Source organism: Canis lupus, chromosome 10, assembly GCF_003254725.2.
Source record: "Canis lupus dingo isolate Sandy chromosome 10, ASM325472v2, whole genome shotgun sequence".
NCBI classification, from domain to species: Eukaryota; Metazoa; Chordata; class Mammalia; order Carnivora; family Canidae; genus Canis; species Canis lupus.
The window spans coordinates 65,462,597-65,606,775 of record NC_064252.1 but is presented as its reverse complement, the minus strand read 5'-3'; the positions used below and the strand labels follow the sequence as shown (position 1 = coordinate 65,606,775).

The 144,179-nt window shown below is 42.6% G+C and overlaps 2 protein-coding genes, 3 long non-coding RNA genes and 1 pseudogene across 9 annotated transcripts; 4 read left to right on the top strand and 2 right to left on the bottom strand.

Moving 5' to 3' along the window:
* Positions 1-23,033: 23,033 nt before the first annotated feature.
* Positions 23,034-30,819, bottom strand: LOC112675670 (uncharacterized). Its single transcript, XR_003145985.3, has 3 exons — positions 30,572-30,819; positions 24,218-24,420; positions 23,034-23,718 (listed from the first exon to the last, which is right to left on the bottom strand). It is a non-coding gene; the product is annotated as an uncharacterized LOC112675670 (long non-coding RNA).
* On the top strand, positions 30,777-43,900 carry LOC125755968 (uncharacterized). The gene is made up of 3 exons (XR_007413653.1): positions 30,777-30,934; positions 41,693-41,859; positions 43,368-43,900. It is a non-coding gene; the product is annotated as an uncharacterized LOC125755968 (long non-coding RNA).
* Positions 36,692-40,831, top strand: LOC112675666 (uncharacterized). 2 transcript variants are annotated; one of them, XR_003145984.2, is made up of 2 exons: positions 36,692-36,871; positions 40,615-40,831. It is a non-coding gene; the product is annotated as an uncharacterized LOC112675666 (long non-coding RNA). The 2 variants fall into 2 exon arrangements; XR_007413652.1 differs by having other exon boundaries at positions 40,612-40,831.
* Positions 43,901-71,372: 27,472 nt separating the features above from the next.
* RAB1A (RAB1A, member RAS oncogene family) lies at positions 71,373-99,429 on the top strand. The gene is made up of 6 exons (XM_025469501.3): positions 71,373-71,712; positions 86,461-86,533; positions 91,261-91,356; positions 95,538-95,633; positions 97,207-97,338; positions 97,586-99,429. Exons 1-6 carry the CDS (start codon positions 71,690-71,692, stop codon positions 97,781-97,783), a joined length of 618 nt encoding a protein of 205 aa, XP_025325286.1. The 5' UTR covers positions 71,373-71,689; the 3' UTR covers positions 97,784-99,429.
* Positions 99,267-124,747, bottom strand: CEP68 (centrosomal protein 68). 4 transcript variants are annotated; one of them, XM_049115588.1, is made up of 8 exons: positions 124,605-124,747; positions 117,099-117,279; positions 113,367-113,772; positions 110,378-111,832; positions 109,046-109,168; positions 106,608-106,704; positions 103,504-103,676; positions 99,267-102,648 (listed from the first exon to the last, which is right to left on the bottom strand). In XM_049115588.1, the coding sequence occupies exons 3-8, from the start codon at positions 113,727-113,729 to the stop codon at positions 102,625-102,627; spliced, it is 2,235 nt and encodes a 744-aa protein (XP_048971545.1). In that variant the 5' UTR covers positions 113,730-113,772; positions 117,099-117,279; positions 124,605-124,747; the 3' UTR covers positions 99,267-102,624. The 4 variants fall into 4 exon arrangements, 3 of the variants coding, with proteins under 3 accessions (XP_048971545.1, XP_025325255.1, XP_035577597.1); XM_025469470.3 differs by lacking the exon at positions 117,099-117,279; XM_035721704.2 differs by lacking the exons at positions 117,099-117,279; positions 124,605-124,747 and adding an exon at positions 123,697-123,881.
* A 6,453-nt stretch (positions 124,748-131,200) lies between these two features.
* On the top strand, positions 131,201-131,659 carry LOC112675659 (U1 small nuclear ribonucleoprotein C-like; annotated as a pseudogene).
* The last annotated feature ends 12,520 nt before the right edge of the window (positions 131,660-144,179 follow it).

The window sequence follows — 144,179 nt, the reverse complement described above, 5'->3', positions numbered from 1 at the left end:
GTATTCATTGGCCATTTGCATATTTGCTTTGGAGAACTGTCTATTCAGGTCATTTGTTCATTTTTAATTGGGTAGTCTTTTGGTTATTAAGTCATAATAATTCTTGGTGTATACTGTTGGCTATAAGTTCAAAACTAAGGAATCAACAATATATATTAAATCAGATGCCTTTAAATAGAAACACATATAAAAACGAGGGTGTGTATTAATCAGTTGATGAAATGTGACCAGAGGCTTGTAGGAGTCTAACTCAATACATTCCCTAGGAGAAATGGGAATATTCTAATTCACTATTTATGGTGACTTTATAAAATATAGTAAGAATTAATTCTACCTTTTTATGCTATTGCAGATGGAATTGTTTCTTCATTTCATTTTTGGTTTGCTCATTGCTATTGTACAGAAATATAATTGATTTTTGCATATTGGTTTTGTATCATGCAAATTGCTGAACTTGTTTATTGCTTCTAAAAGTTTTTTAGTGGATTCCTTAGGATTCTCTTTCTCTCTTTTTAAAGATTTATTCATTATTTTTGAGAGAGAGAGTGAGCGTGAACACAAATTGAGGAGGTAGGGAGGGGCAGGGGACAGTGAGAGAGAAACCAAAGCAGACTCCGCACTGAATGGGGAGCTCACCGAAGGACTCAATCTCATGACTGAGACTGAGATCAGACCTGAGCTGAAACCAAGAGTTGGACGCCTAACCAACTGCACCACTCAGGTGCCCCTCCTTAGGATTTTCTCATACAGAAGATTATGTTATCTACAAATAGAGATAGTTTTTCTTCTTCCTTTCCAATTTATATGCAGTTTATTTTGTTTTGTTTTATTTTATTGTCTAATTTCCTTGACTATGACTTCCAGTACAATGTTGAATAGAAGTTATGAGAACAGACATCATTGTCTTGCCCCTGATCTTAGAAAACATTCAGTTTTCACCATTAAGTATGATGTTACCTGTGGGTTTTTCATAAATGTCAGGCTGAAAAGATTCCATTCCATTCCAAGTTTGTTGTTTTAAAATGAATAGGTTTTTGTAGTTTTGTGAAATGCGTTTTCTGTGTCTGTTGAGATGTTCAATGGTTTTTGTCCTTTATTGATGGGTTATATTATATTAAATCCATAAATAATGGATTTTCAGATGTCAAATTGACCTTACATTCCTGGAATAAATCCCCTTAGTCCTGGTATATGATTCTGTGCTTATATCACTGATTTTGGTTTGCTAGTATTTTAAGATATATATATTCATAAGAGATATTAGTCTGTACTTTTCTTTCTTGTGATGTCTTTCATTATTTATTTATTATTTTTCAAAAAGATTTATTTATTAATGAGAGACACACAGAGAGAGGCAGAGACACAGGCAGAGGGAGAAGCAGTCTCCTCACAGGGAGCCCGATGTGGGACTCAATCCCTGAACTCCAGGATCACGCCCTGAGCCAAGGGAAGACGTTCAACTGCTGAGCTACTCAGGCGTCTCATGTCTTTCATGTTTGAGAAAAAAATATTTTATTCACTCACCTGACAGAGAGAGAGAGAGAGCAAGAGAGCGAGGGTACAAGCAGGGGGAGTGGCAGAGGGAGAGGGAGAAGCCAGCTCCCCACTGAGCAGGAAGCCCATGTGAGGGCTTGATCCCAGGACCCTGAGATCATGACCTGAGCCAAAGGCAGATGCATAACTGACTGAGCCAACCCGGCACCTCCTCATTGGAGTTTATTGAGATTCCTGGATGTATAGATTAATTTACAGATTATTTTCCAACAAATTTGGGATATTTTCAGCCATTATTTCTTTTAATATATTTTCTGGTTCTTTCTCTCTGCTTTTTATGCTACATTTTCTCATTACACATATGTCAGTGAGCCACATTTTTCTGTGGCTTTGTTAACTTTTCTTCGTTATTTTTCCCCCCTCTGTTCTTTGGATTATATAATCTCAATTGATCTACCTTCAAGTTTGTTGATTCTTATGCAAGTTGAAATAAAGTTAGTTTCTCTGGAAAGAGCTTTGAACTCTCTGCTCTAACAGGCTGCCTCCCCTACAACCCTTCACCAAAGCAGTATCTTTGAGCCACTGCTCTGGAGCTGAGGGTGGAAATGACCTTTAAGTGCTTTACAAACAGGATGCTAGATAGGGATGGTAGCCTCTGGCATTCTTGTCTTGTCTCTCCTCGTGTGGGACCTCTCCCCTCCAAGTGACCTGAGGCAAGGCAGTTGAGGCCTGAGTATTCTGAGTCTGCAGTCCCTGGGGGAGAGCCTCCATCATATGAGTAAAATCTGCATAGAGGAAAGAAGTTTTCAATTTCTTGGCTATACTTACCAGGAATATAGACTTTGCAAGTCAGAGAGGGAGGAGATAAGAGCTGCTAGTAGCAGCTCCAGGTGAGATACGGTAATCCCTTGACTGGAAACTCAAGAGGAAGAAAGCCCTGCCTTCTTGGTCAAATATTCCTGAAGCGGAACTTCCATAAAGCTAAGCTGGGGAAGGGGAGTGAAGGAGTAGGTTGTGTCTCAAGCACTACAGACCTTCACTGTCAGTACTGAAATTTAGTAGATTTCCTTGAATAAATATTTCTTCATTTGCTGTATGACCTTAGGACAATTTTCAGAGACTTTAATGGGGTGGTTTTTAAAATAATTTTCTTCAGTTATGGTTAATTTGCTGGGGAACAGATTTGTGTAGCACCTCAAGCTGCCGTTCTGGAAGTGGAATTCCTTGAATTTTAGTTTTCACAGGTAATCTTAGGATAATGAAGAAACAACTTATTTGGGGAAAGTAGTTCTTATTTTTAAATGAATAACTCTATGACATGTTCATTTCTTATGCAAATAATCCTATTGGTGAGATTAACAAGCATGATCATGAAAACAAGGTGTCCCTTTTAAAGTCATAGATCTCTGTATTTGTATTTATAAATCTCATAGGCAAACACATACTTCTCCCTTACTAGGGGGACTTCAACAGGTATATGTAAACATTAGGGTAGGGTGGCAACAGCTTGGGCGGTGGGAGGAGTGGAGGAGTGGCAGTGGCCAGGCAGCCCAGCCTTGTGAAGGCTCTGGGTGGCCCACCGGCACGCCTCGCACACCTGCCCTGGCACCAAGGTACCCAAGGGCAAGGTCAGCTTTGCCAAGAGGGCAGTGAAGGAGGAGTCCAAGACGAGGTCGGCGAGGTGGCCAGCCAAACCTGCTTCTGCAAAAGTGGAAGGGAAGCCAAACAAGGAGACAGAAAAGGCTGTCAAAAAAATTGCAAACAATGAGAAAAAGGGAGCAAAGGAAAACCAGACTCAAGTGACTAACCAGAAAACAAAATAAGACAGACTTCAGAAATGGGAGAAAATGAAAATGAGGAGAGGCTAGCCTCTGATGAAGCAGGAAAGAAAGAAGCCAAGTCTGATTAAAATCCTATATCATGTCCTCTCAGTGGTCCCTATCTCCCTGCTTGTACAATCTAGAGAAATATTTTTATCAACTATTTTGTAAAAAAACAAAACAAAAAAAAAAAACCAAAAAACTATTTTGTAAATGCAAGTATTTTAGTAGCTCTAGAAATTTTTTATGTTCATTAACAAATGTATTATTATTTTTTTTAGCTCTAGAAAATTTTAAGGAGGGAATCCCACTTCATCCCATTTCTAAACTGTAATGCTTTGTTTTTTTTAAAGAGGTGAAATCATTGGCTGGTTGTTTATTTTTTGGTACAACCAGAAAACAGTGGGATATTGAATGCGGGAAGCTTCAGTTGTCTTGGCTGTCAGTTTAACATTCCGCAGATGCGGTGGTTTTTATATCCTATAATACCAAGCATACTGAATGGCAATTTGGATTCAGTTGTGCATTTAATATGTCTTGATATTTCAAATTATATTCCCATGTTGTTTTTGGTAGAATTGTTTCCTAAAGAAAACCACTCCTTAATCTTGGCTCTCCCTGTCAGAATTTTGTACACTCTGTAACATCTTGGTTGTGGTAGTCCAGTTTTCCTAGTAACTTTGTTAATGTGCTATGGAAGACTGAAAATCTGAGTATGGAATGTAGATAAATTGGGAATTAATGGGATTTATCAATGTAACAGCATATCAACATTTGAAGATATAAGTACTTGATATACCATAGAAAATTTGCCTCCAAATTTTAAGCCAGAAGATCACTGGGCTAACTTTTAAAAAAGAATCACAAATACATGATTTTTTAGACTTTTGGTATGTATGTTAAGAATTGTGTACAAATTGAGGTGAGAGTTGGTTAAGAGTCCGACTCTTGACCTCAGCTTGGGTCTTGATCTTAGGGTCATGAAACAAACAAACAAACAAACAAACAAACAATTGTATACAGATTGAAATGTCTCTACTGATCTTCAGAATAACCAATAAAAACTCAGTTATGAAAGAAAAAATAAACATAAAGGCAGCAATGATTATAAAACACAATGAAACTCTAAGTCAAGACTTCATATTTATTTTTAAAATCCATATTCATATATTATTAGGTTCAAATTAAACTTCCATCTATTAGATTGAGTTTATCTCCCCAGGATATATGTTATTTATCCTGAACCAACAATTCCTCCGTATTGGAGTGTATGACATATGAATTAGTAGCGAGCACAATCATTTCACTTTAATGCATTTTTAGTTCCTTTCTTAGGTTTGGTCTCTGTTGGGATGATTTAGGCTTCAGTAGCACAAGCACACGCAGAACAAGAGACAGAGCATTTCTCTGTAAACATAGCAAACCTGCAAACAGTACTAATTCTTATGCTCTTGAAATTTGGCCAACAATTAATAATTCAGGATATCCTAAGTACAGAAAACACCAAACACATCCCTGACCACTCCCCCCCCCCTTTTAAAACATAGAACATGTTAAGGTAGGGATGGCAGGATCTGTTAATGGATAGACTATGGGCTGTGAGGAGACACAAGGATGATTGGATGGCTTTGGGCTGAAGCAACTGGAGGGGTGGAGTTGCCATTAAGTGAAACAGGCAGTTTTGCAAGGAGAGCAAGTTTTGGGGTATGGAGGTTCATCAGGGATATTTTAGTAAATGAAATGTGCGGGCTAGTGTCTGAATCACAACTTCACACTTTTACCTAATTTGAACCCTCACTCAGCTCTGGCTTGCTTTAGGCTGGAAAGGCAACAGTAAAGTCTTGGTCAGCTTCTGACTCTCTTTTCTTTCTTTCTTTTTTTTTTTTAATTTATGATAGTCACAGAGAGAGAGAGAGAGGCAGAGACACAGACAGAGGGAGAAGCAGGCTCCATGCACCTGGAGCCTGACGTGGGATTCCATCCCGGGTCTCCAGGATCGTGCCCTGGGCCAAAGGCAGGTGCCAAACCGCTGCGCCACCCAGGGATCCCCTGACTCTCTTTTCTAACTGTGGTTCTCCTCCTCTTTCCTGTCCCTCACCCAGCTCTTCTTTCAGGATAGTAAGGGACAGAAAGATCTTATTGACAGGCACCTCACGGACGTGCCCCATGGGGAAGGCAGATCCCTTCCTTGAGTCCATCAGAGATTCTTGTGCCAGGCTCTTTGATGACAGCTCCCTAGACCCTGGCAATGCCTCTCCTCTGATTGCCTTTCTAGACCCCTCCCTTTCATCTTTCAGGCCACTCCTTTGGTGGGAACTATGAACTCTCCAGGACAGGATCCAAGAGGGACCTAAGACCTATATTTCATCCATAAGAACCACCTATGCCTTGCCCTGCCCTCAGAAGGAGTGTACTCTACATTTAGTGCAGCTGTCTCTACTCTGCTATCACTTGCTGCTTTAACCTGGAGAATTTTTTCAGAACCAGGTTTGGCACTAGCCTCTGGGCCATAGAAAATCCAAGAGAAACAAGTCAAACTCTCTTTTGAAGCCCCCTTTAATAGTTGGCTAACATGAGAGGATGTACATACTAGAACACAAAACAAAACAAAAACCTAACAATACCAAGCATTAGCAAAAAACGTGGAACAACTGGGATCATCATATGCTGGTGATTGGACTGCTTCTTTGGAAAACCTTTGACAGCATCTACTTAAAATGCCCTGGCAACTCTGAATCTAGTTAGATTTCTACTATATACATGCACTTGTATATATGATCAACAGAAGGCATATGGAGTAACAGTCATAAACTGGAAACAACCCAAATGCTCATCAGCCAAAAGAATGAATAAATGATGGTGGTATATTTTCTAAATGGAATTTTTTTTTAAAGGAATGAGCTACTGCTATATGCAATATGGGTAAATTTCACAGATATATGTTAAGTCAAAGAAGCAAAGTACAAAAGAATATGTTTGATTCCATTTATATGATGTGGAAGAACAGACAAGACTAATCTGTGTTAGAAGTCAGGATAGTATAGTAAGCAGTGACTAGGGGTGGGCAAGAGAAAAATTTCTGGGTTGCGCGAATAACTCTACATGTAATATGAGTGATGATGGTTACATTTGGAATGTGATGGGTTTACACATTTCCAAAATTAAATCTAGCCATGCAGTTACAATTTGTACATTTTATAACATGTATGTTACACTTTGCCGAGAAAGAAAGTTAAAAACAAAATTTATGGAGAAATTCATGTTCTCCCAACTATTCACGCATTGCATTCTCATTATTTGATAACATGCGCCTGGAATTATCTAGAGGGGGTGTTTTAGCTGTGAGGACATTCTGAGTCAACTGCTCCTGGAAGAGACATTTCAAAAAAGTGAAAATGTTATGTCTAAGTAAAAACGGTCCTCTTCCTTGGCTGCTGGTTTCCCTAAGCTTCGGAGGGTTCTACTCAGCCCGCAGTTTGGCTTCCAGGGCTTCTTACCAGCACTTACCAGCAGGCGTCAGCCCTGTGCAAAACCCACACGCCAGCCCTCCGTGAGTTGGAACTTTCTTCCCGGTTCAGGCAACTCATCCTGGCCTTTCAGTTCTCTGATTTCACATCTTTAGCTCCACTTTACTGTCACCACCACTCGCTCCCATGATCATCACGGGGACCATCCTTCTCTTTGCTCAAACACACTGTTCTATCCTTCCATTTTCTCAAGTAACCACCAGCAACACTCCTTTCATGCCATCACACCCTCAGTCCAGCGGCCTGCCATTCTCTCTCCATTCTGCTCTATCCCTCCTCTCTTCACTGACCCCTTATCCAGCCCTGACATCATGGCTCATCGGTGCAATTACTTGGGCCAACACTTTCAACCCTTTGACCAGGCCAGTCCCAGCTCTTAAACTCATTGCACTTAGGTTGAAATACAAATGCCACTATAGGGCCTGTAAGGCTTTGCCTGCCTAGCCCTGTGCTGGTTGGTCCCTTTCTACCGTAACTTATTTGCCATGGGTCTCACCCCACACTTTCAGTTCTTCCCTGCACCACTATAAAAGTCATTTCTTCCAAGTCCCTTCTCTTAGTCTCTTTCCTGATGATAAGGTGTTTATTTCCTTCAATACACGATTTAAAATTATAGCCATATTTGCGTACTTGTGTGCTTAATGTTTGTTTTTGGCTTGAGACTGTGCACTCCACAAAGGTCATGGCCATATCTGGTTTTCTCATCTTCCATACAAGTAGTGCCAAGTACTCGTTGGGTGTATGGTAGATGCTCAATAAGTATTTTTTGCATGCCAAGATCAATCTGTTAAAAAAAATAGCTCTTTGTATAATATTTGTCCCCTCAGAGCACTTTAACATCCATCATCATTATAATTGCATAATTAGCTAGATCAGGGTTAGCTGGCTATCAAACTCCTATTTGATAGATGAAGAAAATGAGGCGTAAAGAGAGTTGACTAAAATGTCAGAGTAAGGACTAAAGCCAAAATCTCTAACTTACCCATCTGTGTGCATCTTAACTAGCATATGTAAACATTCTGTCTCTTGATCAAACGTGCAGTGGGGAGGAGAGCTTAACGGTTAGGTGCTCAGGCTCTAGGGTTAGACTAAGGTTCCTAACTGGATCCAACGCTTAAACTTGCTGTGTGACTTTGGGCAAGTTACTTAACTTCCCTAAGCTTCAGTTTCTCCATCTCTAAAGTGGAAATAACAATATCTATCTGAGGAGGTTAGAGTGAGGCTTTGAGAAGCACTCAGTCAAAGTTAGTCATTCTTTGTGAAAGTCTTTTGAGAATAATGATTATATTTCCCCCTCTCCAGTCACCGTAACAGCGCAGGGCCTGTCAAGGTGCTGTTTCGCACAATTGCTTGACACAACCTTCTGGCAACATTGGGATTTTTGTTTTCTTGAATTTATGCTTATCTGTGAATACTGTTGCCTTTGAGGAATGAAAAAAAAAAGTGTAATATGTACCCTCGGTGTGACCACTCCCACGTGTATATGCTTTAAGACCTGATAATTAGGAGCAGACTTCCAGACGCCTGTTTTCTCTTAGTTCACTCATTTTAGAGTCCATTTTCCTGTCTCTCTTTGGAAGAGTGTAATGGATATAACTTGCATCCTCAAACTCCCTTTATTCTGGAACGGCTCTATATACTATAACCACGGCAGTTCCTGTAAATTGACCTAATAAGGCATTGAGTTAATGGGATAATCTCTACCCCCACAGGATAGGGTAGAAAATTATAGAGTAGCATGCAAAGTAGAAAGGTTAGTTATCTTTATGATAGAATTCTAAAGTTTAGTAGAATGGAAAAATCACATGCCCTTTGAAAAATTGCTTTATGCAAGATAAAGGGATAATTTAAAATAAGCCTACAAAAGAGAAGTAAAGGTCATGACATTTTATCTAAGTTTTTTTTTGTCTCCTGCAGTTATTAATATAAACATATAGGCATAATGGTCCCTCATGAGACTTGTGAAACATATGAGAGCAAATTTAACTGGAGGTTTCCTTGGAAAGCTAGTACAAATGACTAATGGGTTGCAGTCTGTTAGAAAAGACAAAAATGCTTTGTTTATGTATGATGATGCCTCTTCCTCTCTTCGTCATCATTTATTCACATTTTTATGTAGCTACTTGAGGTATGAATCTGCGAGTCAGAATTTGTTAAAAACACAGTCAAAGCATTTTTACATATTTTGTTTCTTTTACAGAATTCAGGAAACTATTGAAACAGAATAGAACAGGCTCCATCTTAACATTCAGTGATCCTTTCAGTTTTAATTGAGATACTACAAATTGATCAGTTTTAATAGGTTCTCTTTTACCTATAGTGCATTTTTTTTTTAAATGATAAATTGCTTCTCTGGCATTCCCCAAAGATGGCCAATGAGATTTTTCTAATGAATAATTTGAATTTATGATGTACCCACACTTAATGTGTTTTAATTCATGACAGCTATTATTCTCACTGCTGCTCAAACTGTTACATCCTGGGCCAGTAGGCATGTCTTCAGGCATGACTTCCAAGGCATTTTGACATGATCCTGTTAATCTTTGATAACCTCTTTGCTTTCTGGTAGGATAAAATAGTTCAAGTCTCCATGTGTATATATTCTACTTCAGACCTGGAGTTAGCCATTTCTTTAAGAAGTGTGGTTCCTTTCAGTAGGAAACTGTCTTTAGAAACTACAGTCTAATTGCTCAAGGTGCGTGTTGCTGAGTTAGTCGTTATTGGCCGACTTTTCCAGAAAGCTACTTTCAACCAAATATTTTTTAAAAGATTTTATTTATTTATTCATGAGTGACAGAGAGAGGGAGGCAGAGACACAGTCAGAGGGAGAAGCAGGCTCCATGCAGGGAGCCCGATGTGGGACTCGATCCCGGGACTCCGGGATCATGCCCTGGGCCAAAGGCAGATGCTCAACTGCTGAGCCACCCAGGCGTCCCCCAACAAAAATTCTAATTGATTCATTTGATGAGTGTGGTATCTCTATCACCTCACTTTAGAATGTCTTGCTTTCCTCAAGTTCTTAGCGACTTTTCTATGGTCTTAAACACTCATTTTTCTACCTGTTTTGTTAGAAAGTATCTTTTTCCTTCTCTGAATAAAATGTTTTGATGATTGGAAATCAAAAGACTTGGAGCATATGTGATTTCATCAGGGAGTCTGTATGGCATAATTCTAAGGGAGCTGGCATTGGTATCAGAATGCCTGGATTTAAATCCAATTAAGTTGATGCAATGTTGGTTCCCAAGCATCCTACCAGGCCAGCTATCCTAGACTAGGTCATGGTGCAGAAAAGCTCACAGATCAAAAAGAAATTACAGTGTGTTGAGTCACCTTCAAGGGGGTAAGGAGAGATTGACACACATGAATGGTTCCAAGCCACGTGGACTACTATACCACCTGAATCCCACATTCTACAATGTCCAGATGGATATTCTGTCTCTCTCTGCACATCGGTCTTCCCTGGTGATGGTGTGATTCCAAAGACCAAAGTCAAGGTTGAACAAGGTGCTTAGCAGGAAGGTGACCGAAGCAGACACACTCTTACTTTTGGGGAGGCAGCACAGTCAAGTACTTCTGGCCAAAAGCTGTAGCTTGCCAGTGAGTCTGCTGAGCAGCTGTGGACTTTATCTGTGTTTCTTGGATGGAGCACATGTGGAATCAGAGTGGGACTGTAAGGGGTGTCACTATTGGGGAACTGATATTAGAGATAAGATATGATCAAGATACTGTGGTTATGAGTAGAAAAAAATTTTTTAAAATTTATTTGCCTTAGAGAAAGAGAGAGTGGTGGGAGGTGGTACAAAGGAAGAGGAAGAGAATCTCAAGCAGACTTTCCACTGAGCATGGAGCTGATACAGGGCTAGATCTCATGACTCTGAAATCATGACCTGAGCTGAAATCAAGAGTCAGACACTCAACCGACGGAGCCACCAAGATGCCCTTGTTTAGAAAAATAAATTTAAAGAGATATGGGTTTGAAACAAAGCAAGAGAGCTTGACAATATTTTTTTTTACCTCATTGGGTTGGTAGAGCAGTTGCCTTATATTTTTGCTTCTTGGTTCTAAATCCACACAGTCAATTCAGAAGATGGTGTTCACAGTTTGCTCTTCAGAACTAGGCTCCTTGGGATTTTCCTAGTGCTCCATGGGCTAAGGAAGGTTAGGGAAAGATAGAGAATGGGAGGTAGGGGTGCAGGGTTGTGGGAGAAACCACCATATCCACCACTACAATGATTTAATGGTTTCATAGGAAAATATGCTTTAAAAAGTAGGGGTTGAGGGATGCCTGGGTGGCTCAACAGTTGAGCGTCTGCCTTTGGCTCAGGGTGTGATCCCGTGGTCCCAGGATCGAGTCTTGCGTTGGGCTCCCTGCATGGAGCCTGCTTCTCCCTCTGCCTATGTCTCTGCCTCTCTTATTGTGTCTCTCATGAATAAATAAATAAAATCTTAAAAAAAAAAAGTAGGGATTGAGCCAGTTTAAACTTGATCCCTAATTACATGACAAGTTTATGGCACTGGAGACAAGCTTATTAAAGCTGTAACTATGATTATCAATAAGTTCTATCTACTTTACAAAGCACCATTTTTAATAAGCATTGGTTCTTTGGAAAATCTTAATGTAGGGGCACCTGGGTGGCTCAGTTAATTGTCTGACGGCTTAGATCAGGATCTCAAGGTCCTGGGATGGAGCCCTGAGATGGCCTCTGTGCTCAGTGGGGAGTCTGCTTGTCCCTCTTCCCCTCCCCCTGCTTTTGCTCTCTCTCAAATAAATAAAAAAATATTGGGGGGAAAAAAAGAAAAGAAAATCCAACGTACCCCAGCAAGAGATCGTACATTAATGAGGTTATTAGTAGGAAAATTAAAATGTGATTCCTCTGATAATGCATATGATGTACAAATTTCAGAATAAAAGAAAGTTAAGACTTTAAAATAAATATATAAGACAATTTGGAAGATATAATTTTTTAGGGAGGGGAGAGGCAGAGGGAGAGGGAGAGAAGCAGACTCCCTGCTGAGTGTGGAGCCCTATGTGGGGCTCAAGCTCAGGAGCAGAGCTAAAATCAAGCCAGACATTAACTGACCAAGCCACCTAGGCACGCCTGTAAGATATAATTTTCAAATATTAAAAAATATTCACAAAACTACCATCATAATAAAATTATTTAAAAATTTTTTGTGTTGGGACACCTGGGTGGCTCAGTGGTTGAGCGTCTGCCTTCGGCTCAAGTTGTGACCCCAGGGTCCCGGAATTGAGTCCCACGTCGGGCTCCCTGCATGAAGCCTGCTTCTTCCTCTGCCTGTGTCTCTGCTTCTCTGTGTGTCTCTCATGAATAAATAAATAAAATCTTTAAAAATAAATAATTGATTTTTTTGTGTTATTTTTACTTATATAGATAATTCTTGAACAATTATCATATTTTTTTTATTTCATGTTCTGTTTTTTCATGTTTCCAGGTTTTCCTGATTATCATTTAATACCTTATGTTTTATTTTGTTGATGTACCATAATTTACTAAGTTGTTCTAATATTGTATATTTAGGTTATTCTCACTTTTTAAAAGATGTCATAGTCAATGCTATAAGGAAAGCTGTATTAATATTTACTTTTGCTTTGCTTTAGTATTTTCTTCAGGATAAATTATTAGAAGTGAAATTATAATAAAATAGCATAAGCTTTCACTTTTGCTTTACATGATCTAACAGTTCACACAGGTTTATATGACATGATAAATAAATGAGGTAACAATTTTTTGTCTATTTCAAAGGGCCTATCTAAACCCGTTTAAAAACACTGTTTAGGGCACTGGCTAGCTCAGTAGATAGGGCATGTGACTCTTGATCTCAGGGTTATAAGTTCAAGCCCCACCTTGAGTGTAGAGATTATTTAAAAATAAAATCTTTTTTATTTTTTATTTTATTATTTTTTAAATAAAATCTTTAAAAAAAACACTGTGCATACTTATATATCTAAAAATCGACCCTTGTAAAGCAGAATATAACAGTAACAATGAACAGGAATTCTTCTCATTTGCCTAACATGTTAAAATTAAGAGTGCAACTGATGTATTGATTTTTCTTTCTGAGAAAAATCAATACATCAGTTGCATTCTTAATTTTATTTATTTTTGCATTCTTTATTTATTTATTTTAAATATTTTATTTATTTATTCATGCGGGACAGAGAGAGAGAGGTAGAGACACAGGGAGAGGGAGAAGCAGGCTCCATGCAGGGAGCCCAACGTGGAACTCGATCCAGGGTCTCCAGGATCACACCCTGGGCTGAAGACAGCACTAAACCGCTGAGCCACCTGGGCTGCCCTCTTTCAGGTTTTAAAACTTTTTATTTGTATATTAAAAAATTGTGCATTCCATTGGGTGCCTGGGTGGCTCAGTCAGTCAAACATCTGCCTTTGGCTCGGGTCATGATCCTGGGGTCCTGGAATTGAGCCTAACATCAGGCTCCCTGCTCAGTGGGGTATCTGCTTCTCTCTCTCCCTCTCCCCACATCCCACTTATGCTCTCCCTCACTCTCTCTAATAAATAAATAAGATCTTTTTAAAAAATTGTGTATTCTAATAATTTTTTTTGTATTCTAATAATTAAAAGCATTGGAACAAAAAAATTGGCACTCTGATTAAACTGCATTTTACGGCCTCCCAATACCTTGTACCATTTTGGTTTTTACTCTAGATTTCACCGTTGTCCCACCCAGCTTCTTCCCTCACCAACACACAAGTTCTTTTCCTTCCCTGCCAGCCAGCCAGGCAGATGGGAGAGACAGGCACTGCCTCCATTGTCAGTAGTTCTCAATTCTTTGATATGAAAAGGGGCAGTCATTTACACTTGATCCAACCTCTTTATGTCTTACAAAGTTAAATGGCTAAAAGAAATAAAACAAGAAGGCAATGCTTATGGAACGTACAGTGCACATCGGCAGTGCACGTCTCATTACAATTCACCTGCTTGCTCCTCCTGTTCAATTGTTTCTTTTGAAAGCAGATTTTTCTCTTATGTTTCTGTTTTCTTCAGTTTTGACTTACTGAATTTCTCAATCGCAGCCATATCAGGTTGGTCAGACATGGTTATAGGGGAAGCGGAACGAGGCATACAGTCAAGTGAAGTTGGGTCTGTGCAGTGGCCACCAGCGAGTCTTAACTGATGTATTGATAAATTGTAAACTTTCTTCCTTCTTTGAATGTCTTGCCAGAAAAATATTTAAAAAAAACACTGACATAGCACATAGGCAGCATGAAGCATAGAATAATTTACAAAATGGACATTATCCCAATTTTGTAAACCATAACCTTTCTTTAAAATAGAGATATTAATTTGGGAAAGAAGTTAAATCAATTACCAAATGATTGACTTTAACAGCTCACCATTAGCCTCCAGAGCTAGCTTTATGTTGTGAGAATGTTGATATTCCTTCTTTCCAACTAACCAGGTTTTTTTCTTTATCCTAATTGATTTAAGGTTCATTATATACAGAAAGTTTTACACTATTTTTTAATTTTACATAATAGAATGCACAGATATAAAAAATATATATTTTTAAGATTTTATTTATTCATGAGAGACACACAGAGAGAGGCAGAGACATAGGCAGAGGGAGAAGCAGGCTCTCTGCGGGGAGCCTGATGCTGAATTAGATCCCAGGACCCCAGGATCATGACCTGAGCCAAAAGCAGACGCTCAACCACTGAGCCACCGAGGCATCCCTGAAGTATATATTTTGATCAGTTTTGACAAACACATAAACCTGCATAAAACATACCCCAAAATCTTAGAAAATAATGTATGCCTCCTTGTAGTCAGTCCTCTCTTTCTCTCCTGGCCTGCTGAAACAATCACCCTTTTGATTTTACTGTAATAACTTTGTTCTAGAACTTTATATAAATGGAATCATTCAGTAGGGTTGTTTGCCTCTTTAGCTCAGCATTTTAAAAAATTCATTCCTATTGTTGCATGTTATCAGTAGTCCATTCCTTTTTTGCCAAGTAGTATTTCAACTTCTGAATAAATTATACTTTATCCGTTTTCCTGTGAATAGACATTTAGGTTGTTTCCAATGTTCAACTACTGTGAATAAAGCTATTATGAACATTCATGCACAACTCATTTTGTAGACATGTTTTTATTTCTTTTGAGTAAATTCATAGAAGTAGAATATTTGGGTTATGGGATAGGAGTATGTTTAACTTTATGAGAAAATGATAAACTGATAAATAAGATGACAAATAAGAAAAAGACAATCATATAGAATAAGGGAAAGACTTGAACAGATTTTACAAAAGAAGAGATCCAAATGGCCAACAAATATGTGAAAAGATGTTCAGTTTTATCAGTTATCTAGGGAAAGCAATTTAAAATTATAATGTGATCCTCTAAAAAATTATACTACGATACATTATACATGCACCACAGTGACTAAGTTAAAGAGATGAAAAATACCTCTTCCCAGCTTGCTTATAAAATGGGACTGCTGGAGATGCCTGGGTGGCTCAGTTGGTTAAGTGTCCAACTTTTGATTTTGGTTCAGGTTATGACTTCAGGGTTGTAAGATTGAGCCCTGTGTCAGGCTCTGTGCTTAGCACAGAGTCTGCTGGAGACTTTCTCTTTCTCTCCCACTGTCCCTGCCAAAATAAGTAGATAAATCTTAAAAAAAAAAAAAAATCCATTGCCTGGTGAGGAGATGGAGACTAGAAAGAACTCTTTTATACTACTAGTGTTGAGTGATAGAAATCAGACATACAAAGGTGCATTCTCTATGATTTTATTCATATGAAGTACAAAAACTAGTCAACATGAACCTATGTGTTTGAAGTCAGCATAGAAGTTAAAGGGAGCATGATGAGGCTTTTGGAATAGTGGTAATGTACTGTTTCTGCATCTGGGTGCTGATGACCCAGCTGTGTTTGATTCATGAAAATTCACTGAGCTTTACACTCATGATATACACATTTTTTCACTATGTATAGTAAATGTCAATAAAAAGTTAAGAACTACAATTTAGTATAACCGCATAGCCACCAGGACAACTAAAATTAAAAAGATGTAAAATTCGGGACACCTGGATGGCTCAATGGTTGAGTGGCTTCCACTCAGGGCGTGGTCCTGGGGTCCCAGCATGGAGTCCTGCATCGGGCTCCCCTTGAGGAGTCTGCTTCTCCCTCTGCCTGTGTCTCTGTCTTGCTCTCTGTATCTCTCATGAATAAATAAATAAAATCTTTAAAAAAAAAAGATGTAAAATACCATGTGTTGGTGAAGATACACAGTGATAAGAATACTCGTAGAATTCCTTTGGAAAACCATTTGGCAGTATCTACTATTGTGAGAAATATGTGTATATATATATACACACACACACACACACACACACATATATATGTAATTTTACGTATATTACCTAGCAATTCCATTCCTAGGCATACATACCCAATGGAAATAAATATATACATATATTTATGATATGTCATATATATGTCATATATATATGATATAAGAATTTTCTTAGCAAAAGTATCCATAATAGACAAAAGCTGGAAACAGCCCAAATGTCCATCAAAGGTAAAATAGATCAATAAATTGTGGTATATACACTTTGCAGAATGCTGTGTATCCATGAGAACGTACAAACAATAGCTGCATGCAACAAGCAGATGAATTTCACAAACTTAAAGTGGAGAACCCAGATATCAAAACATAGGATTCTATATATATAGAAGTTTTATATATGAAGTTTTAAAAAAGGGAAAACTAATCTATGATATCAGAAGGGAGGATATAATTAACTTAGGGGGCTTTGTGACTGGTACCAGTGACAAGAGGCCTCTTAGTGCTGCAATAATGTTCTGTTTTATGATCTACGAGCATTGCACAAAATGTGAACTTCCTAGAAGTCCATCAAGCTAAAGCTTGATATGTGTGTGTTTCTGTATGTATGCTATATTTCAATGAAAGTTTTCTTTAAAAATGCCCAAGGAAGGAGAAGGTCCAAGATGGCTGTGTAGGAAGATCCTGAGCTCACCCTCTCCCATGGACTTCCCAAAGTTACAACTATGTATAGAATAATTCTCTCCTAAAAAGACCGGAAGACTAGCAGAACAGCTCTTTCACAACACAGGAAAAAGACAGACAGACATTCAGAAAGAAAGAGCCATGTCAAAACAAGTAGGAGGGGCAGAGAAGTGGTCTTGTCAGGACTCCCACTCCAGTGCAACTACCCACAAGAGGAAAGGATAGCACAAATGCACAGCTCCTCTCTGAGGAGTAAGGGTTGTGAGCCCAGCTCCGCTTCAAGCACCCTGCCTGTCAGACCTGATCTAAAAAGCAAGTTCCCCAAATAACTAGCTCTGAAGACCAGCAGAGGTAATATCTGGGTAAGCTAGAGAGCTGTGGGAAACAGACTGCTCTTGAAGGCTCACACACAGACTCAGTTGCCATAAGTCTCAGTGCAGAGGCATGACAAGTGCCTGGGCCATGGGTGAGGGTTATCATTGACTAGAGGAGCAGGAATCTGTTGGAGATCTCTCTAGAGAAAAAGGTACTGGCAGGTACTATTTTTTCTTAAACCCTTCTTCTTCCTTGCTAGCCCAGTGCCAGCAGCTGACATTTTTGGCACTCTCAATCTTCCTCACTAACCCAGTTCACCCGGTCCCAGCAATCTCCTGGGGCCCAACCCCAGCAGACCTGGCTCAGAGTTTCTCCACGGAGGCTCCCTGCCCTGACAGACCCATGGGGTAGGCACACCACAGCCAGGTACTCTTCCACTGCTGCCTTGCCCCACCAGACCCAGAAGGTGCATACACCTCACACAGAGGACATCCCTTGAACATTTGGCTCTTCTGGCTAGGGGTCCTGGGACTGAAACAACTGGAGAGGCAAAGCTTGGGAGGCTTCCACGCCCAGGGCACTGCACAGACATCAGACTGAGACACACCCTTAACATTCCAGTGACCATTACTTCAAGATTGAGAGGGACAGCTGCTTTGCCTAACACACAGAAACAAACATAGAGAGCCAGGAAAATGAGCAGAGGATATGCCCCAAATGAAAGAACAAGACAAAATCTCAGAAAAAGACATTAATGAAACAGAGATAAGCAATCTATTTGATGAAGAGTTTCATGTAATGGTCACAAAGATGTTCACTGAACTCAGGAGAAGAATGGATGAACGCAGTGAGATCTTTAACAAAGATGTAGAAAATATAAGAAAATTACAAGCAAAAGTTACAGGACTGAAGAGTATAATAATACACAGTACATTAGAGGGCTTCAATAGCAGACTGGATAAAGCAGGACAGATCAGCAACCTGGAAGACAAAGCAAAGGAAATCGCCTAGACAGAGCAACAAAGAGAAAAAGAATTTTTAAAAGTGGAGATAGCTTAAGGGACATGTGAGACAACATCAAGTGAAATAATATTCACATTATAGAGGTCCCATATGGAGAAAAGAGAGAGAAAGGGCCAGAAGACATATTTGAAGAAATAATAGCTGAAAGCTTCCCTACTCTGGGGAAGGAAACAGATTTCTAGGTCCAGGAATCCCAGAGAGCCTTAAAAAAAAAAAAAAGAACCCATTGAGATCTACACCAAGACAATTTATAATTAAAATGGTAAAAGTTAAAGGAGAGAATCTAAAAGCAGCAAGAGAAAAACAACTTCTTGTAAAAAAGGAAATTTCATAAGGCTATCAGATTTATCAGCAGAAACTTTTCAGGCCAGAAGAGAGTGGCATGATCTATTTAAAGTGCTGAAAGGAAAAAACTTCCAACCAAAAATTCTCTACTGGCCAGGTTATCATTCACAATTGAAGAAGAGATTGAGTTTTCCAAATAAGCAAAAGCTGAAAGAGTTCATTGCCACTAAACTGGCCTGACAAGAAATGTTAAAGGAACTTCTTTGAGGTGAAACAAAATAGTACTAATTAATAACCAAAAAAAAAAAAAATCTAAAAATCTAAAGGTAAATATAGAGTAAAAGGTAGTGATTCAGTCATATATGGTAAGTATGAAGGTTAAAAGACAAAAGTGGTGAAATTAACTAAAACTACAATAATTAGTTAAGGGATGCATAAAATAAAAAGATGTTAAATGTGATATCAAAAACATAAATCACTATAGGGGCAGTAAATATGTAGAATTTTGGAATGTGTTCAGATTTAAGTTGCTATCAACTAAAAATAGACTGTTATAGATATAGAGTGAACCTCGTAGTAACCCCAAAGCAAAAACTCATAGTAAATACACAAAAGAAAATGAGAATCTAACCATAGATGACTAGAGAAAGTCATCAAACCACAAGGGAAGAAAGAAAGAGAAGAACAGAACAGAGAGAAACTGCAAAGAGAGTCAGGAAACAATTAAGAAAGTGGCAAGAAATACATACCTATCAACAAATACTTTAAATGTAAATGAACTAAACTCTCTGATAAAAAGACATAGAGTGGCTGAGTGGGTAAAAACAAAACAAAACAAAACAAGACACATCTATCTACTGCCTACAAGAGACTCTCTTCAGATGTAAGGACACACATAGACTAAAAGTGAAGAGATGGAGAAAGATAGTCCATGCAAATGGAAATGGAAAAAAAAAAAAAAGCTGGTGTAGCCATACTCACATCAGGCAAAATAGACTTTAGCACTAAGATTATAATAAAAACAAAGAGGGGAAATTAAATAATGATAAAAGGTCAATCTGTCAAGAAGATATAACTTTTATAAATATATATGCACCCAAAATAGGAGCACCAAAATATATAAAGCAAATATTGACAATAATACAATAATAGGAGGGGACTTAAAACACCATACTTACATCAATAAATAGATTAATAAGGAAATACCAACCTTAAACAACACCTTAGGCCAAATAGACTTTATAGACACATGTGGAACATTCCATCCCAAAGCAGTAACTTACACATTTTCCTCAAATAAAAATGAAATATTATCCAGAATAGATCATATGTCAGGTGACAAGTCTCAATAAATTTGAAAAGACTGAAATTATAACAAGCATCTCCAAATACAATGATGTGAAACTAGAAATCAATTACAAGAAGAAAACTGGTAAAACCACAAAAATGTGGAGATTAAACAACATGCTACTGAACAACCAATTAATGGGCCATTGAAAAAATCAAAGAAGAAATAAAAAATTGAGAGAGAGAAATAAAAACAGAAATATTATCTACCAAAGTCTCTGGGATGCAGATAAAGTGGTTCTAAGAGGGAAGTTCATAGAAACATAAGAAAAAAGGAAAATATCAAACAAACAAACAAAAAATCTAACTTTACACCTAAAGGAACTAGAAAAAGAAAAACAAAGCTCAACATTAGTAAAAGGAAGGAAATAAAGAGCAAGAAATAAGTGAAATAGATGAATGAAATTAAAAGCTGGTTCTTGGGGATCCCTGGGTGGCTCAGTGATTTGGCGCCTGCCTTTGGCCCAGGGCTCGATCCTGGAGTTCCAGGATCGAGTCCCAAGTCGGGCTCCCGGCGTGGAGCCTGCTTCTCCCTCTGCGTGTGTCTCTGCCTCTCTCTCTCTCTCTCTATGTCTATCATGAAAAAAAAAAAAAAAAGGCTGGTTCTTTGAAACGATAAAAATTGACAAACCTTTAGCTAGACTAAGAAAAAAAAGAGGACTCAAATAAGATCAGAAATGAGAGAAGAAAAGTTATAATACCACAAAAATACAAAGGATTTATCATAATTATATGCCAACAAACTGGACAAGCTAGAAGAAATGGGTAAACATGTAGTATTCCAAGGCTAAATCATGAAGAAATAGAAAACCTGAAGATTGATTACTAGTAAAGAGATTGATTCAGTAATGAAAACCTCCCAGCAACCAAAGTCTGGGAGCACAGATCTTCACTGGTGAATTCTATTAAACATTTAAAGATTTAATGCTTGTCCTTAACAAACCCTTCCAAAAAACTGAAGAGAAAAGTATGCTTCCAAACTCATTTTGTGTGGCATTACCCTGTTACCAAAACCAGACAAGGACACCACACACACAAAAACAAAAGTATAGATTAATATCCTTAATGAATATGGATGCAAAAATAATAAAAAATACTAGTAAACTGAATCCAACAACACACTTAGAGAATCATACACTATGACCAAGTAGGATTTATTACAGGGGATACAAGGTGGTTCAGTATCTGCAAATCAATCAACATAATACACTACATTAACAAAATGAAAGATTAAGATAATGATGAGTAACCTAAAAAATACACAAAACAAAACAAAATGAAAGATTAAAATCATATGATCATCACAATAGATGCAGAAGGAGCACTTTGACAAAATTCAACATCCATTTACGATAAAAACTCTCAAAGTGGGTATAGAGGAAACATACCTTGACATAATGAAGGCTACGTATGACAAACTCACAGCTAACATTATGCTCAATGGTGAAAAGCTGAAACCTTTTCCTCTAAAATCAGGAACCAGACAACAATCTAGTCTCACCCCTTTTATTCAACATGATATTGGAAGTTCTAGCCATAGAAATTAGGCAAGAAAAAGAAATAAATGCCATTCATATTGGAAAGGAATAAGTAAAGCTGTTATTATTTGCAGATGACAGGATACTTAATATAGAAAACCATAAAGATTCCACCAAAAACCTGTTGAACTAACACATGAATTCAGTAAAGTTTAAGGATAGAACATTAACTTACAGAAATCAGTGGCATTTCTACACCCTAATGACAAATTATCAGAGAAATTAAGAAAATACAATCCTATTTACAACTGCATCATCAAAAAAAAAAAAAAAACAAATAAATAAAATACCTAGGAATAAATTTAACCAAGGAGGTAAAAGACCTATCCACTGAAAACTATGATGGAGACTGAAGATGACACAAATAAATGGAAAGATATTCTGTGCTCATGGATTGGAAGAATATTGTTAAAATCCCCATACTACAATTCGATGTGATTCCTATCAAAATTCCAATGACATTTTTTCACAGAACTAGAACAAATAATTTTTTTAAAGATTTTATTTATTTGACAGAGAGAGAGAGAGAGACAGAGAGACAGAGAGCACAAGCAAGGGGAACAGCAGAGGGAGAGAGAAAAGCAGGCTCCCCGCCGAGCAGGGAGTCCGACGCGGGGACTTGATCCTAGGACCATGGGATCATGACCTGAGCCGAAAGCAGACACTCAACTAACTGAACCACCCAGACACTCCTAGAACAAATAATTCTAAAATTTGTGTGAAGTCACAAAAGATCCAGACAGCCGAAGCTGTTTTGTTCTTGAGAAAGAACAAGGCTGAAGGTATCCTGCTCTCTGACTTTAAAATATATTACAAAGCTATAAGAACAGACACACAGATCAGCAGAGCTAAGAGCCCAGAAATAAACTCATGCATACATAGACAATTAATTTACAATAAAGAAGCCAAAAATACACAATGGAAAAAAAGATGGTCTCTTCAATAAATGGTGCTGGGAAAACTGGACCAACACATGCAAACAAAACTAGATCACTATCTTAAAATATACACAAAAATGAGCTTGAAATGGATTAAAGACATGAATGTAAGACTTGAAAACATAAAATTCCTAAAAGAAAACATAGATAGTAAGCCCCTTTGACATCAGTCTTACGACATTTCTGTGGATTTGACCCCAAAGGTGAAGGAAAAGAAGCAAAAATAAATAAATGGGACTACATCAAACTATAAAGCTTCTTCTGCACAGTAGAGAACCATCATCAAAACAAACAGGCATCCTGCTGAATGGGACAAGGTATTGGCAAGTTGCATATCCAACAATGAGTTAATATCCAAAATATATAAAGAACTCATACAAGTTAACAACAAAAAAAAAAACAATTAAAAATGGGGGGGGGGGGCAGAGGATCTAAATAGACATCTTTGAGGGGATTGCTCTGTGATACCAACTTTACCTTAATAAAGTAAAAAAAAAAAAAATTTACCTTTTCAGAATGTGACCACAAAAGAAAACCAAACAACCACAAATCCCCCTAAAATGCTCATGACATTATAAATGAAAAAAGAATTTTACTGTGTGTAAATAATTCCCTAATGTAAAAAAAAAAAAAAAAAAAAAAAAGAAAACCAAGACAGGTGGATACCATTACCTTTCCCTTTTTAAAAAGGCATTAATATTTTCTGATTGTAATAGGACAACAGGCAAATTATAGACATTTTGGAGAAATGTACAAAGAATGTACATCCCATCCCTTGCAGAAAATACTTCCTCGCTATGATCTTTATGGACGCAAAAGACCCACATAAGCTGGGACCATGCCGTACACATTTGCTTTCTGAAATATATTAAGCACGTTTTTCTGTGTCATTCAATCATTTTCAAAACCGTGAAAACAATGCCCTCAGAGCCGAGGTCCAGTCTGACTCAAACATTACTCACATGCTTTCTTGTCTCTTTGAGTCACTTTTTTCTTTTTTTTTTTCCTTTCAGGGTTATCAATAAAAATCACAGTGCTATTAAAAAGGGAAGGTCTCTATTGCTCCTTGCAGCAAGGCGAACCTAACATATCCACGTGTTCTAGATAGTCCAGGGACACAACCTTGAGCTTGGTCATCAGTGTCCAAGAGCTGACTAGGTTGCAAAAATAGAATAAGATGAAGCGTTGCACTGGCACATGGCTTTTACCCCAGTTAGATGAATCATTAACTCAGGCGCTCTGTGGTACAGGACACTTGCCTACCTTGGAAGCCAAACCAGGGAGAAAAGTAGAGTCTGAGGCAGCCTTCCTCTCCGAAGGAACAAAGCAAGAGGAATGACTTAAGGAGGAGTTCCAAGCGCCACGTGGCCCGTCCAGCTGTCGGTTCTCTCACTACTCATGTCTTCCCTCTGACCTGTAAGGGAAAGGATTTTTTTTTTTTTAATTTTTATTTTTTTTAAGGGAAAGGATTTTAAAGGATTTTAAAGGACTGTAAAGAAAAGCCCAAAATAGCCCTTTCCCCTCTTCAATGAACTAGTGGAACACTTTTAGGGGAAGATGAGTGGGCTGTTGACTTATCTACTACAAAAACGGGGAAAAAAAATCTAATTCAATGTTTAAATGTTTTATCTTTTCCAAAAATGAACTTTCCCTTTTCATGGCCGGTGGTGATTTCTAGGTTAACGTGTGCGTTCTTTGGCAGCTGCAGTGGGTAACAGGGATCATTTAATGATGTGAGCTTACTCAGCCAGAGGGGGGCGATCAGAAACAGTTCCCCAGGATTTCAAGTCCAGTGTCTTTGTGTTCATGTCCCATTTGTGGCTGCCAGATTCACCTGCCCCAAGGGAGCCAGGGGGAAAACCACCTCAAAAACTTAGAGCAGCTCCCTACCACGTAACAAATAAAGTACAAACTCTGTGTTCTTCAAGGTTGGCTCCGATGAGTGCTTCTTTTAAAGCAGATGGTGTGTTTTTGCTTCTTGGTGGGGAAGTGCAAAGGCCGACCCAGGAGGTTACAAGAGTCTGGGTGGTGAGGGGAGCCACAGTTTTGTTTGGCAACCACAGTTTCCTCCAACAGGCTTTGCTGTAAAAAGTCTACAGCTCTTGAGGGATGACCCCTTGAGAAAAAAGCAGAGAAAACCAGCACTGGTAAAGAAATACAAAACCCCTAAAATGACTTTCTCTGGATTCAAATTTAGGCAATCATTTTCAGCTCTTCTCAACACTCATCTCTGGGTCTTCTTATTACCTGGAAAGAAACTAGAATACTTGCAGGACTACTATATTTTTTTCAATTACCACCAGATAAAAGTTATAGATTAAAAGTTCTCATCTGATTTCACTTCACTAAATGGTTGATATTTTTCTGCTTCCTGTTAACAAGATATCAAAAGCTAGGCTAGCTGCTGGCAAAACATTCTTTTAAAAGATTTTTTAAATTTTTTATTTATTTGAGAGAGAGCGTACAAGCAACGAGGAGAGACAGAGGGAGAGGGAGAAGCAAATTCCCCATCCATGTGGGATCGTGACCTCAACCAAAGGCAGCCACTTAATGGACTGAACCAACTGGGCACCCTTAACTAATCATTTTTAGTGGTATATATGTTTCTTTTTCATCAGCTATATAAGAAATGTTTGAAGACAAAAGTAACTCCAATTTAGCTTTCTGTCCTGCTTAGAAAACTCCCAGTCCAATCTAGGTTATTTGCATATGTTCCATGCAGTGTCTGGAACATGGTGCTTTGCAAATAAATCTAAATATGAAAAATAAAGTAATAAAACATTAGGAGAAAAGATGAGAGAATTCTTGTATAACTTTGTGGGTGTGGCAGTCTTCTTAAGCAAGATGAGAAACCCAGAAAAATTAAAGGGAAAAAAAATAGCCATGTTTGACTACATAAAAATTAATTTTTTTTTTTTGCCAGGCAGAAGAAATCATAACCAAAGTGCAAGGAAAAGGTGAGAGAAAATGTTTGCAATAAAAATGACAAAAAATGATAAATATCTTAATAAACTAAGGCTCAATAAATTAATAAACAAGAGACAATACAATAAAAAAATGAGCCAGTGTTAGGAAAAGGCAATTCATAAAAGAGGAAGTAAGAGCAGATGCTCAGTTTACTAGGAGTCAGGAAAATGCAGGAACATAAATATATGCATGAAAAGGTATAAAAATACCCAATGGATGAGAGGTTGCCTCAGGGTCTAGGGACCTAGGGGAGGGTAACATGCCTGGGATTAGAAGTCAAAAGGGCTTTCAACTTTAACTGCAATATTTATTTCTTCTATTAAAATACATTAAGATTTAAGGGGAATGTGATAAAATGGTAACCATTATCAAAATTGTGTCTTTTGGTTAACATATAGGTGCATTTTTGTTGGGTATCTGCCTAGGAGTGGAATTACAAGGTCATAGGATTTCTATAGGTCTAAAAATGTTCTGTTTCTCAATCTGGGTATTGGTTACAGGGGTGCTCAGTTTATGAAAATTCACTGAGATATATACTTATGACATGTGCATTTCAATAAAAAGTTAAATAATAACAAAACCAGAAGTATAAGGCACCGCTTTGCAGCCACCAGCACGGCTAACCTAACACAGCAGAAAATGCCGAGTGTTGCTAAGGATATTCAGCAACCGGGTTACTCACATATTATTACTAGCAGAAATATACCTCCGTACAATCCCTCTGGAAAACTTGATGTTATCTACGAACAGAGAAAATTTGCATACAAATTTATATATGTTGACGTGGTGGGATATCCCTGAGAAGTTAAATGAGGAAAGCGAGTTGTATATAAACTGTCCTCATTTTTTTTTTTGTAAAAAAAACAAAGACAAAACTGCTTTTGTGTTCATGGAAGTATGCAAGGGCACGAAGAAAAGACTTCAAGTAAGTTAATCAAAATTTTAATATGGGAGGGTAAGATTAAATGGGGAATGAAGAGAGAGGTGATCAGCTTTTTCTTTAGTCAGCTCTGTATTGTCTGACTTGCTAAAACTAGAATTGTTTTGGGGGTAATTCATATACAATAAAACTCACCATTTTAAAATATATAATTCAGTAATTTTTAGTATGTCCACCAACTTGCACAAAGCATTGCCACTATCTAAGAAGATTTTATTATATTTTTTTAGAAGATTTTAATAACTCCCCTCTTTACCACCACCCTTTCCCCAACAAAAATGTATACTCATCAGCAGTCAGTCCTGATTCCTCTGGCCTCCCAGCCTCTGGCAACCACTAGTCTACCCTCTGTCTCTATAGGTTGCTTGGTCTGCACATTTTGTATAAATAGAATTATGTAATACCTATGTGACTTTTTGTGTCTGGCTTCTTCCCCTTAGCATGCTTCTAATGTTCAAGCATGTTATAGCATGTATCAATGGTCCGTGGCTTTTTATGGCTGAATCATATTCCATTGAATGGATATAGTATGTTTTATTTATCCATTCAACACCTGCTGAAATCAATATCTGATACCACTTAGATACTCCAGAATAGTTTTATTTTAATGTCATCTGAATAGCAAACTCAATTCCCCTTTACCTTCTAAAGCTAGTATAGTCATAGCTTCTGGGGATTAGGATGTGGACGTCTTTTCTCTGGGTGGGGCATTATTCTGTCTACCAAGTTCCTCATCACAAACGTTGAATCAGGGGACCCCTCTTACACTGTTGGTGGGGAGGCAAACTGGTGAAGCTGCTCTGCCAAATCCTATGTAGCTTCCTCAAAAAGTTAAAAATAGAACCACCCTATGACTCAGCAGTTGCACTACTAGGTATTTTCATTCAATGGATACAAAAATATTGATTTGAAGGGGCACACGCACTCCAATGTTTATAGCATCACTATCAATGATAGCCGAATTATGGAAAAAGCCCAAATGTCCACCAACTGATGGATGTATAAAGAAGGTGTGGTGTATACACACACATACACACACACACACACACACACACACACACACACACACACACACCATGGACTATTACTCAGTCATCAAAAAGAATGAAATCTTGCCATTGCAATGCTGTGGGTGGAACTAGTGAAACAAGCTAGTTTGAGAAAGACAAATACCATATGATTCTACTCAAATGTGGAATTTAAAAAACAAGACAGATGAACATAGGGGAAAGGAAGGGAAAATAAAAAAAAACAGGGAAGCAAACTATAAGAGACTCTTAACTATAGAGAACAAACAGGGTGGGGGGAGGCAGGTGAGGGGATGGGGTGTAGGGGATGGGGTAACCATGTGATGGGTATTAAGGAGGCACTTGTCATGGTGAGCACTGGGTGTTATAGGTAAGTGATGAATCACTAAATTCTATACCTGAAACCAATACCATACTATGTTTTAACTAGAATTTAAATAAAATCCTTGGAAGACCAAAAAAAAAAAAAAAAAGAAAAGAAAAGAAAAGAAACAAAACCCCCCCAAACTTTCAATTAGAATGCAAATATTTTTTAATAGTTTACATTGATGTTGATTAAATGAGTTGCTTTACAATCTTATAGCAGGTAAGTGACAGGGTTAGGCAGAGGACACAGGTGTTTAGGTTCCCTGTGTGGTGATCCATTTGCCTCATGTTTCATTCAAGAAATATACACTAAGGGGCGCCTCCATGGCTCAGTCAGTTAAGCAGCTGACTCGATTTTGGCTCAGGTCATATCTCAAGGTCTTGGGATCGAGCCCTGGGTCAGGCTCCATGGTCATTGGGGAGTCTGCTTGAGGATCTCTCTCCATCTGCCCTTCCCCCTGCCTGCACACTCTCTTTCTCAAATAAATAAATCTTTTAAAAATAGTAATACAGGGGCAGCCGGGTGGCTCAGCGGTTTAGTGCTGCCTTCAGTCCAGGGCGTGATCCTGGAGACCTGGGATCGAGTCCCACGTCGGGCTCCCTGCATGGAGCCTGCTTCTCCCTCTGCCTGTGTGTGTGTGTGTCTCTCTCTGTGTCTCTCATGACTCTCATGAATAAATAAATAAATAAATAAATAAATAAATAAAATCTTTAAAAATAAAAAATAAAATAGTAATATATATTGAGCACTTAGACAATGCGGCATATAACACTATGCTGTTTTAATAAAGACATTTCAGAAAACCAGCTTATTGGGTTTTGAGTTCAAAATCTGCAACATTTTAAGCTTTTAAATCATTTTAAAAGAAAATTAATTTTTAAAGATTTCATTTATTTGAGAGAGAGAGAGAAATATGAGCAGGGGGGAGGGACAGAGGGAGAGAGAGAGAGGCTGACTCCCCACTGAGCAAGGAGCCTGACTCTGGGCTCCATCCCAGGACCCCAGGATCATCACCTGAGCCAAAGAGAGATGCTTAACCGACTCTGCCACCCAGGTGCCCCTTAAAAGAAAATTTAAAGATAGCTAATTACTTGTAAAGAACTGACAGTTCAAAGTTTACTGTTGGAGTGAAGTCAAAAGCCATTCAATGACCCAGACTGTGAGGCCGAGGCAGGAAATGCTGGTTGGTAGGAAAGGGGCAAGCGGGGTGGAACACAATCAGTGTCGGAGTCCTTGCAGGGCCGCTCACAAAATGAGCAAGGGGCTTGTACAAGAAACAGAATTCTCTAGAATTCTAGAGTCGATGTCAAAACAGAGGGAAAGGTATCCATGCGGTTGCAACCAGGAAAGCTCAGTATGTGGTTGAAACAAGGGCAAAAATAACAGCTTGTAGAGGAGCATGTGCTATAGAGTTAGTTCATTCATTTATTCAGCCATTGAACAGCATAAGCTCCAGGCCTTGGGCCTGGGTCGGGAGCGTGGCTCTGAGGGGAGCTTGAGACCCCTAATCAAGCCACCTTCCGCCAGGTCCAGGTCGTCCCCTGGATGAGGGCTGCCACCCAGGGAGGCCGTAGGTCCCGGCAGCCCGTGCCCCCCCAGCCCTGCCCCCGCCCTCCCCACCCCACTCACAGGACCATCCCCTCCCTGTCCTCTTCAGTTCTCCGTGTCATCCCACCCTCCACCTTGTCCCATGGAGCTTGGCTTCTCCCCTCCCCCAGCTACCAAGATAATCCTCAAGCTGTAATAATCCCAAACAGTCCACTTCCCAGGTTGGCTTTTTCCAGTAAAGCTGTCAGGGTGAGGCAGGTCCTGGGGCCTGGAAGAGGGCCGGAGAGGAGGTGCACAGGGCTGGGTGAGGAGGGGGAGCAAGACCCCCCCCAGCCCCCGTCCTCTTCAAAGGGCAGTGTGGTGCAGTGGTTAGGATCCTGAGTCTGCAGCTCCATTGCCCCCCTCGCCCCCTGCGCCAGCTTGACCCTGCCCCTGGCCTCTCTTTTCCCCTTCCCCACCTGTTAACCGTGAAGCCCCGTGATTTGTAGGTTTGTAGGTTTTATTTCATGAGGCTCTATTCGTAACAGGGACGGAGCACTCAGAGCAGCACCTCCAACAGGACAAATGCTCGGCGCGCTAGCTGAAAGCATATTTTGGGGAACCCCGCGTCCCCGGGCCACCAAGGCAGGCCTGGCCAGTTCTCAGCTCCCCTCTGCGGCTCTAGCCCCCATGGCCTGCCGGTCCCTCTTAGGCAGAACTCAGCATATGCCATGTCTCAAGACGACCCGCCGCTCCAAGGGCCAGTAGCCTAAATTCACTTTAAGTAGAAAAGAAGGTTGGTGTCCAAGGGACACATCTGCAAAGGCCCCCTGGGAGATGACCTGGGAGGTTGTTGTGCAGAGTGATTTCATTCCTCTTCCCTCAACTCCCTGCTCCTGGGCCTGGCCCAGGGCCTGCTTCGGCCTCAGAAGCCCGTTTCAGTGCCTTTCCACCGAGAGACATCCCTTGGCAGCCCTCCTAGAATGTGCAAGCCGCTCCTGTTAAAATAGAATCCTTCCTTTTGCTTTGGTCCTTCTGCATTTAGTATACAGCGTCCTGGGGGGAAAATAGTCATCGTAGGCCTTCGTCCCACTTCCCGCCCATTCCTCTGCTCCAGTCTTTCCTTCTGGCCCCTCTCCTTCCCCTTTGATCGTCTCTGTTCTCCGTTTCCTCCTCGAATGTCTCTGGAGGACTCCAGAGGGAGCTGCTGTGGCCCGGGGCCTGGGTGTCCTTCGGAACCAGGCAGCCCAAGGGCAGCAAATAGTTTTGATTTTCTGAACCTGGTGCTGGGCTGAAAAGGGAGAGTGGGGAGTTCTTGGGTGAAGACCCCACGCTGAAGAAAGAAGCAACCGAGTCCAAGGCCGGGGCATCCCTGAGCGGGCTCCCGCATTTCTGGCACAGTCCGCGCCCTACCTTCCCCTGGAGCGGCCCGACTTACTCTCTCTTAGACTCAGAATAGAAGTCATGATGGGGAACCCAAGCCTGGGCCCACTCTCAGTCTTCAATCCGGTGTCTTTTATCTCTGGGTTCCAGGCTGTAGATGATACCAGTCATTTTTACTTATTATAAAGCACCTTTTTAATCTTGAATCCACTTCTGATTGATTCTGTTACTTGTTGTTTCCAGAGTCATGAAGGGAGAGGATCCAGGGTTCAGGAAGTGCAAGAATGGACGAGATTTGCCATATTGCTTAGCAACCTGTCTCCAAAAATTTTTCAGAGTTCCGCCCAAGGACCAGGTACAGGGAGGAAGTCCGCTCTGAACCTGCAGATAGCCTATTGATCTCTGCTGTTGTTCGACTGTGAGCAATATTTCAAGGGAAATAAAAGATTTTGGTATTTAACCACAATTTATTTTGTGTAGGTGGATGCGAATAGCACCTTTCAAAAAGAAAGGTTCTCTATGTGATTAAAACAAAAATCAAGTTGTCATTCAGCTTTTTTTCTAAATTAGTCTCGGAATGTGATTGGTTTACTTTAGTTTTGAAAACTGACTTATTATTTTTTTTTAATTAAAAAAATTTTTTTTACCAATTCAGACAACAATTTTGAGACTTGGCTTCTCCATCACATAGAGAAGAAAATATAATTTTTCTTTGACTATTCTGAGTTAATGGCTGAGCCCTCTTTTAATAAAAGAGAGATTAATGTAGTGAGAGAAAAACAAACAGAGGTTGATTAACACCTACACCTCGTGTGTATGTGGGAGACACCCAGGGATGTGTCTGAGAGGTGGCTTAGAATTCAGGATTAAATATCATCTTAGGAAGAAAAGGGGAGGAAGAATGTAGGTCTTAGGAGAGAGTAAATGATTTTTAGGAAGGAGGAATGGGCCCTCAGAAGAACAGATGGGAGGTATTAGGATGTGTGACAAAATTTGCCTGGGTATGGTGTGGACTTCTCATTTCCTCACCTGTGATAAAAGTCAATCTTCTCAGGTGGGTGAAGATCCCAGGGAGAAGATTTTTTGACAACTGAGTTCCTTTTGGAGGATCTGGCTTTGGGCCGATGAGGGTTGTTCAGAGAAAGCCTCTCCCTGAATTATTATTATTATTTAAAGATTTTGTTTTTGTATTTATTCATGAGAGACACAGATTGAGAGAGAGGGGCAGAGACACAGGCAGAGGGAGAAGCAGGCTCCATGCAAGGAGCCCGACGTTGGACATGATCCTGGGTATCCAGGATCACGCCCTGGGCCTCCAGGATCACGCCCTGGGCCTAAGGCGGTGCTAAACCGCTGAGCCACCCGGGCTGCCCTTATTATTATTTTTTTAAATCAGTTTTTCAAACAACTTCAGTTCAAAATAATCAAGATGCTAAAGTGGCATGTTTTGGGGTGGCATATTCTGTTTCTTTTCAATCTTGTATGGAGTCTATGGCTCAGGGTTTAGTAGGTTGCACATTCAAAAACAATCTGGAGTTACTGGATTCCTTTTACAATTATTCCAGTCTTGAGTAGACCAAAGGAAAAAATTAAATTGCCAGTGCACAAGTGTGAAGGAGAAAACTCCAAAGTTAGAAGGACAAGGCCCATGAATAGCTTTTGTATCTGTCTCTTTACATTTTGGTAAATGTAAGCAATCAGAAGAGATTCCTCTCTTGGTTTTTATCTCCCTCAGTGATTGCTCCTTCTAGGTTCTTCCTCTTCTCCCAGAACCCTTACCCTTGCTCTGCCCCAGGGCTCCTTCCTTAGCTCCATTTCTATCTGCATTCATTCCCCTGTTATCTCCTCAGGTCTTGTGACTTTATATTCCTGCCCGGAATGCGGGAGTGTTCGGGAGTGAAGCAACAGGATGCCTCCAACTCTCAAATGGCTACTTAAGCAAACAAAATAAAAGTTTATATAAATAGAGAAGTAGAGGGTTGGAAATGACAAAGTGTTAATAATTATTGAAGGGAGGTAGAAGGGATGCATATTAATTATTTGTACATTTCTGTACATGTTTAAAGAATAGAAAGAAGTAAATTATCATCTCTGTACTAACTCCCAAATTATGTCTCCTGCCTGGACCTCTCTACTGAACTCCAGATTTGCATATCCAATTGGCCCCTGGCTTCTGCATTTGGATATCAAAGGAGTATGTCCAAACTGAATTCTTGATCTGCCCTCCTCCCAGAAACCCTGTCCCAGCTGCAGCTTCCACGCCTCAGTTGATGACAACTCATTTCTCAAGCCCAAGCCTCTGGAGATATGGTGACTCTTGTCTTTCTCTTCCAGTCCTTTGGGAAATCCGAATCTGTTGGCTCTCTCTGCAGAGCATGCCCAGAACGTGACCAGTCTCGCCGCCACCACCACTCTAGGCCCTGGTCTAAACCACTCCCAGCCCCCAGCCCATCCTCAGACCATTCCAGTCGCCTCCCGAGTCATCTCTATGTGTCGGCCTTGTCCTCCTCGTTCTGTTCTCAACCAAGAAGCCAGGGTGACTCTTCCAAAATGGATTCACATTGTGTTCCTGCCCTACTCAAGAGCAGAGTCTCACCCAGGGTAGACAAGGAAAGACTGGAAGCTGAAATCCTTCAACAGCCCCAGGCCCTCCGTGGTTTCCTCCTACTTCCCTCCTGGCCCACCATGCTCCAGTCCCTCTGGCCTCCTCTGTTGTTTCTGGAATGAACCAAGATGCTCCTGCTTTCTTGGGACTCTGTACTGGCTGTTACCTCTTCCTGGAAGTCTTCTTCCCCCAATTTTTGCACATTTTCCAAGTCTTTGCTTATTGTTACTTCTTAACAAAGCCTACTCTCATAAATGCAGCCTGCTCCTCCACTCATGCTAGATCCATCCAACTTTGCTCTTATTCCCTGTAGCTCTCACCACTGTCTACACGTGACCTAATGTACCGACGTAACGTATTTATCAGCTGTCTCTCCACTTGAACATCGGCTCAATGAGGATAGGGGTGTTTTGCTGTTGTCAAATGCCCTGTATCTGGTCCAACATGGGGCCTGGCATGCACTGAATATTTGCACAATGAATGAACTGAATGAATAGTCACACGTTGATTGTATTGCTTGAGAAAGAACCTGTAATGTGAGCTTTATGGGGCCATAAATTAAACTTAAGTCAAAACTCTTTCAAATCCAGAGCTACACTCTCACCCCAGCTTGGTCTTTATTTTCTTACTTCAGTGGCACAAAGCTGTCTGTGAATGGGCTCTTGTATGAATGATTTCATTGATCTTTTTATTCCGCATGTTGCAATTCTTGGAACGCCTGTCAATTTAGCTGTTTCATTGATTTCACTTAGTACTTCCTTAAAGTGAAAGGACACTACTTAATATGTGAGAATCAGTGTGAATTAAAGTCAGAATAAGAATAAAACCCGTTAAACTGGCCGAATTCTAGCAAGTGTCACATGGGATGTGAAGCTGTACCCTTTAAAAAAAAAAATTATTTATTTGATGGAGGGAGAGGGAGGCAGAGGGAGAGAGAGAAGTAGGCTCCCTACTGAGCAGGGAGCCTGATGCGGGGACTTGATCCCAGGACCCTGGGATCATGACCTGAGCTGAAGGCAGACACTTAATCGACTAAGCCCCCCAGGTGCCCCTGAAGATGCACCTTTGATATCCATTCTCTCTAAAACTCACCCCCACACACTCTACATTCAGTAACAAGCTGTGTTCTTAAATGTTATTAACCCCTTTGGGCCAGCATAAAAAATTTCTTTTTGGTAACATAATAGATTTCTTCCAACCTTTCTTGGCTGATTCCTTATATAGCAGAAGCAGAGTTATCATTATACTCCCAGAAAGAGCTATTTTTATAATGCAACACCCTTCTTTTCTACAGTAATTCTGCTACTATTAATAGTCTCTTCTAGAAGGTTGCCCCATTTTTTTTTTTTCTGGCTTGACCATATTCATAGACATGTTAAATGCCTTTCTTGGTTTCTCAAACTGAGTCTCAGTTTTAAATGAAGGAAACCCAATGGTTAGGGAGTAGAATAAGTTCAGATTATCCTTCGAACTCCATCTCTTCCTTTTCTAATAGGACATGAAATTTGGTGAATTCAGAGGAAAACAGAGCTAAAATAAAGCACTAGGGGCATCTAGGGGCATCTGGGTGGCTCAGTCAGTTAAGTATCTGCCTTCAGCTCAGGTCATGATTTCAGGGTCCTGGGATGGAGCCTCACGTTGGGCTCCCCACTGAGTGGAGAGCCTGCTTCTCCCCCTCCCTCTGCCTCTCTCTACCATTCATGCTCTCTTTCCCTCTCTCTCTCTCTCCAATAATGAATAAAATCTTTTAAAAAATAAAATAAAGCACTAAATGGAAAGGAATTGTATAGAAGTAAGTTGAGCAGGGGTTTACAAAAAGGTCTGATCCTTGAAAGAGAGGATGGTAAAGCTAATGTGCCAACTGTGTTTTGGACACCTTTCTCGTTTTCCACCTGGTCACTTGCTAATAATGTACTGCCAGGGACAAGGTGCACGGCGGGCAATTCATAACTACTCTTTTGGGCAGCCCGATATTATGTCTTCTGATATAATACAAGGAAGTAACAATATCACCTATGACAGTCTAGCAAAAAACGTTTAATTGGAGCACGTTAAGCTTTTGCACCCAATTTACAATTTGTGGGTAATACAAGGGATAGAGGATCAAGCTAATATACCCAAGCAAGCAATCAGATGAAACGAGAAAGTGGGACAACTGGCTGCAGTTCTTCACTAAGTCAGTGTCATGCCTCAACAGCCTGGGCTAGATGAAAAGAGATTTAGAGGACAGAATAACCAGACGCAATGGAAAGGGACTGAATTTTCTTGAATAAACCAATTTGGGATCTGGGAGTCAACGCAGATGAAATTTAGTAAAATGGACAGACCGAGAATGCTGACCAAAAAACAAGCAGGTTACAAAGCAGTATGTACAACATAATCTAATTTTAGTTAATAATTACAAAGATAAGGATTTAGAATATGCACTCATGTGAAGGGCTCTGGTTTTTATTTTTGCTTACCTTCATTTCAGTTTTTTCACTACAAATATACTATAACTGGAATAAGAAGAAGTCATTTAAAAAATGTTGGAAAGTACTCTTTTACTTCCATAGGCTAGGCTTGGCCCTATTTCATCTTGCTATGATCTCTTACAGTTTATTCTCTATATGAAAAAAAAGTAATACCACCTAGAAAGACAATGGTCAAGTGGTTTAATTGTGAGAGGAATTCAAGGTCGTATATTATATTCCTAAGCTAGTTATTCATTGATACTAATGAATGTTGCACCAAATGATGTTTAATAGTGTGTAGACAGCTTATGCACAGCAATTCTGTTTGTGCTTCACTCTAAATTCTGATGGCTTGGGATCCCTGGATGGCGCAGTGGTTTGGCGCCTGCCTTTGGCCCAGGGCGTGATCCTGGAGACCCGGGATCGAATCCCACGTCGGGCTCCCGGTGCATGGAGCCTGCTTCTCCCTCTGCCTGTGTCTCTGCCTCTCTCTCTCTCTCTGTGACTATCATAAATAAATAAAAAAAAATTAAAAAAAAAATAAAATAAAATAAAAAAATAAATTCTGATGGCTTTATGCATTGTTAGGTATTTTATATTCAATAAACACTTGATGATTATATGTAGGAAATTTTAAATTAGAAGATTTGGTCTTTGTTTCCATAAGCACTACAATTTGGAAACAAAGTTATGTGTTTCTGTCCTCATTTTCATTTTATTCTGGGTACAAGCAGATGACCTAGTTACTGTTTCCCGGTATTAAAGTAATTATATGCGGACATTGGTGCTCCTGCTATTTCTACTTCTAAGGGTTCTTCAGAACAGAAATGGCAGCAGACTTGGAGCTAGAAAACTTGAATTCCAGTCCCAGGTCAGTAAATAACTAGCTTAGTGTTTCGTGTATTTGAGGTGAAGAAGCAAGGGTAAAAGAAATCTAGGGTTCCTCCTAGCTCCAGAATTCCATAATCCTAAAGCACTGCTTTCTTATATTTTTTCCAAAATGAGATTCTCCATTCCAAAACAAACAAATGAACAACAAAACTCCATGTATATTGTGAGGCTTTAGCCAGGAAGTCCTTTGCATGAGTGGCATTCCATAATTTGCATATGATGATTTCATAAAGAGATTTAAACCAGAAGTTATTGTTATTTTTTTATATTTCCAGAACAAGTAAAAGTAATAGGTTACTTCTAGTTCTACTGATGACCCAGTAGATTCCAATATATATCCCAGTATATTCGATGATGGCTAATAGCTGCATTATCCATCACAAGGAAATACAAGTTCATAATTCAGGTTAGGTAATGTTTACAAATCTAAGAAGCCTTTCTTTGATTTTCATGGGCTGTGGGTAAGGCTTACTTGGGTTTAAATGACAGTTTTGACACTTTCTGCTTATTTTCCAAAACTTTTTTTTTTTTAAGATTTATTTAGTTATTTGAGAGAAAGAGAGAGCACACGTGCATATGCGTGCAGGGGAGGGGCAGAGGGAGAGTGCAGAGAATCCTCAAGCAGACTCCCAATCCTGGGACCTTGAGATCATGACCTGAACAAAATCAAGAGTCAGAACCGTAACCTACTGAGCCACCCAGGTGAGCCCTTCCAACCATTCTTTTGAGTTCCTCATTTTTACTTTTTTATTTTTAACTTCTAGGACCATTCTCTAAATGTTTTCTTTTTTTCCCCCAGTAGCACCCTGTTCTTGTTTTGTGGTTACCTATTGGCTGCACCCTGCATTATCCCTGTTTCCAACAAGTTTATTTTTTTCTGTTTGTTGTCCTGCTCCATGTTTTGACATTAGAAGCTTCTTTCTGATATGTCAGTCCTCAGGTGTCTGCTTTTCTTCTGTTGGGTTCTTTTTGTTATTGAGTGGTAATTGTATTTTTAAACTGCACCCTTATCAGATATACGACTTGCAAATATTTTCTCCCATTCTGTAGATTGCCTTTTCACTTTTCCTTTAATACACAAAAGTTTTAATTTTTGACAAAATCCAACGTAGTTTTTTGTTGTTGTTGTTGTAGCTTATGTTTTTGGTGTTATGACTAAGAAACCATTGCCTAATCCAAGATCATGTGGATTTTCCTGTTTTATGTTTTCTCCTGAGAGTTTTATATTTTCAGCAGTTATATTTCAGATCCATTTTGGGTTAATTTTGTGTATGATGTGAGGTGAGAGCTCACTGATTTCTTTTACTTTTGCATATCCAGTTGTCTCAGCACCATTTTTGAAAAGATTATCCTTTCTCCCATTGAATAGTCTGTGGCACCCTTGTTGAAAATCAATTGGCCATCAATGTATTATTTGTGGACTTCAGTTCCTTTCCAATGATCTATATATCTATCTGCATGCAAATATACACTCTCTTGATTACTGTAGATTTGTACAGTTTTGGAATCAGTAAGTGTGAGGCTTCCAGCTTTTTCTTTTTTCAAGATTGTTTTGACTTATTTGAGGTCTCTTACACTTCCATATGAATTTCTGAAGAAAAGATTAATGAGATTTTTAAAAAAGGTTTTATTTATTTATTTATTGGAGAGAGAGAGAGAGAAAGGGAGAACTTGAGTTGGGGTGGGGGACAGAGGGAGAGAATCTCGAGCAGACTGCACTGAGAGCTGGAAGCCCAGATCCCACGGCCTTGAGATCGTGACATGAGCTGAAATCAAGAGTTGGATGTTTAACCCATTGAGCCACCCAGACACCTGAAGGCTATTGAGATTTCGGTGGAGATCGCAGGGAATCCATAGATCACTTTGGATAGTATCTCCACATTAACAATATTAAATTGCCCAGTCCATAAACCTAGGATGTCTTTCTATTTACTTAGGTCTTTGTTAATTTTTTTCAGTAATGTTTTTTAGTTTCAGGGTACAAGTTTGCACTTCCTTGGTTGCCTTCATTCCTAAGTATTTTATTCTTTCTAATATAAGTGGAGTTGTTTTCTTAATTTCATTTTTGGATTGTTCATTGCTGGTGTGTGGAAAGACAACTAATTTTTGTGGGTTCATCTTGTGTCTTGTAACTTTGCTGCATTCATTTATTAGCTCTAATAGTTTCTTTGTGGATTCTTTAGGATTTTCTATATATAGGTTCATGTCATCTGCAAAAAGAGATAATTTTACTTCTTCCTTTCCAATTTGAGTGACACACATACACACACACACATTTTTAACCTAATTACTCTGGCTAAAATATCCAGTACCATATTGAATAGAATTGGTGAAAGTGGGTGTTCTTGTCTTCTTCCCAATCTTACAATGCTCTTATTTGAAAGGGAGCATGGGGAGCAGCCCCGGTGGCCCAGTGGTTTAGCACTGCTTTCAGCCCAGGGCATGATCCTGGAGACCCGGGATTGAGCCCCACGACAGTCTCCCTGGGTGGAGCCTGTTTCTCCCTCTGCCAGTGTCTCTGCCTCTCTCTCTCTGTGTGTGTCTCTCATGAATAAATAAATAAAATCTTTTTTAAAAAATGAAAGGGAGCATGGGGAAGCTGAAAATCGAATTTGAAGCTTCGGGTGCATGCCTGGCCCTTACTGAAATGCTCTGTGGTTGATCTGGCTAGGCCAGTGAGTTGGGAGGCCTTTGATGTCATCAACCTTTAGATTTCTCTCATCTGTTAAATTCCTTGCCTCCTGTGTTCCAGTTTCCAAAATTGTGTTGCTGTTGTCTCTTCTCTCTTTCTTCCTGTCCTTAAAAAAAAAAAAAAAAGAAAAAATCCCATTGCATTACATTATTGTTGTTTTATGGGGCAAAAAGTATTTACCATCTTCTTCAAAACTCCAGGAATGAAATTAATGGGTGTTGTGCCTGGTCTTGTTTGTCATTCCTCACTGAGGCCTAATTCAGTCCCATGAATAAAATATGCTTTTCACTTCTCAGGAGATTTTTAGAATTTCAAATGGATTGAAATTTAAATGACCCAGAGATACCACTGACATGACCTACTGGCCCTGACAAGTGTTGTGGAGGACTGTCCCTTTGGAGTACCAGAGTTATCCGGTGATGTGGAAGGAGTTAGTCACCAGCTAATGGGAGCCATCAGTGTGGTTTCCATCCTGACTCACTCTTTTTATGCCTTTTTGCTTATTTGTACCACAAAATAAACCCTAATTATAGGAGTGCCTGAGTAGCTCAGTTGCTTAAGCGTCCAACTCTTGATTTCAGCTCAGGTCATGATCTCAGGGTCATGAGATCAAGTTCCATGTTGGACTCTGCGCTCAGCAGGGAGTCTGCTTGAGATTCTCTCCCTCTGCCCCTGCCCCTCCCTGCACTCGCATGTGCATGTGCACTCTCTCCCAAATAATAAATAAATAAATAAATAAATAAATAAATAAATAAATCTTAAAAAGAAACCCTCTAATTACAGAAACTGCCTGTGAATTAGCCTTGTATCACATCAGGAAAAATGTCCTTCTAGTAATCTAGTTCATCGGAAAGCTATGGCATCAAAAAGTCAGCAAGGGGCCTTCAACAGAGCCATATTTAGATATTTATCTCCTGCTTGGGTCTGGAAATCATTGGCTTCACTCATTTTAGGACACAGGCTCTGAACCCTGAGTACACATGAGAATTATTTACAGAACTTGAAGAAGAATAAGGAGGAGGATAGGAAGAGGAATGGAAAGGGGAAGAGGAAAAGCTTGTCTTCAGTTTTCACTCGGCACTAATTAATTCAGAATATCTGGAGATGGAATATAGACAGTGGTATTTTTTAAAGCTCCCCTAGTGGTTCTAAAGTGCAGCAGGGTCAAGAGCCCTGACTTAAGGGGCCTACTGGAGAGAAATGTTTGGCTGAAGCTTCTGGGGGTTCTCCAGAGTTCCTTCTCTAGGTAAGGTCAAGCCAAAGGCACCTAGGCCACCTCACTTTAACTCTGAAAGTCTGTAAATGAAGCAACAAAATCTTTTGACTTTTCCTTTTGAGGAAATTACTTAAAATATGGAGATTTTATAAGAACTTAACCCTTGAGTGTGGCAAGGAATGCTTAGGAATTATGCGGCACTCCTGACTTCATGTTTATACTCTTTTATTTTTTTCAGTAGACTTTTATGCTCAGCATGGAGCCCACTGTGGGGCTAGAACTCACGACCCTGAAATCAAAACCTGACCTGAGATCAAGATCCTGACACTCAACCAACCAACTGAGCTACTCAGGCACCCCATGTGCTTATGCTCTTGAAAAGACAGTATAACATCTTTTATCTTCAATTTCCTTGTGTATAAAAAAAAGAGGATAAAAATTTCATAGAGCTCAATAAATAGCTGCTTTTCTATTGTTTGGAAAATAAAAATAAAATAAGGGGCAAAAATAAGAGTTTAAAAATGGTACTACCGAGGTAAAAGATGCCACAGAAAGGCTGTGCTGGGCATACTGTATATGATTAGCACTGTGTTTGGCAGGGAGTTGCAAGAATGGTGTTGCATAACAGTGCTTTGCAAACAATGTTCCTACAAATCACCTGGGGATCAAGTTAGGATGCAGATTCTGATTCAGTAGATTTAGTGTGGGCCTAAGAATCTGCATTTCTAACAAGCTCTAGGTAATGCTGATGCTGCCAATCCAGGGATCACACTTAATTTTTTTTATTATTTCTTAAAAGATTGACTTATTTATTTGAGAGAGAGAGAGAGAGATTGAAAGAGAGAGACTGCATAGGGAGGGACCAAGGGAGAGGGAGAGAAGCAGAGGAGCTGTGTGGAGCCTGACATAGAGCCCAGTCCCACGACCCTGAGATCATGACCTGGGCCGAAATTGAGAGTTGGATGCTCAATTGACTGAGCCACCCAGGCGCCCCCAGGGACCACCCTTTAAAGAGCAAAGAAGAGGGCATGTCAGCCAATGGTGCCTGCTGAAACTGACCTTCCTCCTCCTTCTTCCCCCCTGACTGCACCCATGGGGCCTCTGACCCAAGAAGTCATCCACAGACTGGGCTTCAAAATACAAGATGATGCAGTGTAAGGGGGCCATGGTCATTCTTGGGCCACTCAGACTAGAAATTTTCACCAAAGCACAACCGAGTCACCAAGGGCAATGCCTATAGCTCCCAAGGGGTCTGATAGTCTCTACAGTTCCGCTGTGTTTCTATCTAAAATTACCCATCTCTTTGCTTTGCTTCACAGAGTGTGGATGCATTCATTCGTCATTCATTCAGTCAATATGTGTCCAGCACCTACTTGACTCTAGGCATGATTCTGGGCTACAGAGAGACAGCAGAGAGCAAAATAAGGCCCCTGTTCTCAGACAGTTAACGTTCTGGGGGAAGACTTCTTTCAACCCAGTTGAATAGGTGAGCTAATTGAAAGAGGGATTCTACAAAGAGCCTCCAGGGTGTCTTGTTAAATACCTGGAATGTGTTTAACTAAGATAAAGGAGCTTATTATGGAAGAGACTGTAAGCCAAAAACGTAAGCACATTTCAGAAGGGATCAGACAAAATAATATGTGAGGCAGTCGTAAGTGTCAATGTATGAAGCATGTATGTATTCAGGTTACAAAGAAAGTAGGAGGCACTCCTTAATTTTTCAGAATTGTACTTTAGAGAGAGCATTTATCTTTATTTTTCATTGGGTTCCTTGTTTTGAAGTATAGTTGACAATATTACTTTAGTCACAGGTGTACCACATAGTGATTCAACAAGTCTGTATGTCATGCTGTGTTCACCACAAGTGTAGCTACCATCTGGCACCATCCAGCGCTATGATAATGCCGCTGACTAGAGTCCCTATGCTGTACCTTTCATCTTCATGTAAAGGGTATTTGTCTTTAAACAACCTTATCTTAAAATGATTTGAAATAGGCTATTGACTCCCACTTTTAAGTGGAGCGTTTTTCAAGTATTATAGAAGGAAACAAAAGAAAAACAGTGACTAAGAGTGTATGAACTTGTAAGAAACACTTTAAGTCTTTTTCGAGAGCAGTTAGTAGCAAAATGACAAAACCATGCATATATAAAACCTGTAGAAGGGCACCTGAATGGCTCAGTCGGTTGAGCATGTGACTCTTGGTTTCAGCTCAGGTCATGATCTCAGGGTGGTAAGATCAAGCCCCATGTTGGGCTCCATGCTCACCAGGGAGACTGCTTGAGGACTTCCTCTGTCTCCCTCTGCTGCTCCCCTCCCTCTAAAATAAGTCTTTCAAAAAAAAAAATAAATAAATAAAATAAAATAAAATAAGTCTTTCTTTCTTTTTTTATTTTTAAAAATTTTTTAAATTTTTATTTATTTATGATAGTCACACAGAGAGGGAGAGAGAGGCAGAGACATAGGCAGAGGGAGAAGCAGGCTCCATGTACCGGGAGCCCGACATGGGATTTGATCCTGGGTCTCCAGGATCGCGCCCTGGGCCAAAGGCAGGTGCCAAACCGCTGTGCCACCCAGGGATCCCCCCCCCCTTTTTTTTTTAAATGCAGCATTCTTAACAGTGTTTTATAAAGTGATAGTTAATGCATGAAATAGAGCAACCAGCAGCACTTGGAATTCTGATGCTCCCAACCTGTCCTTGTTTCCTACATTAGGAAGCAGTGAAGCACAGTGGTTAAGGACGTAGGGTTCAGAATCAAATATACTTGGAGTCTGATCCCAGCTCTGCCTCTTGAGAGTCATGTGGCTTCAGGAAGGATACTTCCTTTCTGATTCTCGGCTTCCTCATCTGTAAAATGGGAATAATAATAATGCTACCCTCACAGGATTTACTTTAGGGGCTAAATAAAAACAATTTATGTATGATTCAGTATCTATTGACTTTTTATGAATCACTGAACTCCTTAAAAGATACTCCCATCTCCTTTCCCCCACAGTGACCCAGCATTGCTATTGGGAACAAACAAAAAGGTGCTTCAGTACTGCCCGTCATGACATCTTCCCTCATCTGGTGCACTGCTGCTGTCTGTAGTCTCATGGTGGTACCCCCTGATTCACACCTCCAAGCTGTGGTCTCTGGGTGCTCCCAATATTTCCAGTTCTTAGAGCAGTTCACAGTTCAAGAACAGTGCTGGGGCAACTAGAAATGGGAGGAAGGGGCCTCCTCCTCTTCCTTCCCTAATTTTGACAGGTCTCTCAAAGCCTCTTTTGAAGAGTTCCATCAACTTCAGCTTCTCTCCCCTATTGGTGAGCTCAAAACCATTCCAAGGAACTAGGTGGACACTGGAAGCCCTTCTATCTCTTTCCATTCTTCAATTGCTTCACCTCCCAGCTTCTTCCCCTCCCCAGACTTCCTCTCCATGTTCTCTGTTACAAAATTAAAGCTCCTTCCATATGTGCGCATACATGCTAGCTAACACTGACGTGGATGTAGGATCAGTAGTGGAAGTAGGGTGTCTACACTGGCAGTAACAAGACAATAAATGCCTTGTTTTATACATAAGTGTTTGGATACTGATTGTGCTTCATCCCACATTTTACCTCTCTTTTATGACTTTTAATTTAATCGAGCAATATAGAGTATAGTTTTGTACGTGATAGACACTCAGTATTTTCTGTTCCTGACAAATCAAATCAATTCCATAGACACAATGTCAAGTATTTATTAATGGGATTTTGTGCAATGAAAACAAATGGGAGTGCTGCTTCCATCTTGCTTTTCCAGTGGATGGGAGAGAGAATGTTACTTCTCAACTCTTAATTTTCTGCACAGCTTTTGGGGCTGATGAACTGAGTCCAAGGTTGGGACTCTGAGAAAAAAAGAAAACCAAAGTGAGTTCTTTCTTTTGAATTGTCCAAACTAGTCAGTGCGCTCCTCCTATGAGACTGACTTGCCTCAGCAATTGGATTTTAGGGATGACTGAAGTGGTTGGCTTGGCCACAGATGCAGCCCAGCTGGACATCTAGAAATGCATTTGACCAGATTCCAAGGAGCAATGGGTGTGTCCATGGATAGATATTACATTGATGTCACCCCCTTTACCCCAGAGAAGAGGATTTTTTGGTGAATGAAGTATTATGTTTGTGTATTTTTTATGTACATAGAGTATTTTTACATTGCTGAATATTTCTATTTGATTTTTTTATTATGGCAAATACACCTATAAAATGTACCATTTTATCATTTTAAATGTACAGTTTAATGGCATTAAGTACATTGCTGTGTGAAGCATCACCACTATCCTTCTCCAGAACTTTTTTTACCATCCCAAACAGAAACCCTGTACCCATTAAAGAAAATCTCCCAATTCCCCGCTCCCTTTAGCCCCTCAAAGTCACCATTCTACTTTATGTCTCTGTGAATTTGACTATTCCAGGACCTCATGTAAATGGATTGTACAATACTTGTCTTTTGCAACTGGCTTATTTCACTCAACATAATGTCCTCAGGTTCATCCAGGTTATGGCATGTGTCAAAATTTCTCACCTTTTTAAGGTTGTATGTATACACCACATTTTGTTCATCCATTTTGTCCATCTATTGATGGGCACTGAGGCTGATCCCACCTTTTGGCTACTATGAATATAGCACATAACACACTTCTAGGAGCATTGACGTAGGGCTAGCTGAAAGATACGCTTCTTACAGAGCACTTTTCAGTTATCTCATAATACTTTGAAAATAACTTTTGCATGAGAGAATTAGAAAGAATTTAAGTAAATCCCCCAGATAATGTAGTTATTATACTTAAGGAAAAGTGAGAGGAAATAGGTTACAAATCTAAAACAAATATTAGAAATTATTGGAAATGCTAGAAAAATATCAAATGCCATTCTGTGTTTCATAATGGGTCACTAGTGCCACTGTTGAGAAAACCAGCATGAAATAGAGTATCTTGAATGATTCCAATCAACTAGGACAAAATAGGTGTTTGAAAACACTTGATCACAATGAGGCTATATTTCCAGTTCTCATAAAGAATATTATTTTCTTCCTGCCTGCCTGCTTTCCCTCCTTTCCTTCTTCCTTCCTTTTGGTAGTGACACAAAAGAAGCTCATCTACCTTCGTCTCTACTCATTTTGGAATTCCAGCATTATTTTAAAGTGGTTAGAAATATGAATGAGGGGGGTTCAGATAGGAGTCAGACAGTCTAGAAGCAGTCCTACGACCTCGAAATAGAAAATATTGACTATGAGACCCCAGTCATAGTTTTCCTAACCATCCATTCCTTCCTCTCATAAATAGGCAGGGCCAGTTTGCCTCATGGGCTCCCCTCCAGCTGAAGTGGGAGTTCCCTGCTGGTGTCGCTTCTGATTGGTTCATGCCTCATTTGGACTGGTTTGTGCCCAAGCCAAATATTTTATTTTCTCCACACAAAGTGGATGTAATAACTACACTGCCCACCCAAAAAGGCTTGGAAGGATCTTGTAGGGCAACTAAAGACTTTTCAAAGAATAACAAACATGTAAATGTAAATGTGTCAAAGTGTCACTTCGTAAATGTAAAGTCCTAAGGAATCAAAGGACATAAAAATACCAAGGATGATAAAGCAAAGATCATAATGTGCACAGCTCCAACTGGGGGTTCAGGGGGAGGTTACTCTTAATTTGTTTTGCTTTTTAAGCTACGTCTTTGTTTCTGCTGCCATTTAATTTGGGGGAAAACAAAGGCCATTATGGCCTTGAATTTTATCTCAGAGTAGTTCAAATCATTTTTGGTCACAGGAGAGCAAATTATGACAGAAAAAAAAATCTTCTAAATAATTGGGTCATCATGGCATGGATCCATGTGAGCTCTTCTGGGGCAAGATTTAATCACTTCATAAATTGCGTATGTTGATTGTGTTATAAATAATAATCCTGTGTGCCTCATTAAGCCCCAAATGCATGTCCTTGCGTGAAACTCATTCTTTTCTTGCCAGCCTGACTAGATGCATTGTCTTTGGAGTTGTCTTGGAAAACAGGTGCACCTGGCTCAGTTCGGCAGGTGCGAGATGTCTCAAGAGCAGTGAAACTTTATGCTCAACAATTTTTGACAACACATGCTCTAGATTAACTAGCAAGGCTTCTCTCCTTTTTTTATTTGTAAATTAACTGATAGATCAATTAATAAAAATTGCCAGATAGGAAAAGTAGCTTGACTCCTGAGACTCCAATCTGTCATATTCTATATTTAAGCCTTGAGTTTATAAAAGGCAAGCCTGTCCTGATTTCTTCCACAAAAAACGTTTAGAATATATTTACTAGAATGAAGTAACTTCCTTGAAAGGTAAGCCATAGAAGGTGAGCAGATTTTACTCTAATATTAGAGAATGTAACAAGAAACTCCCACCTTTCTGTGGGTTTTCATTTATGAGAGACCTATTTATTATGAAATTGGGCAAACTGTAGTGCTACTCAAGGTGGAATCCATTGACTGGGACCATTGTCAAACTTTTTTTTACTCACTCACTCATGACAACATGAGTGCAGAAATCAAGAGTAAGCACCTAGGAAGCTTTATAGCAATCTCAGCATAATTATTTTTCTAGTACTTTATTTTCATTTCATTTAGCAAAAGTGTCACTTCGTATTGGATTGAAATGAAAAATCCTGGTCCTTCACCGCAGATAGTTTGAGAAGTGCTGTTGTAGGGAATTCTTTCGGCACTACATACTCTTCTCCAAGGACGAGTGTCTTCATAAATTTTAGGCAACAGAACAATACCATCTATCCTTCTTAGCTGCTCTGCTTCGAGTGTGAAAACACGCAATAGCCAGTGTTTTCGCCTGCAAATATCAGTGCTTTGATGGAGAATCAATTTCCAATCCTCCTGCCCTTCTGGTCTTCTGAATCCTTTCCCAACAGGACCCATTTCCTCCCAGACCTTGTGCAATATCAAAAGTGTGCCCTTGCAGAGTGTTCATGGAATTCTGGAATAACCCATTCCAGAAGGAGTTGGGTTATTATCATTCTTGCATCAGAGACAGAGTTAGGTTAGCTGACCTAGTGAGGCAACTGGTAATAAGACATGCAGTGACCTTCCATCTTCATAGTCGACCCTAGATTGTGAAGGAAGTGGAGGTGCCTTGGGCACACCCCTGGTGTTTTTATTTTTATTTTTTCCAAGTGGCAAGCACGCTTGGGAGCCTCTCAAGGCTCCAGGTCTCCTCTGGCAGGCAATATAGCACTGATTAAACCTGACAGGTAAATAAATAAATAAATACATACATACATAAATAAATAAATAAACCTGACAGGTTGACAGTCCATTTTGTACACCTGTATCTCCTTTTTGGAGGTGTATGTGTGTATTGGGGCAGGGGGGGCCAGACAAATAATTTGTTTTAAATATTTTTTCTATTTTTTCATGAGAGAGACAGAGAGAGAGGCAGAGACATGGGCAGAAGGAGAAACAGGCTTTCCACAGGGAGCATGATGCAGGACCCGATCCCAGGACCCCGGGATCACGCACTGAGCTGAAGGCAGATGCTCAACCACTGAGCCACCCAGGCGTCCCAGCAATTTCTTTTTTTATTAAAAACTTTCAAACCCAGAATTAACAACTGCCAATTTTTCTGTCTTTTGTATTTAATTTTTATATTTAGTTTTTTGTTTGTGTTTAAAGAATCAAAATATTAAGTCCTCCCCAGTCTCAGTCTTCTTTCTTCCCTTCCCCAGAGCATTTATAATTTTTTTTAAATTTATTTATGATAGTCACAGAGAGAGAAAGGGGGAGAGGCAGAGACATAGGCAGAGGGAGAGGCAGGCTCCATGCACCGGGAGCTTGATGTGGGATTCCATCCCGGGTCTCCAGGATCGCGCCCTGGGCCAAAGGCAGGCGCCAAACCGCTGCGCCACCCAGGGATCTCCCCAGAGCATTTATAATTATGGGGTTGGCAGATACATCTCCTGTCTGTTTTTATACCTTTACTATTTTATTTATCTTTATAAACATTTATACAACATTGTACAGTTGTGTATTGCATTACAAGTCACCCTAAAACTTACTGGCTCAAAGTAACACCAACAATTGTTATCTCTCACGGTTCAATGCGCTGCCTGGGGTCAGCTAGGTGGATCTCTCATAAGGTCGCAATCAAATGGCAGCTGGGGCTGGAATCCTCATGAAGCCTTCCTCATTCACTGACCTGGAGGCTAAGGTTGGCTGCTGGCTAAGCACTCATCTGGGATCATCAGCTGGAACACATGCATGTGGCTCTTTATGCAGCATGGGCTTCTTTCCAGCATGGTGGCTGGATTCCAGAAAGGACTCTTCCAAGAAGACCAGGTAGAAATTTTATCACCTTTCATGATCTACCTTCAGAAGTCACATGGCATTATATCCATGATAGTCATAGGTCTAGCCAGATCCAAGGAGAAGGATCCAGTCCTTACTTCTTGATGGGAGAAATGTAAGTGTCATAGTGTAGGAAAATCATGTAGGATAAGAAATCTTACTCTGGCCATCTTGGAAAACACAACTAGCCACAAGCACTTATTATGTGCCAGGTACTATTATTCTAAGTGTTTTTCAAATAGTATATATCCACAATCAAGATGTGATACTATCTTATATGTTTTTAATGTTTTTATAAATGGTAGCATCATTTTATAACATTTTTTGTCAAGCTTTATAGTTTTAAGATCTACCCCGCTGGTACTTGAGAGCTAATTTATTATTTTTTTAAATTACTGCCCTGTACTGCATTGTAGGAAAGTGTCACAATTTGTCCATTCCCTGTGTCCATATGTCTTCATTTTTAAATTTAAATTATATAGTACATATTACTTTGTGGCATCCTTTAAAAAAAACTACACTAGGGCAGCCTGGGTGGCTCAGCGGTTTAGCACCTGCCTTCAGCCCAGGGTGTGATCCTGGAGACCTGGGATTGATTCCCATGTCAGGCTCCCGACATGGAGCCTGCTTCTCCCTCTGCCTGTGTCTCCTACTCTCTCTCTCTGTGTCTCTCATGAATAAATAAATAAAATCTTAAAAAAAAAAAACCTACACTAAATGGCCAGTTCTTTCCCATCCCACCATATACTCTCCCAACACAAAAAGTTTAATGGCTTCATTCTATCCATCCATCATGTCAATGGAACGTAATCTTTAACTGAACCCTTAGAGTTGAGCCCTTAGGTTGTTTGTAATTGTTTTCACTAATAGAAAGAGAGCACCACAACCATTCATATGTATATCTGTATAAATCTTTTATTATTCCCTTAGGAAAATTCTTTACAAGAGGGATGAACAGATGAAAGAGTATAAACAATTTTGAGGCTTTTTAACACTTATGACCAATCTTGGATTCACTTTTATTTTTACATTATTACCAGAAACACCTATGTATCCCCTACTCAACTTAAGACGTAACAATGCCAGTAGTTGAATTATCCTGTTTACTCTTCCCGTTTCATGCCTCTCCCCTCTCTCCAGAATTTGCTATTTATTACTCTCATATATTTTTATGTTTATATTAATAAAATCAAACTACATATATAGAGATGTTTTCCATGTATTTTTATATTTATATAAAGGGAATCATACCATATGTATCATTCTGCAACTTTGATCAACATTATATTTCTAAGATTTATCTGATACATGTAACTCTAGTTCATTCATTCACGGCTATGTCGTATTCCACTGAATGGATATACCCTTTGATTTACTCACCTAACAGTGGTTTGCCACACATAGTACTGTCAGATTTGCTAGTTTGAGGAGTGTGAAGTGGCATCTCACTGAAGGTATCACATTTTTAAAAGCCTCTGAAAATTGGTGTTACATCCAATTAGGAGTGTCTAGGCTGGTGACAGTTTACAAACAGATCATGTTAGGAAATAACAGAAGAAAATGAAGCTGCTTGGTCAGAAAAATAGGAAGACCAGTAAGGGTTATATTGACAATCCTCAGTTACAGGGAAAGCAGTCACATGCTTTTGATTCATTATTTGTCCCTCCAGGGAACAGATATATCTACTGACTCCCTTTCTCAGACACAGTCAAGCAGAAGTTAGAGCCCTGGTTTCAGGAACGCAGTGAAGCACTGGGAACCTGAGTGGGTTCAAGGAAGGTTCAAGGTTGGGCTTTAAGAGTCCAGTGATCTTTCTAGAGATGTTTGCAAGCTGTTGGTAAAAGTGCTAGTTCTTTGGGAACAGAGTTCTTAGCTTTTTATCTCAAAGGATATGATCTTGATAGGACAGGCTGGACTAGGATCCTCCCCAGGGCCTACCTAACCAGCTTTGGGGTTTTGTTTTAGCACCAAAGCTGGGTTTTGTTTTAGCACCAAAGCCCCAAAAGCTTTGGGGTTTTGTTTTACTAGTAGATGCTGAGTACTTATTGATGGGGATAATAGAGGGGATGGAGGGTAGAGTAGGGGACAGATTATGAATAAAGATTATGAACTGGTCAGGTGAAGTAGAAGTGGTTTGGGAGAAAGAACAAAGATGTCTAATGGGAACTTCTGGTTGTTTGGCTTAGTCTGCCCATGAAAATGTCAGTGAATGGCACTTTGGGAATAATTTTTTAGGTGCGTATATAAGGAAATAAATTCTCTGCCTGGTCTCAAGATGGGGCAAAGGGTCAGAGTAAGGTCTACCCAACAGACACTTTCAGGCTGCACATGCATACACACAATAAGAATCTTTCCACTTTGGGAGCTCCTGGGTGGCTCAGCTGGTTGGGTGTCTGACTTTTGATTTTGGCTCAGGGTTGTGAGATCGAGCCCCACATCAAACTCCATTCTGAGCATGGAGCCTGCTTATCACTCTCCCTCTCTCTCTTTCAAAAAAAAAAAAAAGTTTGCCTTTTGTATGAGAGGTTGCACTATTTTTCCTCTGAGCATCCTTAACTACCCATCACAATGAGATGGTACTGGTTCTCTCAAAATGATTGCATTTTGAGATTTGCAGGTCTTCTGCAGAAAGTAAGCAATGCAAAACCACAAGGAATGCGTCATTAACCTTGGAATTTCAATCACGGGCTAGGATAGGTAGATGATTAATGTTAAAGGAACATCCTGGTTCTTCTCACATTGTACCAGTATGGAAAAACAGCCTAGAACCATAGAATTTGTGGGGCTAAACTTCCTCATTGCAAAGATTCAAACCGGAAACACAGAATTCCCATCCCCATGAATATAGGCCAGAATTAGTGAATGACTTCTAATAAATAGAATATGGGGAAAATAATAGTTTTATAACGGAGAAATCTGGCACACACCACCTTAACCAACTGATCAAATTAACATCACCAGTAATAAGTCATGTTAATATCATGTGCCACCTAATATGATGAGAAGAGCACATCACTTCTATACTCTTTTTCCCCCCAAATCCATAATGGGAGTCTAAATACAGGAGAAAATATCGGACACCCCCAAATGGAGAGAAATCCTACAAAATACTTCGTCAGTACTCTTCAGATGTGTCAGGTTCATGAAAAACAGGAAGAGACTTAAAAGCTGTCAAGACTGAAGGAAACGTGGAGAGTGAATGCAAAGTGGCATCCTGAATTAGATCCTAAACAGCAAATGGATGTTAGTGGAAGAACTGGTAAGATCCAAATAATATCTGTAGTTTAGTATTGTACCAATGTTAATTTATGAGTTTTGATAAATGAGCCATGATTATGTACAATGCTAATATTAGGGAAAGTTCAGGGAAAGGTATATGGAAACTCTTTATACGATCTTTGGATTTTCTATACACTTAAAATTATTTCAAGGTAAAAATTAAAAAATACAATTTCAGTGAAAGAAGTACTGAAGCACAGTACCTTGTGTTCATTGATATTCAAGATCATACAACAGACAAGTAGTTTACCTTAAAATTAGAATGTGGGTCTCTAGATCCAGACCCAGAACTACGTATCCTAAAAGGAGTCTCCAATAGGCCACCCTAACCCTGGGGTCTGTCATTCTCCTGCTCATCTTGGAGCTTATATCTATGAATCCAAGTTCTCCAGACTTTCTGGGGGGGGGGGGGGAACTAAATAAGATTCTTCCAAGTACAGTCTTTCCTGCAACACCGGAAACCCGATCTCCCATTCAGAAGCAACCATCTCAAACTTTTTCCAGTCCTCATTCTTCTATCCCAATTGCCTTCTTCCTCACTCCCTCAGATGGCCAGATCTATTTCACAGCAAGAACAGAAGCCATCAGAGAACTTCCCCCAAGTTCCTATGACCCAACCTGCAAACACACCTGCTTCCACACCCACCTGCCTTTCTCCATCCCTTGCCGTTTCACCAAAAGAGATGCTCACCTTACTGTCTCCAACTGTACCTTTCACCCCTGCCCTAGATTTTCCTCCTGCTCCTGCCTCGGGGGCCCCTACTTATCCATGACCATCCCTCCTATCTCTCTAACTTCTCTGTCTCTACTGACATCTTGAGATACCTTTTTCTATCTTCAGTCTAAAAACCATGTTTCCTCAATACTACAACCACTTGGATATCTCCCAGCTCTTCGCAGCCAAACGTCCTGAGAAAGTCATCTAACTCATTTCTTTCTTCACCTCCCACTGCACTATTCTTTTCCCATTTGATTTCTCTGAGCATTTAACACTATGAACCACACCACATCTTCTTCTTTTTCAGTTCACCCTCTTAAAGTGTACAAGTCAATGGTGTTTAATATGTGCACAGTTTTAAAGCATTTTCATCACCTCATGAAGAAAGCTGGCACCTTTAGCTGTCACTCCTCTCTCAACCCGTCGTCTCTTACCATCCCTGAACAATCATTAATCTGCCTCTGTCTCTCTGGATTTGCCTGTTTTGGACTTTCAGAAGAATAAAATCATGTAATATGTAGACTTTGGTGATTGGCTCCCTTCACTTACCATCATGTTTTCAAGGTGTATCCAAGTAACACATGTATCAGTGCTTCATTCCTTTTTATGGATGAATGACATCCCATTGTATGGATATACATCAGTTTTATCCATTCATCAGTTGGTGAGCATTTGGGCTGTGTCCACCTTTTTTACTATGACTTTTTAAAACGATTTATTTATTTATTTGAGAGAGTGAGGGCAGGGGGAGGGACAGAGGGAGAGGGAGAATGTCAAACAGACTCCCCACTGAGCGTGGCCCTCTCTCCTAGGACCCTAAGATCATCACCTGAGCCGAAATCAAGAGTTAGCCACCCAGGCACCCAGTGATTTTTTTTTTTTTTTAATGTTGTAGTAGAGTCTAGTCAGGACTGAATATACCTTAGAGATGAACTTACCCAGTGTTCTGGTTTTAGGAATAGAGCCCAGAGATAGGAAAGGATTTTTTTCAAGGTCACACAGCAAGTGAGCCTGAGAACAGAGACTGGAATTCAAGGTTCTCTTGACTGCTAGGCCAAGGTGCTTGTGACTGATACATTCTTAAGAAGTTAAGAACTCTGCTGCTGCCTCCCCAGGCCGTTGCCCACTTCAAGCATCGGCCATTCCTCCTCTGCATGCCTCTGGAGCAGGAGATGTTCAGGATTCACGAAACTAGCATTGGTTGACTGATGACTCTGCACCAGGCCCCATGCAAGTCCCCTGGGAGGAAATATGGGACCACATCTAATGGGGGAGAGAGAGAAGTAGCAAGGCCTACAAGCTGGGTAGTCCCTATAATTATTTACATTAAAAAGTTGAGATTAATTCTCTGCTCAGACCACTCCAGTTGGAGTAAAAGCAAAAATCTATTCAAGGCCTACCAGGCCCTACATGAGCTCTATGCCCCACCCTCACGTGTACCACTCTGAGCTTCTCTCCTACTGTTTCTGTATCCCCTTCTAGCTATTATGAATAATGCTGCTATAAACATTTGTGTATAAGTCTTGCTGTGGACATATATGTTCATTTTTCTTGGGCATATACCTAGGAGTGGAATACCTGGGTTATGTCGTAACTCTGTGTTTAATCACTTGAAGACCTGCCTGCTGTTTTCCAAAGCAGCTGCTCCATTTTACATTCCCACCAGCACCGTATGCAGGTGCTCACTTCTCTACATCCTTGTCAGTGTTTACTGTTATCTGACTTTTTGACCTAGCCATCCTTGTGGGTATGGAGTGGTTTCTCATCGTGATACACTAATTCTTCTTGAGTATAAATAATTCCTTGGCTTCCACGAAGCTGCAATTTTAGAATGAAAGTGTAAGTTTTTAAATATTTTAAAATCTTGACTCTTACACAAATCTAAAAATGAAAATGTGTCAAAATTTAATCAAGTTAATTAATAAGTAAACCAGGGGCGCCTGTGTGGCTCAGCAGTTGAGCATCTGCCTTCTGCTCAGGGCATGATCCTGGGGTCCTGGGATCGAGTCCCCACATCTGGCTCCCTGCAGGGAGCCTGTTTCTCCCTCTGCCTATGTCTCTGCCTCTCTCTGTGTCTCTCAGGAATAAGTGAAATCTTAAAAAAAAAAAAAAAAAAAAGGAAACCCAATAATATAGTAAAGCTCATTCAAAGAATATTTTGAGAAACCAGGGTTTATATAATCCTTTAGAAAAATCTTACGTACAGATTGCTAAGTTAGAGACAAAGTTGGTTAATGTCCTACAGGGTAACAAACCCTAACTTTTGAGGTTACCAGGTGGCATGCTGGAGCCAGGTCAGACCGGCTCATTGTTATATATTCAGGAATTTTGCAAGCCACTCTTTCTACCCCCGGCCAGTTTACCAGCATACACTGATGCTACAATTTTCACTGGAAAAAATTATTCAAATCTCTATCAGACACAAATTAACATGCTAGTAATTTTACGGAGCCTCAACTTCTAATTAATAATAAAGGGCACTTCGCCAGATCTTCAATGGCACCTTTGTTAAGCTCAACAAGGCTTCAGTTTAAATGCCAAGATTGTGAACCATATGTGAAGCATGGAGGTACCCAAACCTGAAGTCAATGAATGAACTGATCTACAAGCATGGCTATGGCAAGATCAACAAGAAGCGAATTGCCCTGACAGATGACACACAGGTTGCCTGATCTCTTCATAAATATGGCATCATCTGCATGAAGGATCTGATTCACGCGATCTATACCGTTGGAAAACATTTCAAAGAAGCGAACAACTTTTTAACAACTTTCAAATTATCTTCTCCACGCGGCAGAATGAAGAAAAAGACCATCCATTTTGTAGAAGGTGGAGATGCTGACAACAGGGAAGACCAGATCAATAGGCTTATTAGAAGGATGAACTAAGGTATCTACTATGATTATTTTTGTAATCTGGTCAGTTAATAAATCACTACTTTCAAATGTAAAAAAAAATAATAATAAAGGACAAAGTTAAACAATGCTTTTTTTTTTTTTACTATTATTCTAAAAATCCATTGTGTGTTGTTTAATGTTTACCTCTTCCACTGGACCATAAGCTCCATCAGAGCAAGGAACATCCCTGTCTTTTTCATTTCTATAATTCTCAGGGCTAAATAATTATTTGTTGAATAAATGAATGAATGAGTGGCAAGAATGGGAAAATAAGCCGATGGTTACATGATCTCATCATCCTTTTCCATGGCCTTGGTTCTCAGTGTATTGGGGAGTGAAAAATCATCTATTACCCATTCTCTTTCTCTTTTGAAACTCAATAAAAAATTTTCAGAGAAAGTCTCTTGTTTTCTTCTAAACACAAATGCTAGAACATCAGAATTCCATGTAGATGTTTTGAAAATGCCAAAGGTCAACAAAGAGGGCACACAATTCAGCAATTGCTTGATCTCAGATGTAGCATTTACTGCCCACAAAGGGTTGGGAGACAATTTTCCATGTGTCCCTCGTATTTCCTCAGGTCTTGTGGGCAGAGGCACCAACAGTCTTTTGTGCTGTACTATCATTTCCCGGACCGTACAGCTTAGGAAGATGGAGACAGTGTCTTTCTCCAGAGCAGAAGGTAGGTTTGTTTGCTGTGCAGTGCAATAAAGATAATGTCTCCCTCTGGGGCGAAGGTTGAGCAATGGTTTTGCTTCCTGTCTATTATACAAAACTGAAGTTTCCTAATCTTGAGGTTCCTCTCCTGGAATGCAATTAGCTGCATGTGCAGGCACCACCTGGCCCTCATTCTGTCACCTGTAGAAATTGGAGTCTCTGGCTACTGCTCTTACTGTGAGTAATAAACTATTCTTTGTCACTAACCCAGGAGATTTGCCTTTGGTTAGCATCCACAAGACAGTGGCAGACTAACTTGTTAGTTTCCAAGTGGGGGAAAAAAATCTCAAATCCTTCATGGCTCTTGACAAGAAGCAGCAATTTATGATCATTCATACTGTTTGGTGACCAGGTAGCAAATGTCTTAAGCATTTTACAACCCAATATAGCTGATTAGGACTTATATGTAGGTGCTTTGCAGTGTTTTAGTTATGACTTAGAGAATTGATTGGGAGTCTGGAGTGGTTATAATTTTCTTTCTTTAAATAATACAAAATAGTCTCCCAGTTTGGTTTTCACACAGAGTTTCTACTTTTCAGAAGAGCTTTTTTGATATTGCATAGGAGATGCCTGTGCATTTGTCCACACTTACTGGTATGTGGTTTGAGACGTGCCCTAATTCTCTCAAGTGTGAGCTTAGCATTGCCAAGTACTACCTCAAAGGAATCACGGCTGTTACTCTTTTGTATGCTCCTTCTTTACCCTGTAAGCTTTGGTACAAGTTGCTGGTCCAAATATTATCATGATTCCAATACGGTAGATTATATTTTCCAGACATTGCTGTGATATCTCTTGTGCAATGTTAACTTGTCACTCCCTCATCAAGAGATGGTGTCTATCTGCATCCTCTTGAATCTGGGAAGGCCCTGTGACTGCTCTAATAGAATATGGCAGAAGTAACAGAGGGCTTAGTCCTAGGCTTAGTCCTCTCCTAGCTTGATAGCTTCTGCTCCTGCTTCTTGGAATACTTGTTCTTTGGCAGCTTCCTGTCAAAACTCAGCCTTCATGTTGTGAGAAGCAGGATAGATGTGGAGAAACGACATGTGGGTGCTCTGGGTGACAGCCTCAGCTGTGCTCCTGACCCACATTTAGCATTACCTGCCAGCCAGGTCAGTGAGCCATCTTGGATGTCTCACCCTAGTTGAGCATTCAGATGATCACAGTCCCAGGTGACTTCAACTGCACTTGCATGAGAGACATCAAGCAAAAACTGTTGAGTTGAACCCAGTCAACTCATGGCAGGTAATAACAAATTGTTGTATGCAGCCATAGAGAACTAGAGTAAAGAGGCCCTGGAACAAAGAGTTTCAATTGATCACATGGTTCTAAACCCATCCCCAACTGCTTAGAATCCTAAGAAACAGAAAGCAAGTTTCAGTCAAGATTTAGTGTTTGGCTTGTACCCTGTAGATATCATTGAAGTACTCTTATGGATTAATGAATAATTGTATATAAAACAAAAAATCACCATAAAGCAGAAGTTTTAATCCCAGGGCTTTAAAAAAATATTTATTTGCTCAATTATAAATTAAACATTTGGAAATAACTTTTTTTCCTTAATTTAAATTTATCTGGCCTCTTGGGCATGGCCAAGTCTCCAGATCAGAATCAAGATAATCTGTTGATCACAAGTCTGAGCACAAGTAGGAGGATATTCTAGAACTGGTTCTGCTGTTGTTGGGCAACAATTTCAATCTGATGTTGTTATGGTAGACTACCACGGAGGTTCACTCATCACTCTTTTTAAACTTTGAGGATGTTAGATTTTGATTCTGGGGATATTGTCTTCAGATCTCAGAGCATTAAGTGTTTTCTTGTATCAAAAATAGAAAGTCACTCTGAAGCATAGAAGTGGACAACAATTTCTTCTTCTTCTTCTTCTTCTTCTTCTTCTTCTTCTTCTTCTTCTTCTTCTTCTTCTTCTTCTTCTTCTTCTTTTAAGATTTTATTTAGTTATTTATTTGACACAGAGAGACAGAGAGAGCACAAGCAGGGGGAGTGGCAGGCAGAATAGAGGAAGAAGCAGGCTCCCCACCAAGCAGATAGCCAGTATGGGGTTGGTTGATCCAAGGACCCCCAGGATCATGATCTGAGCCAAAGGCAGACACCCAACCAACTGAACCACCCAGGTGCCCTGGACAGCAATCTCTTGCCCACTCCCAGCCAATTGGCCTACACTGTGTGCCTCTTTCCTATGCTCCAGTCTTGCTAATCTTTCAACAAGTCCTCATATACCATATTCCTTCCTGCTATGGGACCTTTGCAAGTGCTATCTTATCCTCCTACCCCCACCTCTCCATTTCTTCAACTTGCTGAATTCATCATTTTGCTTCGGTTCAAACACAAGTTCCTCAAAGATGCTTTTTCTGACTTCTGCAGAGTAGGTGAGGTGCCCCAGTTATATGCTCCCATAGTACCCTATATTTATCCATCACAGCATGTTTTGCAATTATAATTACATACCCTTAATTGTGTAATTATTTTTTTGAAGGGGCATATTTTTCACATGTTGATGGCACCATCTAAGTAGCTTAGTCTATATATCAACATGACTTCACCATTCCAGGCAACTCTTTACCAGGAAGATAAAAGTTACAAATGACTTCACTGTTGATTCCAGGATCTGCTTGAAAGACTCTTCTATTCTTCAAAACAAAGCATCAGACAACAATTTTTTATTTCAAGACTGAGCCCCTTGTCTCAATTGCTGTGTGTACCAACCCTAAACTATGATATCATGATCCTTATCCAATGCTAACCAAGACTACCCCCCTACCTTCCAGTGAAAGACTCACATTAAACTGGACTTTTAAAGTTTAAGAAATCGCCCAATTTTGTCCTTATCCTCCCCTGAGATGCTACAAAGCTTATTTAGATAATGCTTTCCCTTACCTAGGTAAGAAATAAACTGAGTTTTGTCATACCAACACATTGCTTTCGTGATATTTTTGGAGAGGAATTTGTGATGGTGACATCGAATCACTGTGCATATTTAGTGTGGTAGCACTTTTTCCTCCTGAAAAGCTATTATTAAATCCATGAGGGAAATCAATGATACCTTAGATTTGAGGAAACCTAGTTGACTGATATACCTCTTATGAGAATTTATATTCTTCATAAGGGCATAGACCCAGCCAGTTTTTCTCATTGGTTTATCTCCATGTCAGAGCAGAATAGGTGCTTAATATATAATTGTTGAATGAATGAGTGGATCAATGAGTAGATGACACACAAAGCTGGATTTCATGAAGTAGAAGGACAATTCTTACTGATGAGACTTCCTGGTTGAGACTCTTGCGGCAAAACGAATCAGGGAAGATAGCTCCACTTTCTCACCCTTCTGTTCTAACCCAATCTCAGAGAACATCACACGACTATAAGGGTTTTACAAGGAGCTCTGATGATTGGGGCACCTGCGTGACTTTATTGATTAAGTGTCTGACTCTTGATTTCAGCTCAGGTTATGATCTCAGGGTTCATGATCTTGGAGTTGTGAGATCAAGCCCCACATTGGGCTCTGTGCTGAGCATGGAGCCTGCTTAAGATTCTCTCTCTCTTAAAAAAAAATAAAAAAAAATAAAAAAATAAAAAGATTCTCTCTCTCCCTCTCCCTCTGCCCTACCCCTCGCTCTCTCTCTCTCTCAAATAAATAAATAAATCTTAAAAGAAAAAGGATCTCTGAGGGTGACCTCATATTGTCATACAGTTGCTTATCTATTAGTTCATGATTTTGATTTGCCCAGACTAGTTATGTAAAGTAGAAATTGTCCATAAGGTTGCCATTGTTTTAGAAATGAGTGAAAATGAGTTCCTAGCAGCACATAATACGTCGGTGTGACTTGGGTAATTGAAGAGTGAAGGGTAGTAGCACGTGCCACCTCAAAATATGCTATTTTGGCATAAAGATTGTTTTGAGCTGAAGGCAACTGAGAAGAAGCAAATGTAAGACAGACAAACAAACAAACAAAAACAACCGTCTCTGCTATTTGCCTATTTGCCTCAAAGCAGGACATAAATTTATAAAGATGTACCCCTCTTTTTTATATCTAGAAGAGAGGACTTAATTATCAGAGACACCTCTAGACACTTACTGGCCCAGAGATGACACCAGAGGAATCTACATAACAAATCTTATAACTAGTCCATATCTTCCATTCATTCCCCAGATATATACCTTCCCATAATTTGCTACCCCCAGAAACCCAGTCTTTTCCTTTCTTTTGTCACATTTCTACAGATGTAATATTCTTAGGTTGAAACGCTGTATGAGCCAAGTTCTAAACACTCTTTTGAGTTGCTCATCTCTGAGTATGCATGATGCATATGTTAATAAACTTCTATGTTTCTATTGTCAATCTGTTTTCTATCAGTCTAATTTATGGGGCACTAGCCAATAAATCTAAGATGAATAAAGGGAAAAAGATGCTCTCCTGAAAGAGTGTCAACTGAAATTTGAGCGATCCTATGAAGATGACAGCGCCCCACTCATGGATGGTATGGTGGCAGTGGCATGGGAACATGCCCCATAAGAAGAGCCATTACTGAGATTTGTCCATCACTAGCATGGCTGATACATGCACTGTTACGTGTACATTAGAATATAAATGGCCAGAAGACTGACTTGTTTCCTATAGGGCTTATTTAGAAACTTCACTCAATCAACACTCAGTACTTAAAACATCTTAGGCACTATGTAAAGTGCTTTGAAATATGAGTATTTTTGAAAAGCACTTTAAAGCACTTTAAATGGTTTGTTCTGGGGTGCCTGGCTGGCTCAGAACCCGAGACTCTTTATCTTGGGGTTGTGAGTTTGAGCCCCACATTAGGTATAGAGATTATTTTAAAAAATAAAATAAAAAGGAATGCCTGGGTGGCTCAGCAGTTGAGCGTCTGCCTTTGGTTCAGGGCGTGATCCCTGTCTGGGGGTGGAGTCCTGCATCCAGCTCCCCACAGGGAGCCTGCTTCTCCCTCTGCCTATGTCTCTGCCTCTCTCTGTGTCTCTCATGAATAAATAAATAAAATCTTTAAGAAAATAAAAAATAAGTAAAAATAAAAGCCTTTGTCTTGAATATATTCCATTATGGAGAAAGATGACTGATGCTTGTGTGCTCAATATAATCAGCTATTTATTAAGATATATTTGTTGGTTTTACAAACAAATCAAACACTTACATATTTATAAAAAATCTATTCCGGGCTAAGCCCTGGAGACCCAAAGAAGTATAAAATACTCAAGATGCATACACGGAAAGGTGACAATACTCATGCCAACAGAGTGTGGAGGGGCCCAGCAGCGTGGTAGTGCAAGCTGAGAAGTGAGAGGGATCGTTTCCTGCTGGGTTTAAGGAGAGCGTTCATGGAGAGAAAGAAGATTTTAAATTGTACCTTTAGAAGGGGGAAGACTTAGAGGAATGAACAAAGGAGGTGTTAGCTCGGGGGTAGATGCCAGGGACAGAGACAATTTTGAGGCCTCTTCCATGGCAGGCATTTTTACAGGCATCACCTTTTAATCATTTCAAAAAAGATGGGAGACAATGATGACAATGAGTTCTCTGCTTTCAAGGGTACGAGCATTACAGTTAGAACAATTAGAAGACCATAGAAGATGACAGGGAAGAAAACACTGGAATGAATATGGTCAAGTATGGTTCAGCTCTTGCTTGCTAGTGGATTTCTGGGAGAAAGGAGTCTCCAGTAACTGAATCCCAAAACCCTCCTGATTGAGATCAGGTAGGTAGTTGAGAGCTGGGGAAGGTCAGGCTGCTAGAGCTGGGCTCTGAAACAGGTCCAGATTGGCTCGCAGAACCCTTTAGCACAGGTGTCACACTCCTCTGTAATGGTTCTGAGACCTATTTTGGGAATTTTTGATTTGATTTTATTTGACACACCTGTGGCCCCACCCTGCCATTTGCTGAACACTGTGGTGACCTTGGCAGCACCCTGACCTCACAAATATTCCAAATTGGGGACAACTCTATAGGAGGTAAAAGGGAACCAGGTGTCCAGACAGAGGTTCTTTTCAGAATATTGTAGGCCGGGAGTTTGATATCTATGGCAAGCATAGTGCACTACGGCCAGTCCTTTCCTTTGCCCTTTCTTCCCGCTGACCATGCCTAGATGGACAGGAATTTCTTATAGATTAGCCTTTAACACATTTTTCTTCTTTCTGGGAAGATGGACTGGGCTTTATTTTTGGCTGAGAATAAAGGAAAAAGATTTAAGTAGTCCTAGAGCTTACTAATGAGGCAATTCTTTCCTGAGGAGCCAATCAATGAATAGATATTTATTAGGTATAAAGCGCTGTGCTAAGCTGGGGAGGGATATAGAGTTGAAAAACTCCTCAAGGAGCTGATACTCTAGCTAAAAAGATTAAACATACACATAAAAAATTATAACTAACAGTATGTAGTGCTGTTCCAGGGTGCCTGGGTGGCTCAGTCGGTGAAGCGTCTGCCTTAAGCTCAGGTCATAATCCTGAGGTCCTGGGATCCAGCCCCGCATTGGGCTCCCTGCTCGGTGGGGAGTCTGCTTGTCCCTCTCCCTCTGCCCCTCCCTCCTCCTCATGTTCTTTAGTGTGCATTGTCTAATATGGCAATTCAGCACCTGAAATGTGGTTAATGCAATTGAGGAACTAAACTGAATTTTTAACTTAACTTTAACTCCTTTAAATAGTCATATGTGGATCAAGGTTTCTGAACTGGACAGCTTTGTATGAGGCATTAGGGAAGGCTTCCAGAAAGGGGTGTGATTGGAGTTGGTCCTTAGGAATAAGTAGCATTCTGAGAGGACAATATGTAGAAGATGGCATTAGCTCCTGGGGACTTTCAGAGCACGCTTGGGGGTACCAGAGAATAATTACTGAATAGAGTAGATATCTTTTTTTTTAAATATTTATTTTAGGGATCCCTGGGTGGCGCAGCGGTTTGGCGCCTGCCTTTGGCCCAGGGCGCGATCCTGGAGACCCGGGATCGAATCCCATGTCGGGCTCCCGGTGCATGGAACCTGCTTCTCCCTCTGCCTGTGTCTCTGCCTCATTCTCTCTCTCTCTGTGACTATCACAAATAAATAAAAATTAAAAAAATAAAATAAAATAAAATATTTATTTTATTATTTATTTATGATAGTCACACACACACAGAGAGAGAGAGAGAGAGGCAGAGACACAGGCAGAGGGAGAAGCAGGTTCCATGCACCGGGAGCCCGACATGGGATTCGATCCCGGGTCTCCAGGATCGCGCCCTGGGCCAAAGGCAGGCGCCAAACCGCTGCGCCACCCAGGGATCCCCTAGAGTAGATATCTTATTTCAGTTTTCATTCATCTATTGTGTTAAAAAGATGGTTGGATTTCATGAGACAAGTATCCGTCTTTAGAGCTCTGTGACACTTCCTTTCCAGGGGTCTGAGCAAATAACCTTAAAGAAATGGGAAGAGCACTAGAATTGGAGTCAGGATACATGGGTTCTATTCCTGCTATGTCATTAACTCACATGGGCTTAGTTGTTTTTGTTTTGTTTTGTTTTGTTTTGTTTTGTTGGTCTAAAAAGGAACAAGGGTTCTTTAGTAAATATTTTCCAACATTGTCCTGTACCAGGGTTCTCCGATTTCCCCCACATTTTAGTGGAACATGATGATGCAATTCAATATCACCCAACTTAAAGTCTTGCTCAGGGTAGAGAATAGAGTCATTACAAGTAGGGGTTGGGGGAGGTATAGGGATGCAAGAGTCTACTACATCCTCTACACCCTCCTGTTTTGGAGGAAGAAAACAGAGGTGAAGGAATGGGAACCTCACTTCTACTGTATCTCTCACCCCTAAGGCAACAGCGGTCTTTGATAGGTTGGGAAAGGTGGGAAAAGGTGGAATAGAAGAAGGGAACACCTTCAACTGAAGTGAGAATGAGTTTAACGTGTATTTGCAATATGTATTTGAAGTAAGGTTGGGTATGGGGAAGGGGTGTCTGGTGGTAACTGGTAAATTCAAGTCCTGGAAACATTTTCCAACCTGACATAAGAATTTTTTTTATTTATTTATTTATTTTTTTTTTTGCCATTCCTGCCTACCATTACTACAGATCAAATGTGGTACTTCAGAGTCATTGACAAAAAGGGATGTTTCTTACACAATTACCGGACATCTTAAATTTCAGAGTTTTGTCTTGACAAAGACTCTCTTTGACTAAACTCTAGCAGTCAGTCTCCTTGGAACCCTCTTCTCAAGTAGGTCTCAACCTTGGCTTATAAAAACTACAGACTCTCAGCCTAAATTATTTTGTCCACCAACATACACTTACAAGATTTGAACAAACACCAGGATAGTTTCTAACAGCTCAAGGCCACATCTTTGGGACAACCAGGCCCCTCTTAGTGCCTGCCTGAGAAAGCTCAATGCTGCCTGGAGAATTTATTGCTTGTTCCAGCCAAAACATGGTGGCAGGCAGAGAGGTCCCCAAACCCCCTCGTAGTCACTTTAGGACACTTCTAATTGTAAATCCTTCCCTTCTTCCTGTTTCTTTGAAATGCAAACATTCCAAGAGGAAACTCTCACTCGCAGCCCAGTGGCACCGCGGGGCACCGGGCGCCTTGCTCTAACTTGCTTGCTGCTTCCTATCCCAAAGATGCAAAAAGTGCCTGTTGACAAACCCAGTCGTCCTAGACCCGTGGACCAACCCCGTTAACACCTGTCAACCTGTCAATGCCTTTTCTTAGCATATGCAAGCTTTAGAAAGTCTCTCCTTTCACAGATGGTAAGTTTGGTTCACACTTGAGCCTTCCCTATTGCCATGGTTACTACTGAATGAAGTCTATTCTTTTGACCTCTTTAAGTAGGGTCTACTTTTGTCTTTTTTTTTTTAAAACTCTATACATTACTTAGTGCTCATGATGATAAGTATACTTTTAATCCCCATCATCAATTTCACCCCTCCCCGCACCCGCCTCCCCTCTGGTAGCCATCTTTTTGTTTTCTAGAGTTAAGACTCTATTTCTTGGCTTCCATCTCTCTTCCCTTCACTCATTTGTTTTGTTTCTTAAATTCCATATATGAGTGAGATCATGTCAGAAATCTTTCTCTAACAGACTTATTTTGCTTAACATTATACTCTCCAGGTCCATTCATGTTGTTGCAAATGGCAAGATTTCATTTTTTATGGCTGTGTAATATTCTACTATATATTTATACCACCTCTTCTTTATCCGTTCATCTATTAATGAACACTTGGGTTGCTTCCATAGATTGGCTGTTGTGTAAAATGCTGCAATAAACATACGGGTGCACGTATCCCTCTGAATTAATGTTTTTGTATTTTGGGGGTAAATAGCCAGTAGTGGAATTATTGGATCGTATGGTAATTCTGTTTTTCCTTGTCTGAGGAACCTTCATACTGCTTTCCACAGTGACTGCTCCAGTTTGCATTCCCACCAACAGTGCGAGAGAGTTCCTTTTCCTCCATATACTTGTCAACACTTGTTATTTTTTGTGTTTTTGGTTTTAGCCATTCCGGCAGACGTCAGGTGATATCTCATTGTGGTTTTGACGTGCATTTCCCTGATAATGAGTGGTACTAAGCATCTTTTCATGTGTCTGTTCACCATCTGGATGTCTTTCTGGAGAAATGTCTGTTGATGTCTTCTGTCCATTTTTTAATTGGATTGTTTTATGTGTATCAGTTCTTTACATACTTTGAATACTAACACTTTAACAGATATATCACTTGCAGATATCTTCTCCCATTCAGGAGGTTGCTTTTTAGTTTTGTTGATTGTTTCTCTTGCTGTTCAGAAGCTTTTTATTTTGACATAGTCCCGGAAGTTTCTTTTGTCTCCCTCGCCTCGGGAGACATATCCAGAAAAATGTTGCTTACATCCAATGTCAGAGAAATTACTGCCTGTGCTCTCCTCTAGGATTTTTATAGTTTCAGTTCTCACACTTAGGTTTCTTGATCCATTTTGAGTTTATTTTTGTGTATGGTGAAAGAGAGTGGTCCAATTTCATTTTTTTGTATGTTACTGTCCAGTTTTCCCAACGACATTTCTGAAGAGACTCTTTTTCCAATTGCATATTCATTCCTCCTTTGTTGAAGATTAATTGACCGTATAATTGTAGGCTTCTTTCTGGGTTTTCTATTCTGTTCCATTGATTTATGTGTTTATTTTTATGCCAGAACTATACTGTTTTAATTACTACTACTTCGTGGGACAACGTGTTGGCTCAGTCAGACAGTATGCAATTGTTGATCTCAGGGTTGTGTGTTCAAGCCCCATGTTAAATGTAAAGATTACTTAAAAATAACGTCTTTTAAAAATTTACTACAGCTTTATCATGTAACTTGAAGTCTGGAATTGTGATACCTCCATCTTTGTTTTTCTTTTTCAAGATTGCTTTGGCTATTCAGGTTTTTTTTGTGTGTGTGTGGTTTCATACAAATTTTAGGATTGTTTTAGTTATGTGAAAAATGCTGTCGGTATTTTAATAGGGATTGCACTAAATCTGCAGGTTGCTTTGGGTAGTATGGACATTTTAACAATATTTGTTCTTCTAACCCATGAGCATGGAATGTCTTTACATTTCTTTGTGTTGTCTTGAATTTCATTCATCAGCATTTTACAGCTTTCAGAGTATAGATCTTTCATCTCTTTGGTTAAGTTTATTCCTAGATATTTTATTGTTTTTGCTGCAATCATAAATGGGATTGTTTTCCTAATTTTACTTTCTACTGCTTCATTGTTGGTGTATAGGAATGCAATATTTTTCTGTAGATTGATTTTGGATCCTGCAACTTTACTGAATTCATTCATCAGTTCTAGTAGTTTTTTGGTGGAGTCTTTAGGGTTTTCTGGTTTTGTCTTTGACAGTCTTGTGTGTGTGTGTGTGTGTGTGTGTGTGTGTGTGCTGACTCAGAAAGAGTACAATTTCCAGACGTCCTACTACTTCTATACCAGGGCAGCTTTAACTCTGCCCTCAAACTGCATAGCACTGCCAATCTTCCACCTGTACCCCTTTCCATGGCCTTTCCCTCAGTTCTCGGACTTTAACTGGGGCCTTGGTGTCCATGCTGGCAGGTAAACTGAAGGTCTCTGGGTCACTTTAGGTTCCTTCCCTCCTCCACACCTTTAAGTTCTACATCCTTCTCTCTGGAATCTTCCCTCCTTTCCATTCTGGATGCAACTATCCTAGATCAGGACATATGGTCTCTTGCCTAAATGAATCTAATTACCTTTTAACTAATCTCCCTACCTCTAGTCTCCAAAGAACTGCAAAATGCTCTTTTTAAAACATCGACTGAATCAATCAATCAATCACTGAGCTGATCACCTCACTTTCCTTCTCAGAACTTTTCTTGGCTCTCTCCACCACCTACTCAACCTACTGAACAAAACTAAAACTCCTTAGAAGGCATTTGCGCCCCACCCCACCACCTTACCTTAACCTAAACATCTCCTACCTTATCTACCACGGAACCTATGGTCTTTATTCCTTAAACACATGTGTATCTTCACACTTCAAGGATTATGCTCACATTATTTTGTCATTCTGGGTTATACAGCTCCCTCTTCCCCATTTCTGCCAATGACCACTATTTTTTTTCAGTGCCTAATTCAAATATCACCTCCTTCATGAAAGCTTTCCTAATAGTGTGAGTTGTTTCCTTCCTCTGTATTTCCAGCTTATATCATTTTTTGAAAGTCAGGTTCATAATTGAGGTATAATTAATACACAGCAAAATCGACCCCTTTCAGGTGTATTGTTCTCTGAGTTTTGCCAAGCAAAACATATAGTTGAATAATTAACTATCATTACAATGAAGTGATATTTTAGTGAGACCAAAAAATTCCCTTGTATCTCTTTGTAGACACTTCCCTCCTCCCATTCCTATTCCTGGCAATCATTGGTCTAATTTTGGTCCCACACACCTCATGTCATTTAAATGTATTTTTGCATTTTCCCCTATAGGCCTCGTTTGTGTACCCGTCTTTCTCTCACTGGGTTGTATGTAATCTCCTTGCAGGCAGAGAGCTCTAATCATTCACGTTTGTTCCAAATGTACTTATTACATGCCAGGTCATAAATATTTGATAAATGAGAAAAAGGCAGAATAGGCAGAAAGGAAGGCCAGAAGAAAGGAAAGAAAGAAAAAAAAAAAGGAAGGAAGAAAAGAATGAGCCAAGGAATAAATGGACAAATAGTCTAAGGTGAATTCTGATTCAGCAATGGGGCAGCCAACAGAGTCCCATGCTAGTTTAGTGAATTTTTCTGAGTTATTAATCTGAACTACAAAAGCAGTTACTCTTAAACACCTAAACATAAAATATATTGACGTGTGAATCAGCAAAACTGACATTCAAGTTTGGGAAGGAAACCTTAATGTAAAGGACATAAGGCAGGAAATGACCACCCACCACTCCCAGGCGAGAGCTGCCTCTGATCCCCTCATGTATCACACCAGCATGACTAACCTATGAGATGCTCTGTTCTTGATATATATAGCCCAGGCCCTGAAAACCTCCAGGGGAGTTAAGGGAAGGAGAAAGGTAATGTTAAGTGCCCCAAAGTCACGGTGTTATATACAGTTTGTACAGTTTTCTTTAATTCTTACAACTACTTTCTCACTGAAGTTAAAAGTAATTAGGAGGTAACTCTCTTTTTTGGGAAAGGAAATAGATAAAGGAAGTTTAGGGGTGGACCTCCTAAGGGGAGGGACAAAGTTAAAAACTATTTTTAGTTCAGGGTAAGTTCTTTGGAGATTTTTCAGTTTTTCTTCTGTGAAATCACAATAAGTGAGAAGGGACAAGAGTCCAGAGGAATAAACATTTTCTTTTCCAGAGGAATAAACATTTTCTTTTCTTTTCTTTCTTTCCTTTTTCCTTCCTTCCTTCTTTCTTTTCTTTCTTTCCTTCTTTCTCTTTCTTTCTTTCGTCCAGAAGAGTAAACATTTTCTTTTCCAGAGGAATAAACATTTTCTTTTCTTTTCTTTTCTTTCTTTCTCTCTTTCCTTCTTCCTTCCTTCCTTCCTTTTTCTTTCTCTTTCTCCCTTTCTTTCCTTCCTCCTTCCTTCCTTCCTTCCTTCCTTTCTTTCTTTCCTTCTTTCTTCCAGAAGAATAAACATTTTCTTTTTCAGAGGAATAAACATTTTCTTTTCTTTTCTTTCTCTTTCTTTCCTTCTTTTCTTTCTTTCTTTCGAGTCCAGAGGAATAAACATTTTCTTTTCCAGAGGAATAAACATTTTCTTTTCTTTTCTTTCTTTCTTTCCTTTTTCCTTCCTTCTTTCTTTTCTTTCTTTCCTTTTTCTTTCCTTCCTTCTTTCTTTCTCCTTTCTTTCTTTCTTTCTTTCTTTCTTTCTTTCTTTCTTTCTTTCTTTCTTTCTTTCTTTCTTTCTTTCTTTCTTTCTTTTCTTTCTTCCAGAAGAGTAAACATTTTCTTTTCCAGAGGAATAAACATTTTTTCTTTTCTTTCTTTTCTTTTCTTTTTTCTTTTTTCTTTTCTTCTTTCTCTCTCCTTTCCTTCCTTCCTCCTTCCTTCCTTCCTTCCTTCTTTCTCTTTCTTTCTCCCTTTCTTTCTTTCGTCCAGAAGAATAAACATTTTCTTTTCCAGAGGAATAAACATTTTCTTTTCTTTTCTTTCTTTCTTTCCTTCCTCCCTTTCTTCTTTCTTTTCTTTCTCTCTTCTTTTCTTTCATCATCCATCCATTCAGGGTGCTTCTCTTGGTGTGAGAAGACCCCGACAGGATGCGAAGGAACTCTAGTGCCCTGTTGGATGAGGTTGTCAGCTAAGGCGCAGGGTAGAATTTGGGGGTTAAGGAGCACATCGTTTAGTAAAGCGGGGAATCATCGCTCCCTTCTTTCCATATTTTGGTGTCATGAGAATTTAAAGTGCTTTTGCAACCGCTCGCAGAGGAGGCAATTTTCTTGGTTCTTAGCGCAAGTTGGAAGATAAACTTTGGACAACCTATTACACTATGCCCTCTGCAGTTAGACAACCCAAGATAATGTGTTAAAGTTTACTGGAGGTTTAAATTCCTGAGCTGATTAAAAGAAGAGTTACGACTATCAATCGGGTCTCAGAAATGTTGTGAATGCCGTTCCCGGAGTCTCTAGGCACCGTGCAGCGATGCGTTAGTTGCACCTTCCCCTCGCTTATCATTCTTCAGTCTTGCAGAGCAGCTCCGCCTTGAGTAGCTAAAATTACAGTTCGGCTTGAAGCCTGGGACCAGGGCGGGAAGACCCTGAATTTCGGGCCGACTCTGGGCTGCACCGCGGCCACGGAGAGGCGCGGCCCCCGCAAAACGGTGGTGGGCTCGGGATGCAGCGCGGTTTCGGGGAGATAATCCGGCTGCGTCGGCCAGCGGCGGGGGCAGAGAGGAGGCCGAGGCTCCCGTCGTCGCCGGGCCGGGTGGTCGGAGCCGGGCTGCACGGGGAGCCGGGGGGCAATGCGACCAAGGAGACGGCACCGTGTGCGGCCAGCGCGGGACCGTGGCCTTGCACGGGGACCTGACCCAGCGGGGCCGGCCGGCTGGGGAACACCACCGAGCTCCGCGCTCTCCGGACCCCCGAGGTTCCCAGTAGGGGCCCCTCAATTCCTCCTCCGTCCTGGGACCAGCTGGGAGCTCGAGCTCTCAGCAAACCACTGGCCAGGCGCGACCTGCAGCCCGCATTTCCCCCGCGGCCCCGCCCTCCAGCGCCCCGCGGTCGCCGCTGCACCCCCCCCCCCCCCCCGCAGCGCCCGCAGCCCCCGCCCCCGCCCCATCCTCTGTCCGCGGCCGGCGCCGCCCTCCGTCCCTCCCCTCCCCCTCCCCCCTTGGGGCGCCGACGCGCCCTGCTGCCACGTCTCACTGATGACATCACCGGGGCCGCTCGGGCTTAGCCAATCCGCTAGGGGGAGTCCGAGCGAAGTCCTAAGCCAGCGAGTCAGCGGGGCGGGGAGCAGGGAGGGGCAAGACGGGGGGGGGCGGTGAGCGAGTGGGGCATGGGGCGGGCGACAAGCGCTCGAGTGCGCCTGCGCCGGAGGCGCGGGGCTTGGCGGGAAGCTGAGTCGCGGCGGCCGCGCCGCCCCGTAGGCCTTCGGCGCCCGCCGCCGCGTTGGAACTCTCTTTCCCGGCGTGCCGCGCGGTGCGGCCGCCCTCCGGGCCGTGTAAAGACCCCTCGGTCTAAGGCTTTCCTATTTCCTGGTTCGCCGGCGGCCATTTTGGGTGGAAGCGATCGCTGAGTGGCGGCGGCTGCTGATTGTGTTCTAAGGGGACGGAGCAGGGGAAGACGTTTGCTCTCCCGGAACAGCCCGTTCTCGTTCCCGTCCCTCGATTACCCGTGGCGTCGAGAGTCGGGGCGGCGGCTGCGGCAGCAAGGGCGGCGGTGGCGGCGGCGGCGGCTGCAGTGACATGTCCAGCATGAATCCCGAATAGTGAGTGCAGGAGAGCACCGGTCGGCTGGGGCCGTGGGGCAGCCCGGAAAAGCCTAAGGGGGGGAGGCGAGGAGGGCTGAGGCAGAGGCGGGGGCCTCGGCCAGGGCGGGCGGACGGTGGTAGGGCCGGAGATGCCGGGAGCCGGGGCCCATTGTCTGACGGAAGAGGGATCGGCCCGGGGGGGGGGGGCGTCAGGGGGGCCGGGGGGGCCGACGGGGGGGCGCCCGGGCAGGTTGGAGGCCTTGAATGCCGGGCCAGGGCGGAGGAACAGTCTTCGGAGGGGGGGGTGGGGCGGTGGGAAGGGGTAGCTTCACGCCCAGGCAGTGACTTTGGAAGGAAGACTTGTTTTTAGGGTGGGAGGGCTGCCCTAGAGGGCCCTGTCGGGGCCGGCGCCCGCGCCCGCCGAGCTGTCAGAACCGTCGCGGTGGGAAGCCAGCCCCACTTGCAAATCTTGAGCTCGTTGGCTCCGTCCTTTCACCCCTCCCCGGCCAGGTTGCAGGTAACACGGATGCTTTTCAGGACTGCGTGGGATGGAGCGGGGAAATGAGTAGAAGGGGAGAACAGATTTTAAATTTTTAGTGGAGGGGGGGGTTTAGGTTATTTCCTGGAGTTTTTTTTGTTTTTGTTTTTTTTCCGAGAAGTCACGACGGGGCCCATTGCCTCCCTAAAAACCTAAGCATTTGTGAGATTTCCTTTTTTTCTTTTTTTTAGAGGGCACTGAAGTCATTTGGTCTTGTGTAAGGTCGAGGAAAAGAATAAAGAGAACTAAGACGTAGGAACGTTTTTTTCTTTTCTTTTTTCTGATACTATCAGATTAAAGGAAGACTGCTGTCAAATTGAAAGAGAGAACGAAGGGGCTCTCTATGTAATCCGTAGGTTTTGGATTACCTGCTTGAATACTCGAAGATAGGGAGTGAGGTTCCATGACGTGTCATGAAAAATTAATGCATTTCTTTTTCTTGCTCACTCAAGAAGTCCCCGCAGCATATGTGACACACCTGGCACCTTTCCTGGGAACTGGTGTTCACCTTCCTTGGGAAGACTTCGTTGGGTTCTCCTTCATGGCCCTTTAAATTCCTCCTTGGGTTTACCTATATAAATTAACGAATAATTGGCAGACATTTAATTGGTATTCCCCTTCAGCGTCAGAAGGCTTGGGGGGGGAGGAATTTTTTTTTTTAAAGGAAAAAATTGGTATTTTAAAAGCTGTGAATGTATTTGCAGCTTTGGTCATTTACTGCTAAACATTTCCCCTAAAGGTCCACCCATCAGTTTAGCTGACTGTCATGTGTGTGTCACATGGCTCTTGCAAAATGCATTCTGACTTCCAAGTTTTGTAATAACAGTGGTTTGAAGCAGAAATGTCCCCTTTTGCACTAAACAGAAGCCGTGGTATTTCACTAAAATTTTTATGTTCTTGCAGAAGTTGAGGCTGGTGTTCTCATGGTGCCACATTTGGCCACGGCGGCAGTTTTTAGTTTCTTTATCAAGGGCTCCGAGGACAAAGTGGGTTTTGCATAGTTAGGGAGAATGGAACTTGAGGTACCTAATCTGGTGGTTTTCCTGGCAACAATAAAGTACATGGATCTACCACTTTACGGAGACTTGTAAACCTCCTCTGTTCAGGGAGTTTCTTATATTTGCTAAGTATGTCAAGTAGCATAAGTAGATCTTTACGATTAGTTGGACAGAGCCATGACACATTAGCCTCTGAATTTGTTTCCCCTTTTGTAAAATAGGATAATAGGAGTCATTATTCGTATCAGGGTAGTTGTGAGATTTAAGTGCATGTAAAAGAAAACATAAGAGGACTCTAGGTGGTGTTATGTCATTACCATGTACGGCATCGTAATAGTGCTGGGATTTAGGAATACAATCCTTACCCTCAAGGAGTTTATAATGGAGTATAGAAAACCGTTATATATGTCAAATACCAGTAGATCTAGTTTGTTCCAAATTTACAGGATGGATAGGAGCAACAAGATTTCAAAGGAGGGTGAAGGATTGTGGTTGGCTAGTTGGTTTCAGGAAAATTTTATAGAAAAGAGAATCCTAAGAGAATTATTAACAGATTTAGAGAAGCACTAGGGAGTGAGGAGGATTTTTCAAGGGGGAAGAAGGAAGAATGGTTAATAAATGGCAGTGATAGTAATTCTTCAGTAAATACCGTGCCAAACATCCATTAAATTAATGACGTTAACAGAATCAAACCCAGAAATTATACTTTTTTGCCACCGAGTATATGCCAGTATCAGGTCTACTGTATTTGTATTCTAGACTAGTAACATAGGAGTTTGGAAAAACCTTTGGAAGAGCACTAGTGAGAGGAGGTGATGGGTATTTTATTAGAGGAGGTCACAAGGGCAACCAGCAGGCAGATTTTTAATAATGTGACTTCAGCAGGTTTTTTTTTTTTTGTCTTTAATGAAGTTTGTTACCATCAAAAAGTAATTAGTGGAAAATAGAAGAAAGAAGGAAAGAAATTCTTAGTTTAATTACTGAATACAAGTCCATTTACTTTTAATACCTTGTTCTAAACTTTAAAACCTTGTATTTTTTCTTAAATTAAAACTTTTAGTGGGTGAGTGCCTTTCATAATTCCATGATGTTGTCTTAATACCTAGCATTTATAGCTACATATATGTTAGGCATATTAAACATTATAATACATGTGTATTATATAGCATACACATTATATGTTGATGGGAAAGAGTAGTGTACTAGGTAGTGTTTATTTTTTTTATTTTTTATTTTTTTCTAGGTAGTGTTTAAAAGTGCAGTCTAAATGTTCCTTGGTTTTGGTTTATCATCTACTAGTTTATTCCTTTTAGAAACATTTAAAATCTGCTTCATGGGTGCTGCTGACTTTGGAAATGAAAGTGGGTTCTTGACAAGAGAAGAGGTTTGGTTCTCTAAGAAGGAACAGGATTTTAGATTTATTGGTCGACATAGGGTTACCTCTTGGTAGCTTTTTTATTGAATGCTTTTACTTTATGATCTTTAAATTGTAAGCTTGGTTTGGAAGTGAGGAGAATAAGAAATATATCAGTCAAAGATTAAATTTTAAGCTGTCCCTTTGATTACTTTCTGTGTTATGTGGCTAATACAGGAGAAATGATAACCCTGGATGAAACCCTTTATGGCAGAAATTAAGGGTAATGACTTGTTTGAATTTCAAGTACAAACAAAAAGAAAAAGCAACTGGAAGTGGATCTGAATAGTGGAAAAGGTAGATGGAAAAGATCAGAGCTTTTTTTTTCTGGAGAGCTGAAGACAGATTTTGATTTTATGAGCTAGGTATTGAAGCAGGCAGTGATTATTTCAGCACACTGGCTAGGAAATGCTTAACATTATTCTCATACCAGAAACATTTTTTCTAATCCATTAGCTTTTAGTGGATTTTTTAGTGTCAAGAAAATCATTTTGGCTACTTCATCTATAAGGAATGTGTTAATAAAGTATGTGTACCTACATGAATATACCAGTTTACAATAGGAGGGACTATAGTAGTCTGCTTGGATCAACTGTAGTTCTTTAATGCAGAAAAATTTTATAGTAAGTGCCTTGTTTTTATTTTTTAATATGGCTCTGGAGTGATGTTTAAGATCATAGCTCAAGATTTAATCAGTCTCTTAAACTTTGCTCTTCTGTCATAGCAGACTCCAGGAACATTTGACTTTTTTTTTTTTTTTTGCCGCCATTGTTTCGAATTAATCTGTCTTTTAACATAAGAGTTTGAATGTAAAAGCAACTTAATCAGTTTTTTTATCTGTCAGTATAATTTCATTAATGAGTATGTCCTAATTGGCTTTCATATAATTTTTATTTACAACTTTTTTCATTAGAAAAGAAGCGTAAATCAGTTAAAAGTAAGTTGCCTTTTTGTTGTTTTGATGACTTTTTGGTGGAGTTTGTAGTGGTTTGAAAAATTCAGAAAAGTTTAACAAAAATAATAATCAGTATTCTCACCATTCCCAATATGATTTCTTAATGTCTATAGAGAAGCAGCATACGTAATTCTTTAGGTAGTGTAAGTTTCTAGGAGCTGTATACAATCTCCACAGAATGAATCTTAAGAGTTTTGTATGAATAGATTTTATAAGATCATTGGAAGATAACGGAAATTTTGCATTACAAAATTTTTTTCATGATTAAGGTAAAATGAGAATTGTTGACTCTTTCTTACATATTCCAAATAAAATTTTTAAAGTTTAAAAAATAATGTTGAAGATGGAAGAGCTTCAGAATCAAATGTTCTCTTAACAACTCTCTGACTTTTAAGGAGAATTTTGCTTTATAAATAATTTTATTTCTTGGATATTTCAGTTTGTTTTTTTTTATTCTACAAGCAATCTTAGTAATTTTGGTACTAACATTCTTTTTTTTTTTTTGTACTAACATTCTGTTATGTTCATATCCTATTCGCAATCTTTTGTGTATGTGTGTTTTCTTGGCAACTTCTGACTATACATTTATGATAGTTTTACTATTTGCAGTTGTGATAGTTTTGTTTTTGATAATTAAGAATAGGGATCCCTGGGTGGCACAGCGGTTTGGCGCCTGCCTTTGGCCCGGGGCGCGATCCTGGAGACCCTGGATCGAATCCCACGTCGGGTTCCCTGCATGGAGCCTGCTTCTCCCTCTGCCTGTGTCTCTGCCTCTCTGTCTCTCTCTGTGTGACTAGCATGAATAAATAAATAAAATCTTTAAAAAAAAAAAAGATTCTTTTTGCTAATATTATCTACTTTTTCTTTAACATGAAAATATTTAAGGTCAAGTAAAATACTTTTTTAAGTTTTTGAGAATTTTTTTTAAGATTTGCTAAAAAATACTTGGGTTTTTAAGATGAAAATAAACCAAAATGAGTATAGGATGCCAGTGCATGAGGTATTTTAGATATATAGCTTAGCAGCTTACCACTGTAAATTCAACTTTAGATTTTTAGTAAGAAAAACTCTAGTTTTTTAGTAAAAAATGCCTGCTTTTTTTTTTTTTTTTAAATCTTATAGGGAGAGGGGAGTAGTCGGACTATTCTATTCCACTGTTTTCCTGTAGAAGGTGGAGCTGCTATTGCTTCTTTGATGTCTAGAATAGAATTTAGGGAAGAACACCCAGGTCTTGGCTTTTCTTTGGAACTGCTCTGTGAATGTTTCAGAATATAAGAGGGTAATGGTGGGGTGATATTTGAAAAAAAAAAAATAGTCTTGAGGAGCAAGGGAACAAGTGGTGGTATGTTGACTGACTTTAGTAATTAAAGAAATGGGGTACAAAGGAGAACTAGGAAATGAAGTTTTTCTTGCTAGTTTTGTGACTAGTTGGGTCATTTGGTCAGAACACTCTGTTTTATTAAATCCAAGATTGTGATAGTTTACTCTTCTGTTTGTGGATTCCTAATTCTGACAGGTCCTGTTACATGGAAGTGCCTTTGCTCACAAAGGGGACCATTCTTTGGAAACACCATTTTTTAATAGTAGCTACTATTTAATGAGTCCTTACTCTGTGTGCTAGCCACTTGGCATAAGATCTTTACACAGGGCATTTTATGTAGTCTGTGCTTCAAACTAGTGAGCTTTACAAATGAAATTGAATAAATTATGTAATTGAAATTTTCCAGGAACAGCAATGGATTCAACTTGTCTGAATGTATTTCTTATGAATAACAGTAGTACTTAAATGGAATTATTCTTTGTCTTTTCCACTCTGCCTATAGATCTTTCCCAACAACTTGATTGAGGGCAGTTACTCTTTTTTTTTTTTTTTTTTAAGTTTTTATTTTAACTCCAGTTAGTTAACAGTGTAATTAGTTTCAGGTCTACAATATGGTAATCCAACACTTCCATACATCACCACGTGCTCATCTCAAAAATTTACTCCTTAATACCAGTCACCTGTTTCATCCATCCCCCCACTTCCCTCCTCTCTGATAGCCATTAGTTTTCTGTAATTAAGAACTTGTTTCTTGATTTGTCTCTTTTATTTTTTCCCTTTGTTTCTTACATCTCACATATAATGAAATCATATGGTATTTTTCTCTGATTGACTTAGTTTGCTTAGCATTAACTCTTTAGCTCCATCCATGTTGTTGCAAATGCCAAAGGTTTTCTTTTTTTAATGGCTGAACAATATTACATTATATATAAACATATATATTTTACATCTTCTTTGGCCATTCGTCAGTCGATGACACTTAGGCTGGTTTCGGACCTTAGTTTTTGTAAATAATGCTGCTATAAATATAGGGGTGCATGTATCCCTTTGAACTAGTGTCTTGTATTCTTTGGGTATATAGGGAAATTATTCTTAACCCATTATGATCATGTACCCCTCGGAGCATTTGATGAACTCTGTGGACCTGCTCCCCTTGTGCATACATGCTCATAACATTTTGCGTAAAAGTGTATGTTGTTAATATTTTCTGAGCCTATTAATGGACCTTAAGTTAAAGAACCTTAAGAATGATTTAGGAGATTGAAAACAGAAAAGAATGTTTACTACTACTCTTGAAAACATGAAGACCTGAATATGACAGTTTATTTTTATTTAAGATTTTATTTATTTATGAGACACAGAGAGAGAGAGAGAGAGGCAGAGACACAGGCAGAGGGAAAAGCAGGCTCCATGCAGGGAGCCCGATGTGGGTCTCGATCCTGGGTCTCCAGGATCAGGCCCTGGACTGAAGGCGGCGCTAAACCGCTGGGCCACCCAGGCTGCCCTGAATATGACAGTTTAATTAATTAATTAATTAATCATTTTAAAAAGATTTATTTATTTATTTATTCACGACAGACAGAGAGAGAGAGAGAGAGGCAGAGACACAGGAGGAGGGAGAAGCAGGCTCCATGCTGGGAGCCCTACGCGGGACTTGATCCCGGGATTCCAGGATCGCGCCCTGGGCCACAGGCAGGCGCCAAACCGCTGAGCCACCCAGGGATCCCCTGACAGTTTAATTTAAAATCTGGTCCTGAACTACTAATTAGTTTTAAAATGTGAGATTTCTTTGGGCATATTTTATTTTGATGACCTGTTCTGTTCTCTTTTTTTTTAAATGCTACCTTTCTGTTAAGTTACTAATATATGATTGTTTCTAAGAGCCTTGAAATGAGGCATACTAATAAGTTCACAGAACATTAGCATTTAAGAACAATAGGTTATCTCTAGTATCTTTACTACCTCAGAATCTGTGTCTGTCTTTCATTCTCTGTCTCTCATGAATAAATAAATAAAATCTGGGGATCCCTGGGTGGCACAGCGGTTTGGTGCCTGCCTTTGGCCCAGGGCGCGATCCTGGAGACCAGGGATCGAATCCCACATCAGGCTCCCGGTGCATGGAGCCTGCTTCTCCCTCTGCCTCTCTCTCTCTCTCTCTCTCTGTGACTATCATAAATAAATAAAAATTAAAAAAAATTAAAAAAAAATAAATAAATAAAATCTTAAAAAAAAAAAAAAGAATCCATGTGGCTGTAGATAGGATAAATGCCTAGCCAAGTTTATTATAGTCTTAAGCATTTGATGAAACTTATAAGTTGAATAGCTAGGTTTACAAAAGGACATTTGAAGCAACTTTGTGCACACTGTGGATAATTATTTAGTGCTTTATTTGTAGATTGGTAGCTAATACTTGTTTTCATAAAGAGCAGTTGAGTTCATCACTTACTAAAGCTAATGAAGTCTGAGCTCTAAAATTTACCATGCTTTTTGAGCTAAGCTCAACTTATTCCCTACTAACACAGATGTTCTGAATTAATTTAGGCAGTGAATCACACTTTTCTTTATATTTGGTCAGGTCCTGTGTGCTAGTTCATAGATGATTTGATTCATTTCTCTAGGTTAACTTACTGATATTTTTATCATCTGAGTATAAAGTATATTATTGAAGGATGTCATATGATTAAAAAAAATAGCATTTGGAGTTATAACCCTGGGTTTAAGTTCAGACTGCCACTTACATCTGCAAGCTATTTATGCATTTTGAGCCTGTTTCTTTATCCATAAAATATGGTTAGTACCACCTCACTTCTGAGTCTCAACAGTAAACTGTACAGTACTATGAAGATGTTATTTGACATGTATATTCTAATAAAGAAGGTTAGAACATATGTAAATGGCAAGTAGTTTCAATTCTAAAGCTTTTTTTGCACATAATCACACAATTATGTCTGTTTTTTACCTTAACAATTTTTTCAGTACAGATTTTTAAAAATCTTCCCGTAAATGCATACATGTATGTGTGTGTATACACATGCATGTGCACGCACACACACACTTACAGAGTTAATTTAACCTTAGAAAAAAAAGCTCAGTAAAGAAAACATCCAGCCCTTTCTCTGTCACCAGGAAAGAGTATGCTAGAAGTTGGGAGGTTTTTTGTTTTTGTTGTTTTGATTATGAAACATGGACTCTGCTCCCACGTGCTTACTCATCCTCAAACAAATATAATGAATATCACAGTATTAGCACAAATTACATCTTGTGATAGATACTTTTAAAGAATAGGATGAAAAAATAAAGAATAGGATGGCTAAATAGCATGAAAGATTTAGAGAAAAGAGGTGTGATTTCTGTCATTAACAGAAAGTTTTACTTATGTTTGGCTTAGCTGGAGAGTGACAGAGCACTGAGGAGGATTCTCCAGAACCCTTGGTGTGCTAGTCATGGGATGTGGTCAACAACTAACAATTTGAGTTGTCGCCACCAGCCAGAAATTTTATGTATGTACATTATTTCCTCAATCCTCTGAAGAAACAGTGTCCCGTTATACAAATGGGGAAACAGAGGAAGAGAAGAGTTTAAATGGCTTGCCTAAGGGCATTCAGAGTAAGTAGCAGAATTGGAATTTTAACTCAAGGGCCTGTGATTTCACAGTTCTAGTATGCTGTTTCTAATTTACTATGTGTGGTTAACTCTAGGAATTTAAATTTTGAGCCAGTTAATTAGGCGACTAACATTTTTGTGGTCAGTTTGTTTTAAAATTCATGATTAGGTCTTTTTAGAAATGTTAAAGTTTTATGAAGTACATGTTATGAGCTACATATTATGGTCTTTGGTTTTCTCCACGTCTTGTGTTGGGTTGATATTTAAAGCTGCTTTAGGCTTGAAGTTAATTGTTGCATCCATTCTTGGTTTTTCTATCCTCATGACTATTGTTGAATATTTGGAGTCTTAGAAGTCATGGATGTCTTTTTGTGAGTAAAGCTAAAGAAGCAGAGAATTGCTTTTCTTTTGCTGGAGAGGGCACATTTGCTGCAGACCATGTTACTATTTTAAGTGTTACTAGACTTTCTGAGTTGTGACTAGTGTGATCATAGTACTTATAACTGTTAGTTGTGTAATTTTTAAACTTTTGCCTGAGATTCTACTGGTAAACTCCTGTGACATTTTGTCACCTATCATCTGAACAGAAGCTTTGGATAAATAGCTTCAAAGTAATGTCACAGCTCTTGAAGGTTTCCATCAAGTTACCTTGCAATTTGGAGAGGGAGGAGGAATAATAATAGCCACTTATTGTTGTGTGGTCCTGTAATGTGCCAGATACTGTGCTACAGGTTTTAGAGGCATTATTTCTAATTCTGACGAAAAGCCTAATTGGGTGGCAGAGGGTGCTAATAGAATCTCCCACAAATGAGGAAATTGAGGCGTGTGGTGAGGGAGTCCCTTGCCTCGAGACCTGACGGCTGGTATGCGATGGAGCCTGGATTCAAATACAGGTCTTTCCAGCTGTAAAACCCATGCAGGCTTTGAAAGGTAAAAGAGGTAGTGGATGATACACCTCCTCCTTGGAATAATTTTCAGCAAATACTTGTTTTATAGGTTGTAAGACCCATCTATCTACTTTCTTGTCCTCATGTATGACTTGGCACTTCCTTTAGCACTACCAAACTTCATTTTCATAATTCCAGCTTTGAATTTTTGGAACACTGTTCTAAATAGAGCTAAAATGGAATCTGGAAAACTAATTAATTGTCTCTAATTATGAAAGAAAAAATGTGTAGTATTAGGAGTAGATTATGGGGACAGTTTTTAAAAAATTGCTGAGCTATTTCCTTAAATTTGGAGGAACAACTCTTGTACTCTCAGATTCTTGATAATTGGTTCTTTGACTGTTTATTTTGACTAACAGACTGCTTTTGTCCATAGCTGAAGGTTTATTTTGTTTTTTATTTAGTTTAATCCTCAAAGTAATATGTGCTTTCTAAAAATCAACGTACAAATATGTGAAAGAACTAAAAGTTGTTACCGCTTCTCCAGCCTGATGGTCAATTTTGAATTGTTTTCTGTGGATCATACTTAAGATGAGTGAAGAAGACCAAGTAGGTTCAGACACAATTAAACTGTAGCCCAAGTTTTAATTAATCATTCCATACCCCAAAGTCTAATAGTGTATATAGTTTAATAGTGAATTAAAATATGTTTGGCCACTACGTCATAGTATCAGTCATAATTTTGTTTTAAATTTTATATGTAAGCTTAGTTTTAGGCTATTTTCAAGTTACGACATTTATAAAATGGCAAAATAACATGATTCCTATCATGCAAGTGAATTTGTTCCAGATGAAAAAACAAATTTACTTTCCCTGCTCTACCTACTTAGAAATCATTTGTGTTATGTCAGTTACTCTGGGCAAACTTGCAAAGATATTAAGTCTTTGAAAAAACCCTCTGATTAAAACTTATTCCTCTTGTCAACATTTTTTTGTTGTTGTTTTTTGGCTATAAGAGTATCATGGACTTGCTGCAGACTGCGAAAAAAGTATAAAAAAGAAAATATCAATTGTAATCCTAAAATTTAGACGTGTCCATTTTCCCCCACATTTTTTATGTTTGTGAAAATTTAAAACAATGTGAAATGGGTTATACTAAACAAAATATAATCTTTTCACAATGATAGTGTTTCACATAAACAGTCCTTTTAGAGGGTTTAGAATTCCCAGTAGCATTTTAGATTCCGACATAAGCAGATTCATCCCTTACTACATATTTTTTGTATGTAGTTTGGTAATTCCATGAGAAGGAAACCATTTTACCTAAGTAGAATTTTGAACCAAAGTTTATTTTCGTGATTTTTTAAAAGTGTAATGTTACATACTCTCACAATAGTCTTTTTTTTAAAGGTACAGGAAACTTTCTGTTAGTGCTTGCATGCAAAGATGGTAGAGGTATCAAGATTATGTTCAGATCTTAAATAATGGACATAAAGAATCTCCAATAATGCCAAAGTAGACCACGAATCGACTTATAGGAAAAACTGATAGCAAAACATTTTTCACTTGCTATTATCTTTGATGCTCCACCATCCAGTTGTTAAAGGCTGTTAATTTCCCTGAACTACCCGTCTAGCCTTAATCTGTGTCAGTTTTACCTTTCTTTGCTTTCTCACTGAATTATCTCTTTTTTAAAATTAAAATAATATCTGCTTGCGTTGCTATTAAGTTCAAGTAGCTCAAAAGAATTTTCTCTGATAATAAAAATACTTGTGGGCAGCCCAGGTGGCTCAGTGGCTTAGCGCTGCCTTCAGCCCAGGGCGTGATCCTGGGGTTCTGGGATCGAGTCCCACGTCGGGCTCCCTGCATGGAGCCTGCTTCTTCCTCTGCCTCTGCCTCTGTCTCTGCCTCTCTCTCTCTCTCTCTCTCTCATGAATAAGTAAAATCTTTTAAAAAAATAAATAAAAAAAATACTCGTGCCTCAGAAGCAGGTATTAAGTTTTTATTTATGTTGATTTAACTTGAGAAAACACAAAGAAACACGATGTCTCTCTTAGGTTTAAAAACTCTTTTCAAAAAGATTGTGGTTTTGTACCCATTTCACTAATGTCTTCATACTTAGTGGGTTTTTTTTTTAACTTTTTATTTTGAAATGAATTTAGATTTATAGAAGAGTTGTAAAAATAGTACAGAGAATTCCTATGTCCCCTTTACCTAGCTTCCTCTAATATTAACATTTTTCATACTAAGGTACATTTAAGAAATTAACATTGGAGTGTTATTAACTAAACTATAGACTTTTATTACCAATTTCTTGAGTTTTTCTGTTACTGTTTGTTTTCTGTTGCAGAATCTAGTCCAGGATACCATGTCATATTTAGTTGTTCTGTGTTAGCTTCCTTCAGTCTGTGAGTTTCAGAGTGTCCTGTTTTTCATGATCTTGTCACTTTCCAAAGAGTACTATTACGTATTTTCTCAAAATGTCCTTCAATTTGGATTTGTATGAGTTTTCTCATAATTGGACTGGGGTTCTGGACTTTGGGGGAAGATACTGTAAAGGTGAAGCACTCTACTCATCACGTCATCTTAGAGGGTACATGATATCAACATGATCTTTTCCTGGTGATACTCACCTTAATCAGTTAAGGTGGTGTCTGTCAAGTTTCTACTTTGTAAAGTTACTGTATTTCCCTTTCCATACTCTTAGCAGTTATTAAGAGCCCATACTCAGCAAAAACGGAATTAAGTTCATCCTCTAGAGGGAGGAGTATTCAAAGAATCTGTGGGTATATGTTAAAGCTGCCACAGTAATATTTGGGGGTGGGACATACTTTGAGGCCATGTAAATATCTTGTTTCTCCTTGAAGTTTCATTCACAAATTTTAGCATTCACCAGTGGATTTTGCCTGTAGCAGTTATTACTGTGGTGATCTATTGATGAGTTTCTACCTCTGAATTCCTTCAACACATACTATTTGGACTCTTGTAAGTAAGGAAGATTAGTCTCTTATCCCACTTTTCTATTTAATAATTGATAACCAGTATGAACTCATAGATTTTATTTTATTCTTTGGCTTATAACCCCATATTCATGGTTGCTTATTTTGTGGCTCAAGTTATTCTCCTTTTGGCCAGCGAGAGAACTTTCTTTCAGGTTGGCTCCTGTGTCCTTTTGACATCATGGCCCCATCCATTTTTCCCCCTAGTTTTTTTGCCCAAAATGTTAATCAAGGTTGGCTGTAGATCATCTTTAGTAGTGTTTTACAATGAAAGAGACCTGATTAAAAATGCAAAATTAGGGATCCCTGGCTGGCTCAGCGGTTTAGTGCCTGCCTTTGGCCCAGGGCGTGACCTGGGATCGAGTCCCACATCGGGCTCCCTGCACGGAGCCTGCTTCTCCCTCTGCCGTGTCTCTACCTGTCCTTCTTTCTCTGTCTCCCATGAATAAATAAATCTTTAAAAAAAATGCAAAATTAAAATGTTCTTTAATGTCTTGGCATGTGCTATGTAAAAGTACAATGCTAGATTTTGGATACACAGAATAATAATTCAGTTTATAGACAAGGTATGTCAGACATAAGAGTAGGGAAAAATAAACTCTAGACTACTTACAAGGAGAAAATATTCAGTGTCTAAATATTTAGACATGAAAAAAACTAGAGGAAGTTCTGATTTGAGAACATTGAATAGGGTTTGCTAGAAAATCTAAAGTGGAAGAGTGATTACTAACAGTTGTAACTCTATAGATTCCTGAACTAGAATAATACGGTTTTTTCACTCAAGTCAAATTATATTGTAGACTGAAAATCCAAATTCTTGGGGAATGAAGAAAAAATAGGTGTAAAGTCTTACCGGTTGCTAAATTATTCTTTCTCTATACCAGAATTCTCACCTGTGTGCTCTATTTTTAGATTTGCATATTTTTGTCAATATTTTTACTGTGTTCTGTTTCATAAATTATAGAGAAATGTTTTTAAGCAGTCTCAAATCTCTGAATTCTCTTGAACATTTGGAAATTAATAATTTAGAGATAAGCTACTACAGTAGTAGGTGATTTTATTACCATTTTTTTTAGTTGTAGGTAATTTTAAATGCCCCAATGCAAATAACATGCTATTAATTGCACTCTCCAGGTATGTGTATTCAATTTTGATTTTGTTTGCCATTCTCTTCCGTTTCTCTGGTCATGTAGTAAAGCTGATGGTTTGGAAGAGAACAAAAGTAGTCTTTAGCAATAATTATTTCTTTGCAGAGAAGACTGCTCAACTGTTCATATTATTTATAGTAGCTGTTAACCTTAAATTATCAGAAACTCTCATCAATTAAATGAAGAATATGGTAATTGGAAAAGTTGATTTTTGGAAAATTGATTACTAATTTCATTTAACCATAATATAATTTGTAACACACTTAGGAAGCATTCTTGTTGTGTGTTGACATAAACAGCATTTGATCTTACCACATCTCAAGTCTAAAATATTTTAATACAGGTTTTCAGAAGTTAAATGATCCTTTTTTTTTTTTTTTTTTTTTTAATGGGGAGAATTCCACTTAGATGCAAGATTCCACTTTCCACTTAGGAAAGGGTTGTAAAAGCCCCTTCTTTGGAGTATTGCTATGAAATACTGAAATACTGATCTGGTCTTGGAATTTGAAAGAAAGATTTATGTTTCATTGGCAAGAACAGTGGAAAGTTAACTCCCTGTATTCTAATAGTGCAGAGGAGTTGGATTTATCTAGCGTAAGTCTCTTGGGCTCTCCAGGAGTACACATGACTTATATGTTCTTTCATTCCTTCCTTGGAAGTAGAAGTTCATTGATCTCAAGAGACCATGGGTGGCATTGCTTATATCTTAACTTTACATAATTCTGTCATGTCCAGTGATTCATAAAAAGGGTTTCTGCTGTTGGTTGCAGTTTTGGCTTCTGAAGCCATTTATGGGCCTTTCAGAAGTCCTCGGATGAGCTATTATTCTTGGCTATATTTTTGTTGTAGAACTTACAGTGCAGTATGCTTTTTATTAATATAATCTTCTTTTTCTTTTTGCAGTGATTATTTATTCAAGTTACTTCTGATTGGCGACTCTGGGGTTGGAAAGTCTTGCCTCCTTCTTAGGTTTGCAGTAAGTTGAAATTGAAATGCCTTTAAAGAAATTAATGCCGTGTGTGTTTTCTAGGTAGACAAAGGATTAAACAATTTTATTCAGATTAAAGTAGTTCTTCCAGAATTTATATGTTTAAAAGCCTCCAAGCATATATTCCCAGTGATATCTTAGACTCTTAAAGTAGAAGAAATGCTTTTGCTTTTAAAAGAAATTCAGCAAAGCATGATTATTAAACTTAGAATGTCTAATACTCTTGGTAGAGTTCAAATAGTTGACCTGTGTTCAAGTGACTTTTTTTTTTTTTTTGTGTTCAAGTGACTTGATGAAAAAATGAATTTTCAACTAAAATTTTAGTCGAATTAAAGACAAAGGGCCTGGTACTAACTTTTTTTTGACAATGGCATAGTGTTCTATATGCTGCACTTTACGAATAGGTATATAACTTTGAACCTACTGAATAGAATCCACAGTCCCCTTCATAGTCTTTATCAACTGCCTTCAAATTTAGCATGTTTTCCTTCTCACTGTCTAGGTCATTGGTTCTCAGAGTATGGACCAAAGACCCTTGGGGATCATCAAGACTTTCTCAGAGGGTCCATGAGATTAAAACTTTTATCCTAATAATACTAAGCCATTAGTATTTACTAAGTAAGTACTTACTTAGTACTAAGACAAAAGACATTTGCCTTTTTCACTGTGTTGACATTTGCTCTGATGATGCAAATGCTGTGGTGGGTAAAATTGCTGGTGCCTCATCACCACAATAAGGCAGTGCTAAGTGCTGAACTGTATTCATAGTCATAGTATTTACCTGTATTTGTGGGGTGGGTGGTGGGGAGGTGGATTTTCATTTAAGAGTGTCTGATGAGAACAGTAAAAATGATTAATTTTTAAAAATCTTGATCCTTGAGGTTTTTTTTTTTCAATGTTGTGTGTGGAAAAAAAAATGAGGAGTACATTGTACTGCAGACTGAAGTATGTTAGTTGGTTGTCTTGAGGAAGATTAAAGCACTTGTATAGGTGTTTGAGTTGTGAGCTGAAATAGCTGTTTTTTTTCCTTTTTTTTTTTTTTTTTGTTTCTTTTGTTTTACTTGAAAGAATGGACAAACTGGTAATGTAGAATTTGGTGGTATTGCACAGACATTTCCTCAAATGAACTGAGACTATCTTTGAAGGAAAATATCTGATAGCATTTGCTGTAATGAAACTCAAGCTTTCAAGGGAAAATTAGAAGTTTAGAAAACTTAAAATTCATCACTGTGAGTTTGATAGCATGCCAGATACTGTGACTTTTCTGATGAGTGACTATATTAATATCATTTAAAAATATATAATTTCATTATATGTAACAGTGAAACCAAGGAACTACTAGAATAAAACATAGGTGGCTCTTTTTATTCCCCCCCATAGGTGGCTCTTTAATCGTGTATGAAAATATTTTCTAACATGGAAACATATCAGGAAAGAAAGGGTTTTTAAATTTGATTGCATTAAAATTAATGTCACATCCATAAAAATGTTAGGAAACACGATACTAGCAAAAATACATATTATGAGGAAGGGATGATAGTCTCAATATATAAGAAAAGGATGTTTGTCCTAATGGAGGTATGGGCAAACACTACACAAACAGGCAGTTCACAAAAGAAGTACAAATTGACAATAAATATGAAAATTTCAGTTTTATTTGAAATCACAGACTTTAAAATTAGGTAGTACTTAATTTTTATTAAATTGGTAAATAGTAAAATCAGGAATCATCCCTAATATTAAATCAGCAGTGCTAGGTTATGTTGGAAGAAATTGGCATCTCTCGATGAACATAGTTACAGCCTGAGGTGTCTGTGTCTGAGAAAATCCTCTCTAGGATGCTTTTTGATGTAAGTCTCAGGTGTTCAGTACTGCCTACCTGCACAGTAGAATTGCCCAGGAAGCATTTAAGAAATACTGATTCCGGGCCCCTAGAATAGAGATGAGTTGCAGAGGGTATAATAAAGAAATGTACAAGCTGCAGGAGCACAGAGGAAAGAATCTCTGTTAGCCAAGGAGTTCAAGAACATTTGGACAGTCGGTAGTACCTGAGCTAAGCATCGAAGAATGAATAAGAATTGTGACCCAGGAGCTGGGGATTAGGAGGTACGCAGAAAGAGATGTTGAAAACTTGGGCAGAAGGAAGAGCATGTGCAGTGGTGCAGTGGCATGCAAGTAAGGCACATTAGGGACCTAGAAGAACTCTGACAAAGCATTTATAATAAGTACTTACAACAAAGTACCTGTTGTGGGAGTGCTAAGTGAATGCACTCATTCTCCATCCACTTTCTGTAGTACCTGATACTTATTAGACATTCAGTTAAAAAGAAGATTTGAAAAAAATGAATGCCTAGTAATGGTGACCCAGCATTTTGTCACATTGCATTTTGTGCTTTAAAAATATCCTTTTACCCAGTGATTCTGCATGTGCATAGCTACCTCTGGCCACCTGGGACTCTTTCTCATCACATTTTACAGTTTTCTTAAGAGATCGTTTTTGTTTTAATTTCATGTATACATTACATTCATTATTACTGAGACTTGCCCACATTGATTTCTTTTCTTTTCTTTTTTCTCTTTTCTTTTTTCTCTTTTCTTTTCTTTTCTTTTCTTTTCTTTTTCTTTTCTTTCTTTTCTTCTCTTCTCTTCTCTTCTTTTTTTTTCTTTTCTTTTTTCTTTTCTCCTTTCTTTCTTTCTTTCTTTCTTTCTTTCTTTCTTTCTTTCTTTCTTTCTTTCTTTCTTTCTTTCTTTCTTTCTTTCTTTCTTTCTTCCTTCCTTCCTTCCTTCCTTCCTTCCTTCCTTCCTTCCTTCCTTCCTTCCTTCCTTTCTTCCTTTCTTCCTTTCTTCCTTTCCTCCCCTTCCCCTTCCCCTTCCTTCTTTCTTCTCTTTCTTTTTGGAGTGTTACAATGCAAATCCCAAATGTGTCATTTTATTCCTATGTACTTTATTATGCACTTCTAAAAACGACATTTTTGGAGTGCCTGCCTGGCTTAATTGGTGGAGCATGCAACTCTTGATCTTGGGGTTGTGAGTTCGTGCCTCACATTGCAGGTGATTACTTAAAATCTTTTAAAAAATGTAAAAAACTGGTCATTTTCTTATAAAATAGTGCGATTGTCAGCTTACAAAATAAATTTCACTGTCGCAGAAGTATGGTATCATAGTTGGTTTCAATCAGGATTCAGGCATGGTCTGTACATTCTATTTGGTTGTTTGCTGCTTAAATCTTAGAGTTTTTCCAACCTCCTTTTTTATTTTATGTATTTTTCGTGTCTTTTACTTTTCACAGAACTTGGGCAGTTGTTATATATATTATCCAACATTTTAGATTTGTCACTTTGTTTCTTTGTGGCTACTTTAAACTTATTCCTTTATCCCTTGTGTTACACAGTATTTGGAAGCCCCAGAACTGTGATATTCCTATAGTAGCTACTAGCCTCATGTGGCTATTTAAATTTAATTAAATTTGAATAAAATTTAAAATTCAGTTCCTTATTCTCACTAGCTAGTGGTTACTGTATTGACCAGCACAGATTATAGAACCTTTCTATCATCAAAGCCCTGTTAGACAGGGCTGCTCTTAATAGATTTAGGCCCATCTTCGTTAGCAGAGTACTTGGTAGGTGTTGCTTTGTGCTTGCATCTTTAAGATTATTCAGTGGGTTTAGGTGGTGATAGCCTCATTTCTCTATTCACATATCTTTTTGAAAAACATTTTCACTTAAAAGTTTTGTTTCCGTTCTGAATAACAGATACTTGAGAAAAACAGGTGCAATTTTAAAAGTTTGGGTTTAAACATTGTTCACACAAAAACTTATGCACAGATGTTCATAGCAGCATTATTCATAGTAGCCAAGAAGTGGAAACAACCCGAATGTCCATCAGCTGACGGATGTATCACAAAATGTTGTCTGTCCACACAATGAACTTATTCAGTCATAAAAAGGAACGAAGTGCTGATACATGCTGTAACATGAATGAACCTTGGAAACTTTATGCTGAATGAAAAGCCAAACACAAAAGGCCACATACATGATTGTATTCACATGAAATGTCCAGAATATACAAAGCCATAGGGACATAAAGTGTATTAATAGTGGTTTCTGGGATTAAAGGGGAGATGAGGAAATGGGGAGCGATTGCTACTAACAGTGTTTCTTTTTAGGGTGATAACAATGTTTTGCAATTAAATAATGGTTATGGTTGCACAACTTTGGGAACATACTAAAAACCACTGAGTTGTGTACTTTAAAAAAGTGAATTTTATGGTATATGCATTATATCTTGATATTTAAAAGTCATAGCTAGGAAATAAAATTGACTTCTAAAAAAACTGGAAGAGAATGACATGATCATTTCTTTGTGGTGAATACGTTGGATGGAGGGTCAGAGGAGCAGGAGTTTTGATTAGGCGATTAGAAAGATCATTTGTAATCAATGAAAATATGAGACCTCTTTTGATATGTATGTAAAGAATTTGCCTAGAGAGGTTTGGTAAAATTAGAGGACAGTTCTTTAGAAAATCCTAAGAAGAAACTACTATTAAACAATGTATTGTAATCTGAACATGAACTGAGTACTAGAGTGGGATAAAGTAGCTGTTCTCAACATGTTATGGTTTATAAGCTTTTTCAGCTTCGTAGATAAAAGTTGACATGTTTTCTTATTTCCTCTGTTGAACATTAATTTTATTTGTTGACCTTTTTTCCCTTCAGGATGATACATATACAGAAAGCTACATCAGCACAATTGGTGTGGATTTCAAAATAAGAACTATAGAGTTAGATGGGAAAACAATCAAGCTTCAAATAGTAAGTCATTTTTAGACTAGAATTTGTTTTTGGAAATTATTTTGGTAAATTTAGAATGTAGTATTTGTCATTTTTTAACATGCTAAAATTTAAAGGATCGTAAGAATCACGCACCTATGATAGAATGGTAGAATAAGATTTAGACTTAAAATGATTTCTCAAAAAAAAAAAGATTTCTCTAAGATTGCCTTCCTCATTGAATTTGCTTTTCATAAAGCAAAGAAATACATGTTGTTAAGTCAAACTTGGTCCTAGTTCTTGTGCTTTTACCAGCAGCGTTGGGAGGTGTTGGGGTAAGGGTCTCAGTTGAAATATGTCTTAATAGTGAAAGTAGATTAAGCATTTTCTGGTGTCTAACTGTGCCGAATACTGCGAAACATTAAAAGGAACCTTAGGAGAGGATTTTCATATGTGGACAGTTGAAGAGTTTTATTTAGTTCTTTTGTATTTATTAGATTGTATGTACCAACTCTGTAGAAAGAATTTTATTGAAGAGGAACTACCATGTTTTAGAGCTCAGAAAATTAATGCCAAGGGATTTAATAACTTGTCCACAGTTACTGGGAGAACCAAGTGACTTACAGCTTTCTTCAGTATTTTATGTCCCTGTGCCATCCTAGCCCCCTTATGGGTTCCTTCCGTCCCCAACCCCAAATTAAAAATAGGCAATTGTAGTTCAGTTGTATCACCTTTGTATGGGTTTAGGCACTACAGTATGGACATACCAGTGGTCTTTAAAAACACTAATTTCTTAGTATCTTTTGGTGTTGACTCTTCATATGAGGTAACATAGAAAACCAGTGACTGCTAGGAGTTCTGGATTTAAGTCGGAAAACTTGGATATGTTGTCTTCACTCTGGTATTTACTAGTGAAAGAGTCATGTGTTTAACTTACTTCAGCCTTTTTCCTGGGACTCCATTTCTTATCTCTAAAATGACCATGATGATACTTGATTTACTAACTTAAAAGGTAGTTGTGAGAACCAAATTTAGTAGCTCTGTATGTGCACACAATGATGTATGTGAAAGCCCATCGTAAACTTTTGGGCATTATATAAATGCTACTGGTCGTGTGACATACCCAAATAAATGGATGTTTGACAGGTTTTTTTTTTAGTTGCTCCCTTTTCTCATCTGCCTTTGATAAGAAAAAAGAAGGTACATTACAAAAGAACTGTGGACTTCAATACAAGTGAACATACTTGATACTATAAATTAGGACTTGCAAGGATAGAGTTATCAAAAATAGCTTTTTTTCTTTGAACTAGTGAGATTAGGTGCCATATTGATTTTTCCTGTTATATGTAGATTGCCAACTGTATACTTGGTGTATCACAAATACTTTTGCAAAAAAAGATGTACTCAGCTGTCTAATCATTAATGTGAAATGATTATGTGTGATCATTGAGCTCATAAGATTTGAGTGTATGTTTGTGAAACATCCATTTATTATTACTTCCCTGTGGCTGGAGGGCATCTTACAGGTCAGATACTCAGTCTTCCTTTCATCTTCAATGGGGGTTTCCTTTTGCTAGCTGGTGCCTTTTTTTGAACACTTCTGGGAAGTTCACCATTTTTCAAAGCAGTTCCATTTATAAATAATTTTTTTAAAAGATTTTATTTATTCATGAGAGGCACAGAGAGAGAGGCAGAGACACAGGCAGAGGGAGAAGCAGGCTCCATGCAGGAAGCCTGATGTGGGACTCGATCCCAGGTCTTCAGGATCAGGCCCTGGGTCGAAGGCGGCGCTGAACTGCTGAGGGTTGTCCCCCGCCCCACCTTTTTTTTTTTTTCTTTTAATAAATAACTTTTGATTGTTAATTCTTTATATTGAGCTGAAGCCAGTTTCCTTTAATTTCTCATATTCTTCTGCCTTTTGGCACTGCCTAAACACAATTAATTCAATTTTGATTGGCAGCCTGCCTTTTAGATTGATCTTACCACAACTTTCTACCCCTGAAGTCAGTCATTCCTTTCTGGAAGCATGTTTCCAGAGCCTGTTACAGTTCGAGTCACTCTTGCACATTGTATGAATGCCTTTTATTAAAATGTGATTCCTCAAATCAAATATGAGATAGAGTCCAGCCAGTGTGAACTACATGTGGCAAATTTTCTTTTGATTTGGACTTTGAATTTTTTTTCTCCTCCTTTGCACTTCAGGATTCATGCCCTTTTCTCAAAATCCATTCAGATATGAAGTTGTAGAGATAGATGAAGGAAACAGGGCCCCATAGGAGGAGATTCCATTTTAGTGGGAAAGACAAATGTGGGAAAATCAGTTACCCTGTGATTATGAGGGGTAAGGAGAATTAGATACAAAGGGTGATCAGTTAGAGAGGAAGGTACTGTTAGGATGAAAAGTCACAGGAGTTTTCAGAGCGGAGAGGAGACATCAGACAGCTTACTCTTTGGATGCCTCTGCTTAGCTACAATTATTTATGTTAACATTTGTTCAGAAACAATTTCTTCCTTTTCTTGTCTAACGTTCTCTTTGTGAAAAGGGTTGGTGGGTGGAAGAAAGGGAACCCCTATTTTATAGAGCAGCTTCTATAATCAGGCTAGGCATTTTGCAAACATTAGTTCATTTAAACCCCGTTAGCAGCTCAATAAGGTGAGTGATACCTAGGATCTGTAGATGAGCAAAGTGTTAGGTGACTCTCCCTAGTGTTAAATAACCAGGAATGTAGGTTTGATGTTTTGAAGTCAGGTTGCCTTGACTCCAAAGCTCATGCTGCTTCACGGATATCCTGAAAGACTTTGAGGCTCCTCACTTATACAGTAGATCTTAATAGTCTTCTGCGCTCTCAACCTTAGTACTTTGGACAGAAAAGGTAATCAAGCTGTGGTGACTTGTTTTTGTTTGTTTGCTTTAGATTAACAGTTGTTAACATTTTACCTTATTCGCTTCATTCTTTTTTTTCCTGGAGCATGCTAAATTATGGACATTATGCTTTACTCCAAAAATACTCTAGAATGCATCTGTTTTACTGTGTAACCACCATTTTCACATCTAACAAAATTGACACTATTGTCATAATATTCTCTAATATCCAGTCTGTATTTGGATGTCCCCCCGGATTGCAACTTGTTTTTAACACCCCTAAGTGGGCTGGGTCTTTAAAAACAAAAAAAAAAAAAAAAAGATTTCACGGAGTGTTCCTGAACCTTTAGTTCTGCCATTTAAGATGTTAGTGGAGATCAGTGTCAAGTTCATAGGTATATTACAAAACCTTACAGTTCTTACCTTTGAAGGCTGTTGGGGTGCCTGGCTGGGTCAGTGGACTCTTGATCTCAGGGTTATGAGTTTGAGCCCCATGTTGGGTGTGAAGATTGCTTAAAAATAAAATTTTTAATAATTTTTAAAAAGGCTGTTACGTCTTAATCTCCACTTAGGCATTGAATCCATTTTTTTGTTTTGTTTTGTTTTGTTATTGGTAACCATTAAATAACCACTGTGCTATTTATTTCCCCATCAGTCAAGCTGTTATATTTTACCAGTAACTTTTAGTGGGGTAGGTAGCTATTCTAATTACTAAAGTATTTTAAGAAGAGGTCATTGAGTAGGAGTAATTGCTCTTCTTAAAACCAAGCCTTAACAATTGAGTTTGCCTCTTGATGTTTTTAACAATGTTTTTTAAACCCAGAATTTTAGTGTAACAACGTAAGCATTTCTTTTCATTGCTTAAGCCTACATGGTTGAAGTGTGGTAAATGGCTCTTAAAATTAGTTTTATAAAGGTGTAAGGAGTCCTCTTCTTTAAATTGTTTTTCCTCGGATTGAGATAGTATCTTCCTGAGATGGTTGAAATGCTGTCTTGACTAGTAGGTACCAGATTTGGGTCCTTTCAGTGCCTGTGCCAGCAAGTGGAAGTATAGAGTGTTAGCGAGGTGTTAGGAAAGCTGCCGGCCTAATAAGTCAGCCTGTCTCTGCATTCATACTGAATGCCTTGCTTAATGCTAAGGGCTCTAGGGCATATGAAAGGTATGATCCATTTTCTGAGCCTTCAGGTATTTGCTAATAACCATTAGTGGTTTAGTAGTGTGAGCACTGAGTGTCATGTTTCCATGTCAAATGTTGATAATCTCCAAAACTATGTAAATTAAACTGTTCTCCCTCTTCCTTCCCTTTCCTCCAACTCTTACTTAATGGAATTTTTTGGATTTCTTGATTGTTTTTAACAGTGGGACACAGCAGGCCAAGAAAGATTTCGAACAATCACCTCCAGTTATTACAGAGGAGCCCATGGCATCATAGTTGTGTATGACGTGACAGATCAGGTAAGTTCCGGGGGTACGTTTTGTTAGTGACAAAGTAGGAAGTTTAAAGCAGGTACATTGATATTTTTCTCCCCTCCATTATTTGAATATCCAACCAAAATTTTACATTATTTTCCTTTAATAGAAAATTTAGTAATTGGCTTTACATTTGCTTTCAAGGGACTCTGCTTATATTTATTATCAACTAAATCTTTTGATCATTTCAGCAAGAGTTCATAGGGAACTGTGGATTGTTTAGTGTGTACTGTGTTCTTGGTGTTAAGTATTAGCAGGAATTTGCTAGACCTCTTAGAGTTGTCAAAAGTGAGATTAGAGGTCTCTGTGTGTGGAGGATATGGGTCCGAAATAGGATGAGCTGGAGGAAGATTTTTAAGAGGACAATGAGGGGGCACCTGGGTGGCTCAGTCTGTGGAGTGGCCAACTCTTGGTTTCAGCTCAGGCTCAAGTTGTGATCTCGGGGTCACAGCTCAAGCCCCAAATCAGGCTCCATGCTCAGCAGGGAGTCTGCTGCTTCTTTCTCTCTGCCCCATCCTCCCGTTTGAGCAGCTCTTTTGCTCTAAAAGAAATAATCTTGGGGCAGCCCCAGTGGCTCAGCGGTTTAGTGCCACCTTTGGCCCAGGGCCTGATCCTGGAGACCCAGGATCGAGTCCTGCATCGGGCTCCCTGCATGGGGCCTGCTTCTCCCTCTGCCTGTGTCTTTGTTTCTCTCATGAATAAATAAATAAAATCTTTAAAAAATAAAATAATCTTTAGATGCTCATTGTTCCCCTCCCTCCCCCTTTTAAAAAAAAAATTTTCCCCTCCCCCCTTTTAAAAGATAAGCTGTTGAAAGAACATAGGGGATATAGAGGTAGTGTGAAGATGGTGGTCTAGGGGCCATGAATGTTCTTTTGATAAGAAAACTTCAGGGTCCTTTTTTTCTTATCAAATAATGAAAGGTAAACTTTGACTATTTAAATACATTTTTCTTGGGGCAGATGTTAAATCTCACTGCTACTGTGAAATCATAGCTAATTAAGAGATAGCTAGAATCCTAGACTTTAGTGCCATTAGAAGTATTGGGTCACTGATGTCAATAGAAGAAATGATGCTAATTTTAAAAATCTCAAGTCATTACCATGATATTATGAAGTATGAAAATTTTCCTCCCCTCAATAGGTCTGTGAAAAAGAAAAACATCTTTCTTTACCTTGGACCCATTTATTTAATATCTTTTGATATCTCTAGTATTATCATGTAGGTAGGCACTCTAGTATATGAACCAGCGTTTTATCAAATTTCAAAAACCAGGTTTTTATAGGTGCATTTAAATTGCATATTCCAAAACAGCTAGATTTGACTGAGCTGTAGTTTAATGATGAACTGGTATGTTCTCTTTCTTAAGCATTCAAATTCTAATCTCTTTTTCATGCAGGTACGGTTAGTCATTTTAGTATGTCACTTCACTTTCTTCCCAGCACAGCTCAAATTGTCTCACTAGTCTCTTCTTAGGCCAGGAAAGACCTTTTACTTGCTTGTTTAGAGCTGTTGTGTCCAGAGCTATGATCATTCTTAAAAATGTCTGTTTTCTTAGGAGTCCTTCAATAATGTTAAACAGTGGCTGCAGGAAATAGACCGTTATGCCAGTGAAAACGTCAACAAGTTGTTGGTAGGGAACAAATGCGATCTGACCACAAAGAAAGTAGTAGACTACACAACAGCAAAGGTATGTTTCAAGTTTGATTTTCAGCCAGAATTTGAAGGTGTTCAGTTTGAATTGTGTGTGGGTGTGGAGTCACACGACAGCCATAGCCACCTACATATGTGCACTGGATCACGCAGATAGTGACAATCCATGCAGTATCTATGGATTCACTTAAACTTAGTCCTTCCTCACTCCCCATTTCAGATGATAGAAATGCACTAGGTGGGAAAAAATTGTCAGTGTTAATTAAGGCTTCCTATTCTCTTAGGAATTTGCAGATTCCCTTGGAATTCCATTTTTGGAAACCAGTGCTAAGAACGCAACGAATGTAGAACAGTCTTTCATGACGATGGCAGCTGAGATTAAAAAGCGAATGGGTCCTGGAGCAACAGCTGGTGGTGCAGAGAAGTCCAATGTGAAAATTCAGAGCACTCCGGTCAAGCAGTCAGGTGGAGGTTGCTGCTAAAATTTGCCTCCGTCTTTCTCTCACAGCAAAGAATTTGCAATCTGAACCCAAGTGAAAAAACAAAATTGCCTGAATTGTACTGTATGTAGCTGCACTACAACAGATTCTTACCGTCTCCACAAAGGTCAGAGATTGTAAATGGTCAATACTGACTTTTTTTTTATTCCCTTGACTCAAGACAGCTAACTTCATTTTCAGAACTGTTTTAAACCTTTGTGTGCTGGTTTATAAAATAATGTGTGTAATCCTTGTTGCTTTCCTGATACCAGACTGTTTCCCGTGGTTGGTTAGAATATATTTTGTTTTGATGTTTATATTGGCATGTTTAGATGTCAGGTTTAGTCTTCTGAAGATGAAGTTCAGCCATTTTGTATCAAACAGCACAACCAGTGTCTGTCACTTTCCATGCATAAAGTTTAGTGAGATGTTATATGTAAGATCTGATTTGCTAGTTCTTCCTTGTAGAGTTATAAACGGAAAGATTACACTATCTGATTAATAGTTTCTTCATACTCTGCATATAATTTGTGGCTGCAGAATATTGTAATTTGTTGCACACTATGTAACAAAACAACTGAAGATATGTTTAATAAATATTGTACTTATTGGAAGTAATATCAAACTGTATGGTGATAAGTATTGTTTTAATTCTTATGGTTAAAGGGAAATAGAGCCTTGCATTATACTCAAAACAGCCATTTGTGTGTGCAACCAGGGCACTCGTAGACCTATCTTAGAGCAGCATCCAATATGCTTTCCAGATAATATACCCAGTAAATGACCTAGGGAGGCTTCTGTGCTGTATAGGGATTTAACCAAGCCTTAGCGGTTCAGGGAGACTAAATTGTATGGAAAACAAGTTTAGAATGTATGCTATCCAGTCTGTTATCTCTGCTCCTTCTCTGAAACCATCCGAAATGGCTTCATCGATCAACATTTCGTTAATTCTTCTGTGGTAGAGGGGAGGTGGAAAGCAGCACACCTTTCCTAACTGGCCAGTGATCAGACGAATGTGTGTGCTGATATTGTTTCTTCCATGCTCTGAGTCACGTGTCAACTATTTGATCCTCCACAACTGTATAATTTAGGTTGGAGGAGAGTTAAAGCATTAAAGTAGAAAACAGGAAATTTACTATTGATTGCCCTAATTTTAGGAACTATATCCCTAAAAATTAACTGAAAACACAAATGCTAGGTGGGAATGATAAATGAGAAAGATGTATTTATTTCAGTGGAATTTTGCACATGTGAAAATTTTGTTAAATAGGACCTTAAAGATCCTAAGGTTTGCTTTTATGGTGGGAAACAAAAGTCTCGCTAACGATGACATTTTGAGGTGATAGATGTCAGAGATTGTTTCCTTGGGGTTGAAATAGCAGCCAAAACATTTTCTCTACTTAGGCACTTGGGATGTGGCTGTTGGCAACACATTTTATGGTGGGATCTTTAATCCAGTGATAAAATTTAAACTAAAAACAAGCCGAAAATGATAGGTTTCTTTATTTTCACTAAACAGGCAATTGAAATACATGGTACAAAAATAAGTGGTAAGATTATTGTAAAATGAAATGGACAGAATAAATATTCAATTTAATTTTCCATCTATGAGAATTTCACAATAAAATCATAGTTTACTTTGTATTATAGATGTGCTTGTTGGATCTATTCATCCTCGCATAAGGCAACTGAAAAAAAATCCCTCAAGTTACCAATAGTTATTTGGGTGAAGATTTTTTTTTTAATGTTTTGAAGTTTTGGTTTTTCCCTTAATGATGCAGTATAGAGGGGGAAAGGACTCAGAAACTATCTTCTAAAGTAGACGAATGCTACAAATGTTAGCATGATGCTGTGCACTTCAGTTTCATACAGCAAGTTGTTCAAACTGGCAGCTTATTGGTGAGTTAACAAGAAACATTACATGAATTTAAGATATAAGCATATTTACATACTTATGTAGTCTTGAAAAATCTAGTGTTCTTTCCCCCATGGCAGTCAAGACTGGGGCTTACCACAAGATGTTTCAGCATGCTTCACTATTTGCTTTTATGCATATGACAATAAATGCAGTTCAAAAACAAATATATTCCCATTTCTACTCCCATTTTCAAGTACAAACACCTCAAGGTACTATGGGCTTTAACAATTCGCTCATTTAATAAGGGGAATTCCCACTTGTCATTTTAATGTCAGTGGCTGCCATGAATTAGCTTACCTAAGTGGGGTGTTCTAAGCCCGAGTGGTTGCGGTCTCTGGGAAACTCTTGTAGAATGATAGCCATTCTGGCCTGAGCAGGAACTTCCTGTTCTTCTACCGTGGACTGAAGTCTCTAGCATACGTGTTGCCACTGCAGCGTAGTTTACATCATACATTCTTGATGTTCCCGTTTAAGCTCCTAAACAGTTCTGTATTGCCAGCGTTGCCTATTCGTGGAGTTGCAACACGAACCCAGGTCTTACTTGGTGCTACCCCTTCCCTGTGGACTCGAATCTGTTTACTGACAGGGACTGCTAGGAGACGTTACTACAGGTAAACTCGGGCTCTTAAAACTACTGTTCTGTCAGCGTGAGCCACTGCCGTCTGCCCCAACCCAGCCGTGTCCGCTCATGGACGTGCCGCTGGCAGCGTCTTCCTAGGCTGAAACCACTCCAGCTGGAGTTTGAGGGACAGCCTTAAACTTCCTACGGCCCCGCTGCACGTAGACTTAACGCTGTGCTGAGAACCCTTCCGTGGCACAGCTGGGTGCAGAGTACCTTCAGAGTCACACTTTATTTCAAAGGAGATGAACAAAAATATTCTAGGTCATCTCTGAATAAAGTAATACTTCCTCGGGAATCAGGGTACTCTGAAGTGAAATACTGTCCTGTCTGCTGAAGCTGGTAGCTGTTAGGTTGGATGGGAACAGGATGGCGTGGTCAGCGTTCACTTGCTGTAACATTGGCCAACTTTGTTTCCCTACAGTTATCTTCGAGTTTTTTTTTTTTGTTGTTGTTATCATTTTTGTGTGAACTACCAGAAACATGTCTATCAGATACTAGCAAATTCATGAGTTTAAAGCCTCGGGGCTATCCTGTAACACGGAGTAGAAAGGCATGTACCGATTTATAGCCCCGTCCAAGAGAAGTGAAAAAGATCAATTTAAGAGACCATTAGACATACCTGCCTTTTTAAAGCATTTGTAGGTTTTTAAGAATGTTTTACCAATATAATTATTCACTCTGGAGGTGTTTTGTCCTGTCTTTTTAAATCTCACTGTGGAACCAAAATTAACATGGAGCTAGCAGAGTCATGATATAGTTTAATTCTGATCGTGCCCTTGCTCATTGGTAAATCCTACCATAGCAGCAGGCACTTGAAATACAGTGCATTTTATATAGTTTACTTCTGTAGTGAGTCTTTAAATAGTATTAGAATTTAACAGCTGCTTTCCCAGTGGCAATAAAGTCAGAGATTTTAAACCAGAAAAGTCACAGTAATAGGACTTTAGGTTCATATGGAGGTTAGATGACATAGTGTTATGATTATGTGGCCCCAGAACTAAAGTCCTTTTAAGTCTTTTAAAGAAGGTAAGTTGCCATTATTAAATATTTTGTTCTGAGGGAAGGTCAAAGGTCTCATTATTATATGAGAATAATCGTTCTAATGTCACCGTTAGGTTCAAGATGACTTGTTCATTTTTCATTATAAACATGAGATCTTCCTTTAAGAACTCTCCTCAAGTGAGAATCTGGAAGCAGTTTGAAAAAAAAGATCTTTAAGTGCTTATCTCACATATATTTCAGTGTGAAGAATCCTTTCCTGACATCTTCACCCGCTGTAATACTAGAAATACGTGGGGGGAAAATGTGCTTTCCTGCTTCCATCTTCATTCATGGCACAAGAGAAATTTTTAAAGGTTTTTTTTTTTTTTTTGCAGACTCCACAGCAACAGCTGATCGTTCTGCGTTAGAAAGCTACAGAACTAATGCTTTAAATGATTGATCCACGGATTTTTTTCCCATCAAGGTACAGGTCACTCTCAAGCAGTGAAGAATTTCCCCTTTTTCTTTCACTTCTGGCAGCCTTAGTTTCCGTAGTTAACCAGGCTGTGTGGTCCTATTGGTGCCCTTCTCTTCCCTGATCTTGAGCCACTCTTCCAAGGGAGAGTAGGAATGGAGCGATGCGTCCTCTGGGAGGTACCCCGGAGGTGTGGGGGATCAGGCCATGGTCCTGTAGAAGCTCAGTGGCAGTTCCCTAAGTCTTGGACACATTTCCGTTTAGGCAGGCAGATGGTGCCCCACTAAGCCCTGAAGAAACCTTAAAGGGTGTCTTAACAGCCCAGAATAAATTTGTTCAGAACTTTCTATTAATTTGGAGATTTAAAGTCTCCTCTAAAATCTTCAAGAGGGATTTATAAACCTAAGCTTAATTTTATAAAAAAGACCCAAGTGCCTGGCCAGTGACTCATTTTTCCCAGCCTCTTGGGTCTTCCGGTATGCCTGAGAATACCAAGTATCTGGTGCCTTCTATCACGTGAACCTTCTTCAAATGATCTCAGCACGTGGACTATTTCAGGAGCCCTGTTCTTTTTAATTGGATACAGGGGAATGAAAGATCTGTAAGCCTTATTAGCCTCATTTTATCAAAAACTGCAAAACTACATGCTTTTGTAGAGAAGCACCAAAAGGAAACCTCAGTTTGGAAGGATTCATCTTAAACAGTAACTCAGTAGCCCTTACTTCAGGGAGAGAAAGGCATTTTTAAAGCTAGTACATTAGAGTTCAGTTTCCCCTTCACTTCAGTGTTAAATGGTTCTTACAAGGGCTTCCTGGAAGTTTCCCACCAGCCAGGTTTTAGTCGACAGATTACATCTCTGCTTGAGAAGATGCCTGAAAGAGAAGGGGACACACTTTTTACAGGTGGGATGCTGCAGAGGAAGAAGTGACAACAGCAATCACTTGTATTCATTTTAGACCTGAAATGACCATTGCTCAAATCCCGGAGGCAAGTACAGGGATTCCCTCCTCTTGACATACCTTGATTTTATCCTTCATCCCCTCTTGGCTACAGTAAATTGTCACCTAGGAAGTCTGTAAATTAAGCGCCGCATTCTGGTTGTGGGAGAGGAAGTTTCAGAGAAGGTATGGTCCAGTTGTGGGAACGCGAGGAAAGTGGCACAGTGGCGATCCCACACTGGGCACCAAACCCCTCTGGCTCTTAGCTCCTCTTCCTGATTTTCCCAAAGATCAAAAGGAGGTTGTACTGTTAGGTCTCTAGGGCGTGTGGCCCTCCGTCTCCCCCCGGCCCTGTCTGCCAGGCAGTGTGCTGAGACCACTGCTAGGAGGGAGGGACGGGCACCTGGTGCTGGGGCTGCTGGGGATGGGGCGCCGCAAGAGCCTACAGAGCACGCGGCCTGATGGGCCGTACTGGAGGCCGACGCCGGCTGACTGGCTTAGGGACAGAGCTTTGCCCCTGTTGTCTGTAAGGGATGGGGGTGAAGGGATGGCCACAGAAGTGTGAGCGTGGGGCACCCTGGTCCCAGGCAGGCTGCAGGCAGGGGTGAAGTCAAGTCCTGGGAAGCACCGCCCAACCTCCCTCCAGTGATAAGGGCCTTCTAGCTTCTCTTTTGTTTCGAAAGCCCTTGGTTCAGCAAGCGTCTAGGAACTAGCCAGCTCTCGGAGCAGGAGCTGCGTGCCCTACGCCAGCACCGGGGCCCCTGGCCAGAACTCGGGGTGCCTACTCACCAGGCTTAGCCCTCTCACATCTGGGCTCCCACGTGCTGCTGGCGAGTCGTCAGGCATGAGGGTGCAGCCAGCCAGCATGTCCAGAGAGGCTAGGATGGCGTCGTACAGGCGGTCTGCGTGGCCCTCCAGCTCACTGGGCTGCTTCGAGATTCTCCCGAGGACATCCTTCAGCACTGACAAGTGAGGTGCAGAGCAGTTAGGCCAAAAACCAAAACCAAAATACAACGTGTAAGTAACTGTCTTTTCTAAAGAATCCCCAAGGGGTGTAGCATTTTACACAAAATAGGAACGTGGCGATAGTTTCAGGATGTTCAGGCTCTTTAACAGTGACTCCAGGGACTGCTGTTGCCGAGGATCTGTTCCCTCCTGATTAGGGCCAAGAGAAGAATTTCACGAGCTCCTCTTTGGATTTACCTGGTTCACACAAAGGCACACAAGCGTGACTCGGGTATGCTCTGGCTTTCGGAGTCCCGCCGCAGGGCACGCCCAGATCCTGAGGAGCAGGCTCCCCAGAATGGCAGGCCAAAGCCAAGATGGGGACGCTGGCTCTGGCTGTCAGGGGCTAACAGCTCCCGCGGGGGGTGGGGTGGGGTGGGGCATCTGGGGCTCGGCCTGCATACGGGTCACCTGGGAATGTGAACCCTTCTCTGGGTCCTCAATAAGCAGACTTCAAAAGAAAATCCTCTGAAAGCAGGCGGATGAGCTTAGTGAGGTGCAGATTCCCCCGCCCCCTGATGGGCCAAGTGCTCCCCCGAGGAAGGGATGGGCCACGTTTGGAGTGCACCACACATATCAGGCTCGTTCTCTCGGAAACCTTATTTCCTTTGTTAAACACAAAGGCTGCCTTGGCTTCCTGAGCCTTTATCAGCCGCGCTCTCTCGCTCTCCAGCTTCCTGCTGCGGCCGCAACATCTGCCAGCAGCGGAAGGGAAAGGGGAAGCCGCCCCTCTGCAGCGGATGCGGGCGGCGGGTGGCAGGGTGGGACCGGGCCGGGAGGGGACCTCAGCCCTCGGGGAGCTACTGCCCTGGGCCGCTGCCAGGCTGCGCCCCGCCCTCCTGTGTGTTCGTCAGTGGGATTCGGGGGACCTTTCTTTTCTTTCTGAACTTTTACTGTACTATGTTAGAATATTCGGTTGGGGCCAAGTAAACAGAAAGCTGGGCCTGAGAATGAAATCTTTCGCATTCAGACTTCCTTCCATGGTGTAGCTGACTCCATACACACAGGAGCCTGGTTCGGCTTCACGCCCACAGGTTCCAGTGGCGTGGGTCCCAGAGAGGACTGGGCACGTGTGCGCTGAAGCAGTGAAAAGGCCAGTGCTGTCCATGGGGAGGCCTCCGGCAGAGGCTGAGAGATATTTTTTGGGGGGGAATAAATGTGCTGCTTGTCCCTACGGTTCTGCTTGTGGCTGACGAGGAAAGCCGGCTGCAAAGCTGCGTAGGGGTGTGCGCGCCCTGGAGAGCGCTGAAGGCTCATGCCTCTAGCTGGGGAAGCCCTGTGACGGTCACGGGGAACACCCATCTTCACGTGACACTCAAGTTCCCGGTCAGTCCAGCAGGGGATGGGGGGGCAAGGGGCCCATCTCTGAAAATCACAGGAACCTCATATGTCTCACATTATGAGACCAGGGCAAAGGGGGACGTTCTTACTCCAGATTAAGCACTGAGAAGTATTACTGGGTTGGTTTTTAAACGAAGGTTCAAGAGCCTCCTAAGAGGCCCATTGTTACAAGTGGCCCCAGGGCAGTTTCCTGGCCTGGAGCTCCTTCCCTTCCAGCTCAGGCCCCGCACCTGCAGCAGGGGAGGCAGCAGCGAGGCAGCAGCGTAGAGGGCTGGGGTCCAAGGCCAGTTCACAGCTCTGAGGTGGGGGTGATAACATCATCTCACAGGACTCTGATTAAATGGGAGGAGACCTGATGTTAACCGTGTCAGCACGGTGTCTGGTGCACGGCGTTCAGTGTAACGCTCATGGTGTTACAAGTAGCAGAGGAGCCTGACATACTGAATTTCTGGCCCAATAAAACCGAAAAAATACTAGTGCAAGAACTGAAACAAAGGCCTCCTGCAGGCAAGGGATTGCCAAGGGTTCCCACAATCCACCCTGGGTAATTGCTGCCCTGCCACAGCCCTTCGGAGGCTCCCTGTCCCTCTGCCTGTCCCCAGTTCTCAACCCACTTTTCTCCCTAGGGGCTATGTGGCAAGTCTGGAGGTATTCTGGGTTGTCACAACTGGAGAGGAGGAGGCGGGGGTGACTGGTACCTAACGGGTGAAGGCCAGGGATGTTGTTAAATGTCCTGCAGCGTGAAGCACAGCCCTCCTCACAACCACCGTGCGGCCCAGAAAGAGGACACTGCCGGTGTGAGAAACTCTAGCAGCTCCCTAACACGCTCCCCCACTTCTGGTGGGGACAGGCTACCTCAGTGCCTCTCCAGCAGGAGGGTCCCGCCCAGCTTTGCTCCCGTGGGTTCTTTCCAGCACGAGCCCCAGCTCACTCCAGAACTGAGGCCTCACACAGATGGGATGTCACAGCTCTTGCGTGCTTAGACTCACAGGAAATCAGGGGCCGCTCGGGACCGCCAGTTCTTGCTCTAACCGAGCTCATCCTCCACTGCCCGTGTGCCCCAGCAAGGGCAGGGCCACCTGCAACTTGCACCCTGCGGGCCTGGTGTGCTCCTAGTCTGTGATTTTACATTTTCCTAAACCGGGAGCCTGCAAAACGAACTCAAGCCAGTCCTCTCATCGGTGCGCAGCTTTTTGAGTCTGTGCCCTTACAACCGAGCGCTCTCCAACACCGAACCACAGATGACAAGAGAGGGGTCCGGCCTGTGCTGGGGAAGGAAGGGAGCCCCTGAGGGCCCCCTGGATGAAAACCAGCATTCCCACGCAGGTCCCTACGAGGGAAAAGAGGGCGGCCCTTGCATGCCCGGCTCGCCGCATGGCTGGGGGACAGGGATGCCATGAGGCCTGGCAGGCAGTGGGGACCTACGGCAGCAGTGCAGACGCAGTGCAGACGGAGGCGCTCCTGCACTACTGGATCCTTACCGGGGACCCCGTGACCCCTGGACCTACTGCTGGGAGGGAGGGAGGGAGCTCTGGCTCAAGTCTCACCTGGGGTGTTCTCCAACAGGCACTGAAGAAGAATCTCCCCTTTCTGCACAACGCTCTCCGTCAGGGACTGGTGTTCATCTAGATCTTTCTTAAATTGCTTAAAGCATGTGAGAAGAGAGAAAAGAAAGAAAAAGCTTCGTTACTATTGTTTTGTAAAACTTACTCAAAATGATCCTTCGTAGGGGTAGCTTGACTCCCCTCTCACCTGGAAGACAAACCCCCCCAACCTTCAGAATTCCTGAAGTAAACAGGACATTAGTCTAACTTCACCTTGAGTCCAAAGTAAATCCAGACTCAGTCCTTTTTTTTCTGTTTACAGTTGGACAAAACAAAGAGTTTCCTTTTCCCTAGCAGAGCCTGGTTGGTGAACAGCTTGGGGGTCGGGGTTTCTTTCTGTCATTTCTCTCAGGGTTTTCTTTAAGCTCACAAGGCTAAGGGATTCCCCAAACACGGGGCCTTCTATGCCAATGGGCCTGGTAAGAGCCGCCAGAGGTGCCTTCACCCACCACCCTCCGTGTTTGCTCCTGCAGACCTGGGGCCTCGGGAGGAAGCAGGGAAGCTGCAAGTCTCCCAAGTAGCCGGTTTGTTTCCCCTCCGTGGGTACCTGGGAACCCTGTCGTCCTCTCTGATGTCCCTTTAGCCACTAAGATGTGTAAAGTCAAGTCCACAATGAGCTTTAGGCACAGAACCTGGTGGTTCACATTCTGGAGTCAGAATTTTACTCTTGGATTATACTCTCTTCCTGTCTTTAGTTTTCCTTTGCTCTAATACCTGTACTTATTATTTTATTCTTTGGTATCTTCTGTAGTTTATATGCTGCCATAAGCCCACTGTGTTAAGCCAAAGCATAGGAGACCGTCATGATCAACAATATGTGTGCACACACCTGCTTGCCTGAGGTATCTGAGCAGGGGTCAAGGGGCCCCCACATACACAGAGACGTGCACCATTCCGTGTGGGGAAGGGCCTGGCCTGACTGTGGTTCCGCCACGCGACACGGCTGTGCGGGTAACACGGGGGCTAGTGTTCACTGACTTGTGAGGGTAACTCCCAGCTCACCAAGCAAGGAAGCTGCTCTGGCTAACCTTCCAGTTGAGGCCGAGGAGAGAGTGTGGGGATAAAAGGGAGGGAGAGACTTCTATTTGGCAGCTGCTGTGACAGGGATGGGCCTGAGGCACTCTGCAGAGACCACCTGGTAGTCAGAGGGCAACTTCCAGGCATTTCCTCTCTCCAGGTGGTACTGCCCAGGGCCCAAGGGGCGCATCTTGCTCAGCCCAGCACACGCACTGGGGAGCTGCCACAGAAGGCCCCGTCAAGCCCAACCCCCTTCTCCTTCCTCAAGCATGCTCTGGGCCAGGAACCCAGGGCAGCCTCTCTGCACATGCAGGAAATGGCGCTCCCACTGAGGTGGGACAGCTGACCCATCAGGCGAGGAGCTGGCTCTAAGTTGGAAAACAAAGGACCTCTCTCCTGCCAGGGTGTGGTGGGAGCTGGGGGGCTGCTGCTCTGGTGGAGGCACATGGAAATCATATCCTCCTCCCAAGGCACCTGATTCGGGTGTAGACATTCAAAGAACTGCCTTAGAAGATCCCTTCTAGACTAGCATCAGCCTCAGACCACATACACTGCCTCTGCTCCTTCAGAAAAGGCTAGAAATGCTTGGCCAACCAGACACGCTAGAGGCCTGAGGGTAGCTCAGTCGAGGTTATGGTTAGACTTAGGGAAACGATAATTTATCATCCAACTCACAACACTTCTGGGAATGAAGGGGGATCTATTGATCACTATTTCTGAGCATCAGGCACAAACTATCACTCCAAATACACCTGATCTGAAGTCAAATTAACCAGAACCCACAATTAAAGAGATTTAAAAATAAAACCTTAATGAAAAAGAGGCAAAAAAAAAAAAAGAAAAAAAAGAAAACCCAACAAAAACAAACCCCCCCCCCCAACCCCAAACAAACACACTTGAGAAGCAAATTCTAGTCAGTACTGGCCAACAGAACGTTCTGTGATGATGGAAGTGTCCCATGGACACTGTTCACTATGGTGGCCGCGAGCAAACGAGATGCTGGGACACCTGGAATGGAGCCAGCGCAACTGGAAAATATGAATCTTTGACTGACTTTAAATAGTTGTATGTGACTAGTGACTCGTAACGAGCCAGTTCTACACTTAACCCCGGGGACACTGCAATCACCCGTAAGCATACTTGATTGAGGATCTACTTTCTCCAAACTCTGCTTGGTCTGGGAAATAACTCCCACATTTTACAGTTTCTCACCATTAGAAACTTGAGGAAGGCGTCTGATTAGATTTCAGGGCAAGCAGTCACTGCGCCGTAACATACCGAGAATCAGTTATTTGAGCTTTTACACTGTAATCAAGTACTTAGCACTGGCAGGTGCACGGCCAGAAGCCAGGACCGCGAATTACCCGGTAAAGCTGCAGAGAAGACTTGAGACCTGTAAGACTGGACTTGGGTGGGATCAGGTGGTCGGTAACGTCCGCCACGTTACGCAGCCAGCGGATCAGCTCCTCCAGCTGACAGCAGAAGGTCTGTGCAGACAAAGCAGAGAACGCGCGGTATTACTGACCAAACTGCTGCTGGCGTTTCCAAGGCCAGGGGTTCCGGGAGACAGACTGCGCCCCCTTCCCCGAGTGCCTCTCCCTGTCCCTGGCCTGTCCCCGCTCCATGACCCCTTCGGTCTCCCTCAGCCTCTGTGCACCGACAACGACAGGCTGAGAAAAGCCCAGGACACACGCGCCTACCCCGGAACTTGACTCGGGTGAGCACCACCGCTAACTTTCTAACTGTCCCAGAGGGAAAACATAAAATAAATGACTAGAATGGTGACTAACTTGAACCTATGGCAGGAAACAAGTGAATTAAAGCCGCGTATCCCAGCTTTGCACTTGCCTTGCAGTATTTCAGCCGTTATCCCCAAAGAGGCCCACGCTAACATCCGTCCTCCTGCTCCACACGACACACAAGATCACAGGCCCTCGGAGGCCGGGAGACGTCTGCACGGTGGGCTCATGGGTCTCCCGCACCCGGCCTGCTGCCGTGGGTGTGCAGGGCTGTGCCTCCCAGGACACCAGGCCGTGTGCGGACTCCCCGTGTGCAGAGACCCACGCTCCCGAGTGGCCTGTGTCAGGGACGATGCAAAGCCCTCAACGTGAAATACTTCACATAACCCACACCACATCCCGAAGAGGGAGGCTCCACGTTTTACTGGTGAGCAAACTCAAAAGATTGAGCTGAAATTCCAAATATGGCAGAGCCACGATTCGAATTCAGATCCGCCTGATGTGGCCAACGCCAGTGCACGGAGCATTCATTCCCCTCCAGACAGGCACGCATCTATAGGTGTGGTGGCCAGGATGGCCAGGACACTGGGCACCCCCGACTCCTGCTCCGTGCTCCACCACTTGGTCAGCCGGAGCTCCCAGCAGGCCTACGGGCTGGAGCACCACTTCCCTCTGCCCAGCATTTCCTACGGGCTCGTGAGCACGGACGTTCTTCGTGCAACACACCTCCTACCCCTCAGGGTCAAGAGCCCTAGGAAGCAGCGCAGTGGCGGTTAGACTCCGGCTGCAGCCCGAGGTGGGCAGTCAGCTAACCCCTCGCTGCCTGGCCTCCGTATCTTAAGGGAGAGCGCTGAAAAGCAAGGGGAGGGCACGGCACAGCGCAGAGCGCAGAGCCAGTGCTCAGGGTTACCGCGAGCGGAGACGCACGTGGAGGCAAAGGCCCCGAGCCCAGTTTACCTTCACGCACTGCACGAGTGATTCTCTTCCCTGCTCTCCCCTCCCGGGAGGCTGCCCCGCGGTGTCTGGGTCCCACACGGCCGGCAAGGAGGAGCGCGCTCTCAGTGGCCCGCAGGAGCCCCCCAGGGCCCGGCTGCCCCCCAGACCACCTTCCCTGGCCGAGCCCCTTGTGCAGATGAAGGAGCGCAGCAAACGGTGGTCGGGGCCCCCGGGGCCCCCGGGCGCTCTGCGGGCAGCCCCAGGCAGAAGCCGGCCACGACCCGCATCCGACGGGAGGGAGGCCGGCCCATCACTGTCCGACGCGTCCAGGGAGGTGCGCCCTTCAGCAGCCCCGGTGGGCAGGGTCACCGACGGGGGGACAGAGCCTCGATGGGAGACTAAACTAGAAACCTGCGTCAGCCGAGTGGGCAGGGCAAGATACTCATCGTCGCTTTCTAGCTCCTCTTCGGGTTTCCATCCGGACTCCGCGTGGGCAGGCGGCCAGACCCCCGGGCCAGCCCCCTTCTCTCTCTCCGTCCAGGGCAAGGGCCAGCCTCTGTCCCACGTCCTCAGCTCACGCTGCCTGCCCACAGGGAGCCAGTCCTTCACAGCCCTCAGGGCTGGCTCTCCACTCTCCCAAGGAGCATCCCTACTGCCCGGGGCTCTGGGGGTGGACGCGAGCAGGTTACAAGAGGCCGACCCCACGTGGCTCTGCTTCTGCGGTGTTCCAGAGGGCCGCCGTGTGAGGCTCTGCTCTCTGAGCCTAGAGAAGGGCAGAGCGGAGGCCTCTGCGGATGGGCAATTCTGGGAGCCATTAGTGGGTGACTTCAGGGTACTTGCCGGGGAGACAGAAAAGCTATCAAGGTCTACACCTGAGTCCTGCAGGAGAGGGTCGGCCAGTGTGTGGCTGTCCAGGTGCTTTGGGAGTTGAGGCCCGGGCCTGAGTGGGTAAGTGTAGTCCAGCAGATCTTCATACTCTTTATTTGGGTTCCAGAGCGGGGAGTGGCGGTCGGGGGAAGGAGGCAGGGAGTCTGGCAGCACACAGGCCCAGTACTCGGCCTGGAAGGAGAGGCGCCTCCTGCCCAGCCCAGGAGCATCCACCCCAGACGACGCAGGCTGTGGTGGCCACTGGAGCCGTGGCCCCTGCCCCGCCACGTTGGAGGCCGAGTGGCGGCCGACCAGCTCCAGGGAGGACGAGACCTTGGCAGCGGAGCAACGTGGAGGTCCAGCCTCTTCCCGGTGACCCTGGAGACTGCTGCCTGGGGAGGAGGCTCGGCTCCCCAGCGGCCTCCACTGTGGCAGGCAAGGGACACCTGGGCTGTGGGGCTGCTGGCTGAGGTCCGGCGCCCGCGGCCACTCCACAGGGGATGGCTCATCCTCGCTGTGGGCATCGTATCCTGAGTGAAGGCCTGCAGCTCTGGCAACGCTCGGAGTCTGAGGTAGTTCCTCTGAGGCAGAAAGCCTCGTCTCCTCCACCTGCAATGATGAGACAGAAGACAAAGCTCTGAGGTTAAAACAGCAAACCAAACTTCCCTCCTAGAGGACAACTCTGGATTCTCCTTGGGGCCCGGGTGATAGTCAGGAGAGCCCCGGCGACGAGAGTCGACCATCCGGTGCGGGAACCAGACGGTGTGCGGCCGGGCGGCCAGCACGAAGCACAGCACGCTCCCGGGGGGCAGACCGTGTCCCCACACCCCTCCCATCTTCCCGCAGGCGGGCAGTGGGCACACCACCTACCCTCAGAGAAGCCAGCCCTGCCTTGGGACGCAGCCACACCAGGCAGCCAGGTGACCCCCCAAGCCCCACCCACTTGGCTCACACCTGTTAGCAATGAACAAAGTGAGCCCCTCAACTCAGCTTCTTTATTCTGAGTTTTCATTCTGCTCCATAAAGAACCTGCCCCCTGGGAGGCAGGACAACAGTGGTTAAGGCTGTATACTTTGGAACCAGACAGACTTGATGCCAACCCAACTGCTACCTTCCAGATGGACGACTCTGGGCCTCACTTCCCTCACCTGTAAAATGGGAATGGTAACGGTACCACTTCCTCAGGACATGAGGATCAAAGCAACTCGCGTGTGAAAAGCCCAGGGTAGGAGCTCAACCAACACTAGGTACCACAATTAACAAGCCCATTCAACAGCCTATTTCTAGGTTTACTTACTTGCTCCCTGCCTCGCTAAACCTCGGACTCACAGGTGCCCGGGCTCCCGAGCACCCCTGACTCCCAGGCAGACGGGCTCAGCCTCGTTCTCTCCCAGTCACGCTCACAGGAGAGAACGGCATGGGAGGAGCATGCTGCAGCCAAGGCCCCAGTGACGGCAAAGACATCAAAGCCATGCCCGTGGCAGGCCAAGCAGAACACAACAGGATGTCAGAGCTGGCAGGGACAGATCATCCAGATCACCTTCCCAATTATACGGAGGGCCTGAAAGATCTGGTGATATGCCTGGGGTCATAGAGTGAAGCAGGACTCATTGGGCCATGAGACTTGACCAGGCAAAGCTTCCAGGCAGTCAGGGAGGCCCAAGAAATTCTTCTTCCCCAGGGACAGTGCCCCCCAGCACGGGGGCTCCACGGCTCTGCCAGGTGCCCTGGGTCCCAAGGGATATAGGCTAAGAGCTCAAAGGAACCCCCTGGCCTGGACCCTTAGGGGCCCCCTGAAGAGCTCAGATCACCAAGTCAGAAACAGGACACGGCTCCCCTATCACAGCTCCCCCAGCCTGGCCCCCTGGGCAACAGGTCGTGGCCACAGCATCCCCAGTCTTCAGAAGGTCACCAGTCATGCTCTTGAGGAACAAGAGATGCTGTGGACAGAGTCCCCTCGCTGGCCCCAAGGCCCAACTCTCCAGGTGAGCCTGTAAAACAGAAATCATCACACCCAGACTCCCCCGATGGCCCAGCTTGTACAGGAACTGGGAAAGCAGGTAAGACAGCAAGAAAACGCGAGTACACACTCCCAAAGGCCCACACTAGTTAAAGCTACAGTCCCATTTGCCTTGTTACCTACCTGGCTTCCCACAGAGTGCAAAAGGTCTCTAGTGCCAGTGCCAGCCGGAGGAAGCAGGCAACCAAGAGCAAGCTTAGATATACCAGCTACTGGCTCCCTGCTGGTGCTGCTGGCCTGTGGCTGGTAGGCTCCGGAGGGGCTGGAGCCAGCTCCATCACCGCAGGCAGGGGCACACAGTCCCTCCGCTCCCCACACAGGGGAGGCAGCCCCGCCCGCAGCTTCCAGGCATGGTGGCTGCTCCTGCTCCCCGCTCACAAGGCCCGGGGTGTCCACCTCCTGCTCCCTGCAGCTCCACTGCCCATAGGACGGGGTCTTTGTGTCTGCGGACGCCTCCACCTCTGCCTTTTCTTCTCCCAAAGCCATGGAGATGTCCCTAAGTCAGGGTTCCCCTGAAGCCTTCAGCTCTCTATAAAATGGGAAAGGAAAAGAAAAAGTTATAACCTCTGCATCTGTGTCCAAGAAACCTTGCTTTTTCATGATTAAGACAGACATTTGCACAGTGAAGGAAACCAGCAACAAAAAGAAAAAGTAGCCTACTGAATGGGAGAAGATACTGCAAATCATGCATCCAACAAGGGTTTAATATCCAAATATATAAAGAACTCATGCAACTCAACGCCAAAAACATAATCTCATTTTTTAAAAATGGGCAGACGACCTGAACAGACATCAGGTGGGCCAACAGACACATGAAAAGATGCTCAACATCACTCATCACCAGGGAATGCAAAATCAAAACCACAATGAGATATCCTCTCACACCTGTCAGAATGGCTAAAATCAAGAAGACAGAAAATAAGTGTTGGTCACGAGGTAAAGAAAAGGGAACCCCTTGTGCAGTGTTTGTAAGTTACTATAACTGGTACAGCCACTGTGGGACACAGTATGGAGGGTCCTCAAAAAACTACAACGAGGGCACCTGGGTGGCTCCGTTGGTTAAGGGTCCGCCTTCGGCTCAGGTCATGATCCCAGGGTCAGGGGATGGAGTCCCACAGGGGGCTCCCTGCTCAGTGGGGGGCCAGCTTCTCCTTCTGCCCCTCCCCCCGCTTGTGATCTCTCATTCTCTTTCAATAAATAAAATCTTAAACGAAAAGAAGAATATGGAAACAAGGAATGAAATCGTGCCACTCATGACAACATGGCTGGACCTAGAGGGCATCATGCTAAGAAAGTCAGAGAAAGACAAATACCACACGTTTTCATTTATATGTGGAGTTTAAAAATCAAAACAAAGACCGACAAAAAGAAACAGACTCATAGAGAACAAAGGAGTGGTTGCCAGAGGGGAGGGAGGTGGGAGGATGAGAGGTGAAGGGGAGTAAGAGATACCAACTTCCGTTACCAAGGAAGTCATGGGGATGTGCCTGCCAGGTAAGCAAGCCCAGCATGGGGAATAAATACCATCTATAATACTGTGATGGCACTGCATGGGGACAACTGGTGACTCCACTTACCCACCTGTCATGGTGAGCACTGTGGGATATATACGATTGTTGAACCACTATGTTGTACGTATGAAACTAATATGTCAACTATATTTTAAAAAAAAAGGGACAACCTCTTTTCTTTTTTTTTTTTTTTTGGTCAAAAAAAGAAAGAACAAATGGTGTCTGCTTCCTCCGAGAACACAGGTCCGGCTCTTCCTTGGCTCCAGAGCCCTCCGAAGAGGACACAGTGGCAGACCCTTTTGTCCTCTGCTTCCATAGGGCCAGGACCGGCCGTGGTGCCCAGGCAGCAAGTGCAGGTCCGGGTCAAGGCCAGGCTTCCAGCGCGCTGGCCAGGGCCCGGGGCTCGAAAGCACCACAGAAGGGTCCCCGCACAGCTTCCGTGCAGTGTTCTCACGGCAGGCGGCTCCGGCCCGGCGGTGACGGCGCTGTTCTAGGGGGCAGCTCAGGCCTTGGCTGAGCCCACGGGGTCCCACGGTGCCCCCTGTGCCTGGGGGGGCAGCAGGGTCCTCCCAAGCACGGAAACCCTGCCGCGGCTGTAGGCAGGGGCTGCTTCCCATTGGGAGGACGGCCAGGGAGCAGAGAGGGCGCGGTGGCCACTCTCCCCCAGCAGCCTGGTTACAAGCATCCCGCACCTGAAGCTGTGCAAATGCAGGTGGGCAATGGTGGCACGGGCTGCATGGCAGGTGTGCAAGGTGTGCACGTGACAGGGAGATGGGCCGCGGACCGGGTGGGCGGGCAGGGGAGAAGCAGGGCAAGCCCCAGGGAGGGAAGAAGGGACAGTGAGGGAGCGGGCCCCGAAAATACAACCGTTCCTTTAAGAGCCTCAGGAATAGCAGGGACCCCACTCCCTCAGCCTAAGGGTCCAGGGGACAACTGGACAACTGCTGCTGGGCACCCTGCGGGGTGGGGCTGGGCCGGAAAATGGGCAGGAGGGGAACGAGGCCACCTGCAACACACCGGGCCGACCTCCAAGCCAGAACTTGGACAAAAATACCCTCGCTTCCTCCGAAGCCAGGAGCTAATGTGACAGCAGGAGGTGCTGGGAGCAAAGGGGAAGCAGCTCACCCCACTCGACCCTGGGAAGCAACTGGGTGGGCACCACCACCCCGAAGGCAGCCACACCACAGAAGGGTCCCCTCTGTCCGCCTGGGCACACGAGGCTCTGGGCCTGTTCCAAGGCCACCCCAGAGAAGGGCACACACACTTCACACGTACTCACGTCTCACAACCACTGCCGGGGGCAGAAGAACAATTTTTTTGCAGAGTAATAGGTGGGTGAAATAGGAAATGCGCCGCAGATCTAAGTCTCCAGTCCTCACTCAAACAAGTACACACGCAGGTGTGGTAATAACACCGACCTTACATTACGACAGTGCCTGGTGCCCAGGGTACACAGAGCGTCAGCAGGTGCCATCAGTGTCATGGGGGGCACAGAATCAGTGTGACGAGTCACCTTACAAACAACAAAGGAACCCAACAGGGGGAGCAAAAGCAGCCAGCATTTCACAGGACAAAGAATATTTACTATTAGAGACTCCCATAAAAACAGGCGAACGGTCCCATCATTCTGTGTGTGTCTCTCGCCTCTTGATGCACACGCAAACACAAAGTCTCTCGCATCCTTCTCCCTCTTTACATAAAAGCAGCACACTGTACAGGACATCTTACTCAGAATGTTTTCTTTCTTCTTCTTTTTTTAAAGTATCTTGGAGACCTTTCCTCAGCAATACACAAAAAGGGAGCTTCCCTTCCTTCACACCCCTGCCCAGCTCTGTACTCCACCCTCTGGTTTATTTCACTGGTCCCTTAGGGGTGGATCCTGGGGTTATTTCCAATCTTTCCTTACAAGCCATGCAGCAAGGAACAACAAAGCACCTAGCGGAACCAACAAGTGCACACAGCCCTTGTGTGCATGCTGGCACGTGCACAGCACCAACATTCACAAGTGCAACTGCTGAGGTGAAGGCCTGCACATACTCTGGCATATATTGTCAGGTGGTCCTCTAAGGGGTGGCACTGATTTACAACCCCCCCCCTCCAGCCGTATGTGAGAGTGAGTTTCCCACCGGAGGCAGGTCCCCCATCTCCCTTCACAGAGGGACAAACCAAGGCTGAGAGAGATGCAAATTCAGGACTGTAGGACTCCTGAACCCAAGCTATTTATGAACCACCAAGGGAAGTTACAAAGCAGATGAGCACATGGAGGAGAGGGAAGAGGTGACAGGACAGAGAGATGAGCCACCAAGTCCTGCTGAGACAGGTTTTCACGGAGCCCCAGCCTCACCTTGTGGCTGCTTAGAAAGCTACACGTGGGGATCCCTGGGTGGTGCAGTGGTTTGGCGCCTGCCTTTGGCCCAGGGCGCGATCCTGAAGACCTGGGATCGAATCCCACGTCGGGCTCCCGGTGCATGGAGCCTGCTTCTCCCTCTGCCTGTGTCTCTGCCTCTCTCTCTCTCTATCTGTGACTATCATAAATAAATTTAAAAAAAAATTTATAAAAAAAAAAAATAAAAGAAAGCTACACGTGAAGATCATCGCTGAGCCCATCAGCTGGAAAAGTATAACCTGCAGCCCCCAATTTCTACTTCTTGCTCCATTCCTAGAAATTCTCTCAGTGGCCAGAATCAGGCTGATGGGTGGCTAATTCTCCTTTTGCCTGCTTTCCTGTTCCACTAAGGAGTGTGGTCTTGTGACTGGGGCAGGAGTAAGATGATGCTACGGCAAGAAAAGGGTACAAACAAATGATCTGTCTTTATTTTGATGATGTAGTTTTTATGCCTTGTCTGGACTCTTTCTTAGGAAAGAAGGATCCATTTATCCTGGGGGTGAGGAGTGGTGAGCTAGAATTATAAGCTATTCAGGAGACACCTCCAGGTAATTTTCAAGTGTGCAGACAAACCCGAACTAGGTTAACACTGTCACCAGAGGCCCTTCTGCAACCAGGTAAGATGGTCTGAAATAATGATTTTCATGGAAACGGTGCCTCGAAAAAGGCAGGTTTATTTTCTCAGTATGGATAAACAGTCTCCGCATAATCTTACTTATTAATCTGCCTGGCAAATCGTGCCCCCTCCAACCACACAAATTATGAGAAGACAGATACATGGGAAAGAAAAGAATTAAAAGCGGTCCCCGAGAGCTAATTCACGGCGTATATAAGACACTATGCAATACAAACGGAGAAATCGGCTGGGATAGAAATAATCAGGGAAAACTCCTTGTAGTAATGACTGTTGAAGGCAAAGGCATTTTTAAAACATCACCATGAAGTGGCCTAGCAAATGCACAAATTTCAGACTTCAGGGTTCCATCCTGCCTGCACGGGCCAGGTGGGCATCTCCATGAAGGCCCAGCCCTCATTTCCATAGGTTTCTATTTTACACAGCATTCCTTCTACCCTCCTGGGGTGAGGGTAGACGTGGGGATTCTGCGTGGACACTTCTGAGGAGCAGCAGCTTACTCCTTTTCAAATGGACTGCCCTGGATGATGACAGGACTTGTGGTACAGGACCAGCACTGTCCCCCGAGGCAATGGCTTCACAGAGCCTGTAACTTTACGTAGGGCCTTCCTGCTCGGAAATCATGTATTTTCCAGCGCTCCTATAGACCAGTGGCCCAGGGAGGGGCCGAGGCCTCAGCCAGCCTCCTCCCTAACGGGAGCACCACACGGCTGTAATGAGTCTCAGAGCACAGACAACAAACGGCGAACTGAACCCGCTATCTGGGCAAGGTCTACACACACCACAACTGGCCAAACCAAGAGACAGGCCGCATAAACTTCAGGGTATTCTAGTGACCACCCGCACTTTGCTATTAAAATTCTCCACGAGTCCCCGGCAGAGGCCACATGACCACCAGACGTATATAATTAGGAGTGACGTAGGCCTGGCATGCACTTGCCTTGCAGTAAAAATATGCTCACACGTCACGTATGTGGCAACGCCAACTCTGTAAGCCTGGACACCTGACCCTTCTTGGGATCTGCGGCGCCACCCTCGTGCAGTCCTGTCACAGCTGCCAGGGCTTCCTCCCACCCGCTCCTATCCAGGAGGGGAAGGAGGACCACGAATTAGGAGAGAGGACACTCGTGTCTCTCTCTCTTAACTAAACCATTCTGATAAAGGAAATGATAACCAGGGAGCAAGCCTCTTTTGATCAGAAAAAGGACCATCTCTCCCCGCCCCCTCCCTGTAAAGGACTATCTCCAGGATACCTTAAATCACGACCTCCCTTTGAAATAATCTGATCTACAACCACTTTGCCAGGGAAGCTGTGTTCGGGCAAGGCCCATCTCTGTACCTGGTGCACACAGCCAGCCACCTGCACTGGCTACACAGGCCGTGTATCACTTGAGAGAGCAAGTCCCACCAGTTCAGGCCTCAAACTCCTGTGTTTTCACAGGGGGCCACTGGCATAAGTGCTGAACGCTGTGCACACACAGTGGCAGAGGCTGACCACAGAACCAGACAAAGAGGCTCTTAGTACAAGAGCTCTTTCTCTAAAAACAGGAAACTGCCCACAAGGAAAGGGGAGGAAGCAGGGTAGGACCCAACATTGTCAGGTTGCTGGCAAGTTTCTGGGGGAACTAGATTTATGGGAAAGAAGCTTAAAGGCAGAAGCCCATGATGTGGGGAGGTAGCATGAGAGGGAGTACATACATATGTGGGGGAGGCCAACAAAAGGGGCAGTCACAAGTGGCCAGGGCCTGCCTCAGAGCAGCACGGGTGCCAGGAACGTTGTGGCTAGAGGTCTGAGACCAGCCGACAGCCAAGAGCAATCATCATTCCACCTGCTGCCTCCCTGGCTGTTCAGCAGACTTCAGCCCCCAGGTCCGACAGTCTTCCACACTAGCCCCATCTTGTGTCCACCTCCTCTGAAGGTCAAAGCCAAGTAAAAAGAGGCTCAGAGCTATGGAGGGCAGACAGGTTTCCCAGAGGTGGGTAATGGGCCACTGCCATCCCCAGAGTGCTCAGGCACCAGCAGCCTCTTTCCTTTTGCTCTCAGAGCAACTTCCCTGTGTTTTGCTTAGTCAGAGGGAATCCTCCAGTGCCCAAGAAGGAGCCCCTGGCTCCCTCTAAATCAATATGGTGGGAAAGCTGTAGCCAGACTGTTCCTCTTACTTCCTCCTTCGCTCACTCACGGGCTGGCGAGTGACTGGAACCACCAGACAGCCTTTCGGCAAGGCCAGCCAGCTAACTTATCCGCAGGTCTTCAGAAGGCCTTTCAACAGACGTAACTCCCACATCTACAAGGGGCTTGGCTGAGCTTCCAGCCCCCTGTCCACTCAACTGCAAACTCTCTGGCCTCCTTAGCAGATGGTCCCCATCCAACTATGAGGACGCTGAGGACTCAACATGTTAATAACTATACCCTCTGTTCCCACCAAAGACGAAGGCAGAGAAACAGCTTTCCTGTAACAAACATCTCTCCTACCGTCTTTGCAAGCTGGCCCTGAACCACACTGCAGTTCCACAAGCCACTACTTGTACTGTACTGTGTATTTTCTGTGAGGCAGTCAAGTTACATGTATGAAGACTGATAAAAAATCTTACTGACAGGAATGTTGCTCACTGTACCAAAGGATGCTCTTTTTGGAGAAAGCACTGGAGAATTCTCTTGTCTTGGTAACAAAAACAAGTACTTCACTGAATAGCCCGTTTGTTTTTACTATCAGGCCACACAGGTATTGGCAAAACTGAGAAAATTTTCCTCTTTGCTTTGACTACTAGAAAGCTCAGCACCAAATCTGCAATCCTACCCAAGCAAAAAAAAGCTTAGGACAGAAAGGCACTCACCTTGTATACTAATCTTATCCTTGATTTCCTCTTTTCTTTCAACCTATCTGCCTCAATTCTATTTAAAATCTTGGGAAGATTTTTACTTGGGAAGTAGCTTGGAATGATTTTTCATATCACTTTTTGGAACAAAATATAAGAATTATTTAAAAATAGAATAACATGGGACACCCGGGTGGCCCAGTGGTTGAGCGTCTCTCTTTGCCTCAGGGCGTGATCCTGGAGTCCTGGGATGGAGTCCCACATCAAGCTCCCTGCATGAAGCCTGCTTCTCCCTCTGCCTGTGTCTCTGCCCCCCTCTCTCTCTGTGTGTGTCTCCATGAATAAATAGGGTCTTTGAAAAAAAAATAGAAAAAAAATCATAATCTAAGACTTTATCCCCAAACCATAAGAAAACAAAACCTGTTTTTAGCAATATTTCTAAAAACCAAGTGTAGTACTAATGTTAGTACTTTCCTATTCAAAATGTGGTCTGCAGACCAGCAGCATCAGCATCTCAGAGCCTGTTGGGAATGTAGATTCGCAGTCCCCACCAGTCTTGAAATCATAATTTGCATTTGAACAGGATTTCCAAGTGATTGGTAATGTTTCAGAATTATCAGGTTAGTCAGTAAGCTTGTTTCAACACGTTGGAAAGAACTACTATAATGGCTTTACAACCATTCACTGAGTTTTCTTTTTAAAGATTTTTATTTATTTATTCATGACAGAGAGAGAGAGAGAGAGGCAGAGACACAGGCAGAAGGAGAAGCAGACTCCATGCAGGGAGCCCGACGTGGGACTCGACCCCGGGGTCTCCAGGATTGTACACCGGGCCAAAGGCGAGGCCAAACCGCTGGGCCACTGGGGCTGCCCTAAGATTTTTATCTTAAAAAAGTAATCCCTACAGCCAAAAGGGGGCTCCAACTTACAAGATCAAGAGTTGCATGCTCTGCAGAGTGAGCCAGTGAGGCACTGAGCCAGTGAGGCACTCCGCTCAGGGACTATCCTATGCCAGGGCACACTTGAGAAGGAAATTTATGGTCCTTGTCATTGAAGTCTTTGCAACAGGACATGAGAAAAAGTTCACACCTTATAGCAGGTTTTTAATAGCTAATTATAGTATGTCACATCTGGAAAGAAGTCCCCAGAAAGAACCACATTCTCTAGAAAGGATTCACGATTCATTATGGCTACATTAAAAACAGAGTCAGAGCCCAGGATTCTCCTGTGATAGTTACAAGTGAAAAGGAGAAGGTATTTATTTTGGAGACTCCAAACAATTTAAGAAAAACTGACATGTCAAGGGGATGGACAGCTGGAAGGAAATGCACAACCTAGCCTGCTTCCTGCCTGCAGAAAGTGAGGCAATGTCCCCATGGGTTCTGTTCTATCTGCCACCTCTAGGTCTGGCCAACAGGTCTAAAGCCAACAAGATGACGTCTTCCACTTTTCACAATGTTTGTGAATAACTTCAAAGACAGGAGACGGTTTCTTCATGAGAACAGAATTACATTATAAGGAGAAAAGCCACTCTGAGTCCATCTCCACGAGCTCTGCCTCTCTGGGCCAATCACCCTAAAAATTTCTGTTTTACTCCTCTGCTCTTCTAGGACCATTCTGAATATCAAGACCACATTAAGAGTATGTCAACTACTACTGTAATATGGTGGTGAGACTCTAAATGAATAACAGATAATCTATGGAATACTTTTACTGTGGGGGGAGGGGTGGAATTATGAAAGGTTTAAGGACTTAAGATAGAGCAACAGAAAAGGACTAAAAGGCAGAGACCCAGAAGGGTCAAATACTATACAGACACTTAATATTAGTAAACTGATTCAAGTATCTATTTATTTTTATCCTAACAAACACTAACAGTACCTGAACATTTTCTTTGGCCTGTGAACTATGCTAAGCACTATTTATCAGTATCTTATTTAATCCTCAGAACCCATGGAGTAAGTCCTACTAAAACTCCTATTTTACAGATAAGGACATCAAGGCACAGAGAAGTTAAATGACTTATCCAGAGTTAGTAAAATGGCAGATAAAACCTGATTTAACTGAAGAGAGCCGAAAGGCAACTGCTTCCCTAACCTGTAAAGATAATTGGTCCTGGGCAGCTTGGGTAGCTCAGCAGTTTAGCGCCGCCTTCACCCCAGGGTGTGATCCTGGAGACCCAGGATCCAGTCCCACTTTGGGCTCCCTGTGTGGAGCCTGCTTCTCCCTCTGCCTGTGTCTCTGCCTACCTCTCTCTCTGTCTAATGAATAACTAAAATCTTAAAAAAAAAAAAAAAAAAAAAAATTGGTCCTGAGGATCCCTGGGTGGCTCAGCAGTTTAGTACCTGCCTTTGGCCGGTTTGATGCTGGAAACCCGAGATCGAATCCTGGGTCAGGTCCCCGGCAGGGAGCCTGCTTCTCCCTCAGCCGGTGTCTCTGCCTCCCCCTACCCCGTGTGTCTATCATAAATAAATAAATGAAATCTTTAAAAAAATAAATAAATAAATGGTCCAACAAATTAAAGGAATGAAAATTTTTGTTTTGTCAACTTTTGGCTACACCTCTGGGGGTTTTTTGTTGTTGTTTTCTTTTGTCTTCAATCACCCAGGCACCGTGCTAGGAGCTGGAGAAACCACGATGTGTAAAAAAAAACAAAAAAACAAAAAACAAAAAACGGGGAGGCAGCAGAAGGCAGCCTGAGGGAAGAAGTGATTAATTAGCTGTGGGATGGGGAGGAGCTTTTAAAAGTTCTTCGGAAGAGGTGAAAACGGAGTTCTTTGCTTTTTTCAGTACCAAGTGGCCTAGAATCCATCCAGGTGAAGGAGAAAACGAGGATGTGAAGCGGTGACTTCAACTTTTCTTTAACCAAACCCGAGGCAGACTGACCTAGCACATTTCGTCCTGCATCCTAACAACATCCTTCTCACCCTGGGGGGTACTTATGAATACCACCCCTCTCTATGCAGGCCCCACTCCCCCCACCCATCCCCGAGCTCCCCGTGAGGTCCAACGTGCTGGGAGGCGGGGAGGGCTGGCCTGGCAAGGTTTCCGCTCACTTGTCTGACCAATAAACACACCCAACCCAACCCAATAATCATAAAGGACCTGAGCACGTGCATGCGCCCCCAGGCTGCTGAGGACAGTTCTGGTGATGCCCGTTGGAAAGGGTGGCGAAAACGGAGTTCTTTGCTCTTTTCAGTACCAAGTGGCCTAGAATCGATCCAGGTGAAGGAGAAAACGAGGATGAGAAGTGGTGACCTCAACTTTTTTTTTTTTTTTTTTTTTAACCAAACCCGAGGCAGACTGACCTAGGGCATTTCGTCCTGCATCCTAACACCGTCCTTCCCACCCCAGAGCTAGGAGCTGTTGCAGGTACTTAGGAACAGCACCCGTCCTGCGCAGGCCCCACCCCCACCCCCCACCCCTCCCCGAGCTCCCCGCGAGGTCCAACGTGCTCGGGGGCCCTGGCAAGGTTTCCGCTCACTTGTCTGCCCAACAACACACCGAACCCAATAATCATAAAGGGCGTGAGCATGTGCATGAGGACAATTCTGGTGAGGACCGTTGGAAAGGGTGACCCTTAAAAAAAAAAAAGAAAAGAAAAAAAGAAAAAGCACATTTTCTGTCTGTCGTCGGCAGCTGCCGCGCTCGGGGCACCAGGGAAGCATCCGTCGTCTCCATCGTTGCTCCCGCGGGAACGACCCCGAGCGGCTGAGAGACGACCTCCGCGCGAGCCGCCGCCCCGCCCCGGGCCCCGGGTCCCGCCGGGCGCGCAGGGCTCACGGGGCTCACGGGGCTCACGGGGCGCGCGGCCCCCGCCGTCCCGCCCGCAAGGCTGAGGCGGCGGCACGAGGCGCCGGGTCCCCACAGGCCCTTCCCGGCGGCGGACGCGGCGACGCGGGGCCCGGTGCGGCCTCACAGCCCCTGAGGCGCGGCGGGGCCGCGGGGGCCGGGCCGCGCGGGGGAAGGCGTTGGAGCCCCGGCCCCGGCCCCGCGCGCGGGCAGCCACCTACCTCGCCTCGAGCGCTTCGGGGCCCGCGGCGGGCCTGCGGCGACGGCGGGCGGACGCGGCGGCCCGGACGCGGGGTCCCAAGCGGAGACCGCGGCCCTCACGCCCGAGCCCGCGGCGTCCGGGGCGGGACCGCGCGCCGGCCACGCCCCCGCGGCCCGCCCCTCCTCCGCGGGGAGCGGCGCGGCCAATCGCAGCCCGGAGCCTGCGGGATCCACCAATAGACGCCCGGTTCCCCCGAGCAGAGCCCGCCCTCGCGCCGTCCTGGCCAATAGGAGGCCGCGTCTTCTTCGGCCGGGCTTCTCCGCTCGCCTGCACGGCTCCGCTGCTGCAGGCCGGGGAGCGGGGTCCTGCGGGCACGTGGCCCCGCGGGGCGCTTTCCCCGGGGTGCGGGATGCAGGTCGCGGCCTCAGTCGTGCGTGCATCCCTGCGTTCATTTGGCGCGGGGCATGCGGCGGTGTTGGAGGAGCGGTCCCACGGTCTGTGACTGTGCGCGGACATGTGACCGAGGCCCGAACAGGTGCCTCTTCTCCTCCCCCGCCCCCCGCCCCGGGTAACAAGCGCAAGAGGGGAAGGGCTCCAGCCCGAGGGGTTGGGGGCGACTCCAGGGGTGAGGTGGGACTTAGGCAGGCTCGGGGAGGGTGGATGAGCCCGGAGCCACCCAGAGGCTCTGAACAGCCAGGTCCCGTGGGACATCCGTGATGGAGACCAAGAGGAAGAGGGAGCCAGCGGTGGAAGGCTGGGATGCTTGTCCCAGCGGAATCCAGGCTGGGAAGGGGCGGGGGGTCACGCTGTGCCCGTGTTAGATCCCTTCCTCCTTTCTGATCCTTTTGCTCAGCAGCGCTTTGGGCAATCTTCCACGCAATGCCTCCACTAGTTTATCAAACAAGTCTGTAAAGGCCTGACCCCCAGGTGTGGATAACGTCCTTCTCAGGGAGCTCCTGGGCCGCAGGCAGTTAGGACGCAAAGACTTGTTGAGTTTTCTCGAGCCTGTCCTGATAGCTACAGGTTGTGTCTACACAGGGAGTCACAAACTTTTGGCAGCAAAAGCAGAAACTAGCCCCCAGATAGGTTTTGTTTGGGCAGCACATTGACTTTATTTGCTTTTGTTTTGTTTTTTGTTTTTTTTAATAAAAATTAAATCCCATGAGCACCACTTGTGTATTAATCAATAGCCAGCCTCTTCACACATTTGTTACCTGCCTGATATCAGAAGGCATTTGCGTAGGGTGATCCTTGGTCTTTCCTGAATACACCAAAGACCTCTGGGAGAGTCACCTAACCCCAGGGGCTGAGACTTGGGTCTTTTCTCCAGCCAAGACATTCAGCTGGACAGAGAATCCGGCCAAGTCCAAATAGGCAACCAGGTCAAATGGAGAATCAGGACATCAAATCAAAATGAAGGGAGCCTAAAGAAAAAAAAAAATCAAGGCCAAATAAATAGTCTAAAAAAAAAACAAACCCCAAAGCAGTTATGGGTGGTGGAGTTTGAGATAAGCAGACTATGGGCAGAAGTAATTTTGAGCTTAGCAAAAGACCAATATAGTCCACCCACTGTGTGTCAGGTCCCAGGTTAAATCCTCCCACCTTCATCAAGCCGACCCTTATCTCAACCAGACCTGCACTGGCCCTCTTTTGAACTCTGCAGCACTTGGTATGTACCTTTTCCATGGCCTTTATCATTTTCTACCCTGTATGGTTTCCTCTTCAAAAGAGGGGATAGGATGGATGACTCTCAAGGTTCCTTTCAGCTGTAATTTTCTGTCGAGCATCTTTTGTTTTTGCCTGACAAGTAATCTTTCCTTAAGGAACTGCCTGAAATCCCCTGAAAGGGGGAAAATGGGCCATCACCTACAGATGTGGACTTGGGGGCAGATAAAATAATTCATGAGACAGAGCTGTCCTCTTTTGAGGAGGGGATGAGTGAATTTTTTTTGTTGTAGGACAGATGGTTGCATTGGGCAGACTGAAGGATAGACGATCATGGAGTATCTATTGGCTACCCACCATCTGAGTATCCTTCAAATGTGAGGGAGCCTCCTTTACTCTCAGTCTTGGAAGGAGTCTGGGCCTTTCCTCCCACAGTAGGAACCAGTAGATCTAGTAGAAGCTTCAATAGAAACCAGAACCCTTCTTGCCTACTGGTAGCTACACACAGGCACATGACCTAGAGTAGAACAAGTCAATGGTCCTACCCAAAACAATCTTGAGTGGATAACTAATATCACAAGAATTGAAAAGCAATTCATAGTGGCATTAAAAGTTCACACATGTACCCTAACCAGAGTGCTAGAACAGCATGGCTCTGGCTCCATGCCCCCAAGTCCACATCTGTACCTGATGGTTCATTTTTACCCTGACTTTCATCATCATCCTATCTCAGTGTTGTAGTATGCAGACTACAATTTAAAAGAAACCATCACTCATATACTGAAAATACAATAATGAAGGGAGATGAAGAGAATGGACCATAGCTAAAGATCTACACTCATTCATGACACAGAAAAAAAAACAAAAAACAAAAACAAAACAAAACAAAAACAAAACAAAACAAAACAAATACCAGGAGAGGCTACAATCTTCATTTTTGCAACTGGTCATGAAGCTCTATTGGCATTTATCATTTGCCCTCTCCACTCCTCCTCATTCCAGGTTCCCCTTACCTTCAAGCTGACCAGGATTCTTTACCCTTTGGGGTAAACCAAGTCTTTGTGCTTGAGGAGTCTGTCCTAGTGGGCCTCCCTGCATGTAATGTGGTACGTTCCCATTAGCTTGTATTTCTGGCACGCTAGTGATGAGGCGCCCTCAGAGACCTCCTGGGCTCCAGTCATACTCCTCCTGCCATTGCCTCCAGTCTATCCCCTTGCTGGTCAGGTCTCGTCATCAGCCAACATTGCAGCTTCCAACATGAGAGAACCATTTCAGTCTCAGTTTCCAGCCAATGGGAACCATTGTTAGAAGCTCTGCTGTGAACACTGCCCTTAAGTACCTAAACCAACTGATGAAAAGAAAGGGAAGCATCTATTTTGGAGAATCATTAGGTATAATTTGAGAGGTGCCGCACCTACTTTCACCAGCTGGTTCCCTGACATCTGCCTCCTGTGGAGGAAACTGTAGTGGCCCTTGGCTCAGAGTGTGCACTTTAGCCAGAAGGACAATACTACAAACTCTCAGCAGGCACTTTAACTAATCTTGTTTTAATTACATTTTTTTATGTTATTAAAGTAACACATACACGTATATTTTTTTTCAAATCGTGTAGTACTACAAAACTCATAAGACTTCTAAGAGTCTACTGCCCTTTTTTTTTTTTTTTAAGATTTTATTTATTTATTCGTGAGAGACAGAGAGAGAGGCAGAGACACAGGCAGAGGGAGAAGCAGGTTCCATGCAGGGAGCCCAACGTGGGACTCGGTCCTGGGTCTCCAGGATCACAGCCTGGAAAGCGGCCTTAAACCACTGAGCCACCCAAGCTGCCCTCTACTGCCCATTAAACCCCTTAATCTCCTTTATTAGAGGCTTTCATTTTCAAATTTTTAACTTTCTCTTCTGTTATTTCCATATTTTTAAATAATGTACTTGTTATTTTTTGGTTTATGAATATGAGACCCAATCTGCTGACTTTTTATTGTGTTAGATAAGGACCTAGCCCTATTATAGCTCCTTTCCTATTTTCTCTCATCCACCCTAAATTTGGTATATCACAATTTTCATAATTAAGTCAGTAGATACCTTTTATATCATGATCTGGTAAATATTGTTTACAGAGGAGTTCCACATAGTGGTATGTTTCCTTTCTCTTATAGCTTTTTGTTTTTCCTGGAGCTAATGATTTTTTTTTTTTACCCGCATAGATTTCATTGTATCTCCTCTTATTTTTTCCATTAGATGTGACATATTTCTACCAGTACTTTGTTTGAAATGCTCACATTCATCTACCATTCCCATTTTCCCCCAGATGTTTTCTTTCCTAAGAAATCATCCTTCCTTGCTTTCCTTCTGAGCTCCTGCTGTAACTTTAACCTATTCCTTATGCCTGCTATACTGTCATTTCCCCTCAGTAGAAACACCTGTTATTTCTGGTGCAGGAGGATCCAAGATTCTTTGGGATAAACAAAACAGAATCCATATAAAACAACCGCAGAACAAAATAATAATCAAACCTTTTTAGCTAAAGAGAATACGACCAAAAAGCAGAGGAAAACTGCATCACAGCTCTCTCAACATGGATTAAATATCATTTAGCAAGCAACAGCAGCTATAAAGAATATCAAAAAAATATTTAAAAACTCACAGTAGAAAACGGCAAAGTGAGGATTGACTGAATTCAGGAAAGAAAAAAGCGATCTTGAGATATGAAAACTAAATTATATGGCATCTAAGGGAAAATAGGCTAGACTAAGGACTCAGTAAAGGACACTGAGAAAAAAATGTATGAGTCAAGAGAACCAAAAGTAAATCTGGAAAGGAAGTAAAAATATCAGAGAAAAAGTGAGAGATAACGGAAGATAGACAAAAAGCCAACGTATCTATCACCAGAGTGCCCAGAGAAGAAAAACATGCCAATAAAATGAAGCTGTGATACAGGGAAATTTTCTGGAAATAAAATAAGACGTGAATCTTTAGAAGGAACCAAAGGTACAGGGAAAAGATGGATTCAAGATCATTAGCCTGAGGGAAAGGAAATTATCATTTTGCATATCATCTGATCAAAACCAAAAGGAAATATCATTTCACATCCACTAGGATGGCTATAATCAAAAAGACAGATGGGGCGCCTGGGTGGCTCAGTCCAGTAAGCGTCTGCCTTCGGCTCAGTCAGGATCCCAGGGTCCTGGGATTGAGCCCTGCATCGGCCTGCTTCTCCCTCTCCCTCTGCCCCCCCGCCCCACTTGTGCTCACTCACTCTTTGTCTCTCTGTCAAATAAGTAAATAAAATCTTAAAAAAAAAAAAACAGGTGTCAGTGAGGATATGGAGAAACTGGAACCCTCATTCATGCATTGCTACTAGGAATGTAACATGTTGCAGCCCCTTTGGAAAAGACTGGCAGCTGCTCAAAAGGTTAATCATAGACTTACCATATAACCCAGCAATTCTACTCCTGGTTATATCCCAAGAGAGATTAAAACTCGTGTTCCCACTCATACCTGTACATGAATGTTCATAGCAGCATTGTTTATAATAGCTAAAAACTGGAAACAACTCTAATGCCCATCAACAGAAGGAAAGATAAACGAAATGTGGCATATCCATAAAATGGAATGTTATCTGGCATTAGAACGGAATGAAGTGCTGATGGGAGCCAGCACAACATAGACGAGCCTTGAAAATCTCACACCAGGTGAAAGAAGCCATTCACGGAAGACCACATACTATGTGACTCCACTTATACGTGTCCAGAACAGGCAACTCTGTAGGAACAGAGAGTAGATGAATAGCTGCCTAGGCCGAGGGAGTTGGGGGAATGGAAAGGAAACACTAAATGAGTAATGGGTTTTTTTTTTGGGGGGGGGGTGATGAAATGTCCTAAAATGGACTTTGTTGGTTGATCACATAACCCCGCGAATAAACTAAAAACCATGGAACTGTACCCTCTAAGTAAGTGAACTGTATAGAAAGTGAGTTATATGCCAATAAAGCTTTAGGAAAAAAAAAAAAAGGATACAGGAGTCAGCTTGAAAGAGTTTCTCACTGGCCAAATTTGGGATGATTTGCACATCAAAAGAATAAAGCTAATTGATTATAATGCAATATTTTTTTAAAACATAAATTCATCATAATTCTAAAACAAAGAAGCAGAACATAAGAAAAATAGGGAGAAAAAGAAAAGTTCATTGTTGCAGAGTAATAAATGTAGAAGGGATGATAGATTAGACAGTCAGCATTTGCAACCCCAAGTGTAATCATTAAGAAGCAAGTCCAAGATCAATCCTGAATGCTAAACTACTGGGAGGAATGGTGTTGGGGAGCAGGATATTCACATGGACTCCCAGTATCACCCCCTGGATAACTAATAACAAGAGGGAAGTTACATGTTTGTAAAGAAGAAATCAAGCAGCTCCCAAACATTGCACATCACTAACAACGGCTCCACCAGACCTGTGCCTCCTAGGTATTCTCTCCAAAATTGTTTAACCTAACTTCCTGCTTACAAAATAAAACAGTGGATAGGAGAAGTTAAACATCACCATCAGAGAATAATCACTTCCACAATATGGGGCGTCTTACAAAACAATTGGCCTGGACCCTACAAAAATGTCAGCAGTATGAAAAGCCAGAAAGAGGTCGTATTGGGGGGAACCGTTTTTAGATGAAAAGGGACCACATAGATAAAATGATCAAAAACAATATTGGGACCTTGACTAGACACCAGGGCAGAAAATAAAAAAGCTATAAAAAAAATACTCCGGGGAAAGTTGGGGTGAGGTGAGTTTGGGTTGGTACTAGATGGTATTACAGCACTACTGTTAAATAGTGTGACAATGATTATGTAGGAAAATGTCCTTATTCTTAGTAGATGAATGCTGCAGTAGAGGCGAAATGTCTTCACACCTGTAACTTATTTTTGATTGTTTAATCAAAAAAGAGTGTGTGAGGGAGTAGCCAACGGCCTGCAGAGCAACATGCCTAAGTTTTATTGTGACTACTGCGGCACATACCTCACCCATGACTCTCCATCTGTGAGAAAGACACACTGCAGTGGAAGGAAACATAAAGAGAATGTGAAAGACTACTATCAGAAATGGATGGAAGAGCAGGCTCAGAGCCTGATGGATGAAACAACCGCTGCATTTCAACAAGAAAAGATACCTCCTACTCCATTCTCTGCTCCTCCTCCTGCAGGGGCAATGATCCCACCTCCCCCCAGTCTCCAGGGTCCTCCTCCCCCTGGTATGTGCCAGTGCCCCATATGGGGGGGCCCTCCTATGATGCCAATGGGGCCTCCTCCTCCTGGGATGAGGCCACATGCCAATGATGTCTGGGCCCCCAGTGATGAGACCTCCTGCCCGTCCCATGATGGTGCCCACTTGCCAGGAATGACTCAACCAGACAGATAAGGAGAGACAGGAACCTCTTTATACTCACTTTGTATTACTTGTTCTACTTCACCAGGAGATCATGGTGCTGTGATTCTGGGCATTTTCTAACAGCGTGACAAGGAAGACTTGCTCCCCCTTCCTATCAGCGAGAGAATAGTTTTTGCAGGGGAGTAGTGAGACAAAAAAAAAAAAAAAGGCAATGTTCATTTGTATTGTGAAATGTGAAAATAAAATTGTAAACTTTTAGTTAAAAGAAAAAGTATGTATGTGTGTACATATACACGTGTGTTATGTATACAAGTGCATCTACAGAGATATATCTATATCTACAATTGTATCTTTGAACAACAGGGTTTTTAAAAAAATTTTTTTAAGATTCTATTTATTTATGAGAGACAGAGAGACAGAGAGAGACAGAGACAGAAGGAGAAGTAGGCTCCTCACAGGGAGCCCGATGTGGGACTCGATCCCCGGACCCAGGATCATGCCTTGAGCCAAAGGCAGACCCTCAACCACTGAGCCACCCAGGTGTCCCCAAACAACAGGTTTGAACTGCGTGCATCAGTTTATCTGTGCAGACTTTTCTTGGTACAGTACAGTACCATAAATGTATTTTCTCTTCCTTATGATTTTCTTAAATAACACTTTCTTTTCTTTAGTTTATTATAAAAATACCATATATAATGCATATACAAAATATATGTTCATCGACTGTTTATATTATCTTTAAGACTTCTAATCAATAGCAGGCTATTAAGTTTTGGGGGAGTCAAAGGCTTACATGGAGGGGCCCATGGCTGGCTCAGTCAGTAGAGCATAAAACTCTTGACTTCAGGGTTGTAAGTTTGAGCCCCACATTGGGTGTAGAGATTATTTAAAATCTTTTTTTTTAAAGATTTTATTTATTTATTCATGAGAGACATACAGAGAGAGGGAGAGACACAGGCAGAGGGAGAAGCAGGCTCCATGCAGGGAGCCCAATGTGGGACTGGATCCCAGGACCCCGGGGTCACAACCTGAGCCAAAGGCAGACGCTCAACCACTGAGCCACCCAAGTGCCTCAAGATTACTTAAAATCTTAAGAAAAAAATAGTTCCGGAGTTTTGATGGCAGCATGGGGGTAGGGCTGGGTTGGCATCCCTAGGCCCCTACCTTATTCGAAGGTTCGCTGTGTTTCTGTACCTGTAGCTTTGGCTACATACAGGGGAAGAGGAGCAAATGTGGCCAAACGTCAGCAAGCAATGAGTCTGCAGCTTGCAGCCTCTGACACAGCAGTCCACGCCGCCCGCCCCTCCCTCCTATGACCCCCACCCTTGTGTCAGCCGTTTCCCCAGAGTGTCAGCGAGACCGATTTCCGTCTTCGGCTTCCAGCACCTGCCACGCGGCAGAGAAGGTGGGATGTGGCTTCAGTGGCTTCGTTCTGGGACGTCCCGCCTGCCTCGCCGGCTCAGATGGGCGCTGGTGGCCGCGGCGAGCTGCCCCACAGGTGCCGAGGAGGAGATGACCGGACTCGATCCTGAGGCCTCCAGGATCATGACCTGGGCCAAAGGCACACGCTCAACGGCTGAGCCACCCAGGCGTCCTCGTCTGCGTCTCTTTAAAGCCGCAGAGAAATGATCTGAGAGTCTGGCCACAGTGTCATAGAGGCTGTCCTGGCTGGCCAGGGCTTTGGAGGGGCTAGATTGGCCGCCAGCTCGGGTGCCCTCGTCACTGGGGCCCCTTCTCTTCCGTTCATTTGCCTTCTGCAAAGGAGCCCCTACCTTGGGGCCTCTGGCGGGCACATCGAGGCTTCTGGAAGGAGTGTAGACAGGAACGACGCCTGGCTTCTACACTGCGACAGACATAAGCCATGTGCAGGGGACAGACAGCAAGGTCGGTTTGGGACAAGAAGCGAAAGGCGGTGTCCGGGCAGCGCTGTCCAGTCAGCTGGGGCTGGAACCGAAGCCCCCGAGTCCGGGTAGCTGGCCATGCGGCCAAGGGGGTCCGGGCACAGGGGGAGAGGGGCTTCCCCGGGCCCGGAAAGACCCTAAAGCTGGAAAAGCCTTTGCTGTACCACCATCTGCTCAACTGTCTTCACCGGAACCTCAGAAATTTGGAATAAACGAGGGGGGTGAATGGGGTGAATGGGTCGTGCACACCGTGTGCCGGCGGGCTGTGTCGGCCTCTCCGTGCGGCCCGCAGGCTGTGCGCATAACGTTCACATGGTGACATTGCCTGCTCACGCTTCTCAAGGCAGGACGGTCCCCTGGGACGCCGGGTGGCACTTCCCCCGTCTCTCCCTTCCGCAGCCAGCGCTGGGCAGCCGGGCTCTGTGCGGTCCTTCCCCCAGGAGGTCTGCGGCCGGCTGGAAAGCTGTGGACAGAACCCTTTCCTTCCTGCCTTTGTTTTCCAAGCTGAAACCCCCTGAGGTGATTTAGTGACCGGGCCATAGGCCTGGGAGACAGGAAATGGCTCGGAGGGGAGGCCAAGCTGCTGTGAATCTTCCCCAGGCAAGAGGCCCCCAGGCTGCTGGGGGAGGGGCCCTGGGTCCGGTGCCAGGGAGGTGGCCAGACCTCAGAGAGGACCGGCCCCCCCAGGCATCCGGGTGGCACCCTGCGGAGCTGTTAGAGCTGCCAGAACTGCGGGAAGCCCTGCAGAAGGTGGAGGCCTCCACTGCAGGTCTTCCCAGGACCTTCCCAGGATGGCCTGGGCCACAGCTTCCTGTTGGCTTGTAGTTGAAACGAACGCATTTAGATAATTTATCCCATTATGTTTTGTTTTTTTTTTTTCATTTTATTTACTTATTCATGAGAGACACAGAGAAGGAGGCAGAGACACAGGCAGAGGGAGAAGCGGGCTCCATGCAGGGAGCCCAATGTGGGACTCGATCCAGGAAGCCCAGGATCATGACCTGAGCCAAAGGCAGATGCTCAACCACTGAGCCACCCAGGCATCCCCCAATAATAGGGTTTTTAGAAAGTTGTAGAGGATACTCTGCCCCCCACTGGCTTTGTGCATTTAGTGTTCTCCATACATGCAGGATTGTAAGTAGATTCACAGAAATAGAATTGCTGAGTGAAAGGGTAGGGACATTGTTCAGGTTCTTGATGCATGTGGCCTAAGTGTCCTCTGGATGGGTTGTGCCTTTTCAGAGGTAGATTTTTTAAAAAAAGATTTTATTTATTTATTCATGAGAGAGATAGTGAGAGAGGCAGAGACACAGGAAGAGGGAGAAGCAGCCTCCATATGGGGAGCCTGATGTGGGACTCAATCCTGGGTCTCCAGGATCAGGCCCTGGGCCAAAGGCAAACACTCAACCACTGAGCCACCCAGGCATCCCCAGAGGTAGATTTTTAAAACTAGGACCTCTCTCCCATGGGGGAGCGTGCAGGAGAGACGGGACTCTGTTAGGAGGCCGTTGCAGTATTTCAGACGAGATACAGGGAAGGGCCAAAAGAGGGTTATGACAGTGGGAAAGAGGGAGTGACAGGTTCCAGCGTAAGCCACCTCCACATGCGGATGAAGGAGAGCGAGTGAGTATTCAACAACAGGGCGCCGACTGCCAGCTTCAGAACCTGAGTAGATGGAAATCCTGTCAAGCAAGAGTCAGTGTGGCTTGGTGGAAAGAGCCCGAGTTGCCAGTTTAGTTGACCCAGTTCCAATCCCACTCCCCCACTGCTTAGTTGTGTAGCCTTGGGTGAGTTATCAGACCTCTGAGCCCATTTGCCAGGACTTCTGCATCTGTGAGATGGCCACAGGAACACTTGTCCGTCTCTCAGGTTACTGTGGGCTCAAATCTGAAAGTGTTTTTACAGCCCCTAGCCTGCTGCGGCTCCGAAGAAACCAAAGAAAGCAGATAATACTGGTAGAAAGGTTGTAGAGACTTGGAAAATAAAGAATATAGGATAAAAGCAGAAAAATGTTCGCCTTTAGCCCAGAAGGTTGGCCCAGAGCCCACGTAGTCCCGACAAGGATCGAGTCCGTCCTGGTCGCTATGTTCTGAAAGGGTCTCGTGACCGCCTGTACATCTGACCGAAAGTTAATATCAAGCTGAACAATAAGCACCAGAGAAATCTTGCGAAAGTAGTTCATACATAGACATCTGAGGAAGACGTCTGGGATCAGCACTCCGTGCACGTCCCTCCCCCAAGAGCACTGAGCACCTAAGCACCCGCTTGGTGCCACAGGCCCAGCTCCGAGCTTCCTCTAATGCATCTCCTAACGCGCTAAGTCGCATGGACAGCATCTCAAGAATTCTTTTTTGCCTGTCATGCTCAACGACCCCACAGATTGCGTTTAAGACATCTGCATGAGCAGCCTGGGGGGGCTCAGCGGTTGAGCATCTAGCTGCCTTCGGCTCAGGTTGTGATCCTGGGGTCCTGGGATCGAGTCCTGCCTCAGGCAGGGGCCCTGCTTCTCCCTCTGCCTATGTCTCTTCCTCTCTCTGTGTGTCTCTCATGAATAAATAAATAAGGTCTTTAAAAAAAAAAGGCGTCTGCATGAGATTTCCCACAGTAAACTTTACTTTGGTATACTTTTCTTTTTCAAGAGACCTGGAGGCATGAAAAGAACTAGGGAAGAGGGGATGGTGATCCTATTACCCTTGGGGGGAGATGGGAAGGTGGTGGTGCAGTTCTCAGGTTTGGCCCTTTTGTCACAGAGATTTTCACAGACTGTGGACTGACACGGGGTACAAGTCAGCAAAACATCCGCAGAGCGTCTACTTTGTGCTGGAGTCGGCCTTCCAGAAGCTCCCTGACATGCACGGCGAGGGCTGCAGCTCGGCGGGAGGCAGGCAGTTCCTGTTTGTACCCCTGACCTGATCAGGAAAGCTTTCCCTCCAGGATGGCTGCTTGCTGTGTCCGACCAGGTTCAGAGTCAACTGCAACACTTAGTTCCCTAAGAGCTAGAAGGATTTTTCTATTTCTGGAAATGCACTTAGTAAGAAGGGAACATTAAACAGAACCCAAGGGATTTCCTGGGGGGCTTTTTACTAAAACTCATCCCCACTCTCCTTTTTCACCAAAAAAAAAAAAAAAAAAAAATGAGGACATGGACACATTTGAACAGAGCAAATCTGACTGAAAGCCCCCATCTCTCCCGCACACAGTGCTGCAGGACAGCAAACCTCTGCCATCTAGAGAAAATGAGATGCCATATTAATAGGAATTACACGGTGATTGGCATTATCGATCTAACTGGATGTGGAAAGAGTTGGATGTATGACTTATAATCCTAACAGCAACTTCTGTTTTATTTAATATTTTTTTATTTTATTATTATTTTTTAAAGATTTTATTTATTTGTTTGAGAGAGAGAGAAGAGGCATGAGTGGGGGGAGAGGAGTGGAAGAAGCAGACTCCCCACTGAGCAGGGAGCCCGATGTGGGACTCGATCATCGGACCCTGGGATCATGACCTGAGCCAAAGGCAGATGCTTAACCGACTGAGCCACCCAGGTGCCCCTGAAACTTCAGTTTTTTTTTTTTTTTTTTTGCAACTTCAGTTTTAAATCCCATCATCCCTTTTGAGGGGAGGGGAAGGTTCGTAATCCTTCCCTCTCACCTGCATCAAACCCTGCGAGCCTCATTATTTTTCTACTCATTTTGAGTAAACGGAGGTCATCCCTTTAACCTCATAAGCAGTCTCAGTTCAGCCAGTAAGGTGCCCGTCCTAGGTAATCAGAACTCCAGATCTGATTTATGTCTTCTCCCTTCTCCCCACAAGGACGTGCTTGAGGGGGAGAGGTAGCCAGCCTATGTGTGAGGAGGGGGAGAGGTAGCCGGCCTCCACCTGCTGCCGGCTCCAGTCCCAGCCACCCCCACCCTAGGGTCCTGACTCGGCTTTTGGGCCCCTGCAGATTACAGGTGTCGGAGTTAGAGGGGGCCACGTATGTTTTCAGCTGCTACTGTAGTAGGATGCTCCACGCTCGCCAGGCCTGAAGGTGCTTAACACTGATTTTCTCAGGAGGTTCTCTTTCAAGAACCCTAACGCCACTGGCTTCACTCGGGTTCAGCCCTGGAAATGCAGCAGCTCCCTTGCTCCCTCCACGCAGTCTCTCAAAATCTACGCTGACCTCCTGTGCTCCTCCGTTTCTCCGTAGTGGGCCCCGGGATGGTCGTCTAAGACAACCCCACTGGCTCCATCCCTCTCTCTGTTCAGCTACCAGCCTGTCCACGAGACAGACTCTTGTGTTCTGCGCTCGGAGAAACTGGGCGTGCAGGCCCATCCGTCCTCCTCCCAGAGCTGCTCCCAGCCCCACTTTCGCCTGTGAGGGGGAGACACCCCTCCACGTGCCCCCAAAGCTGCCGGGGTGTACATCCAGGTCTCCGAGAGCTCTGGTTGACGCCCCCCTCACTTAGCCTGGGTGAAGCCAAGCACCTGGTCAGGGCCACTCAGGAGACACAAACCATATCAGTTATTTTGAATGAGGAAAGTTAATGAGAAAAGTTAATGAGACTTGTTCACTGAAAAGGGAGAGAACGGTGAGGCCTCATGGGGACAGCATGTGCGGGGAGACACTACCACCCCGAGGGCTGGGAGCACAAAGACAGGCAGTCAGAGTTATTCAACGGAGAAGCTGGTTGAGGCACCTGCAGAGCAGAAACTCAGACTCTGCTCTCCATCACCCGACGCCACTGGTGTGAACTGTGGCGGCCAAGGTGATGCAGCATTGCTCGGGCAGGTGGAGACAGCCCTGCCTGGTCCAGCCTTCTGGTCTCCTCTGCTGTCCCCTACTGGCGGAGGGAGCAGCTGGCCAGGGAGAGACCTCACCCAGAGTCCTGAAGCTTGGTGCAGGGGGCGGGTTTGAGGCTGAGGGACCATAGCTCCATGCCTGCCAAACCCCCTCTTGATTAACTCTAAGGGAATGCTCCAGAAATTCTTCTCACTTCCAAACACCAGTGCTCTTTGACAGTCTCAGTCTGGGTTATTGGACTGGTTATACAGTCCATCTCAGTTCTCAGTTTCGAAAATCCTACGAATTAGTCTAACTCACAACTTGCCTTAGTATTCCAACCTATTGTATGTTGGTGTCTCCACTGAAACTTCTAAGGTAATATCCCGTTGCAGTAATAATAGCTAACATTTCATGGGCATTTACTACATACGTACCAGGCAGTGCCAAGAAATAACGATAATTCTCATTTAATCTCACCAAGAGTTTTATTATCAAATACTGTTATTGGATTTTTTGTATTTTTTTTAAAATCCCCATTTTATAGATGAGGAAACTGAGGTGCATAGAGATGAACTTCTTAAGGCCATACAACTTGTAGGTGATGGAGCCAAAAGGAGAACCCGAGGCATCCTTTTTTCCATATCTTCTTTTGGCCTCCTCATGTCTTTCTGTTCTTTTGTGTGCTGTTCAGTGACCTTGAGGCTAACCTGTATCACACTGGTACACTCCCTCACCCTCAGCCTTCCGCTTGGGTTTGGCCAGTGTGGAGCACCAGGAGAGCTCGGAGGATGGTTGGGATATTTATTAAACTTCTGTCTCTGTTGGGGCACACAACGGATTGCTTTCAGCCCTCACCTGTGAGATGACCCTCTCCGTTCAGCTCTTGCTGTCTCTGCATTCCATTCATCACCCTTCCTGGAGGTCTAGAGTGGCAATGGCTACCAAACTACTTTACTCTTTTTTTTTTTTTAATTTTTAATTTATTTATGACAGAGAGAGAGAGAGGCGAGACACAGCCAGAGGGAGAAGCAGGCTCCATGCCGGGAGCCCGACGTGGGACTCAATCCCGGGACTCCAGGATCGCGCCCTGGGCCAAAGGCAGGCGCCAAACTGCTGAGCCACCCAGGGATCCCCTACTTTACTATTCATGAGTTTTCCCTACACCTTGTCATAACTGCCATAGATGGTTCCTTAATTTTCCCATTTTGGCTGGGTCACCTGTTTCCTTTTGGGACCTTGACAGGCTTTCCCCTTGCACAGTAGCAACATGGTTTGTAGTCATCCCAAATCATACACGTTCACACCACACTGCTCAAGGGAAGAGAGAAGATCTTGGTTAGTGGCTTAAAAGTTTTAAAGGACGGGGGGGGGGAAACACATAGACTAAGACATACCAGTCAATTGCAGCGTGGACCTGATATCAATTCTGATTCAAATAAACCTTTTAAAAGTTATAACTTGTTTGGGGGGCAAGTTAATGATCAGAGACTGAGTATGACTTTGGCACAATTTACAGTTGACTCATGAACATGGGGGTTAGAGGCATCAACTCCTCAGTTTCACCAGTCAAAAATTCATGTATAACTTCAATCCCCCAAACTCAACTACTAAAAGCCTACTGTCGACTAGAAGCCTTCCTGATAACAGTCGATTACTATGTATTTGGTATGTTATATATACTATGTACTGTATTCTTATAATAAGCTCAAGAAAATGTTATTAAGGAAAAGAAAATATATTTACAGTACTGTAATAGAAAAAACTCGCATAGAAGTGGACCCAGGTGGTTCAAACTCCTGTTGTTTGAGGGTCAGCAGGGTTTAACGCAGGCTCACTGTGGGAACTTCACAGGCCAACAGCCTACAGGACAATGTCTCAAGCCAGTAAATAACACACTCCAAACCCACGATGGATTAATCACATATGTGTTCCGGGCAAGGAAAGACGAAAGGAGAAAAGTCTAAATGTAAGGTATGGGATTATAGTCAGCTGGCACTCAGGAGAGATGGTTTGACCATCTGGGCTGACGTCCAGCTGCCCGTGCAAAAGTGAAAATCCCCTGTTGCTCAGGCACGTTGCTGGGGCCGCAGGTGGGCCAAGGATCTCCTTTGTGGCTGCTGCTCAGCTTTCACGACCGGAGGAGAGAGGCACCTGTAGCCCAGGTGCAGCCTTTGCCCAGGCAGAAGCTAATTGCCTCAGGATTTTCAGAGAGATCTCTAGATCAGTGAAGTGAAGGTTGCACTCAGACAAACGCTCTCTGGGAGTCCTCACAAACTCTCCGTCTTTACAGTCTAGCTGTCCCCGAGCCCTACTTGCTGCTTCTTAGGTCTTTATTGATAAGGCCCAGCAGGGCCCCCTTGCATGGAGCTCCTGAGCTCTTCTCAATGAGAAGAGATGATGCCATCCTGACACAACTTACCTCATTCTTGTATCGAAACAGCTTTACTTCTAAAAACCTTTTTTGGGGTCTTTGTCATAAGCAAGTGGATTAAGACAACTTCACAAGTATAAACAAGTGCATTTGAAATCACATCAAACTAATACACATTGTAACTTTACAGAGCAAATGAAAATTCAGATTGATCAGAGTTTGGTTTTATTAATTACTGTTAATTTTTTTTAGGTATGATAATGGAATTTGGGGGATTTCTTTAAAGAGTGCTTACCTGAGGGCACCTGGGTGGCTCAGTCGGTTAAGTGTCTGCCTTTGATTCAGGTCATGATCTCAGGATCCTGGGAATGAGCCGCTGCGGCAGGCTACCCTCACCTCAAATAAATAAATAAAAATCTTAAAAAAAAAAAGAGTCCTTACCTGCTAAAGATATATACCTAAATATTTACGGATAAAATTATATGATGTCTGTGATTTGCTTCAAAATAATACAGGAAGGGGATGACAGTGGATATGGATGAAATGAGATTGATCAATGGATGATGAATATAGAGAGATTCTTTATGCTATTCTATTACTCTTGTGTGTATTAAAAAAAATTTTATTATGGGAAATTTTAAAGAAAGGAAAGAACCCAAGGTAATAGCAAGTGAGCGAGTATTCCTAAGTCCCAGTCCAGCGAGCCTGTAGCCCATGATTGTGAAAAGATCCAAATGTGCAGTCCATGCAGTCCATTTGACCAGTCAAGATTCATCAAATTCCTCTTAATAGAATTTTTCGGATACATTTACACTTAATTCACATCCCTTCATTCTAATGGAAACAAGATATTCCAAATTTAATTTATCATTCATGACAACTAGAGAAGACTCCTTTAAATTAAATGCTAATTATTTTGGTTAAATGTTTTCTCAAATGTCTGTATTATTTCCCAATAAGAAATTAAGTTACTAACCATTGTTTGTCTTTTTAATTTTACTGCTCATGGTCGCCGTTAAGGAAAGCCCCGGCACTGAGCTCGCTGTAATCTAGCCTAGGGAACTATTTAATTATCGGGTGTTATTAGTGCTGATTGAAAAGCTTTGAGACTTCTTTCCTAGGTGGTGGTCTTCCTGTCTTTTCCCTCCTGTTTGCGGCAGCCAGCTGGTCGGCTCCCCTCTTCCCCATGTGATTGCAATCTGCTCTCTGCTTCCCTTTTAACTCCTCATGGCAGCCTAACAGGGTGCCCTGTTCACAGTAGGCACTCAACAACCATTTATTGGATTGGATTAAACCTGGCAAGAATGGAGGGTTGCCAGAGGAAATCAAATAATTAAGCTTATTAAACCATTAACCTTAATTTTAGCCACATCAGTTTACGCTGCTGAGTGTAGTTTGGGAATTCATACCTGAGTTCCAGATGGTTGAGGTTGCCAGGTATCTGGCTGCTAAGTTAAATAGTGGGAGGGCATGGCTCTATTAGATATTAAAATGTATGTTTGCAGCCGTGCATAATTGCTGCTAATTTGTACCGCCGGGAAGAACAAAAGTAGCAGATTGGTAAAGGAGTTCTATCTCCACTTCTAATATGAAGAATAGCCCTTGATTACCTTAAGCACAACCTCTACGTTCATTGTAGATACCAGTGTATGAAAGTACTGTCTGTGAAATTTCACCAAGGTACTTATGGAAATGACAACATTTTTATAAAAGATGAAGTACATTAACGAAACAGAGAATTAGGTAAGTTATATGGAAAGGAAAACCACCCATAATCTTCATTTAATTGGTCTTGCCTACTAAAATATTTTATCTTTATGCAATACATCGTAAGTATATCTTTAGTACGCACTTAATCATTTCTCACTAAATATGTTTTGCTCAGGCATAAAACCCTGGGGCCCACCTAGATTCCCCTCAGCCTCATCTCACATCCAATCCATCCGTAAGTCCTACTGGCTTTACCTTCAGAATCCATCCAGAACCAGCCATCGCAACACGTCTAACTGCCACACCCCAATCCAAGTCACCACTCCTCCTCTCCTGAGCTTTGTTCCAGCTTCTTATCTGTTCTGCTTCCAACGATGGTCTGCTCTCCATCCATAGCCACAGCGATTATTTATAAGAGTCTCGTATCTCCGATGACACATCAGTCCTTACTGTGGTCTACTTGTCTACACGGCCTGGCCCCTGCCTGCCTCTCAAAACTCCTTTCCTCCATCCCCCTCAGCCACTCTGCTCCAATCATATAGGCTTTCTTGCTTTCTCTAGATGTTTGTTGAATGAATGAAACACAACGGTTGCTGAATGAATGAGTGATACAATAATTATAAACAGCAACAATTAGTACAGCTGCTATGCTAGCCCAGCTCAGGGAGATGCTCTTTTACCCAGGGGGTCTAAACTGGTGGTTCTCAGACTTTACCTGGTATCAGAATCACCTGGGGGTGATTATTAAAACCCTGATGGCCAACCCCATCCATACTTCCTTTTTTTTTTTTTTTTTAATTTTTTTATTTATTTATGATAGTCAGAGAGAGAGAGGGGCAGAGACATAGGCAGAGGGAGAAGCAGGCTCCATGCACCGGGAGCCCGACGTGGGATTCGATCCCGGGTCTCCAGGATCGCGCCCTGGGCCAAAGGCAGGCGCCAAACCGCTGCGCCACCCAGGGATCCCCCATCCATACTTCCTGATTCCAATGGCTTTGGGGTAGACTTAAAAATCTGCATTTCTAACAAGTTCCTAAGTGGTGTTGATGATGCTGGTCTAGGTACATATGTGGCCTAAATATTCTAGCTTGGATGGCCAGAACTTTCTGAGCAGAAACTGAGGAAATGTTGTCCTGGTGTTCCTATCTACTCTTTGGGTGAAAAGATAATTGCAGAAATGTAGGGGGGAACCTCATTTTTTGATACTTAGCCACAGGGTGGCCCCCTAGCTCCAGCAATGACTCCACTGGTTCCCAATTAAGATGGTTTTGGTTATTTGGTGAAGTTCCAAACTGTTTCTTTTTAAAAGAGAAAAAGGAAAAGAAGGGAAAAAAAAAAAAAAAAAAAAAAGAAGGGAAAGAAGAGGATTTAGCTGTAGGACCAGTAGTTTGCTGTTCGCAAAAGAATGCCTCAGGAGCAGGCTGGCAGCTTCCTCAGTAACGAGCAATACTGGGCGCTGTTGGAAGACACCAGCATCCCTCAGGTGGAAAGGCCATGAGGCAGGGATGGGGGTGGGGGGGAGTATGTTTGTGAGTGGGAGAAGACATTAGTCGGAAGGTGAAGGAGATTTCACTGCAGCCAACAGGGAAGCAGCCTACACAGGACAAACCTTAAGCTCTGCATAGCCCATGGCACCCTACCCGTGATCAACACAGTGTGGTACTCCTCAGCGCCTGACACCCCTTCAGTCCCCTTGCTGCTGTGGTGAGGAGGGCATCTTCCGCTCCGCTGCCATTTCCCCATGTCTACACTTCACTCTCAGCCAGATAAGCGGCTTATCTAATGACAGTTGGTCTGTCA

Coding starts and splice junctions, on each gene's coding strand:
- RAB1A (XM_025469501.3), top strand. CDS start 71,690: ATGTCCAGCATGAATCCCGAATA. Junction 95,634..97,206: donor TGTATGACGTGACAGATCAG/GTAAGTTCCGGG, acceptor CTGTTTTCTTAG/GAGTCCTTCAATAATGTTAA. Junction 97,339..97,585: donor TAGACTACACAACAGCAAAG/GTATGTTTCAAG, acceptor CTATTCTCTTAG/GAATTTGCAGATTCCCTTGG.
- CEP68 (XM_049115588.1), bottom strand. CDS start 113,729: ATGGCTTTGGGAGAAGAAAAGGCAGAGGTGGAGGCGTCCGCAGACACA. Junction 111,833..113,366: donor TGCACTCTGTGGGAAGCCAG/GTAGGTAACAAG, acceptor TCATCATTGCAG/GTGGAGGAGACGAGGCTTTC. Junction 102,649..103,503: donor ATGTGAGAGGGCTAAGCCTG/GTGAGTAGGCAC, acceptor CTTCTCTTTCAG/GCATCTTCTCAAGCAGAGAT.